This window comes from Blennius ocellaris (genome assembly GCF_963422515.1).
Source record: "Blennius ocellaris genome assembly, chromosome: 4".
NCBI lineage: Eukaryota > Metazoa > Chordata > Actinopteri > Blenniiformes > Blenniidae > Blennius > Blennius ocellaris.
The window spans coordinates 22,112,322-22,256,500 of record NC_137653.1 but is presented as its reverse complement, the minus strand read 5'-3'; the positions used below and the strand labels follow the sequence as shown (position 1 = coordinate 22,256,500).

The 144,179-nt window shown below is 41.5% G+C and overlaps 4 protein-coding genes across 4 annotated transcripts; all 4 read left to right on the top strand.

Annotated features, from left to right (window-relative positions):
* Positions 1–571: 571 nt before the first annotated feature.
* On the top strand, positions 572–2,725 carry lrrn1 (leucine rich repeat neuronal 1; the record flags this gene model as incomplete). Its single annotated transcript, XM_080495747.1, has 1 exon — positions 572–2,725. One exon carries the CDS (start codon positions 572–574, stop codon positions 2,723–2,725), a length of 2,154 nt encoding a protein of 717 aa, XP_080351873.1.
* Positions 2,726–19,341: 16,616 nt separating this feature from the next.
* Positions 19,342–22,229, top strand: setmar (SET domain and mariner transposase fusion gene; the record flags this gene model as incomplete). Its single annotated transcript, XM_080494417.1, has 2 exons — positions 19,342–19,434; positions 21,432–22,229. 2 exons carry the CDS (start codon positions 19,342–19,344, stop codon positions 22,227–22,229), a joined length of 891 nt encoding a protein of 296 aa, XP_080350543.1.
* An 11,026-nt stretch (positions 22,230–33,255) lies between these two features.
* Positions 33,256–132,600, top strand: itpr1b (inositol 1,4,5-trisphosphate receptor, type 1b). The gene is made up of 58 exons (XM_080495657.1): positions 33,256–33,298; positions 34,156–34,269; positions 39,339–39,409; positions 50,708–50,823; positions 50,925–51,011; positions 51,841–51,999; positions 53,829–53,927; positions 54,034–54,117; positions 54,223–54,369; positions 55,437–55,532; positions 55,704–55,748; positions 56,323–56,477; positions 59,042–59,141; positions 59,240–59,400; positions 59,530–59,671; positions 59,760–59,918; positions 60,008–60,180; positions 63,219–63,338; positions 63,421–63,612; positions 63,840–64,091; positions 64,179–64,320; positions 64,411–64,564; positions 65,425–65,618; positions 65,706–65,844; positions 65,941–65,995; positions 66,114–66,279; positions 66,390–66,557; positions 67,249–67,314; positions 67,414–67,551; positions 67,635–67,760; positions 67,849–68,049; positions 68,219–68,470; positions 68,565–68,690; positions 68,782–68,910; positions 69,947–70,067; positions 70,231–70,415; positions 73,237–73,385; positions 75,627–75,738; positions 87,635–87,768; positions 90,316–90,493; positions 97,718–97,919; positions 99,921–100,159; positions 100,849–101,049; positions 103,043–103,153; positions 103,645–103,740; positions 103,814–103,948; positions 104,346–104,453; positions 104,956–105,148; positions 107,447–107,569; positions 116,638–116,813; positions 117,283–117,447; positions 117,624–117,813; positions 118,960–119,052; positions 120,840–120,988; positions 122,080–122,245; positions 123,171–123,331; positions 129,282–129,443; positions 132,363–132,600. Exons 2-58 carry the CDS (start codon positions 34,178–34,180, stop codon positions 132,447–132,449), a joined length of 8,142 nt encoding a protein of 2,713 aa, XP_080351783.1. The 5' UTR covers positions 33,256–33,298; positions 34,156–34,177; the 3' UTR covers positions 132,450–132,600.
* Positions 132,601–137,457: 4,857 nt separating this feature from the next.
* bhlhe40 (basic helix-loop-helix family, member e40) lies at positions 137,458–140,843 on the top strand. The gene is made up of 5 exons (XM_080495086.1): positions 137,458–137,812; positions 137,916–137,979; positions 138,071–138,178; positions 138,535–138,658; positions 138,763–140,843. Exons 1-5 carry the CDS (start codon positions 137,739–137,741, stop codon positions 139,611–139,613), a joined length of 1,221 nt encoding a protein of 406 aa, XP_080351212.1. The 5' UTR covers positions 137,458–137,738; the 3' UTR covers positions 139,614–140,843.
* Positions 140,844–144,179: the final 3,336 nt, after the last annotated feature.

Genomic DNA, 144,179 nt, shown 5'->3' with positions numbered 1-144,179 from the left:
TCTATTGAAGGCAAAAAACATCCACATTACTTCAAAAATGAAGGAGAAGAAGAAGAAGAATGCTTTATCTGTCATTATATGAGTGAAATGAAATTGCAGGTGATGCCTGCTTTGGCATGGAGTACATACAAGTGTTCAAAATACATTTAAAATGACCAAAAAGTCAGTTTATTGTTCTGAGAAACAAAATAATTTGTAATAATAATGAAATCCTATTCAATGGTTGGCATTTGAATATGGATCAGAGGAGGGGACCAATGACAGGCGAGTTGACTGACCATCATCCCCAGAGCCATAATAGTGTTGTGACTGAACAAAACAACTGCAATGACTGTTCACCTTTGTGTTACAATATTGGGATTTAAATTGTATTCATGACATGTATATTCTATATCTTTCTTCTACAGATAATCCTGTGACACCTGTGCTGTCAAAACACCCCCTGCACCTCAACTCCCGATCCTGACCATTGTTCCATGGACTGAAGGAGGTGATCAGTGGAAAGCCTGGTTGATGAGTGTAACGCATCCTTTCCCAAAGTCATTGGACCATCCTCCTGTCCCTTTCCAGCATGGCTAGACGGAGGTTGGGCTGCCCACTTCTGAACCAGGCGTTCGCTTGCCTGATCCTGTTGCCAATAGGATTGTCTTTCGTCCAGAGCAATGACTGTCCCCAGTTGTGTGTGTGCGAGATCCGGCCCTGGTTCACCCCTCAGTCCACCTACAGAGAAGCCATCACGGTGGACTGCAATGACCTTCGCTTAACACGCATTCCAGGGAACCTTTCCAGTGACACTCAGGTTCTCCTCTTACAGAGTAACTACATTGCCAGGACAGGTGAAGAGCTTGAGCAGCTCTTCAACCTGACTGAGCTGGATTTGTCCCAGAATAACTTTAGCAGCATTCGAGATGTTGGCCTCACCAACATGTCCCAGCTCACAACGCTCCATCTGGAGGAGAACCAGATCACAGAGATGCCCGATTACTGTCTGCAGGACCTCAGCAACCTGCAGGAGCTCTACATTAATCACAATCAAATCAACTTCATCTCTGCCAATGCCTTTGCTGGGCTCCACAACCTGCTCAGGCTTCACCTCAATTCCAACAAGCTGAACACCATCAACAGCCAGTGGTTTGAATCTACACCCAATCTAGAGATCCTCATGATCGGGGAAAACCCTGTTGTTGGAATAATGGACTTTAATTTCAAGCCACTGAACAACCTGAGAAGTCTGGTTTTGGCTGGAATGGATTTGACAGACATTCCTGCAAATGCCTTAGTGGGGCTTGACAATCTTGAGAGTCTCTCTTTCTATGACAACAAGTTGGTACGAGTTCCTCAGAGAGCTCTGCAGAAACTGCCCAACCTTAAGTTCTTGGATTTGAACAAAAACCCAGTGCACAAGATTCAGGAAGGAGATTTCAAGAACATGCTGAGACTGAAGGAGCTAGGTATAAACAACATGGGAGAGTTGGCTTCCATTGAACGTTATGCTTTGGACAACCTTCCTGAGCTCACTAAGTTGGAGGCTACAAACAACCCCAAGTTTTCTTTCATCAATCGTCAAGCTTTTCGTGATGTGCCAGCTTTAGAAAGTCTCATGCTGAACAACAATGCTCTTAATGCCCTGTACCAGTCCACAGTGGATGCTCTCCCGAATTTGCGTGAAATCAGTATCCACAGTAACCCTCTGTGCTGTGACTGCGTCATTCAGTGGATGAGTTCCAACAGAACCACTGTTCGCTTCATGGAACCTCTATCCATGTTCTGTGCTATGCCAGCCGAGGTTAGAGGTATGCATGTACGGGAGGTATTCCATAATAACTTAATAAGCCAGTGCTTGCCAATGATTGCTCATGACACCTTCCCCAGCCACCTGAATCTAGACATTGGCATGACCGTGGATCTGGACTGCAGAGCTATGTCCCAGCCTGAGCCTGACATCTATTGGGTGACACCGATGGGGAACAAGGTAATGATCGACACCTTATCTGACAAGTACAGCCTCAGCAATGAAGGGACGCTGCGAATCTCTCGTATCCAAGTGGAAGACTCTGGCAGATACACCTGTGTGGCTCAAAACTCAGAGGGAGCCGACACGAGAGTGACAGCCATACGAGTGAATGGCACTCTGCTCGACAGCACACAGCTCATGAAGATCTACGTCAAACAGACAGAGTCTCACTCCATCCTTGTCTCCTGGAAAATAAACTCCAATGTAATGACTTCTAACCTCAAGTGGTCATCCGCAACAATGAAAATAGACAACCCTCACATTACGTACACTGCCAGGGTGCCCGTGGATGTCCACGAGTACAATCTTACACATTTACAACCAGCCACTGAGTATGAGGTGTGCCTCACCGTCTCCAGCATCCACGAACAGACGCAAAAGTCTTGCGTTAACGTGACGACAAAGCAGGCGACCTTTGCCGTGGAAATATCCGATCAAGGGACCAACACTGCTCTGGCAGCAGTCATGGGAACCATGTTTGCAATCATAAGCATGGCCTCCCTCGGCATGTACATCGCCAAGAGGTGGAAGAGGAAAAACTATCACCATTCCCTAAAAAAGTATATGCAGAAAACCTCTTCTATACCTCTCAATGAGCTGTACCCTCCCCTTATCAACCTGTGGGAGGCAGACAGTGAGAAGGAGAAGGAAGGCTCATCTGAGACCAAACCCAGCCAGGTGGACACCACACGCAGCTATTACATGTGGTGAGAGCAGCTTTTCTAGAAGGAAACACAGAGACACCTTTGTCTCAGGAGCACAAATTTACATATTTGCTTCATGGCCACCCGAGTGAACTAAACTTTCGTTTCCTTTCACATTTCTTTCTGGAGTTTTTTGGTTCTCTCAGACTGAAGCAAGCAATGAAGCAACAATTTAAGACCTCTCGTTTAGCATACTGCCTTTTTACCTCTTGCCCATTTTTGACACAGTGCGGCAGCTTTCTTTAGCTTCCTGGATTTGGTAGTCACTGTGCTTTACTTTGAGTAATCGTTTTGATGAACACAGCATGAGCATTGAGGCGGATTAGACATGAGAAAGCAAAAGAAACGCTGAAGTTTGATCTTTTTTTTTTCTCGTGACTCTTTTCTCTGGCAGAACTGTTAAAGACTGCAATCTATCTCTTGTAAAACAGTTTCACTGTTGACTGTTGTGCACTGAAATATATATACTAATTTGTCTATCGACGCAAATGTAAGCTGACAAAGTATGTTTAGACTTGATATCCTGTCTATTGAATAATGTTAGAAACTCTTCTGTAATGTTGTATCAGCTATGATTTACTTTACTTTTTGTACAATAAATAACAATATGTTTGATTTAGACATTTCAGTTTGCAGAGCAACTACTGTAAACCAGCAATAGAAATATGAATGTTTAAAAACTAGGTACATAGTGTAAGGCTTTTGGATTTTCTTAGATATTATGTTTCTTATTTTGCTAGAATATGTCTACAATCACTGGATTTGTTGTGGTTTACACACACAAACATGTTGTTTAACGAGGAGCGAGTCAAATAAAAGCTTTCCTCATATTTTCTAAACACTGATTCAAATACCAAGTGTCTTTTTTTTCTTCTTTTTTTTTTTGAAATGTGAAGCATGTGCTCAAGAAGCGCCATGTCTTAAAAGCTGCAATCTGTCACAGTCTCATATCAGACTTGGATTTCATTGGTATAAGTGTGATGAGTATATCTGTAGGTTACGGCATAAGTGTTGATGGAGTGAAAAAGGAAGACGCAGACAGCAGCATGTTTTCTTCTGCAAAGCAATTATCAGAGAATAATTTAAAAGTGAGTCCCACTAGAATATGATTATAGCACAATATGCCTTGAAGGAACTTTGAAAATCAAATTTAGTCTCATAAACTGAGGATTGAGATCCTCCAATTTTTGTCCAACCTCATGTTTTTTTCATAAGCAGCATGTCTGTATATTTACAAGGCTGTACTGAATCAACCACAATGAAAATGTATAATGCAGCTGAGGTGATGTGAAAGGAGGTCACGATTGTGGACACTTAGAGCAGGTGCAGATTGCATCGATATCGGGTATCGAGAATTTGTACTTGTACTTGTGAAAACTCCACGATACAACCCAGGGAATAATACCTGACGTCATGTGTCAGTAAAGTACAGGTAGACAAAAGAGGACAAGCAATGTCAGTGGTTTGGAGATTATTGAATATTGTTAAATATGTCGCTCATTTGTTTAACTGGTCAGTGGATCCAGGAGGATTCTACTCCGAGCCGAGCTCCATGGCACATGCTAAAGAGTGTTGAGCACACAAACCAGCAATGCTCCATGCTAAACATGATTAAAGTGATTAAGTTAAATTAACATTAAAAAGTATTGTGTGGCTGAAAAGAGAAATAATGACAATACAAAGGGGTAGTATTAAATCAGTCTATATGTCTTCCTATCCCCTTTCAAACATGTAAAATGGAGTGTACTATCACTAAAAATATTTTTTGCTTTACTTATTTTGATGTTTTTCTTTTTTACGTATTTGTTTCTTCTCTTTTTACATGTTTGACATAAAAATGGATTCTATTCAATTGAGTTCAAAATATGACTGAAAGGGTTACTACTCATACTTTTAAAAAGTGACATTGGTGCATACATACACCAACACTAACTAGCTGTAGCCCTCCTCATATTATCTTGTAGGAAGGCCTTCTCTGCAGGCCTAAGAAAAATATCTGAATCACAGACTGATGTTGATTATATTATGTCCATGAATACTTATTAAATAATTCCAAACAGTCTGTCCACTTCCTCTCATAGCTTCTCCCCGGCTGCGCTGCATTAATAGCGAGTTTATCAACCTCCAATGGCTAAAGAAGCAGATAAAGAGATTTGGTTGCAGATTTATTGTCAAAACCATTTTCAAGAGGGATTTTTTTCAAGAGGTCATTGAATGCACGCAGCACTCTTACGTAAGCACACGGAGGTCTGGTGCAATTTACATGATATTATTTTGAAGCGTACAAGAAGCTGACATTTGTCACCCTCCTCAACCCCCAGAAGCTTCGGTAATAGCAGCCGCTGAAGAGAGTTGTGAACTCTGGACTTTCTTTCATCAGTGAAGGTATTTATTCTGGCATCACAAGTATCTGTGATACAATGGCTCATTATACTGCATTTCTGCATGGTAACATGGATTTTCTTGCCATAAAAAAGTTATTGAGGCCACCCCTCAATAACTTTTTTATGGCAAGAAAATCCATTGACTCAGACCAGCACGAGTGAAGGCCCAGGTCTGAAATGCAAGATCCGCCACTGCATATTAATAACTGTTCTCCATGAATCAGCCATCTCGTCTTCCTCCAACACTTAGGTTTAAGGAGTGGAGTTACTTGCCATCCAGCAATGTCTCTGGGAGGTCCACCGTTCTTCCACGGTGAGACTCTGAATAAAAGTGGCTGTCGAGAAAAGGGTGGATCTCCAGCGGGATCCCAGCAGCCCTGTTTGTTTGTGATGGTGACTGACAGCTCTGGGCCTCATGGTGCAATCAAACCATCTCCGTTTAGTCTCCCCTGACAACAAGCTCGTTCTCCTGCATGCTCTCTCCACCCCCTTTCCTCCTCAATTATTGCTGCAACGGAGCCACATACTGTTCGGTGTGAGGACAACAATGAGCAGTTCATCAGGTGCCTGTAGGTCTATGTGTTGCAGCAAGTACCATAACATCTGTCAGTGCTATCAGTAAGGTCACGCTTTATGTATTTATCAACATTAGTACCGATATACTGATGAAGCTTCACACTGGTACCTCACAACAATGGCAAATTGTGCATTTTCTTCCACATAACTGCAGGTTTAATGGATTTTTTTTTTTGAAGAAATCGTATTACTGTTGGTTTTTATCTCAATAACGTATTAAAATAATGGTCTTCTAACTTAAAAAGAACTGATTGTTTGCTTGCATAGGCCTTTAAAATTGTTGTAAACAGTGGTTTATGCTACAAAGCAATATGCTTTGATATGATACAATCATATAATAGGATATTGCAGTCAAATTTTTTTTCTTCAAAAGATTTAAAGCTGTTGAATATTTTGCGCAAAAAGAAAGATTGAAACTATACAGCACACAAGCAGTCCTCTGTGGATACTTCACATTTATGGTTGTACACTATAGAATAATTATAAATGTTTTGTCTCTGTTACATTTAGAGTCCATTCAGTTGATTGGGGCAATCATAGGCCTACATAAAAGAGAGACAGACATAATTACACTTGTAAATTCTCTACATATTAGTAAGAACTGTAGTTATCAACAACCAAAGGCCCAAATAACACATTTACTGTAACTGCATTGCTATTTTCATAATAGTAATCAGTTACTTCCACATTTCATTACTTGGAGGCAGTGCAGTAAAGCATCACATAATAATACATTTAACAGTGATTTTAAGTGGAGCTGGAATTTCCATGTCAATGTTGAAGGTGGTAATAAGTAGAAGAGAACATTGGGAATTTGAGGCATATATAAATTATATTATATAACTATATATTATATTATATAGATAGATCAATAGATAGATAGATAGATAGATAGATAGATAGATAGATAGATAGATAGATAGATAGGTAGATAGATAGATAGATAGATAGATAGATAGATCTGCTTCTTGAACCATTCAGTCAACATGCACATCACAAAAAATCTGAAGTGATTTTCATCACAATTAGGTATTGACTCAATTACATGCAGTAAAGTTCAATAGAATCCCCGTACTGCAAGATGGAAAAAGGTTCTGCACTAAAAATATCCACAAACGTGGCAAGTGGAAAGGGACTCAGCAGTACCCTGGCATTTGTTAAACCTGAGCTCTAAAACATCCGCTGCTGTTCCTTTTATCTGCACGAAGCGGACGAGCCTTTCCACACACTCAGTGGGTAGCCTAGTAACAGACCGGAAATCAGCTCATTGGGACGGCTATCAATGAAAGCTTTTCAAAGAGAGCGCTGGAGCCAGCGCCATGTCCCATCCCAGTGGCCTGTTTCCATGACAACCCCTCCCTCCATCCACCTGCGAGCTCTGGCAGCCAAGTGAGAGAAGTCCCCCGAGCCTGAAATACCACTGACAAGGTCAACACCCCGCAGGTGGGAAACCACTGAAACATCGTGTCGGCTTTCAAAGGTGTGGAGAGAGAAAAGCTCCTCCTTTTTTTGTGTGGTTAAGGTGAGGGAGAGCGGCATGGAGCAGCCCTCACCTCCTTCCTCTTCTGTCATGCTTGACATGAACTCTGTAAAACTGCAGCTGAAGACAGGATGAGAGCTGAACGAAAATGTCACATGTGCACATATGTGCACGGCAGAGGCCTCAAATCGTCTCCATCCATGATAGTTCTGTCTGATTTGTTAAATCACCAATGACAGAAAGAGGCTAATGTTAAAAATACTGCAAATAAAAAGCAAGGTTGGCAGCACAACATTAAAACTAAGTTTCAGGTTACTGCGACTGCAATTGGTTGTATATCTCATAGCATTGCTTTTAAGTGTTTGTAAAAATTCCAGAAATGTTACAGTTTTAGTTAAGGATTGAATATGAAAGTTTCTGATAAGACGTCAGGCGTCGTATCCATTCACCATTGACTTCCTTATTCCCATAATTTTATCATTGGATTGAAAGCCACTATCACCACAACATCAAGTTCCACACTGATCATGCTTCTGAAAAGTTAAAAATAAAACACAGATTCAAACCTGTATGCAAAAATGTTTGAAGAGTTCTCAGTTCTAAAATAAAACCTAACTTATTAAACAAACAGATTTTCAGCATGACTGTCTTTTACCTTGGTTCAAATGAAATGTTACAAACCAATGAACTATTTGACTGTTTACAATCAATCCTGAATGACAGCTTCAGATGTCTCCAAACCGAAGTTACATTAACAATAGTCTGTATCGTCACCGTCTGCAAGATCAGAGTTCATCTCAGCTGTTTCTTCTACAGTACTTATCATTAGATCATCAATCTGTTTCTCATAGAGCATCTTCCTCATACTGACTGGTGCCTTCAGCTAAACATTATGCACAAATCTCACATTAAACTAAACCACACTGTTGTGAAGTCTGTCACATAAATACTACAATACTGCGATGTGTACAATGTCAAGACAGGCCGCACTGATACAGATAATCCAAAGTAACCAAACTGAAGTAGGTAGTTTGATTACAAGTCACAAATTGTGCCACAGATATTGTTACTCCCATCCAGAACGGAGGAGAAAATGACAAGATTGTTGAAGATCCTTGACTTTCAGTTCACAGCAATTTAGTCTGTTTACAGTTTACTTGGAGCAGGGCACATTGATACATTCTTTTATTTTCATTAAGTCCACCAGAATATGAGAGGATGAATTGGTGTTTTTAAGCGATATTAAAGCTACTTTTGGAAATTCAATCTAAACTCCCATTTTACTTCTCATTGAGAGTGGGAATTTGTAATTGTAAAATTATTTCTAAACAAAGCACATTGTTCTCTAGTAGCCATGGCCTCAATATATAATTAGTATGGCACCTACAGTATATACACTCATTACAGTTACAGTTCTAATCCACTGTTAACTGCAGGCACGCTGTCAGACAATGGTTGTGATTGTAGAACACCCAGGTCTGCTCCTGATTCTACAGTGAAGTTCTTTGTGTGTTTTTTTAACACGCAAATGAAATTTTCACTGCCTCTCATCCTCAGATCAGCCAAAGCTCGGAGTTCTCCTCTGTGATCTCTGAGATGGACCCCGGGTCAGGAGGTCTATTTTCACACTGTGTCAGCAGCTTCCACTGAAAAACCAAAGGTTATAGTTTGCTTTAATCTTTATGCTCACAGGAGCTTTGTTCCGTTTCTAAATAATCGAGCTGACAAGAGTATTACTTATGAATTAATTTAATAATAAATACCAGCAGCTGTGAGTGGAACAGAAAAGGCCACTGGATATGACTTTAATGTGGAGTGGATAATAAAATATGCATACAATTTTCAGCAGATTCTCCTGAATACACTAATGATACACATCACAAGGCTCCGCACAAGGTCACATTTTATAGTTACAGCTCGTTATTTTTCTGGTGCTTTTACCACTGGTGGCGTTTGAAGACATGATGTGAAGCTTTTTTTGTCTCATTTTTGGAGGATGAATGTGTATTTAGCGCAGTCATAGCATTTGGGGTTTTGTGTGTGTGTGTGTGTGTGTGTGTGTGTGTGTGTGTGTTTTATCCAAACAAACAATATATTTTTCAGTTCATACCGACAGTTAAAAGTAATCTCTTTTATGTATGTCCCACAATTGACAGCAAAACTAAGTATTTTGTGCTGGATTGAGAGATCTGAGTGCAGGCACTACAGAGAGCTCTGGCTGTCTTCTACCAAGAGATGCACAGTGTAATGAGCTCTTACCACCGTTACCGATGTTATCAAGGCGCCATGCTGGATGGAGAAGTCGCTGGTTGTTTTATATTGTTACGACCCTGAGCCTTGATGTGACGTCTCACCCTGCTACAGGAAGCCTCGCAGCTGATCAACAGTTGGCTGCTCTTTCTATTTTTGTTGCATATCTTGTTAAATAAATACATTACTTCAAATTAGTGCTCCTTGTGCTCTTCTTTTTTGTTGTTGTGGCCTTGTAGCCGGGCCATAACAATATTCATGTGTGAACTTGTGAGCCAGATGGAGGGAGTTGAGTATCTTACTCCAAGCCTTCAAACTAAAGTTTAGTTACTCGCTGACCTTAAACGTAGTACCAGAGTAACTTCTGCAATAAAAATCCACGTAAAGATTCAAAATAGGTGAACTATTGGAGATCACGTTGCTACACAAACACTGAGGAAAATAAATCTGAAGAGAAGTAAATTATATATATACAGGTAACTAAAGTATGCAAACAGTTTCCTAAACAGTTTTTCTTTTAGTAGCTCTGGTAGAATGCTCATACATACACAAATTGAATATTTCAATGTCTACCATTTGGCTTCTTTAAAATGTTTTGGTATTCAGAGATTGCATAATGGAGGTCGGAACCTTATTTTAGAGGCAATCTGGAGAAGTAAAAAGTTTGGAAGAAGTCCTTGGACTCTCAGCCCACTCAGTTCACATCTCCCGCTGTCTGTTTTCCACCAAGACAAACTCCAAACATCAGCACAAGCTGTATGCACAGTGCACCTTCGTCAACTTCTATTAGATTTTCAATCAGCATGCAAATGTCCTGTTGCAGGAATGCTCACTGAAGACCAGAAGCGAGCAGGAAAATGATGGTAAACAAAGGCACTCTCTGTGGAAGAGTGGCGACGAGGCAATGAGCTCCACCAGAGTCAATGAGTAGTGTTCGGACTTCAGTGTTAAGGTTGATGCCAGCACGTGACTTGGAACAAACACAAACTCATGTTGTGAAATGCAATCAATGGAAAGGGAAAGAAAAGAAAAAAAAGCTCCCTTTTTCTTGTGCTTTACTTGGACTCAGCTGTGAGGAGGCTCCTCCACCTTCCGAATGATGCCACATAATAAAAATGTAGAATCATAACGCATTTCAGTAACGGTAATCATCTGTTAAATGCATAATGAAATGTTGGACCAATTGTTGTGGTGTTTTCTCCCAGGGCCCAATTAAGGAGCTTTTGCTTTCCGCCCGCAGCGCACTGCGAGCGTGAGTGTGTGTTAAATCTCCACGCTGACACGAAAGCAATGAAGCTCATTTCCATCTTCTTAGTCGCAGCTCCGACTGCTACACTTCTTTATTCAAACAGGACTTTAAGGCGCTCCGCAGTAATACAAGTCTTTGGGAACAATGGTCGAGATTGTGAAACTGAATGTACAAAAGGAATTAGTGATAAACGCGTACCGTTGCGTTGCTACGAGGAGACGATTGTGGAGACTCCACTGTGCGTGCCGTGAAGGTGAAACAATAATGGAACACTGCAGTCAGAGGTGACCTCACGTCATCGCCCTATTGATTGCCCTGTCATGAAAACAATGGAAAATGTCCTCTTGTATTGATTGCTGAGTGTGTGCATACAGTAAGTGGACACTCTTGTGTTGTTTGTACCTGTCGGGTAATTTCACGATAACAACAGAAGCGGAGGGAATTCAAGCTTCGCACAACAGCAATATTTTCAGCATATTTGCGCCTGACCTTATGCTGCTCCTGGCTTTTCCTCCGGTCCAGCAGTGACATTAGGAAGCAGGTTAGAAAAGGTCAACAATCTGTTGACTAACAAAACTCAAATTGGTCTCACCTTTATGCTGTGCCTCCTTTATGCAAATCCATGAAAGACACTAAATGATTCCTCTGAGTTGTTTTTTCATCGCTACTAAATGGCAAAGTATATTCTCGAAGCCTCACGTTCACTGGGGCTAATTGTACCCATCAGGCATTGTTATTATAGTCATGCAGAGGATAAAACTAGCATAAAAATGTAGAATGAACATTATCACTTTTGGCCTTTTAGAGAGGTTATCATATGAATAAATGAAAAAGTGTTTATTATTTTAGGACATATGTAGAAGTTATGACATTAACTTTCTCTGGGAAAAAAAAACAAACAAACATGGTTTTTAATGAGAAAATCTGGCATGAAGACCTATCAAATAATAAATTATATTGCAGTGTGTTATTCTCATACACTTTACTTACCGGTATATAGTTCTTTTTTTACCACTTCTGCTGCCTAAACACACTTTCCCCAATTAGTTACATTCACTGAACATCACACACTCAGCGAGGGCCCGTTTAACAACATTTTCAAGTGAAAAGGCACAACCTTCATAGAGTATTGGGTGTCTGTTGACACAACAACGGTGCTCGGGACAAGTGATCTTTTGGAAAACAACTCCCGGGGTTGAACTTTTCAAAAAAATGCTGCCACTACACATGTTCACCACGGCTGTCGTAAACAGCTCTTCTGTACATGTGTGAGAAGATTGGATGAGAGCATTGTCTCCAGAGTGGCCTGGCATGATGATGATATCATTTTCAAAAGGTTGCCATATAAATGTGAAACTTTTCTGAAAGAGAAATGCAAAAACAAAGTGTTTTCACTTGAAATCTCATCGTGTAAACGGCGCCGGAGACATGAACGAGCACAGTTGGGAATAAAATAGGGTTTTATCTTCTTCCCTGTCTTTCTAAGATTTCTCTAACAAGATCTAATGACAGCCTTGGAGCTGATTCACTGAAATTTTGTTTCAAGAATACAAAATTACTACATTTTAAATAGCGCTTCACCTTCTCAAAAGGGTGATCAACAACACAAAAGTATCTCATAATAAAGTCTGCAAGTCGTGGCGAGCAGCCAAGGACTTGACTACCACAGTTTCTCCCATCCTACAGCTTTAACAGATCACTCCCCTGGGATCTCAGGTCTTACAGAGGTGAGAGTGTGAGATGTGTGCCCTGCTACATCAAACAGTAACATTTTGCAGCCATGCCTCTTCAGCTCCCACCCGACTGTGTGTCCTGTTTACAGCCTGTCAAGTCATTATTTCTACAAGTCTTCAAACGAGTCCCTGCATCAACAAAAAGGCTCCGTTGCCACATTAACCAGCTTCTATATTGTTGAGTGAAAAAAAAAAAAAAGAGGCTGGCTCTCTTTCCCTTGTACAAAGTCTTTTTTTTTTTTTTCCCATTTCCCTTGACGTTGCGATGACATTACAAAGCGTTCATCGCCGCGTCTTGAACTTGCTCGCTGCAGTGATTGGTGCCAGTTGACGACAGAAAGCCTATTTCATGCCTGTGTGCCTGCCGAACACAGAACACGGAGCCGTCTCGGGGAAATACGACGCCCGTTCGGCGTGATCATTACCGATGAGGGGCTCCAACATTAGCAGTGAACAGTGAACGCGCACAATGTTTCCTGCAGCCGCTGCTGACAGGTACAATTTATGAAGAGAACACTTCAGGAAATGAGACACATGTGACATACGATGCAGCCTGTGGGTTTGTTTACAGTGAAACTGTTGTTGTGACACTTGTTTAACGGAGGTGAGTTGGATCAAACTCTTTCAACAAGACTAAATGCAAACAGATTGTCGGAGCAGAGGGACTTTTTTTGTCTCATCACAGCACTCAAGATCCTGGTGGGAAAGTGTCCACTGGTTATTGCACCCCAATTTAAAACACAGACACTGACCCGTTGCCGGCTAAGTGGAAACAGACAAAGGCTATCGATTGGTTCAGAAGAATAGAACCTCTTGAGAGATTCAACATCTTTACAGGGATCACGCTCAGCTGACTCGATTTGTGAAAGCTGCACATTGATCGCTGGAGGTTATGTACTGCGTTACTCCTTTTAACTCATTGTGAAACATTGCAAGACTCGTGTTACTGCAAGATATTGCTGTAAGGGAGAAATGAAACTGAATCCTGAGATGTGATGTAACACCGCGTTGACGGTGTTGCACCGTCAGGGCTTGTCTAAGTAAAGTGTCATTAACAGATGTATCAGAGTTATATGTCAATTCTGTTTGGAATTTGAGGCCACAAATTACCCATTTGTAGCCTCGAATTACTATTACAGTGCAACAAAGGAATATTTTGTGCCCTTAATTTACTATTTTGTGGCCTTAAATTAAAATTACATGGCTTCACATTACTATTTTGTGGCCTTAAATTAAAATTTCATGGCTTCACATTACTATTTTGTGGCCTTCAATTACTATTTCGTGGCCACATAATACTAATTTGAGGCCACAATTTAACGTTTCATTTTAGATGTCATGTCTGGGGCTGTGTAACATTTACCTCTTCTACATTATGATTAATAGCAGACTAGATAAAACACCCAAAAATATAAATGCATGTTAAAATCAAAGTAAATCAGCATCCAGCTCACAGACTGAGAGTGAAACTTGCACATTTAACCCAAACTCACATCTACATTGTACTGTTTAGTTCACACCAATCACACAAAATTATGGTTAAAATCCAGATTTAACAAGCAGGTTATTTTCTTTCATTAAGTAACATTATTAGTTAACTTTTTACAAGCACCATGAGTCTTGTCTACCCATGTATCAGGAGCATTTGTGATTGTCTTGTGTCAGAAAAAAGTACCAAAAAAATACAAAATTAAGCTGTAAAGAAGTTATGCGGATTTCTGTTTCTGTCATTTCATCACTCTTGGAGAAAACATCACAAATCATACCCTGGCAAAATTGCAATTTAAAGCTTTGTCAGTCAAATCACATTGTTTTTTAAGCCAGTATATTAAGCGGGGGAAAAAATAGACTTATTATCAGAATTATTTTTGTGGGTTTTCTCCGTAGAGATTGTGTCGAGGTGCCTCCTGACTCTTTATGAATTTCTTGATTCAATCTTCATGCTCAGAGCTCACAGCTAAATATGACGCTTGCCTCGGGAGGCTGAAGATTCTCTCCGTCTCCTCGTTTAATTGCTTTGCAAAAAAGTCTTGTAAAGAAGGAAATCACATCGTCGCTGCAGTTGCCTGGCAGCGGAGGAAGGCATCCAGAAGTCTCATGGGATGGCTGCTGCAGGGTGCTGAAAGTTTTCACCTACCGAGAGCCGTCTCGACTCGAAGTGTGTTTGTCTCACTGCGTTTGAAGGCCAAAAAAACCCAGCCCTGCTTTGAAACCTTTGTGGTTAACTCATCATAACGAAGGCGACTGGAGCCGACAAAGGACGATGAGGAGAACCTTTGAAATGTTCTTTGTTCTCTGCCGTCAGACCGGGGAGGGTGCATCCGGCCGGCCGCGGCGCTGCCTCCCTCACAGGCTGGGAGACGCTTTCGCAGCCAATTTGAGGCCAAGTCAATCAGCACAGTATCAGAGGGAGAGCTGGACTGCTGTTGATAATCTCCCTGGAGGACGTGCTCCGTCATGCCTCTGGTTCATTAACTCGCCACCCAATTGCAGTCTGGGCTCCTTTGTGTTGGTGTGCCTGCATGTTCTCATTAAAGTCTAAGGGATCCCTGACAATTGGGTCCACTGAGGACCCCCCCACCCCCCCCAACCTGCCTCATCATGTTCTCCAGCAGAGGTCCTTTAAAAGTTAAAAAAAAAAATGTATTTCATCATTTATTTAAGAAAAGAGTAACTTTCTGACGATAATAATGTTTCATATGATTCACAATACGTTCTTTATATCATCTCACATGTGCACTTCAGAGATGCTGCCTGTGGCCCGATACCTTGTTTGCTTCGTCTTAACAGACACTTCCTTTCAGTGCGTTGTTATTTTTAGCCTCATGCGGCTCAAGAGACGTAGAGACGATCTGTTGGCCTGCTCTTTCATCCGGTCTGCAGGGATGATTCTCATCGGATATATCTTTGATTTTTATCGCAAATTTTCAGTAATATAAAGTGTGAATTGGTTTACTGCTTTACTAGATGTACTCACGGTTCCTGCGCAACGGTCCGAATCATTTTGAGCCTAAGCACTGTTGGGAATAGTAGTTTTTCATAAGTATCTCTATAGATTGCCATTAAATCTCTATAGATCGTTTGGTGCCTTCAGGATGAACTTTATTGATCTCTGCTTGTTGTTGGTGAGTTCTTATCTAATCCAAGTGACTGCCTTTAAAGAGTTTTTACAATTGGCTAAACGATTGGACTTTTTGTGGACTCTCACTTGCCGATAATTTGGAGAAACCCTGGCTGCTCTCAGCAGCTGCTGTGTCTCCAGCTGTCTCATTTGCTTCTGGGACAAACGAGCTGAACCCAATGATGGAGTGGACTTTCAGCAAAACACAGCTAATGATGCAAACCAGAAGCTAATGAGCCAGCTGACAAACAAAATACCTGCTAATCACTGCTAACATGTGGGGAAAACCTGCGGGAATATCAGCTACAAAGGTAAAGTGAATCCACCAGACAAATGCCTGTGATCAAAAGAAAAATAAATGATTGGAAGTGATGTGATTTGTTGCAGAATTTCCAGGTTAAAAAAGAATTGCATTTGATGGATCAGATCACTTCTGAAAAGTCTCAGTTAATCCTAAAATTCATACACAATAAGTAACACAATAATGTGGAGAGCTTAACTGACAAAAACCTATATTTTTTTAGTTTAAGTATTAAGAAATTCATACTTCACACTTCGCACGAGTGCTGACGAGGACCAGAGGGCGGGCCCACATCACGCCTATTTTAAAATTGCTGCATTGGCTCCCCGTTCGCTTCAGGATCGATTTTAAGGTTCTTTTACTAGTTTTTAAGTGTCTTAATGGTTTTGTACCCTCTTATTTATCCGAACTACTTTTATCATATCAACCCTCGCGGGCCCTGAGGTCCTCCGGCACCGGCCTTTTAATTGTCCCTCAAACGAGGACCAAGACTCACGGGGAGGCTGCGTTCAGCTCCTATGGCCCCCGTTTGTGGAACAGCCTGCCGGGGAACCTCAGGGCTGCAGAGTCCATTGAGGTTTTTAAAAAAGGGTTAAAAACTCACCTTTTTAATCAGGCTTTTAACTGATTTTATACATGTATGTGTGTATATAGTTATGTATTTGATCAATGTATTTATCTACTTCTATTTATTTATTTCAGATAATTATCTAATTTTCTTTTTTATCTCCAGTGGTTCCTCTAGGGGGCGCTACACTGGTGGTGGCCGGTTTTTGCCGCTGGTGGAGCAGTCCCATGGGTTTCCCTGCCCGGGCACCTGGCAGGTCCCCCGCGTATGCGGTGGGATTGGCTTATCTGCCCGGTTGGGGGGGGATCTGTGGGGCGGCGCCCCCTGTGGTCGAAGGTTGTGCCGCCCCCAGTGTGGACGGCCCAAATATGTCCCTTTCCTCACCTTAGTCCTCAGTGTCCTGCCATGTCTCCATATCACTCGGCATGTCTTCACCTATGGTGTGTGTCTGCATGTGTGCGTGTGTGTTCACCTGCTTTTTATTCATCTATTTTATCTTTGCACTGTTTGAAATTTTTGTGGAAGCACTTTGTGTTGCTTAATGTATAAAAAGTGCTATAGAAATAAAGATTGATTGATTGATTGATTAATAATTTGAATGAAGATTTCCAGTACTTTTCAGTGTGCAGCTTTAATTTTATGATATACCGTATATGTGAAATATACATTATTTTGTGTTTATCATTATTGTGTTTGCATGGGAAATACATTTTCTATGTGTTTTATACTGTGTGTGTTTTATTATTAGTCACGTTATTGATGAACATATAACTATATTTGTGAGCACTTGGATTTGTAGTAGCGATCCAAAATGTATTTATACATATGTAGCTGTGTGTATTCTCAATTTTTATGGGAGATCTGACTCTGTGTGCATGCCAGTCAAATAGTGTGATACAGGTGTCAGTGTAATGTGATTACTTTTACTGTCGGGTGGTTATTGGTGTAAATATTATTGTGAGAGTTTTCAGAGTTTTGTTATTTCCTGTTACATTGACTCACTTTTGATTTCACAGCTCATTTACAGTATAGGGTGATTATAATTGTGTAATTTGTATAATTGCGGTGTTCTCTCTGGTTTCACTGTAATTTTACACACTAAAATGAAGTATCCTGTCATCTTTCCACAGCCGTCCATCGCAGCGTTTCTATAAAACACGAACGGATTTCACTCATATAGCAGTTTTCCTCATCCAATATACACTAATTCAACACTACATTCAAAACGTTCACTGAGTCCGGTGATGTCACCAATGAACAAGTGCAACTGCAGTGAACGGTGACATTTACTGGATTTAGGAGCCATTTGTTGTATTCTGAATCAGATCCATCAAAAAACCTGCCATGAAATCTCACACACAAAAGAAACCCGTCACTGTTATATGAATCCATCTGTCAATCAGTTTGTTGTCAAACACTTCCAGATCTCTTTCAGCCCGTGCTGGAGCATGCAGAATCCAAGTCTGCGCTAACACTCAGCACCAACAACTGACAGCTCTAATGTAGCCCAAGGACGAAGATGAAGGCCCGTTCTCAGAGGAAAAACCTCCGTCGCTTGTGTGCCGTCTGAATGAGGCAGCTGACAAAGTGACCTCCTCTCTGCCTCTGATAGCCACCACAGAAGAAACCGCTGCATATCAATTACACGTAACAACAACATCACATCATAGAAGAGTTAAGAGGGAAAGTTTTGCAATGTTAACAAAAAAAGTTAAGTCTCGTCAAGACATTGAGGGGACAGGATTTTGATCAATTCCATCAAAATTGATATTAAGCTTTTATTACATCTCATCAGAAATATGCCCCCTTTATGCTTTTTTTTTTTTGTCAAACACAAGAGAAAACTTTAATGTGTAGCTCACTTTTTCTAATCAGTTTTATTCATTGTCTCAGTTGAGGATTATGATGAATCCAGGTATTTTCCTTGTGTAAGGCTACCACCTGCTGGCCAAAACTTTGCCACACTGCCAAAACTGCAGTGTGCTACACATGCATGTTCAATGAAAAGTGATTGAAGTAGTTTGCAAAGTGTTTAATTCAACTATTTCACCATGACATAGTGAAAACTGTAAAACGATATAAAGTACAAATCAAATTAAAGCTTCAAGCAGCGATGAACGAGTCCTCGCACACCCATGCAAGTTGGAACATGGTGCACGCCAAGGCTTTGTGCATGTCAGAATGTAATGGAAATGTGGGCAAACAATTTTACATGAAAGTGCAAAGAATTTCACATTTCTGATACAGCTTCTTCTCGGGGTATGAACTCTCCTGCATACATGAAGAAGAAAAAATAAATACTTTTTACCTTATTTCAAAGGTCTTTAATTCAAATGTTCAGTGATTTCCTTCAAGTGAGAGGCTGATGCGTTTAATTTCATTTTTGCTTGAGTCAATGTCATGAAGTTAAGAGTGTAATGAAAAAAACACATTTTAAAAAATATCAGTGTTTCATTTGATTCCGTTTTATATGATGGAATCTGCAGAACCAATAGAATGAGACTGGAGGTTCTATTGATTTATAGCAAATTCAGGCAGTACATCATGTTTTTGAAAACAAAATCATCAAAAACAATAACCGGATTACTTCCATATGGACGTAATCAGTCATGAGTAACTAATTACTATTTCCAAGTAACTTGAGAAACACTAGAGGACTCTTTTCTTCGGTTTCCTCAATATGTAATCAAACAAAACAATTGCCCTTGTTAATTGTCTTAAGCATCCAATGAAAAGATTCTAGTTATACATATTTTGTACATTTCCTTTTATTTTTAGAGATATTGTACAGGTTACGCAAAAATACTTAAAAGGTGATTAGAAGCGGCCCTGCAGTCAATAGGTGCAGTGACATGAAGCCACCACTAGATGATGTCGTCACTGGGCGGCGCCCCGGAAGTACTTGAAGTACTTGAAGTACTTCCTAGTTCAGAGTTGTTATGGTTCCTCTTAAGTGCAGAAATGAGTGAAATTAACAGGCAACGTGTGGATTTAAGCTGCGGGTTAGAGGATGTTCCTGTACTGTTTCAAGAATTGACACGTCCTTCATTTCAGGTAACTTCGTTTAACATGTTTGAAGTGACCATAGTCATCCTGGAAAAGTTGTCTTGGTAATTTAGCAACCTTAACATTTAAACACGTTCAAATTGAACGAGAAGGTTCGTATTTCTCTAGTGTTTAATGGCAAGTATCTTCCTTGAACTTGATGTAGTTAATACTTATTGTCTTCAAACCTACTTGTGTTTTCTCAATGCACGAAAGGAGCACAGATGCTATTTGACAACCTGTTCTAGTATGTCTACATTAAAACACATGTGTTTTATACAATTGTACTGGCAAAACCAAACCCTTGCTCCATATATATTAAATCTATCCATCTACAGCTTCGGGGTCTTGGGTCCAATCCCAGCTGGCAATGGATTAAGGCAGGAGAAACATACAAACTCCACACATAATTAGAATTGAACCAGGAATATTCACACGAGTCGAGACTGCTAACCACTCCCATGACTGTTCCAAGAGGACAGTATTATCTTGTGCTTATTAGTTGAACTCTACAAATCAAAAATATCAATGCCTGCCTTAACAAAGCCAGAGGTGCCTTCAGTTGACTGTAACATCTGGAAGTCCAAACAATACAGTCTCAAAACTAAGATCACATTTTACAACATCAATTTTAAGACTGTTATTTTTTTTTGGGGGGGGGGGGGGGGGTTTGTATGGCTGTGAGAGCTGGACAATAGGACAAATGCCTTCCTCCAAAAGGAGAAATATCCACTTCCTTCACAAGATCTGTGATATCTGCAATCCCAACAAGATCCCAAATAAGGAACAATAACAAGAGACTTATGAATGAATATGTCTCTTGAAATTAACAATCTCATACCCACATTTGTCATGAGATGGACTCCAGCTGGAAGGTGCAGACGAGGCAGAGCTCATCAGTGAGTTCTGACTGTTCATCAGTCTGTCACTGATTCACTGGTTGTCTTTTGTCTGAGCACTTTTAATGAGTGCAGACCACTGTAAATTGGAAAACTCCACAATGTGAGCAGTTGTGGAAACACTCTGATGTGGTTCATTCCAGCAGTGCAGCTCCTGCTAAACTCACTTAGACTCATCCAATCTGTTTCAAAAGCTCTTCATTTGCACCTTGTTTTATCACACATGACATGCTCAATTTAACATTTGATGGTGACTTAAATATTAACAAAGTGGAAGTTTAGTCCACTAAATGGGGAGCCACTATTTTTACATGCTCAAATCAAACGTGTTAAGTGAGCTCTTTTCTCTTTACTTCCATTTATATTTTACTACAAGATGCAAAATACTACAAGCCTCTTGGACTTACTGCTCATACATTGTTCGAAAAAGATGATCATTTTTCAGCCCATGATATTTACAGATGATTTGTAATATAAATATTCCTAAAGTGTTAAATGTAGAAGAGTCTAAACAGCAAATCTCTTGATAGTCATGTTTCCTGAGTTTCACGTTGCCAGCAGATGGCAGCAGATCTTTGGAGAAACTGGAGAATAACAACAGCCTCTTTAGAAGCAAAGGAGTTGCTCTACTTGAGTTTCCTTCTGCACGATGGTTTATTGAACCCTCCTGGCTGCATATTTATTAAATCCCAAATCAAAACAACTCTGAAAACGTTTTGAATTGAGATAAAGTATTGCTTATCCTCTGATTAAGCAACATTACAGTGAATAAAACAAGCACAAACACCAACATACAAAAAGAAGAAATGGAAGCAATGAACAATCAGGTCTGTTCTCGATTTTAGAGTCTCCTTAAATGACTTCCTTAATTTTGTCAATTTTTTTAATTGTATAATTTGATGCTATCTGATGTCGCCACTGGAACTACTGATGCAGGAAAAATGCATTTACTTCCAAAAGTCGTGCCTTTTTTGTTTTTTAAGTTTAAGTGACATCTTGAAATGTTTCATATGATTTGTGAGGTAACTGACGTCTGAGCATTATTCACTACCTCGATAAGCTTTGTAATCTGATGAGGTTTTTCTGTGATTTGCTGTCATGTTTCAGTATTCTCCCGATAACGTTCAGGGACCAGGATGCACCACAGACCCCAGTGAAGTCGCCCTCGCTGGATGCTCCTGCCTCTCCCGCTCCTGCTGCAGTGACACCTGCTCCTGTCTGCGGACACACGGCCGGGCGTACGACGGCTCGGGCAGGCTGCTGGACCTCGGCAGGTCGGACTCTGCCTACTCCTGCCCCGCGTTTGAGTGCAACGCCCTCTGCTCCTGCGGCGAGTCCTGCTCTAACAGGGTGGTGCAGAGGGGGCTCCGGCTCAGGCTGGAGGTCTGCAGCACCCGCGACCGAGGCTGGGGGCTCAGGACGCTGGAAGAAATCCCCCTCGGGACGTTCGTGTGCGAATACGCGGGGGAGGTGATCGACTTCGGCGAGGCCAGACGGAGACAGCTCTCGCAGCGGTCTGATGAAAATAACTACATAATCGCCGTCAGGGAGCACGCAGGTTCGGGCTCCATCACCGAGACGTTTGTGGACCCGGCCCGGGTGGGAAACGTAGGCCGCTTCCTCAACCACTCTTGCCTGCCCAACCTGCTCATGCTGCCTGTGCGCGTGCATTCTGTCATCCCCCGACTGGCGCTCTTTGCCGCACGAAGCATCAGCGCTCACGAGGAGCTGACGTTCGATTACTCCGGAGGTTACGGGAACCGGCATCCTGCAGAGCTGCTCTGCACGGGGAGGGACTCGGCAGCGCGGGGCAGCAGGACTCATGGACTCCAGAGGAAAGCCTGCCACTGCCGAACAGTCAACTGCACTGGGTTTCTTCCACTCGATTTATCTGTTCTGAGCTGAATCGATCAAATTCTTCATTTCTATCTTATGTTGCTAATAAAGTACGTGTTTATCAGTATACCTCTCAAGGTCATGCCTATTTAACTGTCTATGCTATTTTCAGCCTCCATGAAATATTCAGCCGCTTATTAGAGCGAGACAATACAACATGTTGGTGGCTCCACGAACACAATCAGCTGTGTGAGTCATGTCTGCGCTCATCACAGTTTCCTGTTTTACCTCCCCCCCCCCAGTGTTTCCCGACCTGCCACTGTCCGCGATGCGTTCTCCCACTCAGTGTAAGATGATGCAATGCAAATAAGAATAATAAGTCTGTGCGTTCCTTCTGCTTTCCATAAACATGAGTTATTCTTACTGGTAACATCCATTCTCATGTGTCGGGGGAGGCCGGCTCCCACTGGATTTACAGAGCCCGGTACTCCGGGGTTCCATTCCAGAATTCAAGTTCATGCCCTTAATGGGGCAACAACCAAAGTATTAAGTAGTATTTGTCATACGTCTTCATCAGCTTTGCACATCATTGTTGATGTCATGCGACGCAGCCTCACACCCCCAAAGAGATATTCTCAGCTCCTCATCGCACACCGTTCTCCAGAGGAATGGGACCAATTAAAAAGTGGCCACAGGGTATAGTTTATATAGAAACAGACTTCATTCCCCTGTCAAAGGAGGAGCCATGGTGTCCCACTTCAGCGTGACCATTCTCAAATCAGGACCTTCTCTCATTCTATCCCGGTTCCAGTCTAGACCTGCTTTCATCCTATTAATATCCACATCTGGGTTAATTAGGATGGAGACCATGTTTCATCTAGAATTGGGACCGGAGCTCCAGCCACACAGGGGCCTGACGGAGACGAAGGGCGGGGGAGACGGAAACCTGCTGCCAAGTTGATTGGTTTTTGTGTCACTCAGTGGAGAGGAGAGCGCTCCTTCGACCCATATTTTCTCCTCTGTGAGGGTTACCTGAGATTGATGCCGAACCCGAAGTGGACTCTTCTCTCAACCCGATCTGATCCACATTCAGGAAATCAAAACTTCACTCTGTATCTTAATGAAAGCACGATCGAACACTCTTGTTGTGAGTTGAAGAGTCTGCTTGTACAAAGAAAAGGTTGAAATGACTTTCCAGGGTCTATATGAGGAAAACCTTCTAATTTACTCAATTCGACATTTCAAAGTTACTGAATTCAAAAATGTGGCTGTTTCAGATGATGAACTGGCTCTTCCAAACTAAAAATCAACAATTGTATTAACATTTACAGCTTTCCATGTACCAAAGTGTCTGAATGGGTGAATGTGACTGTTGAGGTGGTAAAAATGTGAAATCTAAAGAGATGTGTATTTACAGTGGGTTTGATCTAGAGCAGCAGCTGCCAATCCTAATTTCTGCCATTAAGCCCACTGCAATCACTTAATTTCCTACATATTACAGTGAAGCCAAACGTCGGTGGACGTTTGTGACCTCAATCATCAAGATCAAGTATCAAATCATAATGACACACACACACACACACACACACACACACACACACTCAGGCCATAATTTCTTTCAGTTTTCAGTACATGCAACAGATTTTCTCAGAATACAAGATGCAGCACATCATAAAGAAAAACACTGTGTACAGCTATAGGGAAGAGAAGTGAAAGGATGCTCGCTCTGGAGGTGACCTTGGACTACAATAGGACATATATAAGGTTATTCATCACAAGAGTCTCAGTAATGTGTTCAATGGTCCAGATTCTCCATAAAAGTATTTCCTTCAAATTTGTGACACCCCCCCCCCCCCTCCTTGTTTATTTTTTGTCTGGATTAATGAGACGAGTGCCCATTCAACCAATCTACTATGAGTCCAGGAAGAAAAACAGGCTTCCTTTGAATCTGTGACTCATGTCATATTTGAGTCAGACGTCCCTGGAATCTCTATGGCAACGGGCCGTGTGTACAGGAGGCGATATGGGCAGCAGCGGTTGGTTCAGAGGTGCAGGAAGGCTCTATCTAAAAAGCCTGCCTGTCGGAAAAGCCGTGCTGCCAACGGTTGGCTCTTTTCCAGGGTTGTCACCTAGCAACCAACAGTTAATCACATGAGGTGAACTTCCACATCAACCCCCCCCCCCCCCCCCCCCCCAAAACCCTGCATAGAAAAACAAATGCAAAAAGATGCTCAACGATACTGGAGCATGTTATTATGTGAGAATCTGCATAGACAGCAATTTACAAAACAGAAAAAGAGAAAATAAAGTGTCTCCAACTGACTCATCAGAAACAAAATAATATGCAAATTTTACAATCAGCACAACCAAATGAGTGCTACCATGTTCAATCTGATAACTCTCACAGTCAGTCATTGTTTTGCTTCCACCTTCACAGTGTGAACACAGAGGAGCACGCTGAGGATTCGGTGCTCGAGTCAAACGTTGATTTTTGGAATTGATCTCAAGGCTGAACGCTGCCTTTTCCAGCTGAATGTGTGTCCTTAACGTCATGAGCAGTCAAAACGTTGCAGCACCTTTTTTTTTAGAATAGCTACATGATAATAACTTTGTGATCCAGATCAAAATACCTTTAACTTTGTCACGGTTTAGTTTTTTGAAGGTGTTTTTCCAAACTTTTTTTCATGATTTTGTCTTCCTCCTCATGAATGTCACTGCTGTGTGTCATGGCACAAACCGTAATTTAATATCTGTTCAGATGTTTTCTAATTTATTGGTGCCAATGTTTATTCTTTACTTTTGAAATGTATTGGAGTAGTAACATAATAGCATAATATTCTACATCACAAAGTTTTGTCCTCTTTTCACTGCAAGAAAATACAAATACATCCGGGAATGTTGACATAATTTTTACATAACCCTTGTCAGTGGAGTGTGATCTATTCTTTTTATTACACAATCTTTTATTCAGCCTGATCAAACATGAACCTGAATGTCATCAGGACAAAAGGCTTGCCACATGCTTGGTGCTTATGAGAGAGCCATGCATCAGATTGATAAAAGAGCGAGACATTATTTCAGGGTGAGTGACCGGTGGAAAAATGACAACTGGCGGGCCATTTGTTGAGAAGTGGAGCACCTCTCTGATGAGGGAGCAGATGTCCTCGTCTTGAATCCTGCAGCCAAATCAAGGGGGGGAAAAAAAAAAAAACCACATGGCAGAAATCTGCTGGGGCCTCAGCTGGCGAAAGCATATTTTTCAAAGTCCAAATTTGAACATTTCTCTCAACTCTTGACTGTCTGGCTGACTGAGGAGGGAAAAGCTCCACAGGTCACTGTCTCATGTCGGTTCATGTATGTGACAACAGTGTCACAGCTTACAGGGTTGCTCATGAACCTCATTGATCAGAGTGGCCTCTCCAAACAAGTGTTCTCGACACACATATTTGAATATTCTCTTACCACACAGTCTCTGCTTTGAGTTTAAATTTAGCAGCAGAATGAGGTCGGCCGTATGGTGTGGTTTCACTCGAGTTTTGAAGGAAGTTGACGTTGGGGGACGTGACTCCTCCCGTCGCAGATGTCGGGTTAAATTGGACCAAGGGGCACCTGCAGGAGCCTCAGCAGGAAGTGCCGCAACCCAACAAGCAACCGCCTCCACAGCTGCGCTCACCTCCGATCGCACACACTTCTGAAACACACCTACACCCAGACGTGCACTGGGTGAGTTTACGTGCACTGTGCACTGCATGGATTTATGCTTGGTTATGGGATCCGTGTTACACGTTTCAATTTGACAACTGTCTGGATCTCTGCAATCACTATCTTGCAAGACGACCCAACTTTCCCTTGATTGGGGTCACATTGAGCATAATTGTATTGTGGCCTTTTTCCAGTGGTTGGTGTCACACTGACAAAAACAACACCTACGGTCACACCTGTGCACCTTTTAGCTGCTGCTTCCTGTTAATGGAGGATGTGCTCGCTGATTATATTAGTCTACATGTGCAAATGGAGCTAACACCGGGAGAGCCACTGAATATGAATGTGTCTGTGTCTGGCTTAATGACAATATGGTTTTAGGTAAACAATGTAGGCATCAGGATTTTTTTTTTAATTAAAAATTGATTTTTGAAGCTGTTTTCTGGTCTGTGCCTGTAGACTTGCTGCTTCTCATTCCGCTCTCAGATTTATGACCATTGACAGCTATGGTATGCATGGTTGTATCTTTTATGATGGGATGTGGTGGCTCCGTCGTTTTATGGGAGAAAATGTTCCTTTCTGTTCATCTGTGAACCCATTTTTGTTTTGTAAATCTCCCACTTTACATTACATTGATTCTGGCTTATCAAATTTCTTCAGGATGAGACAAGTGGACAAGAAATATATACATAAACATATGGTGAGCTAAGTTAAGGTATGGTTGGTTCAAATTTTCATACACAGGCTCTGCTCTACTGCGGCTAATTAATTGCAAAGAAATGTTACCCGAGTAACGTAAGGTCATGAAAAAACACATTCAGGCCCCATTTACACGATATTTTTTTCAGTGAAAAAGTTTTGTCAGTCTGATAATACGACAATGGAGCTCTTTTTCCCAAGGTGAAACTTTTTAAAAACGCTCTGAGTCCGTCTTAGTGAAAACGGGGGGAAATGCTACTTTTTGAAGGCTCCTTTTCCATGGAATGGGGGGAAAGGTCAACTTTTCTGAAAAGTTGCTACTGCGCATGCACACCACAGTGGTAGTAAACAGTTCTTCTGAACATGCATGAGTGGACAATAACAACGTTTGCCTCCAGAGTGTCATGACCTCCAGTCCATTTTCTCCTGAGACTTGGTGGTTTTATAGTTCAGAGTGTCCTGGAATAAATTCAACTTGGTCGTGTGTCCTATGACTGTCTGTGTACTCGTCATTGTTACTGTTTAGTGCATTGTTCTCTGCTCACATGGTTTTATTATCAAAACAATCAACATTGCCAACTCATGGCCTGGCATGCTAATTACATCTTTAATGTACCCTCAGATTTCTCGCACGAGAATTGCTAATGCAATCGATGCGTCGTCTTTTACATGTGGCTCGACTCATTTAAAATTAACTTAATTCGGTATTGGTGAGACTTTGCAGCTCCCTACTGCTAAAGATGCATGTTTGTTGATACCGCCGAGCTAAACTAAATCCTCCTGACTGACTCCTGTCATTTTTTTTTAAAGTCTTGGTAGGGGGAGCTTATCTTCTTTCATAAAAAACAAAAACCAACCTCTGCTGTAAGACACATTTTGCCCTTAAAGACATTATGCGAGCAGATTAGTTTAGATAGCTGGTTAGCTTATAACATGCAGTGAAAGTGAGACGAGGACTCCTCCCACTATTCTGATCCTCACGGATTACCTGCAGTGAAAGCAGCTTAGTGAGCATGTTCTATTGGTTAAAGAGGTGACTTCAGACCACTGCCTTCCTCCTGAGAGGGATCGGCTCAAACCAGAGCGTGTCTGAGCAGCTACAGAGTGCAAAGACCAACTCACCATGTCTCTCCGCACAAATCAGACATCTGGTGGACAATTTTCCCCGGCGTGTGGGTACGGTCTGTCATATTGATTATGCCGTAACCAAGGGGATGTGGTGAAGTGATCCTCAGCTCTGTTGGTGATGAGGAGCAGACTGCTTGAATAAACTGTGGCTGGCTGTCTGAACATTTTTGATGCATGCAAAATGATGCATTTTGAACTATAAAACTATGTTCTTACACAGATAATGGGTTTTAAGACAAAATCACAAGGCCTAGTTAGAATATCTCTTCAGCTCCTCTCATCAGACTTTTCCCACTGGGGATATGCAGGCCATTATTTCAGCATAATTGTCTTTTATTTTTAGGGAGGTAGAGTGCCACCTTTTGCCAGGGCGCCAATACCTGCCGACTTGCTGGCACACACACACAAAAAAAAACTGGGTTCCTTTTCAGGGTAGTTAGTTCCGGTATGACTAAACAAAACAGCAGTTGCACGTTTAAAACAAAGTCTTGTCTCGCAGCAAGTTCTCTCATTAACTGAGGTCAGCAGAAGAAGAGGAAGTCACTGTGAGTGCCTTTTGCTTTTATGCAGGGTTTTATAATAGGCGGAGCAGATTCTCGGTCTGTCGGGGTAAACTCAGGGTATGACGGTCTTGGCTCATCGTGTTATGTCATTCCCAGTGTGAATATGTCCCCATCTACCAAGGGCCGGGGCACAGTGAGACTATTGTTTCTTTTCACACCAGGCAAGAACACTCAAGTATACAGTTACACCACTTCTGTTCACACTGCTCTCCAGTTGTGCATGTTGCACAATGATAAAGTATGACTCATTGTTCCCCTCGCTGCAAAAATTATTGTTAACTAGTATAATATTTCAGGTGTGAAGTTAAAAGCTGTTCAATCAGTTTCCCTATATTTAGCTCAGAATTGCTAATAAGTCATCATTATATGATTCTTGCCCCCCTGAGGAATCAGGTCTTCGATGGGTTGCTGTCCCAGATTCACAAGAGCATTTATGTGACACAGGGCTACAAAGAACGCCATTCTTTTAAGAACATCAGCTCTGATATGGACTTTAGAACTTGATATTCATCCAAATTAATACCAAAAAGACCACTGATGACAACAAAAGACTCTTTTTTGGAAAATCTAACAAAATTATGATTATTTCAAACTTATCTATGATTGGCCAATGGAGCATTTGCATTAATCTGATCGATTTATTCCAGAGTGCATCATCAAGAAGCTTTCATGGTGATGCACTAATGCTGTATCTTGAGTGACCAAATTCTCCACTTTCCCAGTTTGACGACTTTCATGTGTGTGTTTCCCGGTCGGAGATCAGACATTTACTTCAGCATTTCTCGTGTACGCACCATAACTTGCTTGACTGGAACAAGGATTGGTTTTGTCTGCAGGGCCAACACTGAGGACTTTCTGCTCCCCAGACAAGAAAAGTACCCACCATCGTGCCCACACGTTGCTGCAAAGGGATGGCCTGAATCTGCACATGAGAATACTCACTGTAACACATGCACAATGATGACTCTCACAATCTCTGCTCCCACACAGATGGTCGCTGCATTTTGTCATCCCACCGTCTCTGGTGAATTCCAAGCATGCAGATGTTGCCCTTGTTAATTTGATCGTCATTTGTCATCAGACCTGTCGGAGGAAGCGAGCACAGGTGGTCCTACTGGTTCGGACAACCTGCTGAGATGAATTACCTGTTCCTTCTACCAAACACAGTGCATAGGGAATCTATCCATCCCTTTACCCAAACTTACTCCTTTCTATCTCTTGGTTCTGTTTCTTTCTGGCAACAGATGATCCTAAGGTTAAAACACCATACTAAAATGAAACATTGACCAAAATAGTAATTCATAGTCACTGAGATCCAAAACAAACCTTTTTCAGGCATCTGAACTGCTGCAATTCACAAAGACGGCAGCAGTTGTGTCCAGTTTTATATTTAAACCCCCTTTTTTTCTCTTCTGTGTGGTAGAATGGTAGTCAGTCGTCTGTACACTGTATCCATGACAACTGAGTACTCAGTGATTTGTATTCGACTTCACTTAATGTCAATTTTAGCAAAAGCCAGGATATACACTGAGTGTAAAGGATAGCCTTGCAGATACTGCGATGCCTTGATTTAGACATCATCACATTTTGTTAATGAATCTGGGAAACAACGAATCCAGCTCCCCTTCCTCCCTCAACAAATAATCTAAAGCCTTGCACAGCCCGTTTTTACATAAGTGGTCCCAAATATACAGTTGATATGATTTGTTTCATAATTTGATAATGATGACTGATTGCACCGCCAGCAAGAGCGACGGATGTCTGGCAGTACAAAAAGGTGACGTCAGAAACAATAAGCATTTTTTTCCACTGCGTTGCGTATTCAGGAACACGAAGCATCAAAACATAAGATTGAAAGTTTTTTGTTTTTTTTTCAAGCTCCAGAGTAGTTTACAACACAGTAATCTGCAGGCATTTACATCTCAAAGACCTCTGTGCGTGGTGAAAAGCAGATGTGGAATGTAAAAAGAGAGAAGAAGCACTTTTATGGTAATGGACATTTGCCGGCCCCCACTTACTACACTCTCAGTATCTCTGTAGATCATGCGGGAAAGAAACCAAATTAGGCACTAATGGATGCGTTTGGTTAATGCAACTGGGCCTTTTTATGGATTGAAGTGCTCTTCATGTGTCTCTTTTCCTCTCACTCATATTGCAATTAGGAATAATTAGGAATAATCAGGCCTTGGCACATATTCATAAGTGCCCATCTCCTACAAGTGGACTATTGTAAGAGAATTACTGGGATCCCTGTGGACAGAGTGCTTTGCTATACTGTTTTTATCAGTCCGACCAGGTTTTTGTGAATTATATATCTGACAACACTTTTAATTATTTCAGTAAAAGTCTGCTCCACTTGAAGTTGCCCCATGATTTTAATGGGTCAGCTGCAAATAAACCAGATCACTCAACTTTGCGAGACAAATTTAGAAGCATGGCAGTCTATGGGAAAGATTATCTTTGCCTGAGTAAATGTAGTGCATTGACCCCGTGCTATAACAGATCTCTTTGTGGAATAAAAACATATAAACCTCTCCAAACCCCGATATCCAACTGCCAGAGGTTAAATCTGTGTTTCTGACAGAGGGTCTTTATCACATGCTCTTTTACACAGCATGACCTCCTCTTTCTGAGGCCGTGTGCTTCTGTTTGTGACATCACATACATAACATGCATAGACACTCACCTAGACATTGAGTCATATGGAGTTGATCACGCAGATACATTTTTATGGTGTGAAAGGTATTTGTGATGATAATCGTATAGGGCTGTGAGTTTCACTTATAACATATATTACATACATTATAAACATGTTTATGACATGGTGGGTGTAAAACAAGGGGAAAATTGATGCAACAATGTGTCTCGTGAATGCATTAAAATCAATCAATGATACATAGACAACATAGAAAAACTTGACTTTTTTATTTGTTTGCTGTAATAAATATCAAAATAGTTGAGGCAAAAGAACAGGGGGAACAAAAGCCTTGAAATTATATTATGAGAAAAGATACAGCTTTAGGAGATATTGTTAGTAAAGATCAGCAAAAAATATACTTAGCTGTAAAAAAGTATATATATCTAGAAATTGAAGTAAAAAGAAAGTAAAATGTGTTAGTCAAGATAATCAAGTGAAGATAAAGACGTGTAGTTCATAAAAGTTAAAGCTCCAGTACATAAAATTATCAGGGCATTCAGAATTTTTTATAAATTATTTCTAAATTTTATACTCTTAAGCCATCACATTAAAACAAATACATAAGCTTAGAAACACTTTAAGAGTCTTTGTATTTGAACACTGTTCGCCATGTGAGTTACAAATGCAAGATTTTCCCGTATCATTAAATGACCCAGCATATACCAGCAAGATATTATTAAAGCACTGTTTTCTGGAAGTCAAACAAAAGTCTACATGTTTTTGGGATACATTGAAAAAAAAAATCCACACATGCAGGTGGTGAACATGCAAACTCAGCACAGAAAAGCTCTTCAATTCCAGACCGGTGATATTCTCGCTTTGATGCATTAGTACTTCCAATCACAAGCGCAGCCTCAATAAGAGTCGAAAACGTTTTTTTTGTTGTTGTTTTTTTCATTTGATATGGTTTTATGAACTACTTAAAGGTATTTATATTCAAGCAATATCACGAGAGAGTGATGATGCTTCGGATATCATGATTTCATCATAGGCATCAGAGACCTGCTGATATTGATACAGCTTTGAGTGTGATATTGCTGTTGTACACAACTTACTCTAATGGCAGGGTTCTCATCGCATAGAGGGATGAGTTCCCCCTCACAGGACTTGACCCACATTGTGCCCTACAAATTCACATGAAGAGTTTGACTCATTGCAACTAGCATTTCACGGTTCCTGTTCTACCTCAAATTATACACGGAAATATTTACCAGCTGTTGAGCTCAATAAGCAATAAAATACATCAACTCTTCTTGTGCTAACTGCAGTATTTTCATTTATTGCACCTTGGTGCAGTGGTTATCCCTCTTGCCTCACGGTGAAAGGTTCATGGTTCAAATACCAGCTGGGCCTTTCTGTGTGGAGTTTGTATGTTCTCTCCGTGTGTTCATGGTTTTCCTCCCACAGTCCCAAAACATGCATGTGAGGTTAACCAGTAACCCTTAATTGCCCCTTGGTGTGAACGTGAGGGGCATGTGTGTCTCTCTGTGTTTGTCTTGTGATGGACTGGTGATCTGTCCAGGGTGTATCCTGCTCTTACCTATAGTTATCTGGGACCCCTCCAGTTTCTCATGATCTTGAACAGGATGAAGCAGTAAATATGATGGATGGATGGATGGATGGATGGATGGATGGATGGCTGGATGGATGGGCAAATTTACTAATAAACATGTGTAATTTGATAGAACAATTCATATTTTCACCCTCCTTTCATTCACTAGAATCTTGATTTGCACTCAAAAAGGAAAATACAGAAAATTCATGCCAGAAAAAGGCATGTGCCATCCCCAAGGTTCCCTGTCACGCAGGCACAAATGCAACTTGTCGGTTAATTCCAAACAAATGAGCAAACAAACATATATTCATTCAATAATTGTCTTTTCATTGGCCAGCTAAAATATTGCTACTACGTGTCCATTAAATGATTGTTGCTATATAATGCTATTTTTTTCTTTGTTATCTATCTATCTATCTATCTATCTATCTATCTATCTATCTATCTATCTATCTATCTATCTATCTATCTATCTATCTATCTATCGCGATAAAGCCACAAACGAGTGCAGGACTCCCAAGAACTCCATTACCCAGAGTTCCGCGCGGCAGTATAAATAGAGAGGAAAGAGGCGTGTCCTCGGTGACATGTGGAGGAGGTAAGAAGCGGATTGTTACAGAGGACGCATTCAGCTGTCAGAGATAACGCCGCTCGGGCTGCTCTTACCTGGGAGTATCACTGCCATGGACTTAACCGAGGATAGCGCTGTGGAAATTATCCTGTGCTGACCCACTTCTTGACGCGTTTGCCTCTCGCTGCGTCTTTTGACGCCTTCTTTCTTCCCTGGCAGCAGGTAAAGTGTCTGTGTGTGTGTGTGAGTGTAGTTTTCCAGCTCTGTTTGTGAGCATCCCTGTCAAGGAAGTAGCCCACGCGCCCGTTTGTTGCTGTTGTTGTTTTTCTGCCGCACCTTATGTGGATAAACAAATGGAAGAAAAATGAGAAGGTCCTGTGTGTATTTGTGTTTGGGAACTGGCTTAACTGCATCACATATCACATATTGTACTGCTAAAGTTTGTGGAGCGAGACATCTGAATGTAGGTGATTATGACCTTTTAAGTTTATTATAAATGTGTGTGGAGTTCATAAACAGAGTAAAATATGTTAACACACTTTGTTTGTTTGTTTGTTGTTAAAGAAAGATTAAGAACCACCCAACCAACTGCAGCACATTATACTGAAAGTAACTTTCTTTTTTCCAGTTTGCATTCTATTCACTCTGTTCATTGATTTGCTATAAACGTGTCTAGTCTAGTTTCTAAACTCCTTTTAATTGTTTTTTTTTTATCCCGACTAGAACCCACATGCCTCAAATGTGATAAGGTGTGCTGACAAGCTTCATATCTTTTAATTGCGATCAGTTTAATAATCTTTGGAGTATTGATACTGATGATCTTACAGTAGGTGGTGCTCTGAGGACGGGTTAAATAAATAACTGCAGTGTGGATTTATTCCACACTGTCTAAATTATAATCCCATCCTGCGTGTACACAAAGCAGCAACAAGACCAAAGTTGGAAGTAGTTATAGTTCCTTACTCTGGTCACAGATTTTGTTTACAGTGTTTACATGTCCACAAACCTACAGCCACATGGTTTACATGTTACTTAAAAAGGCTCATCTTTCAATATTCTTCATTAACTTGTCCCTGTAGGTGACTTCAAACTCGAGAAACCATGTCGGACAAAATGTCCAGTTTCCTCCACATCGGGGACATTTGCTCCCTGTATGCAGAGGGCTCCACCAGTGGATTTATCAGCACTTTGGGGTAAGATTACTTCTGTAATTTCACTTTTCATGACCTCCGCTTCCTTCTTTGTGTATCGTCCCTGTGGGATTCCTGGGCCAATGGCATTCCTGACAGTATTGTCCCAATGGGCAGAATAACTGCACACACGCTGCTAAAAAAAACACTCCTGTAATTACTTGGACACAGTGTCTGTTTTGGTACAAAGGATGGCGGTGTAATGGATGGATTCATGTAATGGATGATTTAATGCTTCTGTCTGATTCAGGAGCCGACCGTTAACATAAATTCTTTCGGTTCAGTGTTGTACAATCCCATTTCAGAGGAGGGAAAAAAGGAATGTCTTAGATTATTTTTGAAAAATGAGTTGCTCTGAATGTTTCCATCTTTGTCGAGGCATGTAGATACAGAGTTTCACGAAGCCATAATGATGCAGGGAATGAACAGGGAAGTGCAATCAGAAGTTCTTGGGTCCTTTAGCTACGGTTTATACAAGAACAACACAATAAGATGTGGAATAAATCTTGCATATTTAATGAAAATCACCTTACACAATTTTTCTGATACCTGCTGAACAGTCAGATTGTAATCTTTCTTCATGAAGTTCACACTCCTTCACATCATAAACATTGTCACAATAAACACAATATGCTTTCCCAGGTGCGTCACATTTCTTAACAAGCTCAACAACTGTCTCGCTGCTCTCATTGCTCTTTTTCTCAATTTTAACCCTCAAGTGTGGCTTTTCGTTGTGGCCAGTCCCAGTGAAAAAACAAAAATATTCAACAAATTCAGATGTTTTACCAAAATGATGCATTTGAATTTCAAATTGGCAGAAAACAAATGCGTTGTTAAACCTTTTAATTGAGGTGAAGTAGTGGTACAGGGACAATGGGCATTGTGTTGTAGGTTTTGCTTGTATGATTTGAAAAGATTCGCAGCCTGGCTGTCTATATTTTGTAGTGTGATGTTTACTGTAACATGAGTATTTCATGCACAAGTCAATCCTCCAGCTTCAATACATCCAACTGAAGGATGTCTCATGATGCAGTTATGGCAGCTAATCAATGAGACGTTTCCCTCTTGCAAAAAAGTCAATTTCAATGAAGAGACACGCTGAGTCACTGTCAAAGCTTTATTAAGTCTCTGCCAAAAGCTCTTTTCTTGTTTCTTCATTGGCTTTGTCCTATTTTCTCTTGAACACCATTTCTTTAAGTAGTTGACATCTCGCCTCCTCCCTAATTGTAGGCCGTGAGTTTAAAGTGCGTCTTGACGCACAGTTGACGTTCAGAGTAATGACGGAGGGCTAAAAGTAGAGCAGAGTGTGATTTCTGATGAGCCACGATCTGTTCCTTTGACTTGCTCTGCCTGTCTACCACCGTGGAGTTCATTTCTTTTCTTTCGTGTGTGTGTGTGTGTGTGTGTGTGTGTGTGTGTGTGTGTGTGTGTGTGTGTGTGTGTGTGTGTGTGTGTGTGTGTGTGTGTGTGTGTGTGTGTGTGTGTGTGTGTGTGTGTGTGTGTGTGTGTGTGTGTGTGTGTGTGTGTGAAAATTGAGCGTGGCGCCGGCACTCTTCTGTCTTCCCTCTCTTCTCAAATGCTGCAATCTTCCTCTTCTCGCCACTGTCGCCACTCTACTCGCGTCTTGCCAGAGGCCGAGCGGTCTTCTCCGCCAATTTTCAGAAAGCGTGCTCTCACTCGGTTTAGCTCCGTGCGTCACCCGCCATAGCAACACGCACAGCTTTGAAGACTGCCACCATGACACTGCTCATCTGTCAAATTTTCCCATCTTGTACGGTTGTGCCTCGTAATCACCCCCCCCCCCAATCTCTCTCCCCCCACCGTTGTGAGAAGAGCTTAGAGGAGGTGACTATAAATAGCATCATTGTATTAGGTGTTGCCTTTGCGGTGGCTGTGCTGAATGTGACCCCTGAGAAGCAGATGCAGCCACCTGGACCACTGTCCTTCTGCCCAGCAGGTGACGGCCCCAAGCCTCGGTGACACAAAAGAATCGCAGAATATATGTGCAGGCTTCTTCTTGACCTTGGAAAACGGCGACTCCCGACGCAGCCGGAACCATTAAGGCCGCAACTCTATTCTTATGAAGAAAATGTTCCCAGACTTTGACTCCTTTCTCCGTGCTCGCACGGCTCTCGCGGTGCGCCGTGTGCCGCAGAAGCTATAAAAAGATGCGACTGACTGGTCCAGTTCGAGCTTCCTACGGAGGTGTTTTATTTGTGCTGATCCACTATCTCACAGTATTCCCAGGGGGTTTCCCCTTCAACTCCTCCGTTACGTGGCTACCGAGTCCAAACAAGAGTTCACACATCTGGGTGTACCGTTCAGAGACGATGTTGGCGCACACTGGAAATTTTAAAATGGGTTAAAAGTTTTTAGTGTTGTGCTCTTTGAACGGAGACAATTTGAGTGTAGGCTTGCATGTATTTTTTTTTTTGCCTGTTCCATAATCCCATATTACACCAGCATATGTCAATAATCTTTTTAGAAGAATATATTCAAGGTTGAATTGGCTGGATTCACGTCGTAATACTTTTTTCATTTTAATTTGGAGAAGTTTTTTTCAGACATGTGGCAACAACAACAATAATGATTAAAAAAAACAAACAAACAAAATAATGGAGCAAAGCAAGCTTTTTTACTTTGTAAATCACACAGTTTAGACTATCTCATAACCATAGTGGGTTTTGAATCCACAGCATTTGTAACTTAATCGTCAATGCAGTATTCCAGATTAAAAATTAAAAGTGGAAAATAATTCACATATAATGTCACAATAATCTCTTCGAAGAAAATACAGTATCCAAGGTTGAATTGGCTGGATTTGGGCATCAGAGGTCTTCATTTGTGTCTCATTTGTGTAAAAGCAGCCTCACCTAAATACATACTTCCTTTTCTTTTATACCTTAACTGTCTTTACTGCAAATATACAGTATTTCATGAATGTACACATGCATTGTTGCCTCTACTAGTTAGTGGTGGGATTGAGTCTTAAAGCAATAATCATAATCTTTATTAACATTAGCACCACTCTCATGTTGGATTTCATTATCAGTTTATTTCTTATGGTAATGAGAACCATCAACTATACTTCAGACTTTAAAGTTTAAATCTTGTAGGGCTTCATTTATAGTCTGCTCATATTATTCTAACACTGGTTTTAAAGTGTATTTTAATATTCATGTAAATCATTAATTATTAAGAGCTATTCATACGTTATAAATATTCATAGTTATACCGCCATATTTTTTTTTTCCTAGTGAGAAATTTCATGACCCCGACCGTCAGATCTCCTGTTTGGCTTGCATCACACTTGGTGAAACGTTCCTCTAAACGTCACTCACATGTGAAAGCAGAACACCGCCTCTGTTCCTCCAAGGTTCTGTTTTATTACATGCATGTCAGGGGTGTGAAATGGACAGAACTTGCTCGCCATGGGAATTTACAAACTGTGAAAAATGACGACATTATCTGCAACATCGTTACTTATTTATAATGATCTGTTTGGTAAATCAGTTCAGGTGGTCAGGGTTACTACACGCACGTAGAAATGTCTTTACGCTAAAGATAACTTCTAGAATTTGACAAGTCATTCTGATCATAACATCTAGCCTACTATACTTTTGAGTTCCAGCGACATGCGACCAAATGCTTCATGCCTTTTGAAAATGTAAATGGTGTCATAGAAATCCACCGTGACTCGGAAGGTGCAAAGCACACGGGGGACTGAGAGATGGTACTGTTTAAATTTCAGGTTTGTCATGTTTTGTAAAAGGACAGTTTAATAAATAATGTATTAATACCCTGTTTCAGTAAAACAAAGACGGAGATGTAGAGTACTAGTTATTTTGTATAATGTAATGCTATTATTTACTCCGACCTACTTGAGATGAAAGTAAAACGAGTTTGACGCCGCAGCAAGAGGTGTTGGAGTTGCTACAACACTTCAGATTCTATCAATTTAAAAACAATTTGTTAGTTTAATGTTGATCCATTTATCATCCAGCAGTGTTTGAATATTTTGAGGCTCGTCTCTCCAAATGGGCTCTTATTGGTGAAGTGGTTGGTTCTGTGTGGAATTTGCATGCTCCCCCTTGTACTTTTCCTCCGCCTTTCTTTCTCCATCTAAAAACACTATTATTACATCTGCCTGTGCGTATGTGTGTATATATATATATATATATATATATATATATATATAAAATCTCACAGGAACATGATGGATTCTCCTGCAGTGCTGTCTGTGGGCTTTAAGGTCACTACACTTGTGGCCTTGGCTTACATGTTACATAGACTGACGGGTCTAATGGACTGTAGATGGTATAAAAAAAAAAGTCAATTCTGTGCACTTGTATAGGAAAAATATTCCTTTATACCTGCTTGAAAATTCCCTCATGAAGTAGAACACACAGCTTTCCCCGCAAAGCGTTTGTGTTTACATCCATTTGGCCATATTGTTTGTTAAAACACTGGAAATTGAATCGATTCTCATTTGTCAGGAAGATTCAACACATAAGAGTTGTTAATTAATTATTGTATTCAAATTGTGTTAAATCCTAATTTAGCTGTGTTTCAGTTATTGAAAAAAAAATGCATGCATTTGCCACACATTAGATGTCTGTAGGAATTTGGAGTTGGCACTCAAACACCATGAAGCTGCAGCTGCCACAAGTAAATGGAATGCAGCCGTTATTAGTTTTCTTAGATGTAATTTTATTATTGTATGCGAGGCTGGAGGTCAATCCTAAAAGTGCCCTTAAACATCATTGCCTGTTCTTTCACAATGACCGTAAAGGATCCTAAATAAATTGTAGGGTTTTTTTTTTTTTTATAAGTATTTCTATGTCACACACTATTGTAATAATTTAATACATAATTATAAACTAGATGACAAACCTGGTATATTTTTAGTTGATTCCAATGATTGTTTGTTTTTTTTATTGGCTACACCATTACTATCATTGTGTTCTGGAAATGTAAGTTAACCCTTTGAAAGCTGTACTGAAGTGTGGAGTGATTTGTTTTGCTTGTGTATTTTAAACGATTGACAATTATATCAATGGCTGTATTTCCAGGCTTGTGGACGACCGCTGCGTGGTCCAACCGGACACAGGTGACCTCAACAACCCCCCCAAGAAATTCAGAGGTAAGGCCTGAAAATGTTCAGCCGCTTACCGTAATTTGATGCCTTATTGTGCGAGTCCAGATCATCGCCATTTGTGGTATTTTTTTTAAATATGGTGATTGCACACACTATTGAAATGTGCCTGGATTTTTTTTTTAACATTTCTAAGCCTTTAATGTTTGCTGGAAACATCCTCCATGAGGGCCCCATTTAAATGTTTTCAAGTGAAAACACATTACACAACTTTCTTGAAGATGCTCCAAGTTTGTCTCCATGGAAACGAGGGTTAACACAACTTTTCTGAAATGCGGAGACTCGATGTGCACTGAGGCCGTAGTAAATAGTTCTGCACATCTGCGAGTAGAAGGATAATAAGAACAATGGCGGCCAATGGTGGTTTCTTTCCATAAACAAACTACAGCACCCACTAGTGGCCCAACATGCTAACTACATGGTTATCAGCATTTTCACCATTTTTGTGCAAACGGACATCTGTTTCGCAAGTGAATGCCAAAGTTTTCTGAAACGGAAACACAAAAACGATGCGTTTTCACTTGTAACGTTGGTTACTGGGGCGACAGAATGCTACAGAAGTCGATAAGGCTGATTGTTGATAAAACCGATTGTTTTCACGCTGCATTCAGGCCACAGTTTGACTGCAGCTGCTGTCAATACGGCGGATATACACTGCATTGTGACTGAAATCTCAGTAAAGTCACTCTGTACACAGACTGTGTAAAGCACTCTAAGCTTTGGAGTACACCTTGGAAACTGGCCGGTTTTTTTGGGAGGGTTTTTTTTTTTTTTTATTGTTGTTCGATTTCTGGATCTTTGTGAAAGTAGGTGTATCTGCCAGCATTTTGCTTCACTGTGATGTTTTGGCATCAAAGAGGGTTTCTGCTGCCCGTTTGTTAAGTGATTTGTGACTTGAAGGAAGATATATGTACATTTTCTCCTCCTTTTCGAACTTGACTGAGCAATATTTTAGAAGGTGCAGAGTGGCAGCGTCACAATACAATCCCGCTCTTGTCTTCAGATTGAACCCAAATCATTTACTAACAAGGTGCTCTAACGACTCAGCCTTGGTTTCAGCCACGCTGCTTCTGTTGTGCTCCTTCTCTGGTACAATCTCCACATTTCAAGCCACATGGCCATGCTGTGACCTTGTACTCCCACCAAATAGTGCTAAACTGTTAAAAGCAGGAAGCTGCGAAGGCCATTTCACAAAGTCTCTTTTGTGCTTCTGAAACCATGTTGATATGCTAATGCTCACCCTGGATGATTATGTGCTGGGAAAAAGGCTGTTGTCACGATCACCTGGTGCCACGGAGTGTGGCTTCATCCGGCAAAGGCAGGGAAGAGAAATACAAAAGTTTAGCTGAGCATTTGTATTGTTCTGTGCAAATTGTAGCTCTGTCATTAGCAGAGTTGGGCAAATTACTTCAAAAATGTAATATATTGTATATTAGTTGCTGTCATTTGAGTATAATTAGTTATTGTACAGTCTCACTGTCTCTGAATTGTAATATGTTGCGCTACCTTTATATTACTTTTGAGTTACTAACACCAAAATAATCGTTGAAATATGACTAGTCATTCCAAATCGCTGAAATATAGTTGATTTCAGCTGATCATAGATTCAGTGGAGGTGATGTAGCATAATGACTGTTGGCTGCAAATATTGAAAGTTTACACCACAACAGCGCTGTAGCCACTACAATGTAAGCTACTGTATAGGCTTATGACATGACAAAGCACACTCTCTTTTATGTTTCTTTCTATTATTTCATCCTCTTGTACTTCAAGCTCACAGAACAAAGGTGACATGTGGACATAACTGATGCAGTACCAACAATCAAAAGGTACTAGACCTGCCATTTTTCCTGTGTATTATGTACCTCAAGAGAAGTGCCATCAAAGTCAAAATGTTAAAAGCCGTGCTCCATTTTACCGTATTCTCCTTCTTTCCCTCATCATGTTGTCTAGATTTTGTCGGCTCGTATTTAACAACCACTTGAAAATGGATCTACACGGGCTGCCCAGTGTTGCCAGATATGGCGGGTATCCCCCAATTGTGGAGGCAAACTCTCTTACCTTTTAACTTTGTTTGTTTCGTGTAATTGTGTGTTTATGGCATGTTCATTTTTACACATAGTTTTATGGTTTTAGCATGATTCCTGCACTGGCTGAAATTTTTGGGCTGGTTTTTATTGAGGTGTGTGGGTTTTACGTTCGGGATGAAAGCAGTGAGTCATATCTGGCAACCCTGGTGCTGACCGGTGTGCCATGCGTAAATAACGGCGTGATTTCACGTGGTCTTCTGCGCATGTGCTCTGGGGCCCGAAAATTTGGGCGCGTTCACACGGCAGGACGCATTTGACGCGATCATGCAAAAGAAAAATGGAGATGCCTAAGAATCAGAACTCGACAATATACCAATTAACTGTTCAGGCTGACACCTTCGGTCCTGACAAATGGGAGAAAATAAAAACAGGCCACTTTTTTTTCAACGTTGCATTTGTTATTGACTAAATTAAACCAGAATATCTCATTTATGAAAAAGTATTTTTTGTCAAACCAAGTAGAGTTGCATTGGTCTATAGTGCGTTAGAGTGAAGTTATAGAATTTTATGACGAATAAATAATTATTTAAAATGGTAAACGCTTTTATGATATCAAACCAAGTGTTGTAGTCTGACCATTGGAAGATAAGTGAAGACTGCGGTGATTTTGGCAACACTGCAGTGAATACCAGTGATGTTTTTAGATGTTTTTTGTAGTAAATCTGTCTTCACTGTTGCAGCGGTTTGCAATTTGCAGATGGTTCCTGCGCGGTCGTCACACAGCAAGTCTGCATCACCCTTAAAAGATTTTGTGTCACAAAATGTGGCATAAGATTATGGAATAAACTGTGGAGACTAAACGATTGTCAAATGTGTGCCAGTTCAAAAAGAGATGTAAACAGTTGATCCTGGCGAGGTGCACTGCTTGTTGATGACATGAGGATTGTTTGTTTATACAGTAGTGCTGTTTGAGTGAAAGGTGTGTCTTAACTGTTGATAGTATAATATATTGTCGGATTTAATGCATTGAAAGTGATGACGCTATGGATGACGGCAATGATGTGAAGGGGTAGGATTAAATAAGCACGTCTTCTTCCCACTCCTTTTCATGCATGTGAAAGACGCGGGCACATATGGTGTTGACCCTTTTATATTGTTTATGGAATTGGATGTTCTATTTTTTTTATGTTTTTTGTGTGTTTTTTTTACATGTTCGAAATAAACTTCAAATCAAATCAAAATGGGAATTTGTCCACCTCACTAATGGAGAATCCATGTCTCCTAGTGAATTCTAGCAGCAAGAAATGACTCTTGCACGTGGATTGATTTTATTTTATTTTTTCTCGGTGTTGTGGTGTTTTTTAAATTCTTAAAAAAAAAAAAAAAACTAATTGTGTTCAAGTGCATAGTAACCTGCATTATTTAGATTGTAACAAGAATAATTACCAACATTTTAAAAGTAACATGTTTTATTAATGCATACATCAAATGGTAATAAATTATTCTAACTGTTACTTTTGTAACGTGTTCCTCTCAACGCTGGTCATTCGTCACAACAGAGGTGAACAACTGACCGAAGGTCACGCAGTTTAACGCGTACGCCTCTTGAGTACATTTTCAAATTGCCTGCTTCATAGCGGGAGTTAAAATAAGTCTAAATGTTTTGGCAGCCTCGGAGGGAAGTCTTAAGTAAATTAATAAATGTGAAGTTATGTCGCTGCCAACGTGATTTCCATTTCCAGTGTTCCCTCCATTATTAAATTGGCACTTTTAATGCATGAGACACCTTGCAAGACCCCATTTAATGTCTCCCTGTTACATCACAACGGTTGCTCCCATAGGTCATTCTTGAGTGACTATATATATATATATATATATATATATATAACCAGGGAAAGAGATGGTGCACACAAGAGTGTTTTTATAATCCTTTCACACCACCATTGCACCAAAGAGAATGGATCAACGTGTTTTAGATCCATCTATCTCCTTTCTACACCACTTTTTCCAGTTCAGGGTAGCGGGGACTGCAGTCAATCCCAGTGGGGTACGAGGCAAACTGAGAGGCAGCCCATCAAACCACACACCCATTCCTACATGGCTAATTCAGAGCTGCCAGCCAACCTCAGACACTTGTTTTTGCGCTACGGGAGGAAACCAGAGCACCTGGAGGAAACCCACACATGATAACTCCATTCATTGAGGCCCCCCACTGCACTCCTACAGAGGAGTTTCTCCGTTTGCATGACAACGGTGCTCGGAGCCACTGACACTAAAAATGACTTCCAACAAAAAAGCAAAATGGAGTGAAATTGAACATTTTCTTTTTGTACTCATTTGAGTACAAAACATAGACTTGTTGTCTGAATCAGTAGTTTGCAAGATAAAATCATTCATGGCCAGTTGCCATTTGGCTGAAGGTCCAAAAAGAGAGAGTGACTCTAAATGAAAGTCCTTTCTGACAGCCGTCCAACGTCGTCGATTTATGTCGGTGCCGCTGAGGACTCCATGTGCTCTGCTCCTGAGAAACTTATGTAAAATATAGGCATAAATCCTATTTATAGCATGTCGGTCTAATGCAATTGTAAAATATGGCCAGTGTACCAAGAAAGAAATGGCAGATGCTACTTTATTTAATGACCCTGGGTGAGCAGTTTCCCAACCAGTAAACGATTATTTTTAGCCTGAACTCCTCCAGTCGAGGAAGTCTCGGTGCTGTTGTGTGGCGGTACGATATCTGCAGCATGTGGTCGTGGTGGTGTTGTCACTGTTCGTAGCTCTCTGAATAAGTGGTGTGTTTTAGGCAGAATGCCAGCCAGAGTTAAGCTCAAAGCCCCTCACAGGAACCTGCTATTTAATAACAGACTGCACCCTGACAGCTTAAATGTAAGCACAAATTAGCTCCTGGCTACGTGTCTGAAACGCAACACGCTTTGCTTTGTGTGAAGACCGCATGCAAATCTATTGTTGTTGCAGCTGTGTGAAAAACAAGCAAAAAAAAAAACCAACCAAAAAAATAGTTTCGTCCCGCTTTTAGAGGCCCATGTGTTGAACTCCATCTCAAATTACGCCCATATATAGTTTATACTGGCTATTTTTGCAAACGTGCCACATGTTCACAGTCCCACAATGACCGATTTGAAGCTTGTTTTCATTGTTCATGTCTGCATGTGCACCTTAAACTAATGACTGAAGCTATATTCAGGGTTTCTGAATTTTGTCAGATTTTATCAATATAAAATATGAGTGACAGCTTTCATTATCTTTCAAGGGTTCCTAAATATTACTGTGTTGTTGAAGGGACCCAGTACTTCAGTACAAATCTATGAAACACGGGTCAATCTGCAATTGGATGGCTGTTGTACAGACTTTTCTTTCTGGTCGCTTTTGTAAATTTTCAGATATAAACTAGTGTCCAAAAATGTATTATTTGGTTTTGGGTAACTGAAGATACATGGTTGCGTTAACCTGATATTATTTAAAGAAAAGAAAAAAAAAACCTCTAAAATTACTTTTTCTTTAAATTCTTTTTAAAGTGAATACTAGTTGCATGACATGGATATTTTTATTAAGTTGCTCTTCATAATTCTCCTCGCGGGTGGATGCTTTTGGAAGTATTTGCACTGATACACGTCTGATTGGATCGCAGAAGCAAGGCGGCGGCGTCTTTCTGAAGTATATACACATTGATTTTTCTCGAATTTCTGAATTCTGTTCAACAGGACATGGCGTGCACGACGTCTTCCTGCAGCGTGATCTGAACCTGACCAGTGGAGATGTAGACACGATTCAGCAAATTTGAGTCCGGTGGTGCAGAAATCACTTCTTCACAGTGTAACTCTGGTCACGCTTACATCTACCTGGGTATTTAAAAAAAACTGATATTTCGCCGCACATTTACACATAAACGCAGCGACGACTCACCGCAAATCAAACAATGATTCCTGAAAACTCCTGAACTCCTGAAAACTCCGGCCATAATGGAGATCTGGATAAACTCTGTGTCTCCGGTTGCATCTAAAGTTGGGTGGGAGGATATTTGCGGCACAATTCATGACGTGATGTTTTTTTCAAGGATTCTGATTGGCTATCACATCTTCATGCTTCTTGCTACTCTGCCCCCTACAAGTTTTGTCTCTGAACCAGGTGTATCGGCAGGTACGTGTCACTGAAGACTTTTTGTTTTAACGTAACTGGGGAACTATCAGTTTTTTGTAAAAACCTGGGTACGTGTAAACATGGCCTTAAGTTCCTAGTCGCACCACACGCCATCAACACAGTGAGCAAATTGAAGGTATGCATCAGTGGAGGAGTGTTGGGTTGAACAAATTGTGGTAGAAAAAAAAAGAGATTTCGCTTTACATTGTGAAGTGAATGAGTCATGACTGCACACTCCTGCGATGAAGAGTTCCGCGGTGTGGTTTTCATCTCCGCTCTGTGGGAAGCTCTGCTCTGTGTTGCTCAAACTGCAACAGTCACAGTTGGAACAGACTTCAACTGCCCTCCGTGGGGCACCGTTCATGTATTTGCACAGTAGAGACGATGCCCTGACATGAGACATGCATGCTCAAAGTGGAGATTTACAGATTTACACAGCTGAATATTTGAATTAGATGCAGCTATTGTGTTTTCCTACACCACAACAGACTTTGGTTCTTATGTGATTACCTGAGCTATTGAATAACAACAAAATCTTTCTTCTCATTTGAAATAACTGCTGTTGATCCTTGCTTTTTCACTTGAAACTGTCATGTAATCAGGGCCTTAAACATGCATTAGAATTCTCAAATTATATATTTTTATTTCATCAAGCCATCCTCATCACACTACTTGAATCAAAACTAAGATACCCAGTGTTAACCATGACTCCACTGGCCATCCAACGTTTTTACTTTGTTTAAGATCAGTTGGATAATCTGTAATCTACCTACATATGACTCAATGATTTTACTGAGAAGTTCTTGATATGTTTTATACTTATGTTGTGCTTTTACTGCCAGCCTTGCTGATGCATGCAGAGGCCTGCGAGCTGCAGTCGCGTACAGTTGACTTCACTGTTTTGTGTTTAACTCCGCTATTCAAATCATATTCAAAGATGTGGTGAAAGCCCATAACCAGCTGTAACGGCTTGAATGTACTCCTGCCAATAGGCTGTGACAACAGTTTTTTGTTTTTTTTCTCAGCGTCTTCACTTTTTGATAAATCTCACTTTATTTGACTGCTTTGATGAATTTTTTTGTGTTCCCACTTCCAAAGTTATCACATGGCAGTTACTTTGTGTCTCAGTTTCTCTTTTCCCCCTTGTGGGCAGGATTCCTGTGCACAGTAATGTAACTTCTGCTTTGTGTTGTCGCAGCAGGTCGGCATGATGTTCCTCTGTGTTGCTGTTTTGAAACATTTTATTCGGGTTTAGATAGTTTACTAGTTACAGCAGGGGTGTGAAACATAAAGGCCAAAACCAGACCGCGAGAGGCTCCAATCGGCTCACCAAAGCCGAGCAAAACTTCAGATAAAACATTGATTTTTTTTTTTTTGATTTTTTTTGATTAAATCAAATTTCTGAAGCGTAGCAGACAAACACAACACTGAGACCAAAGCTGAGATATTGGAGATGCTGCCATGAAAGATGGCTGCCTCATTGCTATCAAACTAGACTCAAGGCGATGCTGTCAGGGTGAGTTTGTTAAACCATGTATAATGCAACAGCGATAGGAGGCTTTTTTTGGATTTTTTTTTAACCAGAAGGTTTCATTAAAATTTACTTTATATTTTGATCGTAGTAGCTTTCTGTTGTGTTTGGTTTTGAGGAAATATAGGCATTTTCATCACGCAACATTAAAGAAAAACTTTCAAGTTTAAATGTGAAGGTTATTTTGCAACTTTTTCACCGATCTGACCCCAGATGAAATTCGGCTGCACGTGGCTCCTGAACTGGATTGTGTTTGACGCCCCTGAATTAGAGCATATTGTATACATGCAAGCTATTAATCTGATCAATATTGAATATTCGGAGCTAGGAGTTTATTCAAGTAATCAGGAAAAGTATGACATCCTTATGCACAAAATCTAATGACATGTAAACCTGTTGTTTCCTGTTTGCGTGCACTTTTTGTCAATGCTGCACACACCATGGCCATTCATTTTCCACTCCATGCTGGAAATGTGTTCAATTCGATATGAACTGACCAAATCATATGTTGGAAAGTTTCCCATATGGATATAAATGGACCTGATGTTTTTGTAGACTTCTCTCACAGTCCACAGCTATTTCAGTATTGAAATGACCAAAAATAATGTGGATTTCTAAACTGAATAAACGTAATTTTAATATGTTGGTACCCACCCATCTGTTTCTTTTTCATCAAACCTTTTACTGTAACTATACAACCTGCCAAAAGTCTATCCGCCCATATGATTCACGTCACCAGTTTATTTTTCGATCTGAAGCCTCGTCCCAGTAAGACACATGTTCTCCCAGTGCCCCATTTTCTTCAATGGTCCTTGACCTCTTTTCTGGTTGTCCTCCTTCCTCCACCCAGTGCTCAATGACAGTTAATCCCTAGACACTCTTTCTTTGGCTGCATTTCCGACAGAGAGGGCCAGAGAGGCAATTTTTTTAACCCAGTTCGCTCCTCAGGTCCCCTGTTCCACAAATGTTGGGACGATGTGCAAAATATTAAAACTAATACTGCAGTACTTTGTGCCTCTAATGAGGCATTAGTAGTTGGTTTTTTTCCCACACAGTAGAAGATATACAATATGTTATATGTCCGAAGTAAAAGCTTCTTCCATTTTGTCTGTGTACAGTAGAGTCTCAATTATCCAGCCAGCAGGCATCTCAGAGGACATTCAATCAGGTCAGCTGCTCTGAAGAGTTCTACTAGCATCTTTAAAAAGTGGAACAGAACCATGTTTACCTCCATGTAGCAGCCCTTCTTTTTGTACTAACAGCCTGTAAATGTTTGGGCTCTGACCTCTTTAAATGGAGATTTACTTTCAAAATATTTCAGAATTTTCTATCTGTGAAAAGTCTGGACTGCAGGACGGGTCAGTTCATTACCTGGACTCTTTTACTGTGAAGCCATATGTGATTGACTCGGTCTGCTTTACCATTGTCCTGCTGTAATGAGCAAAACCTTTCCTGAAGGAGATGTTGTATAAATGGAAGCAATCTACTTTTTGACATTGGCTTTCCAGGTTGTGCGAGCTGTCCTTTCTAAAGGCACTAATGAAGGCTATTGAACTGAATGACAATGAGCTGGATGGTTCCTCAGTAAATCCTGCAGGCTGAACAAAGTTTCAAACGAAATTCAAAAAAAGATTCATCTGCCTTGTTGTATTGTGTGCTTTTTGTCTGCTGACCTTGTAGGCTAAAGTGTCGTTGGATGCATTTATTCAGTGTTTTTAAAAGTTTTTGTGTGTGCGTGTCTGACCATGGTGGGCATGTTTTTTTTATGAAAGCTCCAATGAATATTAGCTGGCTCAGTTAATGTCACTTTATGTGCTTGTCTAACGCAGACCTTAATCTGTGTCATCTGTGGCCTCAAGATAATTTAATTCAAGAAAGAATGTCAATTGACTCCATTTGAACACATTATCAATTGCAATTATTATTCCTTGAATATTGGGACGCTAAATGGATTTTCTGGTGCAAATAATGAAACGTAGCCACTTTTATTGGATAAGCTTAATTTCAAACCTTTCAGTTGGCATTATCTCATTGATTTTTAGTTCCGTATTTAGAATATGAGAACCAATCGTTTGCAGCAGATGATTACATTACATTTCAAAGGTCATGGTTCAAATACGGGCCGGGCTTTTCTGTGTGGAGTTTGCATGGCGTTGTAGAGTTTGCCCTGCAACCCTGCACAGCTTAGCTGTTGCCAGTGAGAAAAGATTGTCACATGTAGCATATTTCTAGCAGTGAAAAAGTTTCCTCTGCAACTTTTCAGTAATCTTTATCTCATTCATTGTTGGGGAGTCGGTTACATTTTGATCCTGGGTTCAACAAGGTGACATTTTTCTTGGCCAATCACCTTGATCCAAGGTGCTTTTTCTTGTACGTTTCATAAAAAAAAAAAAACAAGTGTTGAAAACTAACATTACGACTCAAGTGGGATAAAGTCACAAAAGAAAATCTGTAAGACTCTGATAGCATTTTTATGCTTATTTTGGACTGCATCATGTGAGCTAATGTGCAGGGATGACGGAAAAAAACGGATTCAACTCGACCTCCAAATCCACTGAAGCAGATGACGGAAATGCCATGTAGTCCATTTTAAAGCTGACTATAGTGTCTCTGGTGAGCTGCTCCCTCTCAACAGAAGAACCAGGGTGGTTCTCCTGGTGTGTGTGTGCTGCTGTTGGCTCAGTGACACACCAACGGAGAGAACCACACAGTGCACCGGGCTGACGGGACTGAAAACACACCCAGTAGATCTCTGATCTGCTCCGTATGAAAATGGCCACAACTCTCAGCTTGACTGGACACAGTTTACTCCTCAGAGTCAGAAGTGAATATTTACTTTCTTTGCACCAGTTACTACCAACAAGCATGTTTTCAGTTTTCTCTGGCCGCTTTTAAAATGAAGTGGAAAATCTTTTGGCTGCTTCCTCCTTATTGAAGCAATACATTGTTTTGTGCTACACTGTATGTGTTACTAATGCGGTCTTTGATTTGTTGTTGCCTACTTTTTTCCCCAGTCTCTTTTTTAACATGATCATGTTTGGATGTTTACATCTTTTCATTTGTTGGACGCTTTTTAAGACTTCAGGTTTTTTTTTTCATTCTGTTGTAATTTTTATCTTCGTATAAAGTTCATAAAGACATTGCCTCGCCAGGTTATTGCATGGCAAAGATATTTGGAATATGAATGATAAATGCAGAACTTGGATTACATTTTGTTTCAGAGAAATCCAGTCACTTGTTGCCATTGAGGCAGAATTGTTTTTCTTGTGCATGTGGCATTATTTTATTGAAGTAATCCCATCCAAACTCTGGTATATAAAGTCATTATCTTCTATGTGGTTCCATAAATGGAGTAAAAGGTGAATTTTTTTTCCATCCACATATGTATTGTTTACTGTTTCAACCCCAAAGTCTCATTCTGACTGAAGCACAGATGCTTAAAAGTACACTCGTTTTAAATCTGTTTGTTTTTCTCACACACTAACAGGTGCGAGCTGAGACCAGCACTAATGCTAAAAGCCAACATTTGAATGATTTTCTTTTTTCTTTTTTGCTATCTTTCCCCAGACTGCCTTTTCAAACTGTGTCCCATGAACAGATACTCGGCACAGAAGCAGTTCTGGAAGGCGGCAAAACCCGGAGGAAACAGCACCACCGACACCGTCCTCCTCAACAAACTTCACGTAAGGAGAGCACACTTTCACCAAGCTCCATCGCTGTGACGCGCAGAATATTGGCAAATGTTGTTGCAACACGTTTCCCATCTCTGTCCGTTGTGCATCAGCATGCCGCCGACCTTGAGAAAAAACAAAACGAGTCGGAAAACCGCAAGCTGCTGGGAACCGTCATCCAGTATGGAAATGTCATTCAGGTGCGTTCATAACCCAGTTGGATGAGGTCGTCGGAACATACGTTTACCACCATTCATCACAGTACATGGTAATCCTGTCTGTAATTCTGTTTTAATCCAAAAGGCGGTTTTCAATATTTGCTCCAGTACAAGCAAGTGAGATAAAGACCTCGCTTTGAAGTCTCATCTCTGCTATCTTTGCTTTGCTCTTTGCACAGGAATGTTGTTTTCCCAGGTGTGGACTCATCTGAAATCCAGAATAGAAACGCATTCCTGCACTGTGATGTGCACAAGGGAGCACCACATATAACGTGAAACATGTCCTGGTTTATGAGCAACCATCATTTCAACAGTGTGTCTCCCCTGATTGATTACCGGTCATAGAAACATAACTCACTGCTCCTGAGCGCATGTGTCACACTGGGTTTAAGTTTAGTGTTAATGAATTAAGCTGTATAGAGCCCAACAGCCACGAGTGGCCAAATCGTTTTCAGCGCTTCTGCAGTTTCCGTGTAAACAGACATAATTTTCAAAACATTGCTGTGTAAATGAAATGAAAATACAAAAAGGATGTGTTCTCACTTTTTCGTGTAAATGAGACCCAAGAAAAATTGCCAAAAAATTACAGTAAAGTCAACACACCCACCCTCAAAAACACAAGATCAGACTCCTTTAAAAAAAGACTCCAAGTGGTGAAGCTTTTTTTTTTTTTTTTAAACCCCACAAAAACAGCTCGGCTGATGCTTTGATATATTTTCTTCCAAACTCTGCTGCTTCCCCCCTGACCTGTTTAATGCCATTGATCATGTTGCTTTGTAAGCATGTAATTCTCACCTTGTTTTTCCAACAGTTGCTGCACTTAAAAAGTAATAAATACCTGACCGTGAACAAGCGGCTGCCTGCGCTGCTGGAGAAAAACGCCATGAGAGTGACTCTGGACTCGGCAGGGAACGAAGGATCCTGGTTCTACATCCAGCCTTTCTACAAGCTGAGATCCCTGGGAGACAGTGTGGGTAGAGCTGGGAGTTAATTATGCTCAGCAAGAGGCATTCGGGATGTATTTTTAGACTTTTCAGGGGATTTGGAAACAAAGTCACGTGAACACGCATGCAGGTTGTTTTCATGAAGAATTAATCAAAGCGCTTGATGCGTCCAGCATTTCAGGCCATCTGCCTTTCCTTTAGAAGACGAGGCTTAGTAAGCACAAGGAACTGCTGACATACGGACAATTATCTTTTTTTAACTCTGTTCACAAGGTGTTTCTCTCGCAGGGAGGTGATGTTAATGCCTAAGCAAGCATTAAGCAGCAGTTTTCAAAAACGGATTTCTGAATGAGATTTTCTTCACCTGCTTCGCTCAGTATATTCGCACAAAGTCCCTCCTGGTGTACTTTACACTGTAGACGTGTACTTTACTTTTTTAGGTATATTATAGCTAGCTCACCTATTAACCCTTTATTGAATGAGTGAACAATTGAATATCTGATGACTTCCAGATTTCATCCAAACTCACAGTACTTTATTAACATTAACAGAATACAAACTAATGTTTAAAAAAAAAAAAAAAAAAAAAAAGATATACATATGTGTTGAATAAATCATCTTTTTTATATTGATCAAATGTTATTGTGGGGCAGCGTGACTCGAGCCATGTACAGAAAACCTCTGAGACATTTCTGCCATTAGGAAACCACTTCCAAAATATCAGATTTTGAAACTGTTGTACAATGGAGTTTATATAATTATATAATTTTTCATATCCTCCATCAGTTTGTGAAAACATGTGAAAAGCAGCAGGAACAACTGCGGCAAATGATGTGATTGATATGATTTCAGATCTTTCAGCAGATTTCTGGATGCAGAAGAATAGAGAGCTTTTAATTCACTAACTTAATTATCCAAAAGTTGCAATTGCAGTATTTTCTATTTAAATTCTCTCCATTTGTCTTTCTGTGAAATGGTGTCCGTCTGCTGGCCAACCCTGGGCTTAGGGTCACTAATTCTGCAGCCCATAATGACATTACAGTAACAGCCTCTCAAGCTTCAGACATCAGCAGCAGTGTGTAATTCTTCTACTTTGGGTTCCATAATTGTCAATCAAAAATGTGACACATCTCATGTTTGTACAGCAAATATTTACAAAAATACATATTAATAATGATGTAACTGTAGACAATGTAGACCAGTTAGGGGAAGAAAACATTTTTTTTATGTCAACTTCATATTTGTTGAGGCGATACCTGACTTTTCACACATCAGTCTTTGAACTATCTAAACTTTTTTTTGTTGACTTTGAGTTACGAACGTGCCTAGTTTTGTGAAGAACTGGAAGCAGAATACTTAGATCTATAGTTTTGTATGTGAAGAACTGAATTGTAGCATATTTCAGAAATGGAGGTGAGATCTGAGTCAGCATCTACTCGAATTGGAAAGTTATTCTGCACTTTTTTCTTTTTTTTAAATCCATTTGGGGATTTTTTTTAATCTATCCTGATGAACAAGAGCAATAGCCTATAATATTTTATTTCAACACCAGTGTGGCTGTCACCGGTATCAAATTGACTATAAAGATGAATGGTTTCTTCTAAAACACAAATTCACTTGGAGTAATTTCGATTCGTTTCAACTTGGCTCTCAATATGAAACCTGCAATTTACCTACTTATTTAACAAAGAGCTCCATCTAGTGTTGATCTGGAGTATAGCCTCTAATAGAGCTCTGTATGTATGGTGTAAGGATTCTCATTGAAAGTCAGCCCCTCACTTGGTTTATCATGTTGAAAGATATTTTGCCTCTCATTGGATATTTATCAATTCAGGGATTTATTTAATTTCTGCAGGTGGTGATTGGAGATAAAGTCGTCCTTAACCCTGTGAACGCTGGACAGCCTCTACATGCCAGCAGCCACCAGTTAGTTGACAACCCAGGATGCAATGAGGTACATGAAAAATACTGAGGGCTTCAATTAAACACATTACTGAGACGAAACGGCAGGAACAAAAACACTGACATTTGTCCATGTGAATGTTTGTTCTCTTTTAAAGGTTAATTCCGTGAATTGCAACACCAGTTGGAAAGTTGTTCTGTTCATGAAATGGAGCGACAACAAGGAGACGATACTGAAAGGGGTGGGTGCCCTCACAAAGTAACGGGAAGCTTCGAAATCTGGAGCGGACGCGGTTAAGAGAGTGACCAGTCCAGTAAAGTATTTTGGTTTGTGTCTGTAATTGCAGGGTGACGTCGTACGGTTGTTCCACGCAGAGCAGGAGAAGTTTCTCACGTGTGATGACCACAGAAAGAAGCAACATGTTTTCCTTCGAACGACCGGCCGTCAGTCTGCTACTTCTGCCACCAGCAGCAAAGCACTCTGGGAAGTGGAGGTCAGTCCATGAAGGCTAATTCACCTCATAATGTTTGATAATCATCGTCTTTTAAATCGGTTGAAAAACCAATTTAAAACATGTAATGTTCGGCATTTGTTTTTCTAAAAATGCTTTTTTTTAAGACACATACTATGCAGCACTTGGATTGATGTGGTTGTACTTCCTACTATTTTATCACGTTTTGGTTAAGTTATTAAAATATTGGCACCTTTGCACTGAAAATGACCAAAAATATTATGAGATTGGCCCGTAAGTACATTATTGGTTGATACCTGTACAATTATAATGACGAACAATGCAGAGTGGGAATATAAATTTACATTCACACTGCAAGCAAAGAGGAAGTTAGTTCATTCATACAATCTGAAAAACCACTATCATGATCTCCTAAATCAGACACTCGTCCAGTTTATTTCATTGTGACTTCAGTCTGAACAGCCTGGATTACATCAGATTTTTTACATCATTGAAGTGAGGCGACATCACTAATCTGACAACATACATTGATTGACTGCTGCTGGTTCAAGCTGCCATATTGAGTCAAGTGTTTTATTTATCACACACAATAATTATACACAGTATAATATGTAGTGAAATGTTTGAGTGCATGTTCTGCACCGAAACAACAATTTCTATAAGAGAGAATAAGAAGAGAAATTTTAATTTTGAACACAAATAAAGAACATGGCACACTATATTCCAATACTGATAAGAAAGGAAATTAAGACACACGAAAGATGAAAGATAAATGTTGGTAAAAATCGGTCGATGTTTACATCATTGATATGATCATAATTCACTGAATTTTATTTTTATGGCGTTTGATTTGTGACATTAAACATGTCCTCTAAAGTCGGATGGTAGTTGCACTTAAATTATATTGTGAATAACCACACAAATAAATCGGATCTCAGAAGAGAAAAATCTGAATTGCATTGTGAATATACAATATCGTGAGTAACTGAAATAACATCATATTAAATACATTAAAGATGATCGAATTAACACAAGTAATGCAGGCTCATTGCTATTCTTCCCTGTGCCCCCCCCCCCCCATATCCCAGGTGGTCCACCATGACCCTTGTCGAGGAGGTGCAGGCTACTGGAACAGCCTGTTCAGGTTTAAACATTTGGCCACCGGATGCTATTTGGCTGCCGAGGTGGGTGAGGTGTGTGTCAGCATCACTCGTGTTGTCGTCTCACACTGTTGCTGCCTTGCATCTCTGCTCCACAGGGCAAAGTACTTTACTCTGTGTGACATGGATCTGCCTCCATCATGTTAATGTATGAAGTCGGGGCGTGTTGATAAAGATGTTTGATGTGTTTCCCAGGTACATCCAGACTTTGAGGAGGAGAATGCTGAACAGCGGTCATCGGTGAGTCGGCCTGCTCTCTGCTCTCTTGCAGTGATTTAAAAGTCAAGCTGGTGGTTTCGCTGTTATTGATCCTCTCTGTTAAAATCTCTGCCGGATCTTTGCCTCCTGCTCCAGGTGGTGGACTTTACACCCTTTAATTTCCAGGTACTGCTTTATGATCTTTATTTGGTTGCAGCAACTTGGCTCAAAAATCAGCTTTTGTCTTGTCATGGATTGTCCGGTCACTTTAACGGCCTGGTGTACCTTTCGTTTGAATGCCACTGATCACCACTGTGTGTCACTCTGCCATCATTTATGTGGCTGCATGTGTCAAAGAAAGCTGCCACTAGGTGTCGGTGTTGCTTTTTAAGGCTGAAACGCTGGCGTTGCGTGTGGGTCACAGCATAGGGCCAATGACCCCGATCCTGACACTCACTGAAGATGATTAATGGCTGAACCCTAATCTGGGACCTGTAGACGAAATTGAAAACGGCACCACCCCTATTACTGAAACTTTGGTGAAAATGTCTACTATCCCCACTGCCATGTGTCGTCACCAGTTTGCTCCCTCTCACTGCACACCGTATCCCTCCAGCTGGATGCAGATAACGAAGCTCTCCGAGGCCGCCTGCGAGCTCCACAGGAGAAAATCATGTACACTCTGGTGCCTGTTCCCGATGGTATGGATATCTCCTCCATCTTTGAGCTAGACCCAACCACCCTGAGAGGCGGGGACTCCATGGTGCCCAGGTATGCATACACACAGCTATACCTTGGAATAAGGCCTCCGAAATTAATTTCAGTGGTATGGAAAGGTGTTGAAACCCCCGTAATTGACGTACAAACGAGGCCTGGGCCGCTATGAAGTGTTAGTAAAAAAGGCACAGAAGTGATGCCATACTCCTTTCAGAGGAAACTATGTGAACATGACAATAATAATGCTGCAAAACAAGGGAAGTGACAAATATCTTTACACCACGTTTAAGCCCAACGACCACAGTGATGTCACAGTGATGTCAAAACCCAAACAACACAGTGACAGTAGTATTGGTTTGACTCGTCTGCGGGGGGAATTTCGAGCATCAGCAGAAAGGGAGTTTCTGAGATAATGAGTGTGTTTGGTTTATGGAGTTGTGGGCAGGGAGCACTTTAGTTACGTGTGGTCTGTTATGTCTGCATGGCCAGCTGTCTGCTGTCACAGGGACTGGTGCCCAGTCTTTGCCCGGTGTTTGGTTGAAAATTACCACATTGGTCAGATCAGTGGGATATATATTTTGTTTATTGAGCTGAGAAATAACAAAGTCGTGTTGTTCTGCGTGCTCTGCTCACTTTCACATTGTTTGACAGTTGCCAAGAGGAGGAAAGCCCCTGTGTGACATGAAACAGGAAATGAATGAGGCACAAGTAGTGGGATCACGATGAGTCTCTTAGTTTCAAAATACCATGCAGATATTCTTTATCCTGTTTTGGCTTAACTGCTCTATAGATATGTCACTCTTCACACAGGCAGAAACACTTATTCATCTATACAGGTTCAAAGGTTTGCTCACTAATTTGTCACCTCATTTAAACATTTATTGATGAAAACTCCTGAATACTACAGTAGAAATGAGATTGGTATCACAAACCAATGCGGCACCAACTATTCTATTCTATTCTGAAACATGACACTTGTTTGAGTGTTCTACATTATCGCCTCCCTATGAAGTTTTGCCAGAAATCACACTATTTCAAAATCTATCATGTTGATATTGGGTTTTTCTCCCTTAATATTTTCCTGCTAGAATTATTTACCACTGACATGTACGTGGCTCCATTTACAGCAGAGAGAAGGTCTGTTCTCGGTAATTTAATATTTCTCTAATTGTTCAAAAAAGACACGAGTACAGAACTGAAAGTATGATAAATGTCACCTGCTTCATCCAGCTGGGATAGGCACGGCTCCTCACGTGGACAATTATAGTATATTCACCGTAACAAATGGGCAGGAAGCTGGAGTATCCAGTAGAACAGCCTCGGGAAAAACGTTCAAACTTCAATATGAAACATATTCAAACTTGAGTTATGTTGCTTTCACAGGATGGTGCAAACCACTGTTTCACTGCATCACTCAAACAAACGTATCTAGAAAAAACTACTTGCAACATTACAATATTAATCTTTACTGTGTGAGAGAACATTAGTCTTTCTTTTTTTTTTTTCACAAATCGTGAAGCAATATTGCAAGCATTTACAAAGATTTGCTGGCTAACCTGTGCGTGCAATTTATTCATGTCATTCCTTTTCAATTATTCCTTTTTTTGGCCCTCTGTTCCTGTTGACAGCATTGTATGGGAGACAACGCTTCCTTCTAAAATTCCTGTGGTATAACTTCTTGTCAAAGCACATCAGATAAGAATAGAGCTTCTCCACCTTGCAGAAAAGCCTCTATTGTGTCACATCGTCAGGTGTGTGTCTGCAGGGTGCGGGCTTGCACTGCCCACCCCATCCTGAAATAACCCTGTCCCTCAAACCTTAGCCAGGGGACTAATGACTCCCTGCGAGAACCGGTACACAAAGGTAAGCCTGTTAGCTCCAGTAGGCTGTTACATAATGCCTGCCAAGAATATGGCCACTGTCGGTGCTGGAGGCCTGACGAGCTACACAAACACACTGACTCACACACCCACACGTGGAGGGAGGGATGATTTGAGAATGAAGGACGTAGCTGGCTCAGACTTTACTACGTGTAAAGGCTTAGTGCTTTACGGTGAAGACGAGGGTCACGACAGGATAATCTGTAATCGCGTCGCACGCTCAGCCGGAGACCTGTACTGCTTGTTTACACGCACCTGTTATGTCTGACGGAAAGAAACACGCTTTGAAAAAATTATTTATCATTCACACATTTATTACAGTACAACGTGCAATAAAGCCCGTACTTGTTTATTTTTATGGCACGCTTTCATAGAGATCCTGATTTATGGTCTCTGACACTTCAGATTATGAACTATGTTCCATACGAAAGTCGAGCTCTTGGTGAGAGTCACGCTGAAGTAGTACAATCCTGACTTGAGTGTCAAGCACACAATAAGACAAACTCAGTCTAGGTGTAAAAGGCCCTAAAACACGTTGAAACTTATTTAAAAATGGGGGGAAATGTGGTTAAAAAAAAAAAAAAAAAAGTCATTGTAGTTTAATCTAAAGCAGTTTTAGAGCCACAATGGCAGGAAGAATGGAACCTTGTTACCTGTGGATACCAAATAGACACCTAAGAGCCCTACAACACCTTGCCTTGTGACCATTTTCTCTGTTATTTGTTTCTCTCTTTGTAGGAGCTCTTATGTCAGGCTAAAACACTTGTGCACCAACACATGGGTTCACAGCACCAACAACCCTATCGACAAAGAGGAGGAGAAACCGGTTATGTTAAGGGTGAGTAGGCATTTATTTGATGTGTGGCATTGCTAATGTTCTCAACAATTTCTTATTGTTGTTGGATTTTTTTATTTTTTTTTTCATTTCTTTGAAAGATTGGAACATCAGGAGTGAAAGAAGATAAGGAAGCCTTTGCCATTGTCCCTGTGCCGCCTGCTGAAGTGCGTGATTTGGACTTTGCCAATGATGCAAGTAAAGTGTTGGCGTCCATTGCTGGCAAGCTGGAAAAGGGCACAATCACACAGAATGAAAGGAGGTCTGCATTTAATTCCATGTCATGAATCGATTCCATTTCAATTACATGAAAATCTTTTTTTTTTCTTAAATCCCTCAAACAAAGTTTTGTAAAAATATTGATTGTTGCCCTCCTGTCTTCTCTCTCCAGGTTCGTGACGAAGCTCCTGGAAGACCTAGTTTTCTTTGTAGTCGACATTCCCAACAGTGGACAGGATGTTTTGGAGATTATGGTAAACAAACCGAACAGAGAAAGGCAGAAACTCATGAGAGAGCAGAACATCCTCAAACAGGTAGGCTTTCACTAACATGCAGTTGATGTTTTGGTTTTAAAATGTCATTTTTAGCAAGATTTCCAGTTAAGAAAACTCTGTGTTGCAGATCTTCAAACTCCTTCAAGCCCCCTTCACAGACAGTGGCGATGGTCCGATGCTGCGACTGGAGGAGCTCGGAGACCAGCGCCACGCACCGTTCAGACACATTTGCAGACTCTGCTACAGAGTGCTGCGCCATTCCCAGCAGGATTACAGGAAAAATCAAGTATTTTGCACACTATAACCCCACTCTGTCCTTGCAACATGTCAACACGTTCTTTGAAGAACTTAGATCCTGTTCCCTGGTTTTCACAGGAATACATTGCCAAACAATTCCGCTTCATGCAGAAGCAGATAGGGTACGACGTGCTGGCCGAAGACACAATAACCGCTCTGCTCCACAACAACCGGAAGCTGCTGGAGAAACACATCACCGCTGCTGAGATAGACACATTTGTCACGCTAGTGAGGAAGAACCGCGAGCCGAGGTGAGGCTCATTTAAACCGACAGAGCCTGGCTGCCTCCATGGACTTGGCACAAAAGGAGCTGCTTTGGCCACTTTGGGTCAGATTTGTTTGTACAACAGCTTCAGAGGAATGTAAATCTATGTAAATGTATTCAAATATGTGCAGCGAGAGTGTGAGTGGAACTGCTTGTGCGTGACCTTGGCACTGCGGGTAATTTGCTGACAGTTGGTACATACTTCTGTTGTGTTTGGATCTTGCCAAACTGGTAATGACATGAGAATCAGGCTAATTTAGAAGTTTAATAAGGGTGGCGTTTACGTCTTGAGCCTTTGCCATAATGTGACATGACAGCAGCTATTAATGTTTGGATGGACTTTAATACATGTACATACAATTTTACTTTCTCGCTTTTGCTTTCAATCGCATTCTGAAAGTTTCTCCCAAGGTTTTGACTCATTTTGGCATGATAGCATCACACAGTGCCTACCTTGTGAGCTTTTCCACTGCAATCAATGGTGCTCTGTTAGATTTACAAATAATGAATGCCATGGCTGTCTGAACACCATAAACTCATCACCAGGCATCATTATAAGAATTTTCTGACATGACACTTTATCCTGGTGAAAGCAGCCATTAGAAGGTGGTACCTTGTGGTCATGAGGGAATGGACTTCGTCAGCAACAATCTGCAAGGATCCCACAGTGTTTAAATAATGCTCGTTTTTTTACTAAGTGGTCCAAACGGTGCTCATGAAATATCCCCCACTTTTAATCGGACCCTCATTTCAGGGGACTGATTTGCTAAAACCAGGCAGGATGGCGCCGTGCTATCGTGTTGCTTTTTTCAAATTGTGAGAGGGATATGGGAATGTTACAGGAAAAATCATACCCTGCAATGCGTTTAAACATTTCTCATTGTTTCTTTTCAGGCAGCCTCTCTTGCTTTTATTTGCTGACAGGGGTGCTATCTAGTGTAATCTGCTGCTTTTTTCCAGAATCCATGTCAGCCTTCAGCTATAAAGTGTGATGGTTTAAGTTCCAAAATCCAAACTAGTCTGGTTCCACTGGCCTGGCCTCTTATATCAACAAGGCATGTTTGCAGGGAGAACTGTGGCACACCGAGAATTTTCCCAGTATGATTGAATGTGAAGACTCCAAACATGAATTCAAAATAGAAATGAATACTATAGATCAGGGGTGTCAAAAACAGTTTAATTCAGAGACAACATACAGCCCAATTTCATCTGGAGTGGGTCGGAGCAGTGAAATGGAGCCATAATAACATTGAAGTTCAAAGTCTTGTCTACTATTTGAAAATGTGTCAGTGGTTTCTTTGCAATTTGTACCATTTGTGCGGTGGTTTGGATTAGATGCAGAAGTCTCCAACCTCAGTCCTCGAGGGCCCCTGACCTGCAGGGTTCAGCTCTCTTCCAGTTGCAACACACCAGATTGCAATGAGGGACTCATTATTGGGCTTTTCCCCAACCTTAGCGATGACGTCGTCGTTAGATTCAGGTGTGCAGGAGCAGGGAGAATGCTAAAACATGCAGGACAACAGCCCTCGAGGACCGGGGTTGGAGACCTCTGGATTTGAGCCTCTTGCGGTCTGGTTTTGGCCCATGGGCCTTATGTTTGACACCCCTGTATGAGCACACAAGAGCAAAAGTCACTTTACAAATACGAAAGCTTTATTTATTAGACCTTTATTTTACCAGGCAGTTGCTTGAGATCAAATTATCTCGTTTAGAAGCAAAGTCAGGCCAAAATGACGACATTAAAACAAATAATAAAGATGAATTAAACAAACAAAAAGAGAAAATCTCAAACTCCTGTGGATGGGTTATGTTGCATAGTACAGTGAGGGGCGTGGAAGTGGAGGGCTGGATGGAGCAGAGAAGGAATGGAGAATCCTGAGGAGGGACGGAAAGAACACAACACACATTAGTGCAATAAATCATCTACAAACTCCACAATTGTCCATTAAAAAGTCTGTAATATGAGTTTTAAAATCATTAATGGTGCCAAGTTCCTGTAATTTTAGTGATTTAAAAAAAAAAAAAAGTTTTTAAAGTGCTCCAGTCAGAGGGAGCAGAGTCCTTGAACACCCTCTCCTCTCAGTCCATGTTCTGGGAATAGAGGAAGCTAGGGTTTGAGATAAAGGCAGAGGTATGATTGTAACAGCTCAATAGTTGCTGTGGAAGAGCCTCGGAGCCGACAGACCACTATCCTACCTTGGCATGCGGAGTACAAGTACGAGTATAAGTGAGTGACTTACAGGCAGTAAGGAATTTTAAGGCACCAGCATATGCAAATAGGTAGGGCAGGCATTCATATCAAATAGTCTATTAATCACGTAAAAATAGCAGCAACAAGCTTCTTCTGTGAAACACAAGAAAAACAAATAAATGAAAGCCCAATCAGATTTTTTTTTAAATTTATTTCGTCACCAGGATTTCAGTTTAGAGTTCAAAAGATGAAACTGTCATCAAGGATGACAGAGTTATTTGAAGGTACAAACATTTTCAATTGGAATCGCTTGATGATCGTTTTTGTTTTATCTGCCTTTAGTACAATTCTCAAATAGAAGCTAGGATTTTATTTCTTTGAAAGCAGCCTGCAAGTGCTCAACAGCCGCCAACACAGTGTCCCCCAAATAACATCTGCACAAATATGGAAGTTTGCATTTTGGAATTTATTCCCTCAGAAATCATTGATATAATAAATACTTTGTGTCTTTTGCACTATTGTGATCCTCGACAAGGTCAATAGCTGTCTAACTCCTATTATATGCTCAATTTCTGAAACATTCAGACTAATCTTCTGGCACCAAAAAATCTATCCACATTCAGAATAATGTATATTCATATATATTTTTTTTCCATCTTAATGTGGCAGATATTTCCGACTGTTTACAGTCCTCCACACCACATAACTCTTCCACATGAATGATCTACTCAGTAGTAATTTTTGCAAGGATTTTAATATTTAGATACAAGGACTCTCGCATAACTGGCATATATCGTAAGTTTGACAAATATTTGATTTTCCCGTGTGCCCAGGTTTCTTGATTACCTGTCGGATCTCTGTGTGTCCATGAACAAATCCATCCCCGTGACCCAGGAGCTCATCTGTAACGCAGTGCTGGACTCCAACAATGCTGACATCCTCATTGAAACCAAGTAAGCAACTCATTGCACTCATTTATGAGACTTTGTGGAAATCAAACATGTATTTGGGATTCAGTTTGTCGCTGTTCTTCAGATTGGTCCTGTCGAGGTTTGAGATTGAGGTGGCGACAAACGGGGAGAATCCCGTGGAGGCTGAAGACGAGGAGGAAGTGTGGCTGTTTTGGAAAGACAACTGCAAGGAGATCCGCAGTAAGAGTGTCCGAGAGTTAGCCCAGGACGCAAAGGAGGGTCAAAAGGAGGACCAGGAGGTAGTCAGCTACTACAGGTGGGATTTCTCTCATTCTCATTTTAAAGCTACAGTATAAGCATTGTGATCAGATCGTTGGTATTGATCTGTACAGGAAGTTTGCCTAATGTGGTAAAACCTAATGAGCATGAGATTTTTCAACTTTCACCGGATGATTTATAATGATTAAAAAAACAAACACAAGCAGTGCTCAGACAGTACTATACTGTTGTTGTAGTACAGTAGTAATGAAAATGTGCTCCCAGGTGCCAGCTCAACCTGTTTGCCCGGATGTGTCTGGACCGTCAGTACTTGGCCATCAACAAGATCTCTGGTCAGCTGGACGTGGATTTGATCCTGCGCTCCATGTCCGACGAGGACTTGCCCTTTGACTTGCGGGCGTCTTTCTGTCGCCTGATGCTGCACATGCACGTGGACCGTGACCCTCAGGAGCAGGTCACGCCAGTCAAATACGCTCGTCTGTGGTCGGAGATTCCCTCTAAAATCGCCATTGATGAGTGAGTTTACGCGATTGATATTTCAGTATGACTTGTTATTATTCCAGAGATGCATCTCTTAGATGTAGGTTTCCTCTTATTATTCAGCTACGACAACGACGGCACCACAAGAGATGAGATTAAAGAACGATTCTGCCTCACGATGGACTTTGTGGAGAACTACCTGAGAGAGGTGGTATCACAAAACATCCCCTTCTCCGACAGAGAGAAAAACAAGCTTACTTTTGAGGTGATAATGCATCGATGCACATAGCTTGATCAGATAATAACTTACGGTTGATTAAATAAATCATTATTTTTTGGGGGGGGGGTTTTACAGGTTGTCAACCTGGCGAGGAACCTCATCTACTTTGGATTCTATAACTTCAGCGACCTGCTTCGACTTACAAAGATCTTGCTGAACATTTTAGACTGTGTGCACGTCAACACTATATACCCCATCAACAAGGTCGAGAAGGAAGAGGAAACTAAAGGTAAAAAAAAGCGGTTCTTCGGCGTCAATGCCTAACCATCAGTCTTTTTTATTTTTTTCTCTATCCCAAGGTTCTAAGTACATTGAACTTATTCTAGCAGACTATCTGTAAAGTGTACAACCTGGACAGTCCATGACGGGGCTCTCTTTCTGTCGTTTAAATAGAAAGAAAGTCACTACTTTTACTTCAAATATACTCTCAATAACACAATACAATAACAATTTATACACACAAATTGATTAGTGGTAACATTAATTGGTTAAAAATAACAAAACTTGATTCCACTGGTCTGAACTGTCTAACGAGCAGTTCAGCATGACATTAAAAGGTTAAGAACTGATTTGTCTGGTTGTATACGTACATCATTTGCTTCAATTCTGACACTTTTTTTAATCTCAACATTACAGTAATTTAAACAAAAGCAGAATTTTAAATAGATTTGGCATCGTAAAACCTCTATTGATCTTTTAAACATGGTATCTAAATCAGGATCATGAGAGTGCAGGAGCCCATCTGTATCCTGGACAGGTCACCAGTTCATCAGAGCACAAAGACAGTGACGGACAGCCACACTCACATTCACACGCATAGACAAGTTTGAGTCGCTCAAATGCATATTTTTGGACTATGGATCGAAACTGACAAACGGACATGGAGAATATGCCGATTTTTCACAGAATTAAAATTGTTTTACTCTCCTTTGTCAATATGTTGTCAACTATTCATTGCAAAGTCTATCACACTTTTTAGGATACATTTATAAAACTAAGCAGCACATCAATTAAAGCAGTAAATGGATTTTATTCACACATCTCCTCAGTTGATTGTTGCTCCTGTTCTGCTCTCTGTCTGCGCTGTAGCTGGCAGCAATGTGATGAAGTCTATTCATGGAGTCGGCGAGCTCATGACCCAGGTTGTGCTGCGAGGAGGCGGCCTGCTGCCCACCACACCGACCCATCAGCCCGAGGGAGACGTAGTTAAAACGCAGACTGAACCGGAGAGAGAGGACATCATGGTGATGGACACCAAGCTCAAAGTCATTGAAATCCTACAAGTGAGAGGACAGGGAGAAAGAAAAAAAAAAGTTTCTCTGTGAAGACACCATCTCAAACACTTTATAACATTTTCTCTTTTCTCTCAGTTTATTTTAAATGTACGACTGGACTACAGGATATCCTGCCTGCTCTGTATTTTTAAACGCGAGTTTGATGAGAATAATCCACAAGGGGAAAACGCTGCCAGTCAAAATGGAAGCAACAATGTTGCCAATCCAATGCCAGGTATAGAACTAAAGTATTAAAAAGAAGAATTACTGTGAAATGTGTTGTTAACGTGTTACTGACAAACACACCTGTTTAATTTTTAACCACCTTCAGGAAATTTTGACTTTGAGAACATTGAGGAACAGGCAGAGGGGATCTTTGGGGGAAGGTAACTTGCACATTTCTTGTAATTCCAAAGCTGAGTAAGAGGCCACTAATAATTTGAAGTATGCTCACATGGGGAAAAAAAGTGAATTTGAAGTAAAGTTCACGTATTTGTGGTTCAGTGAGGAGAACACTCCACTGGACCTGGATGACCACGGCGGTCGTACCTTCTTAAGGGTCCTGTTGCACCTGACCATGCATGACTACCCGCCCCTCGTGTCTGGAGCCCTTCACCTGCTCTTCAGGCACTTCAGCCAGAGGCAGGAGGTCCTGATGGCCTTCAAACAAGTGAGCTTATCACAGTCCAAATGTAACATGTAATATACACCTTTGACAATACTCGTGTCGCGAGCTCTGATTAAAGTAAAGTACAACCTCGTTCCTTCATCCAAATTCAGGTCCAGCTGCTGGTCACTAGTCAGGATGTCGATAACTACAAGCAGATCAAGTCCGACCTTGACCAGCTGCGCTCCATTGTGGAAAAATCTGAACTGTGGGTTTACAAGAGGCAAGGAGAGGATGGGATGGATGGAGATGGACCTTCTGAGTCTGACAGTAAAAAGAAGGTACACTGTGGAGACCCTGACGATAAAATTGTTCTGTACTGACACCAACGTGCTGCACAGTGATTCTCTCTCTCTCTCCCTCTCATATGGCGATGGCTCATCAAAAAGCTATTTACGTAAACTTTATATTACAAAATATTATTTGTTTGAAGACAGTTTGTTGTTGAATAAATTACAGTAAAACATTCCAGAACGTAAATAATTGGATACACTTAATCAACCTAGAATAAAATATAAAGGAAACACAACAGAAAGAAAGGTCCGGGTCAGGATATATAATACGAGAAATGATGAGATATAGAAAATAGAAAAACATTCTCACACAAAAATATTATAAATTACACAGCACGACATAAAAGTCAGATAAAAATGTAAGTTTTGAATTGCAGTGTTTTTTGTTTTTGATTGTTTTAATTGTTGCTTAAGATATTTTCAGTTTTTGAGGTGAATAACGCTGGAAATCAACTCTCATTCTCCTCAACTCAACATGTGCAAGGACTTTGGATAAGACTTTCTGCTGATTGTCCCGTTTTTTGTTGTTTTTTAATCATCAAATGGGACAAATATCAGCTTGTTTTCCTGTTAAGACTTGAAGGCTTATTGGGGCTTGTCATAATGTATAGCTGCACCTGACTGCATGAAAGAAAGTCAGTGTAATGTAAAGGACTAAGTGTTGCTCACTGTTCTGCAGGGAGATTCACTGGATAAGAGGAAGACAGAAAATACCAGCAGTTACAACTACAGAGTAGTAAAAGAGGTAATCTGGTGCTCTTTCTTTCTTTCTCAAGGAAATGTTCTTGTTATAACTTTCCAACTTTTGTCACTTGTCAAAAATCTTGTCATTGTGTGCACTCAGATCCTGCTGCGCCTCAGTAAGCTGTGTGTGCAGGAGGGCAGCTCGGGCAAGAAGAGCAAGAAGCAGCAGCAGAGGCTGCTGAGGAACATGGGAGCTCACAGCGTCGTGCTCGAACTCCTGCAGATCCCCTACGAGAAGGTGCCACATTCCAGCTGATTATTGGATGAAAATAAATATAATTTGACTGTATTGTTATGACATCCTTTTGTTGTGTGCTGCAGGGCGAAGATGTCCGAATGCAGGAGATCATGAAACTGGCTCATGAGTTTCTACAGAACTTCTGTGCAGGGAACCAGCAGAACCAGGCCCTCCTCCACAAGCATATCAACTTATTTCTCAACCCAGGGGTGACTATTACAACCATATCTTCAAGGTGACCCCGAGAAACGGCTGCCTGTAGTATAGTTATAATCCGTCTCCTTCCTCCCTTCTCAGATCCTGGAGGCGATCACCATGCAACATATCTTCATGAATAACTTCCAGCTGTGCAGCGAGATCAACGAGCGTGTGGTCCAGCACTTTGTCCACTGCACTGAGACACATGGCCGACACGTCCAGTATCTCAAGTTCCTGCAGACCATCGTCAAAGCTGAGAACAAGTTCATCAAGAAGTGTCAGGACATTGTAATGGCAGAGGTCTGTTTCATAACATTTCATCAAAGAACAATATCGCAAAGAAACTGATTCGCTTTTAGTCCGAAGGATGTTTGTGATGTCAATGAAAACGTGACACTATTGAAAATCTGAAGTTTCCCAAATGTGCTTTTTGGTAATAACTCCATCTTCTCCATTCTAACCCGCTCAGCTGGTGAACTCGGGCGAGGATGTCTTGGTCTTCTACAACGACCGCGCCTCCTTCCAGACCCTGGTCCAGATGATGCGCTCAGAGCGGGATCGTATGGATGAAAACAGCCCCCTGATGTACCACATCCACCTGGTCGAGCTGCTCGCCGTCTGCACCGAGGGCAAGAACGTCTACACCGAGATCAAGTGTAACTCCTTGCTCCCCCTGGATGACATAGTCCGGGTGGTCACCCACGAAGATTGTATCCCTGAGGTGTGACTTGAGTTCATTTCCTTTCAGTTGAAGGTTGATCAACAGTCCACTCGTGGTCATTCCGCCTCATATTTCTGCTTTTATGTCCTGACAGGTGAAGATTGCCTACATCAATTTTCTAAACCACTGTTACGTCGACACAGAAGTCGAGATGAAGGAAATCTATACATCCAATCACATGTGGAAGCTGTTTGAGAACTTCCTGGTGGATATTTGCAGGGTAAGCCTGGATAGAGAATCCTACCTGTCACCAACACACAGGAAGTGTGATCCAGTGGCGGCGTGTCATCCTAATGTGTTTCCTTTCTTAGGTGTGCAACAACACGAGTGACAGAAAGCATGCGGATACCGTGCTGGAGCGTTACGTAACCGAGACGGTCATGAGCATTGTCACATGTTTCTTCAGCTCCCCTTTTTCTGACCAGAGCACAAGTCTCCAGGTACGGTGGACCAGCATCCGAAATGCTTGTTATTTACGCACTTGTCTTTAAATTATGACCTCCTTTGAGTTTTTAAGTGTGGAGCAAGAGGACCTCAAAGCCTCGTATACACTGTCAAACATACACTTCTTCCTTTTTGCTTAGATGGCTCGTCGTATGTATGTAAGTAGCGATGACTCTTCCCCCTGAATCTTGTTTCCAAACTTTTTAGTGTCTTCCTTATCAACAGTCTCTGACTGTGTAGAAATATTTACTGTGTGGGTTTTCACATTATCATAGCTTAGTCAGCACTCGCACTGTTTTTTTCCCAGATCTGTGGGTGTGTTGCACAAGGTTTTGCTGGGATACCGTGCAGACAATGTCCTAATGCAATGCAGCCACATCATATCTTAGATCTTACTGTAGCCATGTATTGACTACCACACCTTTCCCAATAAATCATGACTGTTACTCTACTCCCTATCGTGTCCTCGTGAAGTGAGCCTGTGCTTTTGTTGTGCACACAGTTGCCCTCTTGATAACCCTGCCATGTGTTTTAAGGCGCTGTCTCGTGTTAAGTTGGTTTCAGTTGAATCTGTTTATTTCTCTTTTATGTAGACACTGGTACCTTTCTGAGAACTCTGCCAGCTGAGCTTTAACAAATACATGGTGACACGACAACCCTTTTCCCCTTTCTCTTGTGACAGGCGGCCATTCTTGGCAAGATAACTGAGGTATTTATTGTATGATGGGCGGGGTAGAAATCAGTTGTACTTTTCGTTATCACAGTTTTCCTGTGTTGTATTAGAAGTGTGTATGATTATGGGCGGCTGATCTACTGGGTCTGGTGCTTTTGATCCTTCTACCATAGATGCCATAGTGTCCTCACATTGTCATATCTACCACAAATGGCTTTATGGATTCTACCAAGTTGCACTCTAGGTTCTTGAATATTTCCAATTCCTTTCCTCACTCTTATCTATTTTAAATCTTATTTATTTATTTGATTGTTTATTTATTTATTCTGTTTCTCATTCTAATTTTTGTTGTCTTACAGACTCGTCAGCCAGTTTTTGTGCAGCTGCTTCAGGGAGTGTTCAGGGTTTACCACTGTAACTGGCTCAACCCAGTGCAGAAGGCCTCAGTCGAGGCTTGTATTAAAGTGCTCTCAGACGTGGGTAAGATAATGAATCCTGCCAGTGATACCAGATGAAAACTAGCCTATGTTAGCCTCTAGAAAGGGGCTAATTCAACTCCCTTTCCTGTTCATTACATTGAACAACCAATATCTGTGTATGTCTTTAAAGGGCATCTAATAAATCTGCTTTCTGCCATTTCTAGCCAAGAGCAGAGCGATCGCCATCCCAGTGGACCTGGACAGTCAGGTGAACAACCTGTTTGTCAAGTCTAATAATGTTGTGCAGAAGAGCATCCTCAACTGGAGACTGTCGGCGAAGAACATGTCCAGACGAGACTCCGGCCAGACGACCTCTAAAGATTACAGAAACATCATTGAAAGGCTGCAGGTTAGAAAAAAAACGCATATTGCCCCTGTGTTGTAGCTTTTTTGTTTTTCTCACCAGCCCTAATGAGCCCTAACTGTTTTTCTTTCAAGCAGGAAACCTCAAATAATATGTTGCAGTCAGCATGCAACAGAAACACTAACCAGCAAAGCAGATTGAAAACAGCAGCAGTCAAAATTAAGCATTGTTATAAAGCTGCTGCAAATGTGAATTCAAATGCTCTCGATTCCTCCGTGAATATCGAAGGTCGGTTTATGTTGGGCTAACAGAAGGGCCAGTAATGGCTTCTCTAAGGTCCATTAACCACACATCAGACTGTGGAACGGGACATGAAGTTCCTTCGGCGCTTTTTGTCCCTCGGTCAGCAGAGAGGAGCTGGAATAAAAAAATTATTAAAATAATTTCGGGGTGGTAAACTTGCAGTGTTATTTAGAAGAACAAAACTTTGTCGTCTACTGAATGGTTTGTATTTTTTGCAAATCATATTGTTATTGCAATATGCAACAATATTAATCCAATATCATATATCAACATATATATGTTCACTTAATATCATGCAGCCATACAGTCATTTAGTCATTCGGACATCCTACAAAGTGCTATATATGTTTCATTTACATATTTAGATATATGGATATTTTATATCAATATTGACAATCCTGAACATTTTGAATAAAATAAATAAACTATCAAAATGGAAGAAAATGCCTTTTAAAACTTTCTGTAAAATGCAAATAATAAAAAATGCATTTTCTCTTGAGGAATAGATTATGACGCCCCCACATTTATTCCCAACTTAAATGGCTAAAATCACACACGTGTGCAGATGATTAGAATATTCTAACTGAGCATTTTGAAGGAAACTTGTATTATTTAAAATTCAAAAATGTAGTCCGGTGTGCTCCTGACTGTTGAATGGAGAGTGAACTCCATGGTGAGACACAAAGAGTTGCCTGTTGTCATCAGAAAGAAGATTGTTGCAGCTTATAAGTCTGCTAAGTGATTTAAAAATATCTCAGAAAATGTGTAAATTAGCCATTCAGCTGTCCAGAAAAAATAGTCACCCAGAACACAAGAGGCTAAAAGAAATCTCTAAAACCCTCAAATGTCATCACCGGACGTCGTTATTGCCGCCATAGGGGGTAACACTAACTATTAAACTTTTTCCTCAGTTAGAATCTGAATTTTTGTTGTTTACCAACTATTAAATCACTTTCTTATCCAGAAATGAATAAAAAAAACAAGCTCAGACACAAATATGTGAAAATTTTTTGATGAAGGATTGAACATTTAATGGGGTGTCCTCATTTTTTCACATGACTGTAGTCATGTTCAGCATTTGTTCAAATCATTTCATCCTCTGTAAAACAAAAGGAAGTGGGTTACATGCACTGTAAACGTGGGTTTCTACCGAAGCTCGCCTCCAGATTCTAAATCTGACTACCACACTGCAGTGTTCTTCCTCCCTTCTACAGAACCATTACTCAGCCGTTTATCATGCTTCCTGAATACTCTAAGAAGAAAATAATCACTTTGCCTCTGTAAATACACCATTTAAATCTTTTAAACCGTTATGCAATTAAATTGTCTATTAGAGACTGTACCATATAGTTTGGTGTTTTTTTTTTTACTTTTCATTCTTGATGCCTTGATTTCTTTTTGTCTTTGTCTTTTCGAGTTAATTTGCTTTGTAGATTTGAAACCACGACGGGCTTATTAAAGCAATCATAAGCTGTTTTGTTTTTGTTTTATTTCCTTTGTTTGTTTCAACACTGACGAGGTAAAGCTGCCTTTTTTTCTGCCCTGGTGGACGATTTTACACACGGAACTGCCAGCACTTTCTCATGAAAGGCATGATGTGTCACATGTCAGTCTGCCTTGCTCTGCCATGCCCCATGTGCCATTACTGCCTGTGTTAAACAGGTTGTAGCAGTTCAGTGTTGTTCACCATTGTTGATATCTGCCCAGTGCGACGTCACTCTGCTGGTAACCATGTGGGGAATGAAATACAGTAAGAGTGATTTCTTCATCACACGAGCCAAAAAAAAAAGGGTTTTCAGTAATAAGCCAAGCTGTCACTCCCTTTTCTGTTGTAATGCATGATTCAGTGTTCACTGGAAATCTGGAAAGTCACTGGCTTGTCTGGTTCCGTTCAAACGTTGTGCCTGCTGCCATGGGAAAGAAACATTTATGAGACGAGTCTAATTTAATTTCACAATTGTGGTCCTAACTGTAATTGTCCAATGTCATTCCCAGTGGGATTTAGGTGGTGCAGGTGTGATTTTTGCCCTTTAATTGTTCCTTTATGGGCGATCTCCATCACACACATTTTCTTGTATTCTGAATTGAATTGGTCTAGTGTCAAATTTACTCGATCAGATTTTTACAGCCTTACTTATCTGATAATACAATGTGTGTTTTAGCTATTACTATGTCACAATGTTGCTTTTCAACAAAAAGTGCCTCGTTTTGTATTTAAAAATACTTGAATGTCCACTTTGCATTTCTTTATATATTCCCGGTGTTTGGTTCATGGTTTGATTTGTTTTGCATGCATGGTACCACAGGTCGTGGAGAAAAGATGTCAGTGTGTGGAGTTGGTTGCTCCACAGTTGAATTACAAACTTCCGGAGAAGTAAACACCATAATTGGTGTCATTAAGTGATTAAACATCCAATTAAAAAAAGAAGAAAAAACAAACCCTGAAATGACCTTGGTTTTAATTTTTTTCCTTTTCATTGACAGTAAGCTGATGAAGTCATGCTTTCGTGTTCAGAGAGCAGATTTATAGCCTGACCTCTGCTTTCATTACTGTGCTCTGTAGGACATCGTGTCTGCGCTGGAGGACCGTTTGAGGCCACTGGTCCAAGCCGAGCTCTCGGTGCTGGTGGATGTTCTGCATCGACCCGAGCTGCTCTTCCCCGAAAACACAGAGGCCCGCAAGAAATGTGAAAGTGGAGGATTTATATCAAAGTGAGTGTACACGGAGAGACAACAAGGCAGGACAGAGTGTGGGGACTGAGAATCAATTATATTACTGTGTTATAGCAGGGCTGTCAAACACATGGTTCAGCTTGAGTCTCAGTTGTTGTTGTCGGGCCACTCTTAAGAAACGTGTTAATAAAAATCTGTTTTCTTTGAAATGTTTCCCATTTGCTCAGTAATTTGGCGGCCAGATTGCAGCCTCTTGCTGCCCGGTTTCGGCCCACGGGCCATATGTTTATTTATTCTATTGCATTATTTTTATATATCATTGTTGCACACCTGATTTATCCAGAGCAGTGTTGTGTGAGCAGCAGTCTTCTCCCCTGGACACTTGATGAAAGCAGGCCACATTCTGGACATATCTAATCATAATAATGCCATTGTTGGAGATAGGGTTAGGGTTTAGGGTTAGGGTTAGACAAAGCTGTCCAAATTACAGCTATGGTACATTGTTTTATGTGGCCTGCAGCAACATTTACGTTATAATGGAATATGACCCACAAATGAAACATGCACTTAACTCTATTGTACTTCTGAGTTGTAACACAGTCTTTAAAAATGTGTATTATCAACAAAACAAAGCTTAATTAAAGGAACATTTAGCTGCTGGTGCCCAAAATGGCAGAACCAAAAACAACACAGGATAGCAATTGAGTGCAGAGAATTCAACTCCATTACATGGCCCTGTACTGGGTGTGTTTTTGTGGCCCTTTGTGAAAAAAGTTGGGACACTCCTTGATTAAGTATTGATCGAAAACACCACAATGTGTTTGGATTTAGATTTCTTGTATGAGGTAATTCTAATGGCTATTTTATACAGTCTCTTTTGACGTGAATCTCTGTGTTGGGTTTATCTGATAAACCTATTTTCAGTGAACATCTCATCCCATCAATGTGAAAGTGGAAAACCGACTACCATTGGAGGGCAGTGCCACCATCTCTTCCCAATTCACAACATCTTTCTTTTCCTGCCAAACAAATTCTTAAATCCGACTTGAAAGCATCATGGTTAATCACAGTTGACCTCTTGTGACCTCCCGTGTGACCTCATGTGTCTCCAGTGACCACAATGAAAGTTGTTGGAACACAATAGAGCACTAATGAGTCGCACTGTGGGCCCCCGAGAGTCATCAACTTTAGGAACTTTGGGTGACACACCCAAATAGTTGAAATACCTGCGCTCCTACAAAGATAATGCAAGTCGTCAGAACACATTCAAGTGATTCTCAACCTGGGCTTTATAGGTTATTAACAGACGAAACCTTAGATGGCACATTCAGATGGATTTGCATACAGGATTTCAACGCCTCCCCAACATTTAGGGCCTGTTTACGTTTTTGGAGTTTGGTGTCTTGCTCATGGTCAGTGTGACATTATTTGGTAGAACCTTTCCACCAACTGGGCGACCGCCACCATTTGTCTGTGAAAAAATGTTTTACCCCCATAAGAAAATCAATCTCCACATCTGTACTGTGAGAAGACTTAGTTTGACCTGAAACACAACTGGTTTGAACTTTCCATCGTATGGGATGTTCTGTAAGGAGTTTGTGTATTCTCCCTGTGCCTGCACATACTGTACGTACTTGTTGTTCAGTCATTCCTTCAGTAGAGTCATGATTTAACGTAACAACTTTAACGGGAACCTGAACCCAATGTGTGTGCAACAATTAAAATATGTCTTTGTTTTAAGATTTGTGTTAATAGTCTTGGATATATGGAGGCCACACACATCGACCTGTGCCTGTGTGTTCGCAAGGTTTTAACACTACCTTGTGCTGGGTATCATCTCAGAATAGAGGTCAGAGAATCTGGCAGAACAAAAACAAGTTCTGCAGGGATTACGTCACAGCTTAGTTCAAGTAATTATAAAAAACCAAACTTCTCAATTTAAATCTATCTCGTGGACTCAAGCAGTTTCTTTATAAATATAGTTTCATCCCTTCACTAAGTTTTGGGCAGTAACTGTGCTATTTACACTTCTCTCTTCGAAGAAGCTTTGCTGTTGCTGTAGTAGTATTCTCCTGTTTACTGCTGAGCAAGTTTGCGTAGTTGTTTCAGTTTCTATCTGAAAGACCCTTGGATATGCGTTCCTTCCCAATCTTTTGTCTTGGACTCAAAGAAGCAGCACTGTGTGATGAAAATGAGTTTAATTTGTAAAACACTATTCAGTTGGGGCAGCGAGTCTAATGATGTTTTTCTCTCTCCTCCTCCTTTAAACCCTTTGAATAGACTGATCAAGCACACTAAGCAGTTACTGGAGGAGAACGAGGAGCGTCTCTGCATCAAAGTGCTGCAGACACTGAGGGAAATGATGACAAAAGACCGAGGCTATGGGGAGAAGGTATGACCCCTTACTAGTTCCTGTTTCTCATCATCTGTTTGTAGATATGACAAAGATTCACTCACACATGAATTAGGGAAGTGAAAAAAAATATTTCTGTGACATTCAATTCCCCACAAAACCTATATCATTAATAATAATAAAAAATAGTAAAAAATGGAAAAAAGCACAAGACTTTGAGGGCTAATTGGTTTCTTTGGTAGCCTTTATTCCACAATCAAGGACTTTGTACACATGTATGGATCAAGTGTTTTATCTGAAATTGCAGCAGTCAGAAGAGTTTGTGAATACTTTTGTTTTACTTTGAATGGGATTTAGATGTTAAATTCTCCCGCAAGAAATTCCCTCATTGATTTCTCCTCAAAGCACTTGTCATGACTGTCATGTACAGTATGAGGGGGATGGGTTATTAACAGTATTAACATTAACAATGTGCATGCTCTAACACAGCTCATGTCAGTCATGAGCTACAAATGATCTCGTCGACACACTTTTAATGGATGATATCAAATCTGTTTTCAAACAATAGATGGATTTCTTTTGCTAAAATGTTTAAAGTTGTCATAAACAGCTGGATACCAGTGCTTCTATGAAACATACATTTTTATTATTTCATGCCAATATTAATAACTTGGCCTTCTTATACCAAACATAACTGGCATATTGCACAAACTGGAAACAAATTAATTAATTTAAATGTAAGTTGTATTGTTGTTTTTGAGAAAACTTAACCAAAAATACAAATGGTAATAGAGCACAGCAAGGGGGAAGATCCATCTCTCAAGTAACATTATGCTCACACATGTCAATGTGCTCATATGACTATATATCAGTTCTCTCCTTTGTGATAAAATTTGAAGATATAACATCAATCAAGTCAATTATAGGAAGTGTGTCTCTCGTCAGACACTTTCTGGTCGGACCCTTCTTGCTTGCTACTACCAGTGCTCCCAATAAACAACATGATTCTAAAGTTCAAGCAGATTTTGAACTTGAAAGTTGCTGTCAGGACGTCATGGCAACAGAGCCGCGGAAAATCCCAAAAGATGTAGAAGTGGTTTACCTCAGTTGTTTCACAGGAGAAATCAGTACTGCATTCGATGAATAAAAGTCACTAATGTGTTCAGAACTATAACAATTAACTGATAATAAAAGATACTATCTGCAACAGTTCTAACAATTTCAACATTTGAGTGGACATTTGAGAAAATGAAGAGCAGATTACATGACGACATAGCTCGCTCACTCACTCCCACATTTGCCTTGGGGTTAGATATGGATATGTTACTCCTTGCAAATCTCTCGTCGCTAATTGGCTGGCCGTTGTTCTGACTGGACCATTTTCCTGTTGCCCCGGCTGCTCAGCAGACCTATATTCTCCACAAATGATTCATATTTTTATATATAATGTGTTGTGAATTTAAACGAGCAACTTACTTGAAATGAATTATTATTGTTTATTTATGTATTTATTTTAACTTTTAAAATAATCCAAAACACTAGGAGCGAGCAGCATCCTATCGCCCTCTATCGGCCACCCGCCACTGCCAGGTTAACAATAGATTGATTGTTGCCGTTTTCTGTAGCTCAGAGTTCACGAGCCACACTTTTTTAGCAGTGAGTCACACCACTGCCGCGGCTCATGTTCAGTTGTGCAACAGTAGTTCTCCTGGTCTGTGCAGGTATACCACTGAGCAATATTGTGTGTTTAAAGGTGTGAAGTCAGTCATGGATCGTGGCCTTCAGCCAGAATATTTGTTTTCAAGTTTTGAATGTCAACGCCACCGAACAGATGAATTAACATTGGTCCGTTTTTGAGCTCTAACACCACAATTTGCACTAACTTTACACGCTGCGTGTCTGTGACCGTCTTCACATTTGCACAGCTTGGACCCACTAATCCAGCCCTACTAACTCTCTGCCTTCCTACACTTCTTCTCTTGCAGCTGATTGCCTTTGATGATGAGATGGATGTGGCTGAGGTTGATCATTTTACTTACTACTGTGATGTCCATTTGATTTGTCTCCCACTAACGGCGTAGCCATGCTTGTGCTCCAAGTAGACTCTTCTAGCATCACAATTCCATCTGTGACGTGTGTCGGCAGCTTAGCTCATCCCTCCCCGCTGTGAGCCTGTCAGGCGCGCCACTGATCATCAAGCAAAGATGTAACGTGCTGCTGACATGTCGAGCTCATGTTGTGCAGTGTGCTTGTCTGCTGTGCCCACACATGGCGAGTTCATGGAGTACATCCTGTAGGATGGAGGCGTACAGCATATTTACACTTTACACTTGAGTTTGATGAGTAGAACTTGAAAATATTTTAGAACAGTCGGCACAATGACGTGACGATGGCTGAGGAGGCTGCGTCTATTGGTCTCCAGAGAAATTGAATTCCCTGACATCTGCCGCGTAATTTTAAAAGCATGAAAATCAAAATATCATACATTTAGGTTAGTTTTTGCTGCGTCGGTCATACTTGAAGCTTTTTCGTGAGGCGTTTTGATTGTATTTTGTAACATATCTCATTATTGTGCTTTAACGCAGATTAAACTATTTATCCTATTTTAATTAACAAAATACATTGGATTTGACTGTTTAAGTTTGAAACATACATAGGATTTTATTTCTCACTTGGCTAATTTAGAATACATATAAACTTGTTCAGTATTAAAGTATAAGCAACTTTTATGTGTAAACAGAATAGAGGAATTACAGCGAACAAGGCGACAAACTGAGTTAAGTTAAATTGCAGTTTCTAAAACAAATGCAGCCTGAAAAATATACAAATAAACTTTAAGTACACAAATAAATTTACAGTCTGCAATAGTGGCAGATTGTGGACGTGACTACAGGGGGTGGAAATGTAAAACAGCAGGTTACTCGTGATCTGAAGTGATCACTGCATAGGCCGGTGCATCTGCTAGTCCTCAGATCTCTTACTCTTCGGGAAATAATCCACTTCTTTGTCTTATTATTTAAAGAGACTAACATCTGTAACTGAGATGCTGACGACGAGTGAGAAACTTCTTTCAGGAGAAAAACGCAGCAAAATCAGGAGAAGCTCTGCGTGCTCTTCACTTGAATAAATGAGACCATTGAATCTTCCTCAATCTAATTGTAACATTCTGTTCTCTGTAGATTAGTCACTTCATGTGACCTTTAAAAGTTTTTCTCGCTTTTCTCCAGTGTCGTCATCTTTATTCATTCATTGAAAATGTACCTTTAGACACAATTCCCATTGGTTATGACGTCAAAAGTAAAACTAGATCAGCAGTCTGTTTCACTCTTGAGTTCATACAGGAATTAAAAAGTTCAGGCTAACGCACAAGCTTGTGAATAAAACCTGACAATGTCAGGGTATAGTAAATACTGAGTGGAACATGTGGCCTACCTCTGTCAATAAATACTTCATCCAAGTTGAGAAGCAAGGCGTATATGGCTCTATAGAGTGGTACATAGATCCAGTGATTTCATGTTCCAAAAGTAGTTCATGATATGTACTAATGCAAAGAACAAAATGTCACTATCTTGTGTTATCCCAGTGGTGATCCGACTATAAAACCTGCTGTTCCTAATTTTCTGGTGCCTCAGTCTACATGCTGTGCAGCCCCCCGATGATGGATGGTGGTCAGACAGCGTATTTTCCCTCATAAGTCCTTGGCCACTGTTACAGGAGCAGGTGTGAGTGTATATATATAGCGGGGGGGGGATACTCTCACACAGAGTCGCAACACACAGGATTGGACTACGTACGGTCATGACTTGTGGCCTTTAAAGAAGTGGACAGAACAGGTTTCTTCTTTCTGTTTGTGATCATGTCTCTGAGGTTATCGGTGATGCGATAGAGAAAACTCATCTCAAATGTGTGATGACTCATGTAACCTTTTGTGTCGGTCTGATACATTATATTTATAAAGCAAGAGGGATACATGTTGATTTATAATTCCCATGGCTACTGGTAGACGTTTTAGATAAGTAGCACATTCTTAGGTCTATTTTTAAATCCCTCTGTTTTTGTCGTGCTGTTGGCTTGAGCTGTTCCAGCTTTCTTTACTCCTGCTGCAGTCACACCGTCCATCCACTTTTCACAAGTTAGCCACTGACCTTTTCACTGCTGCTGGGGGGGTTTTAGAATAATGGTCATTATTAACACTTTTAAGATCTCACACTGTTCATCATTGGGTCAACAAAGGGCAGTTCGGCCACAGCTTGATTGTATCTAATTTAAACTATTTAGATACTCACACTGAAACTGAAGGTGCGTGTGCCGATTCTCCACACGCCGCCACCGGGTCGTAACGTAAGAAATATTATATCTTCCTCTGCAATCAAAATAGTTTTTGTCCTTTTTGCTGCATGTGGATTAGTTGAACTGTGTCAGATAACTGATCTCCAAAGAGGATCAAATTTAAACACTTCTTCATCATTGACTCTTTTCTGCTGGTTAGCTGACTGTCTGGTTCATCACAATTTCAATAGAGTTTTTATTTTAAAATGTTGATGATGAAATCATAATAACATTAATACTTAAGAGTGACCTATTCTGCTTTATTCCCTCCAGAGTATATTTCTGTTCTTGCAAGCAAACATTTTTTCTAGCAGATTCTAGAAATGTCACTGTATATTGTATAAGAGGTTTGTGTGGAGATTGTTGTAATTTTCCATAGTTGTTGTATGGTTTTAAAAATAATAGACATGTTTGTCATGTATGCTCTGTGCCACAACAAAAAAGAATTACAATTTTAAGTTTAAAGTTTATTACGGCACTATTTTACCGGTCCACCCGACTCGAGATGAAATTAGGCTGAATGTGACCCTTAAACTCACTAAAGTGTGTTTGACTGCTCTAACAGTTGCCACCCAATTAAAATCTCGCAGGTCAGCGTTGTGGGTCCCTGAGCAAACCACTTAATCCCAAACTGCTCGGGTTTTGTCAGTAAGCTCATCTGGTGTAAAAAGCGTGCCATACCACCCCTGTGGGTCACATGATGTGCTGAGTCGACCCCAGACTGGGGCAGCCAGGAGCCTCCATTCTATACCTTTCACTTTCATTACGTACAAATGTGTTCTCACCTTGAGGGTGAGACTACTGAAATGGTCAACATTTTAAGTTGTGGTTTTATTTTTTTTATTTTTAAAGAGAGAGAGAGAAGGAAAACGTGAAGACTCCTACTTGATCGAGCATTGTTGTTGTTTTTTTTTTGGAGCTTTTGTCATTTCAAATTCACTCACAGTCTTGTGGATTATAACAAGGTCACTGGCACCAAAAGTAGGAATTAAGTTAATTTCTAAACAAGTTGATTTGAATGGGACTTTAGCACCACATATGTTTACTTCCATGTTGGTAGCTGAAATTGTAAATTTAATCAAAACAGAGTAGACCTTGTCAGAGCAGGAGCGTGAGATTTTGTGCTTGCAGCATTGTTGATACTGAGCAGAGAAAAGCAGGCCAGTGGTATGACAGCCACTCAAACAGTACTGTGGCGAGTGCGAAGGAAATGGATGGTGATGTTAGGTGGGGAAGTGGAGAAACAGTTGGAAAGGGTCTTTCCAGAGTTGCCAGGAAGCAGCATGCGGTCTGGGCTTCTCTGTTATGTCTCTGTCTTGTTCGCCCTCCTTCCCTCCCTCCCTCCCTCCCCCCCTCCCTCCCTCCCTCCCTCCCTCCCTCCCTCCCTCCCTCCCTGTTTGTGCATGTCGCCGAGTACTGAAGCGATGGAAATCCCCGGCTTCCACAAAAACAGGGCTGTTCTCACAGAGCAGCTTTTTGTTTCGTCAGCTCCTCCCAGTATCTTCAGAATGCAGACACACACGCACACACACACACACACACACACACACACACACACACACACATACTCTCCCCCGCACACTTCCCCCAACTCCTCAGCAGCACATGCTCCATGTCACTCATTCATGCGCTCTCTAGCATTAACTGCAGCATGCGGTGGCCTGACTGACGGCTGGCAGCATGTGTGTTGATATTCAGATGACAAGAAGACTTGGAGGCCAAAACCCCGACTTCCCTTTCGCACCAGTGACATAAACTACCATTATATCTATTATGTAACCCAAGCGTTGAGCCTGCTGCTCTCCGACCCCCTCAGACACTCTCCCACCTAAAGATCTCCAGGAATGGCTGCAGCTGTTACTTTTACTAGTATCTGACAGGCTCTGTGATATTTCTCTCTGCCCCACGCCCTGTTCGCAGACTAGATTTTACATATTCGGAGGGTGACCAGAGAGCAGGGTAAAGCTGAATGTCTTTTCACCCCTCATCTCACCCTTCCAGAAATAGAAACCTGCCTGTCAGACCCAAACGTTTGTTAGTTTTTCATTCTTTTGGGTGAGATGGAGTTGTTGTCTCTCGCAGATGATGGGTATAAAAGGGACTATTTCTTTGCAGTGCTCGTGCACTTGTCATCGTGTGATTCTGTGTGTTTTCATGCTCACCAATGGGCTGCATCAGCCCATCCCTCCCTTCAGTAATGGGACCAATTACTATGTTGGGTGTCAAGTTTCTAGTAATCTATTTCCTCAATTTGTATTGTACATTTTCCCCACCACAATCCTGCCAATCCTTTCACAGACATTACTTTGATGCCCCTTTAATAATAATACATTGTATTTATCGGTTCTTTCCAGGACAACCAACGTCACTGTATAGTGAACATGTTAAAATACAGTTCCAAAAAAAAGGGGTGAAAAAAACACAGTAATGGCAATAAAAAAAACATTGAGGCATTTGCACCAGATTGACATTTGCCACTATACTACTGCCGCTTCGCTCCAAGCTCCTCCAATCACATCACCAGTCGCCACTCCCATCCATATTTTTTGCCAAACTGCCTCAGATAGCCTCCTCTTGTCCTCGTTTATCCTCCCGCCTGCTCGACGGGGGTGAGCTGTGGAAGCCCAGAGGCTGCTGTGTGTCTTTCCATCAACAGGGGGAGCTGCAGTTGTTTCTCAGCCAGACACAGACCTGTCCCAGTTTTCTCAGCTCCAAGCTGCACGATTCTTGGGCCTCGGCCAGCTCCCCGGCAGCCGTTACATAAGAGCCAACTTCTTTTTTTTCCCTTCTGTTTTTCTGGAATTTTAAACTCTCCACTGATGTGTGACCTTCAGTGGTAATTGGCAATAAAAGTGCGACAGGCACGTCTTCCTGGAGACGCTATCAGCAGTGCACTTCGATGCAGACAATGCGGGGGAGGCAGAGGGGCACATGGGAAAATTAAGCGTTTGCTCAGAGTGGTGAATGGGCCTGTCAGCCACCAGAGCACCTGTTAATGATTTCAGGTCTGCCTGCTGTAAAGGATGGATTATGGAACTAATCCATCCCTTTGGCCTTATTACCAAACTCTTGTTTTCTTTAATCATGTACACTTTCCTTGATTACTTCCCTGTGCAACCAGGTGAAGCACCTCTCATGCTCGGTCTTCTTCAATTATTTATGTCTGTTTTCTCTTTAGGGGGAAAACTCTTCCTTCAGTTATTTTAAACAGAGATGCCCTTTTAGGTCCTTGCAGCCCTCAAACTACATGAAACGGCCTTTCTCGGTCGCTGAACTAGTATGACCTTATCTGTCACTGTATCTACAAATACTCTGAATCAGCTTATGTGTATTTGTCTGCCGCTCCCCCGCTGCAAACATTTTCATCGAACTACCCGGGAACACTTGTGGAATTACAATCACTGATACACTGCTGACGATATTTTAACGTGGTTAAATCATAGTGCTTCTCATTATTCCACTGAACAAAATTAAAGTTACAATCTGGAATGATTTGCAAGCTGTTAGAGTGGAAATCGGTGTGTTGACGTTAATGGAGGGTTCGGTTTGGGGAAATTCCTGTCCAGTTCCACTATTAATCACCATAAAGCAATGTGACTGGCTCACAGGGGAAGACGTATGCCCATGTTAGGTTGTTGTTTAGTTTCTCGCTGTTGCTGCCCCCTCTGCAGTGAGTGCACACGCATGTGCGCACATACATTTATTTCCATGATGTTTGTAATTGAAACGTGTTTGTTTGCTTCCTTGCAACTGCCGTTAAAAAAAAAAAGCCTTTGTGTTTTATAGGCAGTCATTGAATTTTATTTGATTTTAAGGACTATACAGGGACTTATTGTGCCAATAAAGTATTTATTGCCTCACTGTAAATATTTATTTTTAATTATTTCGTCTTTGAAGCTTCTCGTGCAATTTTAAAGTGAAATGTAAAGTTTAGCTTACTTGACTCATCTTTATTTTTTTCGGTTGCTCTCATTATGCAACCTAAAATTATTTTCTGTTTGGTTTCTCTTATTTTATATTAAAAGAAAATTATGTATTCAGTTTAGTCTGTTTCATTTATTTTGTCTTTGCTTTTATTATGTATTAACAATTATGTATTGGATGTTTATTATACAACACATCCAAATGGGACGTTTTTGCTGTTATTTCATGGGAACTACATACAATCTAAGTCTTTCTATTTTTTCATGTTTAGCTAATCATTGTGCCTATAACACATGCAGTCTTGGCATTAAATGCAAATAGTTTTTGTTTTTTTTGGTTGGTTATTTTACTTTATTTGTTCACCTATATTTTTTGGTTTTGAGATTTTCTTTGTATATTTGATTGAAACTGTTAAACCTACATGACAAGTTCTGTTTCACAATAGTCTCATCATCAGAGTAATTTTTTTTTTTTCATTCTGTAAAGACAAACTTAAGGAAACATGGTTGTCTGAAATTGGCAGCAATGTAAGGTTATATGCAAACTAAAGAATACTCTGCTGTGTTTCTGCCGTAACCATCAGTTTGTGGTGAGATGAAAGCAGATACCGCCGTATGTTGTTGGGTTTTTTTTTCTTTTGCTTTCTTGCTGCAACTTAATGCTGCTTATTATACATGCTGACTTATAATGCTCATCCCATTAGAACTAATCACAACTTTTTTTTTCTTCTTTGAAAAACCAGAACAAAAAAATCATCACGGTTTGCTTTAAGTCATTGATGATGTCCACTTGTGCATGTGAAGCATACTATGAGTGATACAGTCACGTAGAGAAAGGCTTCTAGGCAACTAATTCAACATCTTCTAATCTAAACTAACACCATCCTTTTATTTCCAATCAGCTGGCACCTCCACCCGAGCCGGAAGTCCCTGCCGAGGTGTGTTTAAGACGCATATTGGCCAATGAATATGAGTCACTGCTGATCAGAAAATCACCTGTTGTGTTTGCACACTTCATCTCCGGGTGTTAAACTCGTCTGTATCTAAGCAGATGAGAGCCTCCATCCATCCCCATGCATTTCTCCAACCGAAGACCCCTTTCCATCACCCCCCCCCCCCGTCACTGCTGCCTTTGTGAGAGTCAATAATATGCTGCATATCGGCTCTCGTCGTGCACCGCCTCCCACTTCCCTTCCTCCCGCCTTCCTCTTTCCTTCAAGCTCTCTACTTTTTGAGCAAAGTCCAGTTTCGTGACCTTCTCTCAGTGGAGTGGCGATCAGGGAGGGGGGGTGGTGGGAGGTAGAGGGATCACGGGTGAGGTAATTTTCCATGCCAGATTGGTGCTTACTGTATGTGTCAGTAGCTCACAACACCATTATGTAAGACGGACCTTTTTCTTTTTTTTCTTTTTTCTTTTTTTTTTTTCTTTCGGGCCTCTTTCTCGTGGCTTGTGTTTCTGCCCTTCCAGCAGCTTGTCATTCTCTCCTGTAAATTATTTAGGTGCTTCTGCAGCTGTGACTGTAAAGTAATGAGGGACTTGCCACATGCAACAGAGTAGAAAGTTTGAAATGTCCCACACTGGACTGTGTGGGCATGTCGACACTGCAGAAGGAAAAAATGGCTTGACAGGAAGTTTTATATATCAGAAAGCAACTATTAAAAAGCTCATTATGTAGGTATAACATGTTTTGGAATGACTTCTCGGTCCTCCCTTGCATGAAGCCTTGCATGACTTTGACTCGACCTCACATCTTCTCCGACACAAACCACTTCCCTCTTAACTGCATGATTGAATCTGCACTCAATTTCCTGCATGCTTGAGAAAGTAACTAATTTGCACTGTATTAACACCCTATTTTCTTTTCTGGTTAACCCAACCCCCCCTCCCTCCCCACAACCCCCCTCCCTTTATTTATTTCTTTATATTTTTTACGCTTTCTGCTAACTCACCTCACCTTTAAGGAGCTTGATCCCAACCAGCCACTGAAGCAACTGGAGGATCAACAGAGGGTAGGTACAGAGTTCAGTTTTGCTGTGGTCTGGTCCTGGCTGTTGCGATGGCCTCACAGTCGCACCACTTCCACAGCCCCCCCATATAACACGTAACATGTGAGGAAGACCAGCAGGAGCACGTTAACTCCAGTTCTCCTCCTCATCTTCGACATCCCACAAAGTGTTTTGGGGTTGTTTTTTTTTGCTCAGAGGGTTCCAGCAGCTGGCAGTGCTGCTGTGATTTATACCGAGATGATGTAGCTTCATGTCAGCATATGCTAAGAGGCGAGAGGGCACAGTGTCACCTTTGAACATCACTCGCTGAGGTCAGGGGTCTCGGGGCAAATAAATCTTTTATGTCTGTTTTTCAAAAGCCTATTTATTGGTTTGTTTTTTTACGGTTCAAGATGCTGGTTACAAACAAAACAACAGTTCAGTTTACAAAAACAACTTTTATTTGCTATTTATTTGTAACCATGCAATAGTCTCTTGGGACCCTGCTCTGTCTTTCTCTCTTTGCTTTGAGCTGCTGTACCTTTCCCTAATGTTTTGTCTTGGGCTTTCAAGTGATATAAAATTTAAAAAAATAAATAAATAAAAAAAAAAGCAAATCACAGAAAAACAAGAATTTCACCTCGGGTCCCAAGAGAATTGTTATATTTTCAGTGTGTGACTCACCAGTGGGTTACACATTATCTTTTTATTAGCATCATGGAGCAGAGTTCAGAAGAGCAACTGATAATTCAGAACCGTGGTCAGTGTCCTGGGGTCAATGAGTGCATTTGTGTGCACCTATCAGTCAGAACAGTATGCAGACTAATAACAGCAAATGTTGTCTTTGTTGTGGTATCTGTTAGTTGGTTGAGTTTGACAGCTGTAGAACAAAAATGATTTTCAATTCAGATGGCTAGACAACGCAGTCAAAGTATCTGTAAAACAGGGGCATTCCAGGCAGGCAGTTGTTCATATCTAGAAAATGCTGCAAGAAATTAAGAGTGGTGAACAAGGTTCCTCAGTAGCTAAGGTACTGTTGCTCAAACTGCTGTAGAAGTAAATAATCATTCTCATAGAAATGTTTTAGGACACAATCACAGGTTTTTGGATTTGCTTGTTGTTTTGCACATATGGATGCAGAATAGAGGACTTCTATACCAATAAGAAGGGAGTAATAATGTTATGGCTGGTTTGTCTACACTCTGGGATGTTGCTGTCATCTTATTTAGCAAAAACCTGCATGAAATCTTCTGTTGCATGTGAAGACTCCATTTAGGTTTCTGAACATTTTCACTGGGGTTGTCACTTGTAGTGGATGAGACATTTCAATACTTGAATAACCATTTATGCAGGAAGGGGAATGATCATATTCCATGTATATATGCAATACAATGTATATATCCATATACAATGATCCAGGTGTAAACAGCCTATAAATGGATTACTTCAATTTATGTAAATGTATTCAATGAAAAGTGACAAGAGAGGGAGTGATGTTTAATTAATACATTTGCTTTGCTAAAAAAAATAAAAAGTCGGGGGGGGGGATTATAGCTGTACTGAAACTACTTAGACTAACGTTGAGATTGTGATATCTTGTACTTCTATATTAGCTCAGAAACACTGGGTTCCAAATAGTTTTCTCTCAATAAAATGCAACTTCATTCCTTAACATCAATTTTTTGTTTTCCTGACAGGGTGAGGCCTTGCGGCAGATTTTGGTCAACCGGTACTACGGTAATGTCAAACCTGGCCCAAGGAGAGACAGCCTCGCTTCCTTCAGCAACGGCCCACTAAGTCCTGGAGCTCAGGGAAAATCACCCACAGGTGTGTGTAGCAGTGTTCTGTTTGTCAGTTTACACAGTTCTCAGAAACGTACGTTTGAACTAATTTACTGGAGGAAACGACGACGTCGGAGCCCCAGTGAGAGATCTCCCTCATCAAATGCAATTGAAAGTTTAGTTTCACTACCATCTGCGTGGCAGGAACCAGAGAATTTCTGTAGTCAGAAATACGTGGAATGATTTCATCTTTTTCTTTTTCGTCAGTCATTTCAGAACACTTAAATCAAGGGAAAGCGTCTACATAAAAATGTGTATTATGCAGCTGCACCAGATAGCCAGGAAACAGTTGTGTCGTGTGATTCATGAAGCTTTGGGGGTTTTCAGCTGATGTGGAATGCTGCTTAAGAAAAAAATAGGTACAAATGTTATGCTGTTCAGATGTGTTTCAAAGTGGTGCTCGTCACTGTTTCAGGTGACGATTTTTAGGAATATCATTTCAGTAGAACTGAATTTTTTTCATATTTTGAACATTAATTCATGACTATTTGATTCATAAACAGGCCTGTGATTATGTTCAGAAGTAAAACATTGTGACTTTCTTTGTATTTCAATAGAAATTGTTGAATTTCTTGTGCCTACAAAGACGATTTATTTTGTAATTGGCGTTGAGTAAATGATGTCAAGTTTAACCATTTAGAAACGATACATAATTGTACACTTTTTTTATGGCAAAGCTGATAGTTTTATGTACTTCTCATGTCAGTATTGTTCATTGGATGAACAAAATCCACAGAAACATTAGGAGCGGACGTCCATACGAGGTGCAATTTCGGTTGAATACCTTGTGTCTTCATGCGTCGCATCAGCTACACAATAACACTTACAGAAGGTTTTACCTGTATAGAAAACATTTTAGTGCCACGAACCAAAGCAGGGGCTTCTTCCACCGTTTCTGCATTTTTCCTCAAATTGAAATTGACAGTCAGAAGTCTAATAGATTGTTGATAACAGACATTTATTCATAGCAGTGTGTCGCTCTGTCTCTCATCGCAGAAATGACTCATTTCATCTGTAATGGCACAGAGTGGAGGAGAGACAGGAGGGAAAAAAACGTGATCTTATTCACAGCCGTGGCCTTCTACTCCAATAAGCCCTTAGACCTCGCCGGTGCCACTGAGCACACTGTCTCTCTCCTCAACATAACGTAGGCCGTGTTGTTGCCAGGCGACCAGAGAGCCAAGCTCCATCTAGAATGGGATGTGTTGTTGATTCAGTGGCTCGCCCAGCCCGAGACGGCTCTGATGGGTGCCGTTATCTCACCGATTCCTCTCCGACTGGTAGTGGGAGCCATCAGCGGTAGTAGGAGTTGAAGTACCTCTGTGGATGAGGGAAACGTGTAACGTGATATTGTTATGAGCAGCAGCTGAATGAATAGACCAGACACCTGTGGTTCAATGCATGTATCACCATTCCCTAACCTTCTATAAACATCAATGAAACCTTTTTAATCATAGAAAACACCTTCACACATGTTCGTTTTAATAGAATTTCCTTTACAAGTGCACCAACCAATGTCCCGCACCAACTCTCAGAACTGATGCAATGATGGTAAATCGGACACAAACTTGAATCCCAGGTCAGTACTCTGGCTTCCTGAGCATGACCCTTGACCTCCATCATATCCGCAAAACACCCTAATGTTCTAGGCATAGGACGGGTTAATGCAGAAGAAAAGGGCCTGATGTACAAGAAATAGAGCGATGAATGGGGAGCATTATGGCACATGGACAGGTAGTTGGCTGACAGCAAGTTCTTCTAGTCATCAGACTGGAGCAGGTAAAGATGAGCAGGGCCAAAGTGCTGGCAGTGTGCCAGAAGGCAGCCCAAACAAACAAGAGGCCTGCAGGACGAATCCCCTGGGGGTCGTGCTGCTGTCCCAGTATGACCTCTAAAGAAAAGGACTACAGGTCATAGGCCTAACATGAAAAAGGGCAACCAGTCCATCTAAGTTACCCGCAAGGCGATTGGCCTGGAATACAGCCTTCATGTTGTGGTGAAAATGTTCACAAAGCCAGTTGGCCCTCCAGATTGGGCACAACAACATTTAAACATGTCTGTGAATAACAGTGACATAGGGCAATTTGGTTTCTTGAAGAACCCCATGGTTTTTACTAACACTCTATCTATCCTGATAGGCAATAACGTTTTTACATGTACCCATGATGCCATTTCACCTCAACTGGTAACCTTGAAAAAAACCTCTGCATGTACTGTAGCAACATGCAAACTTCACGTAGACTGGCTGCAAGTCTCGAATTTAACCAGGCGAATACTCAATATCAGGAAAACACCCTTTATGAACCTATATTATGGACCAAATACTGTGCCTTTGTTAAATCTCCTATTTCAAGAGATGTTTCTTGCATTTGTTGTGTGTCTTTGTCAAATTCATTTAGGTGTGAAGAATGACGGAAACTCAAAATACGCATTTGATGAGTCATTGTGTCCCGTCCTCCATTATGTAACCTGTCAGAAGCTTCATGCATCTTAAGTGCGAAAGTAATCCGTTTCCCTTCTGTGGTCGTAGTGGTCAGCTCTGGAGTTGGAGGTCGAGGGGAGCTGAGTTTGGCAGAGGTACAGTGCCACCTGGACAAGGAAGGGGCCTCTGACCTGGTCATTGACCTCATCATGAACGCCACCAGTGATCGGATCTTCCAGGAGAGCATATTGTTAGCCATCGCGCTGCTGGAAGGTGGAAATACGGTGATCCAGGTAAGCAGGTGTTACCCAGGTTTAAAGTACAAATGCACACACACACTGCAGCAGAGAAGGTGTGACACTCACACGTCCAACCTGCAATTAAATAGGCCAAGTAAAAGCCATTGCTCCAGGGAGGTATGAGCAGCTCCTCAACAAGGAGATCTTATCTGTGGTGTTTAAATCTACGGTGTCAACAGTTCAAGGCATTGTCGCCGAGCTGCTTCACTGCTGTCAATGGAGAGGTGGCAGAGAGTGACTTCAGAAGAAAAGAATGTAGCCTCGTCAACCTAGATGTGATTCGAAAAGTAGACTTCACATCCGGGTGCAGAAAGACATTCTGACATGTTTGAACTTATTGACACATTGTGGGGGGAAAAAGAGAGAGGGTGTTGACCAGAGAGGAAGAGGAACAATAGCCTGCTGGTAGATATCCAAACTGTGCAGCCAAAAATGTCATTGCCTCCCCATCGACAGCCAGGGGTTGCTACAGCAACACCAACTCTTTGCAAATCTCACATAAAGCAGGTTTAGACGGCGGAGAGACGGCGTGTTTGTAAATGCATTTATTTCAGCTTTGCAGAGTGTGTGTGAGAGAATCCGCGTCTGTGTGTTTTTGCCACATAATGTGTGAGTGTGTGCAGCACGTAAGCTGTGTTGGCGCATTCTGGGTTTGTGGTCTGTGCATGTGTGCTCTTGTGTGTTGTCTTGCATAAACCGGCGCATTGCATAATCGGCTCCTATTTGCATAGTAGCGTTACCTGACAAGGCCTGACCTACCGACGTGTACACAAAGGCACTCACATGACTCCTGTTACATAAGCCACCTCTCTGCCTGGGTGAGATACACCCAGAGCCCCGGGCCTCCTGACATTCCTACCGGACGCTTAACTGGGTCATGCTTTACCAGTGGAAAGAGGGCAATAAAAGACATAACCCCTCAGAGGCCTCAGCAGAGATTCAGTAGATTTCACAAACTCTCTGCTGTTCTCAGAAGACATGCTATTTCTTCCAGCCTCCCCGAGGACACTCATCTGGCTTATTGAACCAGATGTCATTTTCCGTGTGCTGCCTGACCTTTGTGCTGTCCGGGCATGTGGACAACACTCCTGAAAGTAGCCTGTAGCATCTATTTTCAACAGGGTGAGGATCTTTTTTGTCCACCTCAGGCCATTATGAAGGCTTTTGACCTGTCATGGAGTGATTTTTCTCTTTCTATACATCCGTCTAGCTAATATAGCTGCACAATAAACATGCTGAATCATCACCATTTCCGGGAGTTAGTTTTAGGCCGAGGTTGATGTTGTGTGTATTGTACCAGGGCCTTAGCCTCTAAATGCAAATGTTGATTGGGGCATGGGACAACTATGGCCCTGTTTACACGTTTTCAAGGGAAATGCAAATCTTTTGTTGCATGTTGATCTTCAGTTTACACGGCAATGGTGCTTGGTGCCACTAAAAACGCTTTCATCCCAGACTGACACTTCCCAGGTAGACACTTGGACGGACAGACGGACAGACGTTTTAGTCTTTTCTGTGAAGGCTTGCATTGGACATCGGGACCTGGCTTCTTTTTTTTTTTTTTCCCCCAGTCGTGATTTATCCGACTTCTTTCCACCTGAAGGTACACAGACTATTTCTCATTCTATTTAGTCTTGTGCGACCAGGTGCTGGACAGTGTCTAGAAATTCATCTATGCTGATGTCTCCGTCCCTGCTTCCTCCCATCGCGTTCACATATGTGCGTGATTTTTTTCTTTTCTGTGAGGGACCCTGCGGCTTTTTTTTTCTTTCCCCGGCCGTGATTTTAAACCAATGTTGAGCTACTTTTTCAAAGGAACTAAGTGTCTTTATGTTTAAAAATACATTACTATTCATCCTAGGCCACTGAAGTTTTACAAATAATTAACTTATAATAAAGCATCTAAATGGGAAATGTATATCTGGGTAAAAAAAAACACGAGCGTCTAACTGGGAAGCGTCTATCTGCAATGATACCACTGAAAACGCAACTTTCTGAAAATGCTCAGGCTCTGACCCTGCGTCGACAGCGAAAACACTGTGAATGTGCGTGCGCAACATGGCTGTCACAAAAAGTTCTTCTGCAAATGTGCGAGTAGATGGACAATAACAACAATGGCAGTCTCCAGAGGGTCATGACTCCCAGTCCATATTCTCCTGGGACTTGAGTCTTGAGTCGCCAGCAATCCAGGTTGGTCATCTGTCCATACCAAAGTTGGTCTTAACTTACAAAAACAATGCATTTTCACTTGGAAACGCCATGTAAACGAGACCTGAAAATGTATAGCATTATGCTTAGTTACCTCATCTTTTTCAGTAAATGTTTGAAACCCTGTGGGATTCAGATGTGTTCACTTCAGTCAACCGTTTTCTTTCAGACTATCCAAGAAAAAATGTCCTCCAAGTCACCTTCATAAACAAAGTTGCTTATTGGCTTAAAGAAGAAATCAATCATAAAGAAGCTTGTTGGTTTTTAAAAAAAAATTAATAACGTTAGATTTCTTTCCTGCTTCTTGGGCATGATGCTCATACACGCAGACTTTGTTGAAGAATCCTGTATGATTCCAAGTGAATTTACAACATATCAGCAGATGCATCACATTTTCCTGTCTTACACAACATCTGGTTGCCGGCCCCCTCGTAGGACAGAAGAGTTCTTGTTGTCTAAATGAAAAGCAGGACAAAAACATGCCCACAGATTTTTTCCAAGCAGTCTGCTTGTTTGTTTTCGAGGTAATTCAGCATTGTGGCCTTGCCAACTAAATTTCTGGGAAAAGGCAAGTGTACAAGAGTTGTTGGTTGGTTTCAAAATGAGTTCATCCCGGGCCCAGAGCGCTTTGCTAGCTGGACCACATACAGCAGTACTAAGGCAGACGTTAAGAGTTAGTAAATTCACAAAGAAATTGGTGAGAACAAGGACTTGTACGACCTTTATGACCAGTGCTTTCCCCAAATAGGTTTATCTTTCGGTTGAAATAAAACTTAGAAACACTATGCGACGCATCAAGAGAGGAAAATTAAATCTGAATTATTGAAACTTTTATCAAATCTATATTGGTGCATTTGTTTGTGTTGTCTAACTTGTCTTACAGCTACATACATTGACCTCCAAGGAATTGTAATTGAATTTCAGTGCATTCCAAAATCTGAAAATCTTACCCAGGAGCTGGCAAAAGATATTATCCAACCTTTGATAGTGTTCATCTTCATTTATGTCATTGTATGGTCATATATTTAACATGCATTGACACAAAGATCTCATTATTGCACCTCAAAAAAATATGCGGCAAAACACTCAAATACTCAAAACACAATTCAACTGCTTGTCCAGGTATGACACTGAAATCCACATATACACACTCTGAAGATGTGTTTTTATTGTTAACGAACTAAAAACCAGACGTCTTTCAAAGTGAGCACAATTTCTCATGTGTAGCTACAGAACAGAACAGCAAAATCCAAATGAAAGACTTTTAAAGATAATATACTGACTTGTGCTGCAGCATCATCTGACCCTGGACATACCCTGGGCTGCATTCATGTGTCAAACATTACTTATTGACCTACATACCTTACCTAATATAACTGAAGCCTGCACGACTCGCTCCATACAAGATAGATAACATATTGCCTGACACATGCTCAGCCCCCCCCCCCCCGGTTTGTTCAGTAATGAGCAACAAGTACCGCGACACTCCTGTTGTAGCTCGGGCAGATGGATACGTGTTGAATTGCACGCACAACATATCGCTGCATTAAGCCACACTCATCTGTACACCCCATCAGCACATGAACCCACACACTCAGACGGCGGGATATACTTAGTCTGGAGAGCTTATTCCAAAAACAGCCCTCGGAGGGAGAGGGAGAGTGTGTGTTTACGTGTGTTTGTGTTATGTAAGACAAGAAGTGTAAAATGTCTAGTCCTCTCAGCCCACCATCCATCTTCTCAACACTGTCTTCATGACCTCAGATCCCGAACTGTCACAGGGGCGAACAGGTGCCGCCGCTCTTACTCAACGGGCTTGTTGTGGCACGCCGCTGCCCTCGGCCCCATCCTGGCATGATTCACCCCCTTCAACCCCTGCTCAGTTAAAGTTTATTTTACACCTAGCTCTTGGAAAGCTTTAAAAAGATTCTGGAAGGTGCGTTTCCAGGCATCGCCGCTATCAACATAGCCGCTCACTATTTAAATGGTCTCATTTTCATTTCTAATTATTTTAGTCCGTCTTATTTGTCATTGAAGTCACTGGATATTACATAGACTTCATTTTTCTGGTTGCCGGCCCAGATTTCTGAGAAAGCACACTCGTGCGTGAATGTATTTCACTGTGATTTATACGGTGGCAGTCTCGCCGTGGCTTCAAAAAGGAGATTTCTATGGATTCCAGCTGGGTAGTGGCGGAGTACGCAAAACCGAAGCCCTCCAATACATACAGAGATGGCTTCGTCACTCACGAGGTGTCAGGCTGCAAAGGCTGGATATGGATAAAAAGAAAGAGAGAGGGAGAGGCAGAGCTGGTGGTATAAACAGGCCTTACATAACTGGCCCGTGTTGATGCCAGGAGCCGGGGTGGCAGCTGACGGGAAACGGAGAGAAAAGTTGGAGTGCAGAATAATCGGAAGCGAGGCCCCGCAGTGCCGCCACGTTGTTCCTACAGGAGGGGAGAGTCACTTATAGGTCACAGAAAAAAATCTGGCGAACACGGCCACAGCGGCCGACTCAGCACAGCTCCCAGGAGGCTTAGTGCCTCTGCCGGCGGACACGTAGAGGGTTAATCCGTCTCACAGGGAAGAGCTGAGGCTGATTGGCTGATGCATAGTTTCTTTAACGAATGACTCAGCAGTCAGTGGGGAGACCAGGGGGCCAGATTCACTGTTTAAACATTTTTTTTGGGGGGGGGGGGGCGCTTTCTCCTTATGTAAGACGCAGCACGCCTGAATTGCATCTTATCATATTACATGATCTCTCTTGCCGGCTCTACTCCAAAGTCAGTCACAGCGTGCCGGTTAGTAACTGCAGTGCAGCGAGCACCTTCACTACACCGGCACTCGTGGCGGATGCACAGCAGTTTCCTCCTCAGAACAATAGTTGGCAGCCTGTCATCACTTCTGAATTTAGGCTCACTGCTCCTCGTCCTCATTCAGCCGGAGTTCCAAACTGATATACATTTTGTTTATGTTTCCTAGTGATCTTGAGTTATGTTTAAGTCTTTATATATTCTTGTTTGTATTCTTCCGTCTTAACCGGAATATCTGATCACCCAGCTCAGTGAAAAAAATATTACTTTACTAAATTACGTAATGCACTACTTTGCTGAGATAAAAACATGGAACATCAAATTAGACTATTAACTTAATTTTCTGTTGAAATGTTGCATGCACACACTAAGAGCTGAATCTATCATGATTCAATTCAACCAGATCTTCAGCTGATTTACATTTTTAGAATCCTGCTGTGGAAATATCTGACGCAATACAAATACTCACTTTTCATTTTAATTTTCTCCATGTTTTTTGTTTTTTGTTTTTTTCTTTCTCCAAAACTACCTCCAATCTGTAATGATCTTGTCTGAATACTCATTTTATGGCACTTTTGGACCATTTGAGATGCACTCTGCTGCAGACGCACAGTTCAAGGGGTTAAGAACAATGACCAAAAGAATTCAGATTTGTTGTGCAGCAGTGACTGCACAGACGGCGCACAGACCAACAGTTTGTCTTCTTGCCTTTGGCATACATGACAGGCGTGACTCGACAGATTTGGGCAGAAATGAGGTTGTTTTTTTTATGGCCACAGTCATGAGTTCTACTTAAAGTGGTAATCTTGTAAAGCTTCGGTCCCGGAGCTGTTATGGAGAAGTATGCCTGGTTGCATAAGTCGGTCTGTTGATCAGATCATTATCAATGAATGACCCTATCTTGTCAACAGCAACTTGAAAAACAAGCAAACAACACTGTTGCATAAAACCGTGGAGGAAAACAACATAATAGATTAAGTGTGGGGGGGCCTCCCTCAGGACCTGTCGGGTGCTCCTGCAGAGATTCTCGCCGGTCAGCTTCTCTGTGCAGAGAAGCTGCCTCAGTGCCGTGAACTTGTACATTGATTCACCGCACGTCTTTCCCTCTCACAGAAAACTTGTCTGAGTTCAGCTAAACCTGGAAAGAGTGTTATGTAACTGGCTTTCAAGCCTGCCCCAGAATCTCTGGATGCGATAACTCGGCTTGCATCAAACACCCTCCCCACCTCGCTTCCCACTTTCGGACCCTTCCTCCTCCCTCTCACACCACACGTTCACTTCGTGCCGTCCTGGCAATGAAAAGTAGGGCAGGGTTTTCCTCTCTCTCTCTCCCTCTCCACTGCTTGCCCTCTGTGGGCTGATGTAACAGTGTTAGAGCCGAGGCGCTGTGTGCCCTCACTGTAACCACTCAGCTGATTACAGGTCTTATGTAAGGAGGGATTGTTGAGAGGAAAATGGGACAGAACATATGAGCCGTTGCAGGGAAGGAAAAAAAAAAGCGACTGCTTCCCACACGCGCAGTGTTCAAACAAAATTGCCCTTAGTGTCGCTCCGTTTTGGGTCGGTCATTTCCTCTCTCGCCCTGACCACATACTCGTGCTTGTTGCATCACAAAAGCAAAAACCTGTTGCTTTGTGCCGTCGAAGTAACTTAGTGAGGCCAATTTAACGAACACGAGGCTCCTGCCGCGTGTGTTTACTTTCATGCATGAACAACGTGCGGCCTCAGCAGGCAGAGAGACTGGTTCTGTCACTGCGTCGTTGTGAGCGCATGCTTTATAGTTTGGCTGCATGCTAACCACAAACCCTGCTTGTTTGCATGTTTGTTTGTAAGCGTTAACACCCAGAACTGTGTCATGCTCCGAGAGTTGATCATGTAAAACCAGGTGAGCATGGTGAGAAGTTACAAAGGAGTTTCCTGGCATGAGCCAAGCCTGTGGCACGCGGTAGTGAATAGCAGAAGTAATCCAGACATTAGGATAATGATAAGAAATGACTAAATAGCAGCTCTGAGCTACATTCCGCAGCATTTTAAGCGGAAGCATTGTCTGTTTTATGTCCCGTGATGTTGCATCACTGTATAAGCAATATGTCACGAAAACATGACAATGTAAAAAAAAAAAAATGTGTGTAAACTCTTAAGAAATCTCATATTGAACAGAAAATTATCCTGACAACCCTTCTCCTGCCTTTCTCCAGCGGTCCTTCTTTCAACGATTAACGGGTGACAACAAGTCGGAGAAATTCTTCAAAGTGTTTTATGAGCGCATGAAGCTGGCCCAGCAAGAAATCAAGGCCACCGTGACGGTCAACACCAGCGACCTGGGGAGCAAGAAGAAAGATGAGGAGCCGCCAGACAAAGACACTCCAGCACGCAAGAAAGGTCTGTGGTTAAGAGTCAGTCATCAAGAGAACGAGCACAGCGAGCCACAGAGGAAAATGTTACACAATATGCTCAATTCACACCATTATTCAATATAGTTAACTGTCATTTTCATGGTGTGTTGCGTTTGTTTTGGGTTTTTTCTTTGAAGCCTTTTCGGACTCTATTTTTTTTTATGATATTACGCAAGTTGTCAGAAAAGGCTATTGTTTCTCGAGTGCAACCACAATTTCTTTTTTTTTTTTCCTCGTTCCTGTTCCTTGTCCTTGAAGCTAAGGCATACAATATTGCATTTTCTATTGGTGAAATATGTGGCCTGCAGCAGGACTGCTCAGCACCGGATGTTCAGTATTGCAACTTGTGTGGTTTTGCATTGTCTGTCTCTGATATGAAAGGCCTTACCTGACAAATGGGAGCAAATGTTGTTCTAAAACAATCATATACTTTTCAAAGTTTATAATACATATTTAATGTGACCATGCCTGAGAGGAGACAGTGGCCACATGTGGCCCACGAACAAATCTCTCACAATTACTAGGTTTTTGGCTTCCTAAATAAGGGTAGGATAGTGGTCATTATGAATGAATGGATGAATAAATGGATGGTTTACTCCTGGTCATGTTCCAACACAAAAAAAAAATCAACAAACGCAGTTCAATTTAACTGACCAATGAAAGAAACAGGCTGAAGCTATTTATGCCCATCCTATAAATTATTTGGAATAACCTAGAACAGGGGTGTCCACACTCGGGGCCTGGAGGGCCAGGGTCCTGCATGTTTTAGTTCTCTCTCTGCTTCAGCATTCCTGAATCTAATGATCACATCATCGCCAAGGTTGTGAAAAAGCTCAATAACGAGCCTCTCATTGCAATCAGGTGTGCTGCAACTGGGAGAGAGCTAAACCCTGCAGTAGGCCGGCCCTCCAGGACCGAGTTTGGACACCCCTTACCTAGAATATGTGCAAATCCCAAACAAAAACAGCAAAACCAACAAAAAATAAAAAACAGTAGAGAAATCTAAAGAACATAACTTAACAATAACACAATATATAATTATATCCATTTTCTCTCATCAGTCTGAACTGTAACCCTTTATTTTTTATTTTTGAGTTGTTCCGAATGTTGACAATGAGGTGCGACATTTAAGTTCGTCACTGAGGCCATTAAAGTCAAAATAATTTTCAGCACATTTGGACCAGTACCAATACCTCTAGTATTATCAGAGATGCTCCTTCCTAATGTAGCCATCAATGAAACTCCATAGTATGGAATAGAAATACTTTATTAATCAAGGAGGGGAAAATGCCTTCCATCTGTGCTGTTGGGATGGTCATTCTCCTCATGAACCCACAGCACACAGCCTCCATAGAAGTTTAAAAAATTGTGATTTTCAATATTTTTATTTCTTCACACATGGCTTCTTTCTTTGTTTCAATTTCAACTTGCATTGATAAATTGAACAGTAAATGTGTTCACAGAAAGGCATTTCTGGAATCGTTCCTCAGCCCAAGCAGCCTTCCAGCCATTGCTCAATGAGAAAAAATTGTTTTGTTTAGTTTTTTTTTTGGGGGGGGGTGGGGGGGTTGTGGATTTGTGAACCTCTCCTCAGAAAAAGCTAAATTCTCCTTAAACTCTTTCAAAGCTTTTAAAGTAGTGGCGGTCTATGCAATCCAAATGAAACAATTAGATAGCTCATCAAATTTGAACTTTACAAAAACATTTGGATACATTTATTGCAAATCATTGCATTTGGGGTTTTTTGGGTTCACACATCATACCAACCTTTTTGAAATTAGAGTTCTAAACAGAAATCTATTGAAAACAGAAACTCTTCTCTTATACAAAGTATTGTCCAGGGGTTCTTTGGCCATACATTTATATTATTATATAAAAATCAGATCTCAGTAGACCACATCATTTTTGTCAAGTATTTCTGTCAATGCTTCTTATTTCCCATTTCTCTGTGTTTGACTCATCCTTTGCTCTCTGTGGTTAGTGAAAGATGTGCCGGTGGTGGCAGTAGTGACCGAGGAGGTAAAGGAGCAGCTGGTGGAGGCCTCCGCTGTCACCAAGAAGGCCTACACCACCTACCGACGCGAGGCCGAAGCCGAGGAACACCAAGCGGCCGCCGAGGGCGCCCCCGTCCCGACTGCCGACAAAAGCCAGGACGAGGGCGAAATGAGCGTCATCATCACCATCATGCAGCCGATTCTGCGCCTCATGCAGCTGCTCTGTGAGAATCACAACAGAGATCTGCAGGTCAGCCGCTGCGTCAGTTTGTTGTTGGGACCGCGCCGCCCACCCTGTCGGCCCACGACACAGTGACATTTCCTGACCTTTGTTCTGAATTTCAATCACCACACTCACTTATTGAGAAATGAAACCGTGGTGAAAATAGGCACACGTTGCAGAACTTCCTCATGTTGCTGTTTCCATACCCTTTGCGTCTTGGTCTGGTTTCACTATGAGGAGTGTGTTTGGGTTCCTGGAGGCTGCCATCGCGAAACCCAGACAGGAGACGGATCCTGTTTACACCTCAAACCAGTGCGCAGCTCATTAAAGGAGAGCGCCGAGGTGCTCCGTCTCTCCCGTCATGACCCCGCGTGGGTTGCAAGATATTGATTCATTGTCAGCTGCTCTGCACACATGATCAATTCGCTGAGACGTTTCAGTTAATTCCAGAGTCGTTGCTGTACTTGTTTCTGCTGCAGTCTTAGTTTGTCGGCTTGAAAAGAATTGCGGGAACAATGAGCCATCTCTGCTATTTGTGTTTGGTTTTGGCTTCAAAGATGGTAGCTGATTGAAGGAAAGTGACCCTGATGAGTGGGCTTGTGACAGCTCACTCACCATTCAAAGCCAAACACTCTCTGTATGACTGAAACACATCCAAGCAATGGAATGAAAGAAATCAATTTTGACCCTTTATTCCCCGTGTTGTCGTTCTACAGAACTTTCTACGCAACCAAAATAACAAGAACAACTATAATCTGGTGTGTGAGACGCTTCAGTTCCTGGACTGTATCTGCGGGAGCACCACGGGGGGACTGGGGCTGCTTGGACTCTACATCAACGAGAAGAACGTGGGACTCATCAACCAGACTGTGGAAAGCCTCACCGAGTACTGCCAAGGCCCCTGTCATGAGAACCAGGTGACACATACTCTACTTCCCACCGAAAAGTTAGAAGTTTCTCCACTGGATTTAAGGTCAGAGTGACAGACCTCTGCCATCAGACTGATGGTTGTGTTCGAGTCGTGTTGTAATTAGTCCCGAGTGCTCCATGCCCAGCGCTCGGCTGCCACGCTGAAGCTATTCAGTCTCTCGTCTTTCTTCGACAGTGCAACACCAGCCCACTCTGGGCAGAGCGCCTGTGTTTGTTCTCTGGCACGGTTAAGCATTGCTTCGTCTTCTCACATGATGGTGGCATCCTCTGTTCCTGCTGCTGTGAGGTCATTTCAGTGTGAAACTGGCTTGAATAAACAAGCAAACGGGCTAAACGCAGTCACTATCTGAGGCCAGTTTAATTCCACCGAACTTGGCGAGAAGGGAGATTTGCCGAAATACACTCCGCTCTTTGTCCGTGTCTGCTGAGGCGGAAAAGACGGAAACACGTGCCTAATTTATTTCTCTCTTTTATATTCTCCATTAGTTAAACAGAATGAAGCCACTTGACAAACCCTTTATTTGGTTTTAGGGGTGGTTTATTAATCGCCAACAATTTCTTTTTACATTTCCTATTAAACATGACAGTAGGTAAGATATGTGGCCTGCCTCCCTTGTCCCTGACCTGGTGCTCGAGTTGGCAAGCTTAAAGGAATCCCAATGATGACGCACCAGATTTCACCAACTTGAAAAAAAAAAAAAAGTAACATTTCGATAACCTCTTCCACACTGTCATCAATCACGTACATGTTTGTCTTTACTGCTCTTTGCCTTGAACCCATCCGGATGTTTTTTTGTGGGCTTCACCCTTCAGATGCAGATGAGTTGTGACGTGTAAATCTACACATGCACGCCTTGTTTTCAGTGGTTAATCGCTAAATTGTGTTCAAGCCACATCCAGCTCTGGAGGGTGAACTCCACACACGTGAAACCAGATCTGAATTGATTTAACCCTAACCCAACCTGGAGAGTTTGTCCTGTTGTTTTATGAATCCAGGCAGTCTTGTTTTTCCCCCTGGCACTGCCGGGGCAACCTTTATATTTGCTACGGCATCAATGAACAAATCTTTGTGACGGCCTGTTGGTTTTTGACCACTGCTAAATGAACCTCAGTCAGATGCCTCCCAGTAAACACGACATGATACAGTAAGTCTCCAGAGAATGAGGCTCACTTGTCCTACATTCTGCCTCAAGAAGCCCGACCTCACGGCCTGTTGACACTCGCTGGACTTATTACTATTCATAGAGACTTTGACTCCTACGAGTTAGTTATTAAATACATTTTCTGGATTGTGTCAACATAGAAATTATGTTTAGATTCTAGCATCAAATTACAGCAGTTACATGAACACTGAGTAAAGTTACTGGAATGTTGTGCCGGTTTATACACACCAAGATGTGACCCGATTAATTTCAGGGGATCAGTCCCATAATGCTTTGCAGTGTGACGTTTGTTGTTTGTGATATGAACAAGGAATCCGGCAAACATTACGTCTGTCAGGCCTTTCAACTATTTTGTCTTTCAATATGTTAAAAAGATTTCTTGTTTCCTGCGCCGGCCAGGTCATATGGTGTAAATATAATCATATTGAAGTGTTTGTATGGTGCAAATTTAATCGGGTAGGTTTTGGTCCATGTAACCACAGCGAGTGTAAGACCACCTTGAAGCTGCTGAAGCAGGGAAAATGTTTGATAGGAGTGAAGCCCATTTAATGTAATGAGAGTTAAGGTGAACATCTTTCAAGGTTAAAGACTTTAGGTCAGCGTTAACGTTTCAAACTTCTTTCATTTATTCACCACAAACAGTTTTTAATGTTAAACACTGATTGGAGTGCCGGCCTCACGAGGGGATGTCGGCAATAATCCAGCATGAAAACTACTTTTTTTTTTTTATTTGTTGGTGTTGTTCAATAGTAATCCTGAAATTCAGGAAAATAAAATATCCTTGAGTTGATCTTGTCTCATTTGATTTGCCCATCAGAACTGCATTGCCACTCATGAGTGTAATGGCATCGACATCATCATCGCTCTCATTCTCAACGACATCAACCCTTTGGGAAAGAAGAGGATGGATCTGGTGCTGGAACTCAAAGTGAGTGTTCATCGTTCTGAAAATGGATATAGACTCTTATACATATACAATATTCCCACGTTCAGTCTGAGACAGAGTTAGTTTGAAAAGTTTCAATCACGTAGGACGTTCTCATTCATTCCTGGAGAAATTTACCGTAAATTCACCAGTTAAGCTCCTGAAACGTACTTGTAAAATAAATCCTAATTCCACCCCGTGTAATAGCGCTGATTATTAAGACATAATTCACCAGAGATTGTCGATCAACTACGTGAAAATCTCGTGAGTGCATCCAACCAAGTAAGTCCGCCAAAATATGCTTGTAAGACTCTTCTCCGTATAAAGTGCTTTGTGGCAAATTACATATCATTGACGCATGACGAAATAACAATATTTACATTTTGTGTTCTTCGTTAACTGCCTGCTTTTAGTCGGGAATGCTAAATGGCATGTAAGCATTACTAACAGGATAATGCTTGTGCCGTCATCTGTGTGCTCTCATTATTTCGTAGAATAATGCTTCGAAGCTTCTCCTCGCAATCATGGAGAGTCGCCATGACAGCGAGAACGCCGAGAGGATCCTGTACAACATGAGGCCCAAAGAGCTGGTCTGTATCGCCGCGTGTCAGTCGTCACATGACGCTCGGTGGGAGCTATTATGACACGTCTGCGTCTTGGCAGGTGGAGGTGATCAAGAAGGCGTACATGCAGGGGGAGATAGAAGTGGAGGAGCCGCAGGAGGGCGAGGATGGAGAAGAGGAGCACTCTGCATCCCCGCGAAATGTCGGCCATAATATCTACATCTTAGCACATCAAGTGAGCCACCGCCTCTGACCGTTGATGGAGACAAATGCTGTAGCTCGCGCAAAGTCACATAAAAGTCTAATTTCCCATAGCTCGCAAAAAAAAACAAACATGTGAAACCTGCCACGCATCTCCTGTTTTTCAAAGCCTCAGGCTTTGTGCGGTTTGTTGAAACCATCAGTTACTCTAATCCGAGCAGCAGTTATGTAACCCTGCAACATTGCAGGTGAATGTACAAAATGTGGAATCCAAAGAAAGTAAAAATGTTTGTATATTATGTTTCTGAATTCCAGTCATATGGGCAAAGTTCACCATGTACACAAGTTAGTTTTTTTTTTTTTTTTTTCCTTTTCTCATTTAAAAGTAGAAATTTTCCTTGTGGTGATTATCTGCCATGGATCTGTTGCAGTTAGCCCGTCACAACAAGGAACTGCAGGCCATGCTGAAGCCGGGCGGTACGTACGGAGAGGGTGACGAGGCCCTGGAGTTTTATGCCAAACACACGGCTCAGATTGAGGTCAGTGGTCGTTTTGAAGAAAATTGCTCTGTTTCTTTCATGTTTCAGTTTGGAGTTTTCCCACAGTTTCACTGTTGCATGCCCACTATCTCACATCTGTTGTAAGGCGTCATCCTTAACTCAAGAAGAGAGTGACATGTTTTGGCGTTAAATGCTAACATGAGGCATATTTTCGTTGGTCTGCTTTTGCACTTTATTATGTCGAGAGGTAGAATGACCTATGCCTTTGGCATGTTTGCACGTTTTTCCTGTGCGCACTCAGCGTGCAGAAGGAATGCTGTTTGTTGGCGGCACTCCAAGCTGAAGTTGTTGGTGCAGTTTATCAGCCACCTTTATAAAGCAAACACGTATGTGCACTGCCAAAGTTAACACTCAGGCCATTTGAACTAATAAAACAATTCTTTTGAATCCAGTCTATGAATACTGAATGTACAAGGTGAATTCAGACTCGTAGACCTGACAGTTTGTGGTCGGTGGATGCTGGTGTGGTGGTTGTGTTCAGATCGTACGGCTGGATCGCACGATGGAGCAGATAGTCTTCCCCGTGCCCAACATCTGTGAATTCCTCACCCATGAGTCCAAGCTGCGCATCTACTACACCACCGAGCGCGATGAGCAAGGCAGCAAGATCAATGACTTCTTCCTGCGCTCTGAAGACCTTTTTAATGAGATGAATTGGCAGAAGAAGCTGCGAGGTACTCAAGAGGCCACTGGTGACGCAAACACGGTTCCCTGTGCGTAATTCTCCTCAACTCTTTACCTCCTAGTGGCATGTTTAAGCTCTTTCCTCTTGCATCCCTCCAGGTTCCCAAATCCACATTTTCACATCCTTTCTTTTTCCCCTATGTTAGCATCATATCTACCAATCAGTTCTCATAAGTTGAGAATAATCAAAACCCAAATCTGAATAAAACACCAACACAATGGCCTCATTTCTGTTATTACACAATGACTTTTGATTAATATTGTTTAATCTAGCATTACCACCATCCATAAAGGCATTTTACTTGTTAGCTTCCTGTAAACCACGAGGTCAGCGCTAATTAAATCGTAAACTCCCTGCAGGCATCGAACTCCTGGCATGGTTAGCGCTTTAATTAAGACAACAGACAGAAATATGTAAAACTGAAAAGGCTGAGCCAACTCAATAATGGGTGATACTGCATCCTTCAACTATTACACTTCAGTTGAGTTACTTGCAAAGATTAAAACTCATTATTGTGATTGGCATAGTTGAAATGGGCAAACTGTGCTCCTGGACCCCTGGATGGATGAAAGAGGACAGAACATATAAGCCTTGTTAAGTTGTGTCTGTATGAATCACCATGTGCCCATTTTGTTTACGTGACATGAAAATACCTACAATATAGTAAGGAAGTGAATACGACTGCAGTGAGAATATAAGTGATACTTTCCAGCTGAGTGACGTCTGTCCCGCGTGTGTGACTCAGTGAATGATTGGCAAAGTGCAACATGATGTTCTCTGTGAAATGTGACTTTGACGTGATTCAGTGCTATAAAAACAAAGGAGGATAGAGAGCTTGAACTTTTATGAAACTTAAGTCAAATGAAGCGGAGGGAGAAGCTTTTTTCTTTTTTGACATTTCACTTTATTTTGCACCAGAACAGTTCATTAAAAGTGGCTATATGTTGTCATTTTTATTGGTTTTCAGAAAATAGAAACATTTGTAGCACGTGTTCTCCCAACAAAATAAAAACTTCCAAAGTTTAAATTTAAAGGTTATTATGGCAGTATTTTCCCGGTTGGGCCCACTCCGGATGAAAATGTGTTTGACACCCCTGCTCCCAGTCCGTCCCGTCACAATGGGATTAAGAGGTGGCCTGCGTCACCCACCTGCCAGCCAAATCCCCGTCACGTGTCCTTTAGCTCTGACACGGAAAATCCTGACAAATCAAAGCTGGGTATGGCATCATTTAATTTTCCCACTTGTATGGAAAACCAGAGTTCAGACACGTTCATGACGTCTCCCTCTCAGGTCAGGACAGGTTGCCGCTGACCCACTGACTCCTTATCTGTCCGTTTGTTTGTTTTTCCTCTCCGGGTTGAGGAGCATGCTGTGGCTTGTTCTGCAGTCGGGCCTATCGATAACATGAAAAGCATGTGGAGAGAAACGGCCTTTTTTTCCCTTGTGAATGAATCAGCACGGCAGGAGGCCGCACTGTCCCGCTGGCGCTCGCCACTTCGTCATGAACGTAGTGACTTCTGCTGCTGAAATTCCCCACCCGCAGTTCTTCTTTTCTAATGAATAGCCACGCTCAAAATAGCATCAACCATGACACCGGTCGCCTGACCGAGGTTTAAGTAGGCTGTGTGCGTATGAGTGTGTGTGGGCAGGTTCACATGTAGGACTTTCCTTAAAGAAGAAAAATATTAGTGTTTGTGTGACATGCCTGGCAACCGATTTTATTTTTGAGATCATTTTTTTTCCTCTTTATTTTTTTCCTCTTTATATGGTGGTTAATCTGTTCAGTTTTCGTGTTTATAATACAAATAAAATCACACAGTCATTCTGATTAATTTAAGTGTTTGGACTATATTTAGCAATATATCAAAAGTACTGTGTCATCCAAATTCAAAGTATTTGTGACTTTTTTGTCATAAAATCTATTAATAGCATGACAGATTTACCAATGAGGTTATCTGTTGAAAAACAGGCATGAAAGATGTTTTCACACTACAATTTTATGGCAGCTTTTGATTTTCATGTATGACAAATATTTGATTTATGTGATGCAAAGCTCACAATTGCTTACTTTTTCCATCTCTTTCCATGAAACTCACTAAAACTTTGATTTCCAGCACAGATGCTGGGCCTGTTGCGACTTTCTGGTGTCAAACTATGACTCGCCATTGTGCGTTTTTACTTGTGTTCTAAACCAACGTACACCATGAGCACATCTGTGTTTGCACAGACAGTACGTTTGAATGCTGCAGTGCGGTGAAATGACCCGTGTTCATTTGTGTCCTGCAGCTCAGCCCATACTGTACTGGTGCTCCAGGAACATGTCATTCTGGAGCAGCATCTCCTTCAACCTGGCTGTACTCATGAACCTGCTCGTGGCCTTTTTCTACCCTCTGGAGGGCGTCCGTGGAGGTCAGTCACCTTTGCTCTACTGTACTTGCCCCTACATGCTCATACTATCTAAGCAGCTCGTTCCCCCCCCCCCCACGGTACAAAGGAGCAGTCGTCCGATGGCACATACCTTGCTCGGGAGAGGAAATATTTGTTATAATGGGTTATAAACTGCCAGATTTTTTTAGGCTATTCTATAAACCAATGATTTAATCTGCATTTGTATCTTGCTATTAGCCTAAATTATGTTTATATCAAAAAATACTGCTGGTTGTAGTCATATTTGTACGGTTCACTGTCTTAGTGTCACTCTGGTACCAGGTTTTGCAGTCAAGCTCCCATTGATTTGCAGATGAAACAAAAAAATTTACTTTGGCAACACCAAGGAAATTGTTGTTAACCACAGAAACTTGGATAAATCAAGATTTGTAAGAGTGTGTTGTCCGGTCAAAACAAACCTTGCGACAACCACTGCGTTGGGCCCAATTTACACGACAACTTTTGAAGTTTTTGTGGTTTCGTTTCAGAAAAGTTTTGTCTTTATACAGCAATGTTATTGGAAGCGATTTCATTTGACATGGAACCCGCAGAAACACTGAAAATATTGCAGTTTTCATGCCAGGCCATAAGTTGATACTGTTGCGCAGAGAATACACGAGAAATATCCCCATTAAACTGTTTTCGTCTGTTACCGTATGAACATTTTAGAAAAATTTTGCCTTCGGCGCATTTGCCAGTGTCTCAAATGATCTCATTCACTTCTGTTTATACAAACTGTTTCTCAGACTTACAGAAAAAAAATACAGTTTGAATTATTTCCCGTTGATGGCTATACACTTGTTTGATGTTGATCAAGTCTTTTCAGATTTCCACGTTAACTTTCAAAGGTCATTCAGTATAAGTATTATTAGGATCACTGGTATGGTTACAGAAAACGGGGTTCTTCCCTCCAAACCCTTTTTTTGAAACATAATCCACCCCAGACAAATTCCCAAAGACGGTCCAACATAAAGAGCTGGGATGTAACCAATGTCAGGCTCCTTTTCCACAATATTTCAAGCGAAAACACATAGTTTTTTGAGTTTTTCTGTCAAAAAAGTTTTGAAACATTTTGAAAACGATGTCCGTTTACATGGAGATGGCAGAAATGCTGAAAACAAGGTAGTTGGCATGTTGTTTGATTTTGTAATGAAACCACAGTCACATTTGCACCCAATCAGTTTAGCTTTATGCCTGCTGTACACAGCAGAAGCTCTTATTTTGACAATGAACAACAGGAACACCCTGGCAAGATGACACTACACACAAAACCCTCTTCAGACTACACTAATAAACCAAACTACACTAAATGAACTAACTAACTACATGACCTAAGCAACAAAAACACAATCATTACCAACACTACAAACCTGATATAATACCCAATAATAACAGAAACTCCCATAATGCATTGGAGCTATCATGGAGCTGATTGCGGAACTGATTTACTGTGACCATGATGCTGAAAAAGTTGCATTTTCAGTAGCCCCTCGCTCCACTGTTGTTCAAACAAATGCACAAAACGCAACCAAAGTTTTGCGTTTTCACCTGAAATTGTCGTCTAAACGACGCTTCAGAAACATGGTTTTCTTAAAGGTTCAGTTGTAATTGATGTACTTTACAGTATCCCAATCTTAACAGGTACATTTTCCAAACCAATAATCCTATATTCATTGTTTTATTCTATATATTGATGTGAAGGATGCCTCACTGAAAAAAAAAAGTGACAAGATTCATCCAGCATGTGTTTTGTTTACAACTCTCCGTCAAATGTTTAAAATGTGAGCGAGAAGCAAACCAAACTTGTCTCTTTTTACAGTTTTAACCAGGAACCATCTTTCTGCCTGATTAAATCATATAGTTCTGTAAAAACATCTCAACATGTGGACATTATAAGACGTTTAATGCTCTTTGATCATTGAAGTGTTTAAATGTTTGCAGCAGCAGCAACATCTGTGTTTATCTGATGGATCAGATCCTCCTGGGGAGCTTTATGAGACACGTTTCTATACTTATTGCCCTCTGGTTAAACAAGTTTGGGTTACATGACCTTCACGTGTTAGAACAACAGAAGACATATTATCATTCCAGCTGTGTGCTCATGAATGCACGGTTAAATGCTCAACATCACTTGAGGCAAACGCTCTCCTGGTCCTTGAGGCCTTCAACACTCTGAGAACAACAGATTGCTTGTTTGATTCCACTCTGCTTGGGATTTTTTGTATGCGTGCGTGCGTGCGTGCGTGCGTGCGTGCGTGTGTGTGTGTGTGTGTGTGCGTGTGTGTGTGTGTGTGTGTGTGTGTGTGTGTGTAACTATTTCATCACAGGAAGGGGGGGGGGGCATTTAGCACATATTGTGCACGGTCAGAAGCGTGTGGCAACAATAAATGTGAAACAAATCAGCTTGTGTTTTTCTTTGAGCTTTTTATTGCGGACTGTGATGCCGTAGTGTTTCATGCACTCCTTCCAGGGGCAGCCAGGTGAAAACAAACACAGCTAATCTCATTTTGGATCAAATAACATCGTTCTGGACTTCTTTGGAACTTTGGAGTGGATGACGATACAAAGTCACACGGGTCGACCTGGCAGAGATGAAACACTTCCACCTGATAGGCAGAGTCGAAGAGACTTTGTGTTGTTTTTGTATGTTTCACCAGCAGTGAATTAACAGCGACACTCCCTTTAAGCTGTCATCACAAAGTGAGAAAATTGGCAGAGGTATAAGACCTTTCATGCCTCCTCTTTTTCTTCCGTATGACAACAGTCCCACGGAAAAGATCAAGAAGTTTAAGGTGAATGCGGATGGGTGCAAGTGGCAGCATGTGTTTGTGTGTTTGTGTGTATGTGTGCGTGCGTTTGTGCTAAAAATGCAAGAAAGTGCTGTTGCACACCTTCATTGACCTCCCCTGTAGTTGAGGTGTTAAAAGTAGTGGCCAATACAAATATATTATCTTCTTATACATTCAAAAACATTCTTTTGACACTGAGGGTCACGAGATTGTTATTAATGTTCATTTGTTCCAAACATGTGGGAACATTCAAAATACAGATACATAAAAAAAAAAAAAAAACAGTTGACACTAATAAGAGTTTATCTATATATATACACCTATTTACACACAAATAGACAAATCTATATGTAATATGGGTACACACAGAAATACACATACACTGAATATATCTAATTTAACATGTCTGGAAAGGGTAGAAAGAAGTTAAATTAAATTTATCCTACACCTTCTCCAATATTGAATAATCACATTGTATAATTGTATATTTTCTCGGTCCATGTTTCAGGTTCAAACTAAATGAGTGTAGGACACTTTAAGGTTCTTTACAGCAACTTCTCACCTGCCGAGGATCAGCTCAAAAAATAATGCTCTGTCTGTATATTATTTATAGCGCTGCACATTTTAAAATATGTTTGAAAAGTTCTTATATTTCTTCACGTTAATTGAAAATGGCATGAGATCAGACCGCGTCTCGGTGAGGTGCATTATCAGTGTGAAACGGGACATTATAGAAAACCTTCCTGTGACTGTGGTTTGGGTGTAGCTTCACACCTCCCTGACTACTGTGACTCTCACCACATGTGGAGGCGCGATGAGAATGTAATCCGAGCTCAAGATTTAGAATCGTGATCTGCGGCACTGTCACAATGGACCGAGATGGGGTTGTTCTTAATTCGGTCCTGACCTGTTTATCGATACAGCACCTTTTCCTGAGCTTGACATGGACACTGTTTAGCACGGCGTCAGATTTCTGGGCTCCTTCTCAATGTGGTCGGGGTTCGAGTGGTCTTCTTCTCCAGATGTATCACTTCAGGTAATTGGATGAGTGGTATGCATGTTTGTGTACGTGCAGACTGTAAATACCTTTGCTTCGCCATAGGCCCTGAATCTCCAGCAGGAAATACAACACTGCAGCAGCAGCACAGGCCACAGAGCCTGAGGCACCATTGAAAGTGACACCGACATGGTAAAAGGCAAGATTGCAAACGGCAGGCCTCTGACTTTATGCTCATGTAACTCACAGCAATACATCCTGAAATAAATGTGTGTCCCAGCTGCTGAAACCTAAATCCCAGTTTCTTTTTTTTTTTTTCTACCTGGTTTGTTGGTACAAGATATGAATGGGTCCTTGTTTTAAAACAGTGGACTTCAATAGTCACCCAGGCCACAGAATGGCTTATGACAGATTTAACGTTTTGGTGCCGCATGCACAGATGAAACGTTTCTGTACTCCTCAATAAGACGACCACGTGGCTAAAGTGACTCCTTTCAGGAGTCAGCTCAGGATTCTGAGAAGGCCCTGTTTGGATCCGGTTCAGAAAAGCTTTTTTTATACGGCCACCTGTCTCAGGCATATCACCTTTAAGGTGTAGCAGCAGCTGGCAAGCCAACGAGGCTGGCGTCAAATTACAAGCACACTCTACTGCATGTTGACACCTGACAAGAGCAAGAAGGGAAATTATAGGGGCCGAGGCTAAAGTTTTTAGATGTATTCTTTTTTTGTATTTCATGAAAAACTACAGTTAAGTCTCAGAACAAGAGAATAAACCTATGAAATAAACATTTATTAATAGGGATCAGTATTCTACATCAAAATCACAGAATATTTGGAGTTGAGATCAAACTTCAGCCTGATTTCAGCCAAACATCATTAGTTTATGTTCAGAAATTGAAGGTTTTTGAATGAATGGATGTTTTTTTCAGTTACAGTTCCAGTGCAAAAATTTTAATTTTGTGCATCGAGTTTATGGTGTTTAAAAGTTCACGCACACATTTATTTATTTATTTGCAATTTCTGTAGCTGAAATGGAGTTAAGCTAAAGTTTAGCTTTCAGGTTACGCAGAGACCAGTAATACAAGAGAAAATAACATGGAAAAATAACAAAACTTAACAGAAGTAATACAAAAGGAGAGAAGAATTAAACCTTACTCTAAGTTATTCCTTTTTTTATTTTTTTGGTTCGACATCCATATCTCCAGAATGACCCTCCTGCAGGAGGCGCCAATCTGGCCCAACAAACCACCAAGCAAATTTTAAACATTTCAAAGAAAAGATTTAATAGATTTATTTTATTTATTTTTACACATTTCTTAAGAGTAGCAGGCAAAACACAACGTTGACACCCGAGCTGAGATATTTGGGATTCTGCCATGAAAGCCAGCTCCCTCGTTGCTGTCAAACTGGACTCAAAGTCAATGCTGTCAGGGTGAGTTTGTAAAAACATGCATAATGCAACAGTTGTAGGACTTTTTGGACATTTCACTGTATTATGTATTAGAAAGTTTAATTAAAATGGGGTTTGTATTAAAATTGTAATAATGTTTAGTTATTGTTGGGTGAATATAGAGACATTTTTATGACATATACTCTGCACCACAACAAAGATAAACTAGAAATTTTACATTTTAATGTTATTATGGCACTAGTTTACGGGTCCAGTCCACTTATGATGTATATAATGTATTTTTTGCTCTTTTGTCTTAACAGCTGCCCCATGCCATGTTAATTATTAGCACAAGTTCTTAGTTTTTATTATTGTGTAGTTTAAAAATGATATGGTGTCATCATGTGATGTAGTGATAGAGACAATGATCTGTTTTTCTAGGATCTGTTCATCTGCCCCCTTTAATCTCCGCCTGGGGCTGCATGTCAAATTACTTATTTTATTAGCGGCTTTTGAAGTGATGCATTCAGCATTGAAGTCATTTCTAATTGCTCGGGTCAAATAAAGGCCATGATTTATAGTATTGATTTGTCGTGAGATGTTCAGCGTGCAATGTTTTTCCACATGTGCAAGTTTTCCCTACATACTCGGGTTTCCTCCACTTGGATAAAGATAGAAGATCAATGGGTTGATGGATTAGTTTCTAGGCGAGCTGATTAAATTCTCACCCTCAGGAAGTTTTAAATCTCCTTTGTTCATCTCATGTGGTTCTGTTGTTCACTACGTAAAACTCCTCTTCTGAGAGCACCAATAGGCAATAAATTGCATCCTGGTTTTTAGTAGTTAGCTTTGAAGTATCAGTAACTATTGGATTTGATTGTTATTTTTGCTATTTTGTTTGAGAAATGTTTCATGGCACTTTTTCAGAAACACTTAAAGTGCTGTAATTCGTATGTTTAGCCACAAGTTGGATTTTTTTTCATAATGCAGACAGAGGCAGAACAATACTGTATAAACATTCAGGCTCATTATAGCTGTCTTCCTTCATCGTTTGTTAGTATGGGCTCACTCTGCAAATTTAAGAAATGTATCTCAGCATGGGATCCAGATGAAATTAGTCAACCAAGGCTAAAGAAGCACTGTTGAATTCAAAACGCTGTTTATGAAAAAAGTTTTTAAAGACACAATGCAGTTGTCGCGTAACCAAACAGCCAAGGCTTAACCAAAGTTGTTGTTTATACTCAGCTTTGGTAACATTTACAGTAATTTCTCCACTCTGAACTTTGAAGTCAACATCATTTAATTGGCATGTATAATTTTGACTGAAAAGGAACTGAATATTCCTCAAAATTGACCTATTTCGGTTTAAAACCCAGAAATAATTGCCCAGCACTCCAAACTGGTAATTCAGCTTTTCCCGGGATGTACATACTTGCCCTCATGCCCCACATCACATTAACCCCTGGTCAGCCTGTTCTTTCATGTAGCTATAAGTTACAAGTTTAAGACCAGAAAATCTGTCTGGTATTGAGTCACAAGGTGTGAAGGATTACTTCAAAGCCATTTATTTAGACAGAGTCCCTCTGTACCAGGAGATTGAGATCAGCAATTCGCCTTTACATGTTTTTGTGTGAAGTTTCAAGTTTTCTTTTCATTTTGCTGTCCCTCACTCCTTCTTTCTTTTTTTGTTTTTTTTCTATTTGCTCCTACTCTTTGTGGGTGGGTGAAAAGCTGCAGCCATTAAGGCCTCCATTGTTCCAGTGCAAATAGAAGACGCACATTGTGATCAGCATAAACTTTCAATTGTTCTGTCCGGGGTCAAACGGCGAGGTCCCTTTTGTTTGAACTTCCTCGGCGCGGCGTGAAAAAGAGGCTGTTAGCATAGCTTCAGAAACTCATGGTGGTTTTCAGTGTCAAAGGTCCTCAGATCTTTAGAGGTTCAATTCAGGACACAACACTCGGTGCCAGAGAGGTTAACTGATGTAGACTTCAAACTGAAGCCAGCCACAAAGTAGAAAAGGAAAACATCTTAAGTTTCCTCAGGTTGTGCAATGGTGAATGCTTCTGTCAGTGCACACACTGAGTCCTGGATCCTGTCAATGTCATTTGGTTACAAATCACATTTACTGCAAGTTTGACACGAGACAAAGGCGGAAAAATTGTATCAGTGATTTGCAAAATGGATAAATGATTCAGGCTGGAAAACTCCTCGGGTTTCAAGAGGGGATCAGGGGGAAGCCTTTTCTGGGCATGTTTTTTTTCTTTTTTCTTTAAGCTTGAGGAATAATTGATAATAAGAAAGAAATTGGAGGTAGAAAAGTAATCTGTTGTTAAAACATTTTTTTTTTATTAATTGATTGTTAATGTTTTAGAAAATAGTTCATTTAAACTAATTTAAAGTGAAAATATAACCTTTACATTGAAACTTTTCTTCATTGAGGCACAGAGTATACATGATGTAAATGTCTATATTTTTACAAAACTCAACTCAACTCAGCTTTATTGATAAAGCACCAAATACAACATAGTCATTTCTAGATGCTTTTAACAGAGCGAAACCCAACGAATCCACATGAGCAAACGTGAGAGGCGGTGGAAAGGAAAAAGTCCCTCTAACAGGAGGAAAGCTTTATAGAAACCAAACACCAGAGGTGGCTACTTCCTGCTGGCCGGTTTGGGTGGAGGGTAGAGGAGAGGAGAGGAGAGGAGAGGAGAGGAGAGGAGAGGAGAGGAGAGGAGAGGAGAGGAGAGGACTGACAGACAGATTGGGGGAGAGATACAGACCATAAAATGAGTACAATCTCAACATAAAGCCAATTTGAATGAAACCTGGCCTCTTGCGGGCTGGTTAGTGCCCACGGGCCTTGCGTTTGCCACCCCTGGTTTAAGCTCAAGTTCAAATCAGGTGGCTGTGTGTGTCCTCGCTGGCACTGTACAAAAGTGTCCCGGAACAAGGCGGTGGAGCTCCACTGCAGCCGCCTGTCAGCAACGACTTGGATATGTAAAGCGAGTACTTTAGTGTAAAGGTCAGGCTTTCTCCCTCATGGCGGCGGAGGCAGAGAGATGAATGGTGTTGATCTGTAGGTGTGTGACGTCGAAGCCTCCGTGTCTGGATCCGCTGCCAAGTACGAGCACCCGGGCAGCCTGTTATGATGCAGCGCTTAGGTCCATCCCTGATGAATTTGGCTGGAGCCCGGCATATTTTTAGCCAACTGGAGGTTATGTAACAGGTACCTGTCATGTGATCTGTGTGGGGGTGGGGGCGGGGTGGAGAGAGACATTGAAAATAGTCTGCCTGCAAAAAAAAAAAACCCTGACAGGCTTCCTTTGAATCTTGATAAATGTGTCGACACAGAGGAGTCAATGTGCATGAGTAAAAGCAATGCAGCTTTTTTTTTTCCTTTTTTTTTTTTTTTTTTACCTCATTCTAGTGATGAGCTGGCACGTCCCTCTGCATGCTGAGATCATGATAATGCTTTGCTGACCTGCAATGATGCGGTACACGTAACAGTCGTGGGCGGGGTAGAGGGTTAGCGGGGGGGGGGGGGGGGTGAAGACACAGACACGCTCTCTGGGCCCTGCGGTAAATCAGCATTCACATTGAGAACTAAGGTCGACCTCGACATCTTTTAGGGTCTGTCCTTCAACTCAATGGTGACAAATGTATCGCTCAAAAATAAAAGTTGAAAAAGTACCTTATTGATAAATTAATACTGATCTGCTGTTGTTCCTTCTTGAATGAATGAAATGTGGCAAATACAGAGCATGAAACGCAAGTTTGCAAAATGCAAAGAAGGTGAAGTGAATTTTCTGACATGGTCTTGAACAGAAAAACACAGCGCAACACCTCTGTGTAATGTGTCCTCGCCTTTAGGCACTCTGGAGCCCCACCTGTCTGCCCTGCTGTGGATGGCGATGCTGGTGTCTCTGACTATTGTCATCGTCCTGCCCCAGCCTCACGGTATCCGGGCACTCATCGCCTCCACCATCCTGCGCCTGATTTTCTCTGTCGGCTTGGAGCCCACACTGCTGCTACTGGGAGGCTTCAATGTAAGTGTACTTTGGTATCTTTAGAAAAAAAATATTAATAATGACCAAGATAAAATGTGCCAGATGTGCTATGCTGCCCTTGAGATAACTCACTGGAATTTGCTTTGGCACAAGACGTGGTCACATGCCAACCATTAAGCTTGACGTTAACCCCACGCGGAGGAATAATGTGTTCACAGAGACGGGAACACAGTGGCTCCCAGTTTTGGAGCACAACATAAAGCGTTCGGCCATGATTTTGCAGTCAAGTGTCCCAGCAGACACACTGATTGCATGAGGCGCGTAGCCACCGACAGAAATGTTGCTGGAGCGTTGACGCATGAGACCGCCGGAGTTTCCAAACCGCAATCCCAGTCAACCGCACCGTACTGATTTTTAGTAGCCTGCACATTAACCATTCCAAAGTCCTCTCCTCTTCTTTCTTTAGCATGCGCTGTGCTACTCTGACACTGTTTCTATTATGCTCCAGTTATGTAATAAGGTCATCTTCTTGATGAGCTTTGTGGGGAACCGAGGAACCTTCACGCGTGGCTACAAGGCCATGATCATGGACGTGGAATTCCTGTACCACCTGCTCTACCTGATTATCTGCTCCCTGGGGGTCTTTGTCCACGTCTTCTTTTACAGCTTGCTCGTATGTGAACACACGCAACAGACACATCATCCCTATCTAACATAGATGTCATACCAAAGTAAATTACCTGTAGAACCAGAAGACTCGCATGCTCGTATTTATGCACTCTGCGCTCAATTTTTAATTCCAGTGACAAACGGATCTGTGCACAAGCCTCAACTCTTTCCTCTTTGCAGCTCTTTGATCTGGTTTATCGAGAGGAGACCTTGCTGAACGTAATAAAGAGCGTCACCCGCAATGGCCGCTCTATTGTTCTGACAGCCGTGCTCGCCCTCATCCTCGTCTATCTCTTCTCTATCGTGGGATACATCTTCTTCAAAGACGACTTCATTTTGGCCGTCGACAGGATACCCAACAAAACACTAGGTATGCAAAAATGCTGGTTTCCTCTCATACACTGACTGAGAAAAAGAAAAAAAAAAGCCCACATTTTTTTTCACTCACTCATCCTTTCCTCTGTAATACACGCTCGAAGGCACAGATTTACTGAGGGGCTGCTCGTACGACACTGTTGAAAATGGCAAACTTTCATTACATGTTGATTGTTCGTTTACAAGACAATGATGTAGGGAGTCACTGAAAAGGTTTTTAAGATGCACCAGTCCTTATCGCCAGGTAAACATGAAAAATGCTATTGTAGCTTTCTCCACCACAACAAAGACACAGGTTGGTGTGTTGAAACAGGCTTTTATTGCTCTGCTCCCTCTTTCTCTCCAGCAATCAGCCTTTGCATCTTACACCACCTTACGCTATGAGAACTGTTATGACAAAGTTCAGAAATGTACGTAAGCCTGTTGGAAATAGAGCAATACAAGATCATGCTCTGCAATAGAGACACTCATAAAACACACTTAAACAAGATACCTTGTTCGTCGCGTGTTATTGATAGAAGTTCTTAAATCCACGCAGTCCTTTTGATGATCCGTTCAGATACACAAATTCACATTGTGTAAATTATACGTGAACAAATCCAAATGCAGCTCGTCGGACCAGGGTGCAATCTGTGGGTCACAATTATCTTTTTTTTTTTGTAGGTTGTAATTCAATTATTCCCCTGTCATAGTGATTAAAGCTACTTTACCACCAGAGTAAAACACATAAAATAAACATTTACATATAAGTAAAGCAGAGCCTTCACCTCTCAAGCATCAAGAGTGAAATTGTGTGCAGTTTCCTTCACGCCAAGTCGTACATTTCATAAATTAATAAAAATCAATTGTAGTTAACAGCTAATGCAGCTGCAATAAATGAGGTTCAATGATGCAATTTTTCATCTGATTTACTTACATTTCTGCCTAAAATCTATCACACACAGCCCTCTACAGTAGAATTACAACCGCCCCGCCCCCTTTTTTTTTTTTTTTTTTTAATACATATTTTCACTGAATGATTTTTAATTAACTTAACCTCTACTTTCTAATGTGTTGGAGTTGTGAACATTAATATCAATTGTTGTAGACATGCAAAGCTGCACTGTTTCTGTTGCTGCATAATGTATCGTGTTGCCATCAGAGCACGGAGCCAGTATGGTTGGAGAGCTGTTTTCTGGTAGAGTCTGTCAGAAAGAAAATGGAGAAAACTGTTCAACAGAGACTGTGATGGATGGTGAGTTGACAGAAGCGAAAGATACGTGAGGAGGAGGCTGGGCGGCGGGGTCGAAGGGTTCCCTTATGTTTGAATTCACATGTTTGTTCATGTGGGGATCTCAGGAGATTCTCTCCTGTCTGTGTGCGACTTAAACCTTATCTATGCGTGTGTGATCACTCCTATGTGAAGCAGCTGTCTCACTCACCGCGAGCAGACTCGTCCCACTGAGCTGCAAATCTGTGCAGTCGGGTGGTCACGGGATTAAAAATGACTTGACCAACTGGGGGCTTCCAGAGAGCGGGGTGAAACGCCCAACGGGGGGGGGGGGTTTATACTTCTCGTAGTTTTTGGGGACCAACAATGAAGCCTGAAGCACAGGCACAGCATGGGCACAGGGCTGAAAGGTCAGAGTTGAATCACCATCGGGTACAAGCAGGTTAATGGGACCCGCTCAGTGGCGGCGCAAATTACCAACTCCGGCAAAACCACGTGCCCTTGACAGAAACGGCCACGGCTCAATTGATGAACACATGCAGCACCTTAAGATTGATCAGTGGACCATTTCCAATCCCCCAAGCTGCCTGGGGCCGACCTCAAGTCAGCTTCCCTCTCCAGCATCACAAGTGGGGCTAATTATGGCCGTCTGGTGACTTGCTTTATGCATGAAAAGTTTGAGAAAATTCCCAAACTGCTTGAGCTCTCACGGGCTCCTGATGGGGGCTGGTTACAAAAACCATGATAGAAGAAAAGTCTCGAGTTCGATTTTCAGCACATCGACGGGCTATTGGATCAAAAATCTTTGTGATTAATAGTGTTATTGACTGGTGAAACTGAACACAACGCATTCAACCTGATCAGGAAGTCACTTACTTAATCAAACTAACTTTTAGACATAACCTCTGTCATGCAGTTCAAAGTGTTTTGAAGATGTTTGCAAGCTCAAAGACAAGCTACTATAAATAAAAGTTGTAGAAGCAGCGATTAATCAAGTTAAAATATTCACTTGACTAAAACACAGTCAAAGAAACCAGTGAAAAAATGTGAATAAGTAACATAATTACAAATGAATAAACTAACACGAAAAGGTGTAACGATGTAAAATAAAATGAGTCAATGGTGATTAACTTGACAAAATACCAGCCGAATGAAAAGGGTTTCGTAAATGACCCACCAACAGAAATTAATAAATAAAGCAAAACTGGGTTGAATACCTAAAAAGAGCTACAGTTTTTGGGGTTTTTTTTGTTTTTAATATTCTTGTTTCAATTGTTCCTGTTTAAAGCCTAAAAATACTGAAAGATGCTTCACCAAACGGTTTTGCCCATCAAACAGCCATCGTGATGGCCTGACTTGATCTAATATTCTTATTTTTCTTCTATTTTGTACGATGCAGAGCTGCTGAATTTCCCTGTGTGGGAAGAATAGAGCTTGTCTTATACACTGAGCGTGTGTTGCATGATTCAGCGACAATTAGAAAAAAAGTGTGTGTCTGTGTGTGTGTCTGTGCGTGCGTGTGCGTTCCCAGTCAGTGAATGGATGACATCCACTGAAATAAACAGAATTCTCAGAAATGGAACTGCATTGTTAAGTACTTTCATTCTCCTCTGAGTTTTTAAGCTAAAGCCAGTGATTCCAACAGAACGTAATTTACCAATGGACTTCAGCAGACCTCATTAAAATCCATTGTGACTAATAATGTTACGCATCACTGTCTAAAGTACAATTAATCTGTTGGTCCTCAGTCACCAGCAAACAAGACCACACCATCATTATCCCATCGCTGACACATTTGTCCCTCTCCACAGCGTCCCTCACTGTCCAGCCATCGGCGGTGGTGATCGAGGACAAGGAGCGATCGTGTGACTCCTTGCTCATGTGCATTGTCACAGTATTGAGTCACGGCCTCAGGAGTGGAGGAGGTGTCGGGGATGTCCTGCGGAAACCATCCAAAGAGGTACAAAGAACAAAAATGCTGCAAGATTTCATTTAATTTTGTATTTTTTTTTCTTCCAAATTCAGCAGAATTGCAAAACACAGATTAAGAGCTACTATGTTTCTATTGAGGCCATGAAAGCATCAACACTTTAATTTCCGCTGACTTTCTTGAGGTAACGTAACTTATTTTGACCCAAAAAGTTGAAAGTGGAGCAGTGCAGCGTGTGTGGTGCAGCGCAGTGTGACTGAACTATGTGCACTGCAGAGGTCACAGAGGTTGCACCGAGGACTTTCATAACTGTAAACATGCCAGAAAAAGCATTAATGGTGCTTATCCAGGATGAAGACAAGCTCATGCAGTACTGCAACATGCTTTAGATCTGCAGCTTGACCCTCTGAATGAGGCCGTGAGTCATGATGACTTATATAAACTTCACTGGGCTGAACGTTGATGTGAATTCGCTGTTCTCTTTTCAGCAAACTGTGTTTGACAAGTGGATGTGTCACACCTCCTGTGTCCTCTTAGACCCAGCAGGAAAGCAGATATAAAAAGTGAATGCATGAATACATGATTGTTCGTTTATCCCTTCAATCCAGTTCAATGTTTTCCAGTTGCAAAACAGGTGTGACGTGGAGAGAGATGCGACATAAGGGCAATCTCAGATGCGTTTGACTTATTTCAGTTGCATATCAGGGGTGTGTCGAAGGTTTGTGAGTTTCACCTTCATTTATAGTTTAAAAGCGTGTACAGGATTATGCAACTGGGATGGAAAACTGCAGTACACAAATCCACATTGAGAGGACTGTTTAACATCTACAAGTACCGTTTGAGCGGTGGGATTAGCAAGGCGCTTCTAACGAGATGAAAAGCTAGATTAGAATAACACAATGTTTCAACTTTGACCTGAAAGTTGTATAAGGCAGATACTTTTTTGATTGATTCAATCAATCTTTGGGAAAATGTTTGTGTTTTCAGCCATTTCTCAGCTTACTAAATTCCTGGTCAGTGTTTGATTTTGCAGATTTGTATACTTTAATCTGAGAAAATTCATAGTTTGACTCTTGTTCTACTGAGAACCCCGTCTAAGCTTGTCCCCGTTTCCCCAACAGGAGCCCCTTTTTGCAGCTCGGGTGATCTACGACCTGCTCTTCTTCTTCATGGTCATCATCATTGTCCTCAACCTCATCTTCGGTGTCATCATCGACACTTTTGCCGACCTGAGAAGCGAGAAGCAGAAGAAAGAGGAAATCCTGAAGACGACGTGTTTTATTTGCGGTGAGGAAATGCTTTACATTAAGACGAATTTTCACTGTTGTTCTGTCAAACATCTGCTAATGTTTTCCGCTGTTCTGCTTCCACGGCAGACTCGTGCAGTTTTGAGTCACGACCTTTGACACATACTTTCATACCATTTTTTTTTTGTTTGTTTGTTTCTCTATCGTGGCTGTACACCAGTCATAGCCCCTTCTTAGAACTAAGAGCGACTGAAAAGCTTTCCGGTTGAACTTGAGTCGCTGTCGATACCTAAGTGGCTGTACAATCACCGGGCGGCATCTTTCAGGTGACGACGAAATAAAGCGAAATCAAATGAGCGGTCCGCTCGCTCATGCGTGAGCGTGCAACTGCCGCCATGCAGCGCCACATCAGGGCTCTTTGCACCAAATGGGGGCTGTTTTTCTTGGTAAGCAACCAAACGCCTCCTCTTCCCAGAATGAATGCTTAGTCATGGCAGGTGCTGCTGTGGAGGTGGAGTGTTTCTTCCTGTTGCCATTTGGGTCTTGACCGTGTTGCACTGTACCGTCAAGCCAGGCGTCGGCCTGATCTGCCACAAAACTCTTACTTGTTTAGCATTTTCACTGGTCATCAGTTCTGGCCGTTCGAGCCAAACTGAGGGTTCTTCCTGTTTTGCAAATGCAATACGGGAATACATGCACATTACTGACACTTGCAACAACAAACAGTACATTTTTAGCTTTAGAAAGCTACTTCTGATGTTCTCATCTGCAGATTCCCTCATGACCCCATTTCCTCATGTTTTGTTTTTTTTGTTGTTTTTTTTTCCAATCCGTCACCCTCCTCTCGGTCACAAGAACGGTTATGTCATATTGCAAGTCTATTTCTTAACTCTGAGGAAATCACACTAATGTTTACTTGTGCTGTTTTGTTTTGTTTGTTTTTTTTGTTTTTATCATTTTTTTAGGTTTGGAAAGAGACAAGTTTGACAATAAGACCGTGACGTTTGAAGAGCACATCAAAGTGGAGCACAACATGTGGCACTACTTGTTCTTCATTGTCCTGGTGAAGGTCAAAGACTCCACCGAGTACACCGGCCCCGAGAGCTACGTGGCTGAAATGATCAGGGTAAGGATGTTGTGTGCTCACTGAAACAACCTCAACATCCCACACACACAATCATACGTTTGTCCTCCACGACGGCCTTCGAAAGAAATTAAGTGTTAGAAATAGGGATTAAAAAATTTTTTTTTGTACATTCAAAAGTTTTTATCAAAGTTGACTCAAAGAATTGTGTGAAATGTATCAACAGTGACTGTCGTCTTTCTCTTCTCTCAAATGTGGGTAAAGTTTTAGCAAAGATTACAAGAAATGTGTTTTAATTCAAGTTAATCAGCCTGTATGTAGTAGCAAACTTTAAACACTCTTCTTTCAACGCGCTTCCTTTTGAAATTCTCAAATTCAGTGGCATTACGGGCGAGTATCACGTAGACATCTGCAGAAGCACCATGCAGCACCATATCAGCTGCTGCTGCGGTCTTCACTGAGGTTAACCGTCCCTCCGAAGCACGCACAAAGCGTGACTCCAGTCTTTAGAGTTACATGAGAGGGTTGAACAGAACTGATTATCTGATTATTGTAACCTTCTTGGTTTTGTGTGTCCTGCGCGAGTGATAGCCACTTTGTTTTCTATACTGTTTGCCCCAAGACTGCCAGGACGGTGTTATGCAATTCCTGCCTCGTGACCTTCAATCTGTCCAAAGTATTATCACCACAGCTTTGTGACTGCAGCATTAACGTTCAGACGGTCTGCCGACGGCATAAAATGTGTTAACCCGCTGTCGTGTTGTAATCATTCAGCAGACGCCTATAAGAAAGCAAAGCAATGGTTATGACTGTGTGACACCTCGTGCTGCCTGATGCATGTGTCTTGAAAATATAGGTGTGTATTCGTGTGCGCGGGACATCAGTCTTTACTTGCATACCAACGCACCAGGCACCAATCTGACCCAGGAAAAGATCCGTTGAAAAAAATTGCAAAGAAACCATGCGTTTGTAAAAACATGAGTGCAAAAGTCAACAGTTAGTGAAGTTTTTGACATCTGATATCATCACAAGTGGATTTATGTTGAGATTGTAGTAATTTTCTGTACGAATTGTGAAACATTTGGCAAAAGCATAGACTTTTTCAAACTTCTACTCAATGCCCCAACAAAGAAAAACTTTAAAATGTAAAGGTGATTACGTCACTATTTTACCAGTCCGGCTCTTTCGAGATGACATTGGACCACATGTGGGCCCAGAACTAAAATGAATTTGACACCCCTGCTTTACTGGATTGCATTAAGCAATTTCATGGTTCAGATATGGTTTCTAGGCTGTGGTCACTATTAGGACCAGACTCAAGTTTAGGTCATGTCTGCGTGAGTCAAGGTGTAACAAATTCAGCGCTAAAAGTCTTAAAATCTCAACTCGGCAGTGCTTGTGTTGGACATTAAGAAGAAACGACACTGAAGGAGGATCGTGTTGCTGGAGATGCAGCAACACATGCACATCCTGGCTTTCTATGTCATGAGGTGATTCAACCAGATGACATCTCTGGAAATAAATTGCCACGAAAACCGAAAGAAGAAGGATTGTTTTGATCGTTGCATCACACTTGGTGTCTGTGTGCAACCAGGGAGCGTTTCAACTGTCAAAGGAAAGCCCCTTCTTCTGAAGTGGCTGCTTCCCTGACGCACTTGTGCTGCTGTCAATTTCTGACACAGTTTCTCTTCTGAGACGTCGACCTCGCTGCCTTTTTCTTCCCTCGATCTGCTCCTCTTCCAGTCTTGTGAGGAACCACCTGATGTGGGATTAACCCCCACCATCCTCTCCAATTAACCTTGAACCCCACTGAGCCTAACTGAATTTGTCAAATGTGCTTTCTAGCCAGCAGGTTTAAGGATTTTTTTTTTTTTTAGGCTGAGCAGTGAAGGGATACAAGCAAGACCCCATGACCCAGTAGCTGACCCAGAGCCAGACATGGCCAGTCTGTTGGTTATCATTTTTAAAGCGTGTGATATTTCATCAATGTGACAAATGGGAAGAAAAGCAAATGTGTAAATAGTATTTAATGTGATGACTGAGTGAAATCAGGCGATAAGTAAACCACTTCGCTGATGTGTATCTGTTAAATCATGAGAAAGATGACACTTCTGTCATTTCACATTGTTATTTTTGGTCGCGTATGATAATATTACTACAGTTTCTGGTGGTTTTGAGAAACAGCTCAGATAGTGGCAGCTTTTGTCGTCATTGCTGCTGCAATACGCTTTGAACAGATGGGATTTTTTTTTTTTTGGTCTTTTCTCAGTTCAGTAAAGGTAAAATTCAGAGTTTGTATTGGATATTCAAACTTCAGTTTGACAGGGCTCACATTAACTTTTGTGAACCACTTCACCGGCACCATTTGAATGTAGTTGTCTCTCAGTAAAATGCTCAATCCCATTAAAAAATAGAATCTGGCTCCAGAACTAGTTTCACCTCACTTTTTGGTATTAAAGAAATGCAGTCTGTTCGATATTTAGCTTCCTCATAGACATCAAACTCTGATGATGACTGTAATGTCGAGTAAAGCAACTGTTGAATCACTACTTTTTCAACGTTTCCCATCATTTGATTATATCTATACATACTGTAGGTAGGAGTACAGAAGACCAAAGTATTTGGCTCTGTGGTGGCTCTTATATTTGTGGCAGAGCAAAGCTGCTCGTGAGCTGAGCTGAAGAATCAGTTTCTACATTATTTCTAGAAATTTATCAGACGGTTTACTTTTGGATTTATGGAGCAAAATTCGTCCGCTTGATGGCAGGAAAATATTGAAAATGAAGGATCGAATGAATAAGCACGATTGTCACGATGGAAGCTTCTGCTATTAAAACACACTATCTATGAATTTCTCCTTTGCTTAAAGAAATGCTAAACTATAGTAGCAGTATTTCTAGATCACAGGCAGGAAATGCATTAATCATTGAATGTGCAAAACCTTTTTTTTTTTTTCATTCTGAGATTTATATCAGAAATCTTCCACAGTATTTCAGCAAAGACTCGTATTCTAGATCATGTGAGGTTGACACTTTTGAGTCTTTTGCTGCGTTTGGTTTGTTTGACGCCACAAACACGTGTCAGGAGCAACAGGTCAGTAGGGGGTGTACATGTCAGAGTAACTCTGACAATGACTGGGACTGACGTCAATGGTGGAGGGCTCTGGGTGAAATGTCACATGTCGGGTGCAAGAAAAGATGATGCTCGGTTCACACCCGTCGCCCTAATTCTGACTGTATGTGACAGCGGGGGACGCCTCTCCTCCTCCAGCAGATCTCCAACATCCGCGGTCATTTCAACAGTCAGTGCCCTTCTCACCGGGCCAAACCGGGTCTGTGCTCCTCAGCCCGAGGTGTTTTCAGCCGTTTGATTATCGTGCGTGTTTTGGCGAGTGGTCCCGCCGGCTCGTCGGGTGGCTTTGTGACACGACAGTGACGTTTTCTGTTGCTGCATCCTGTTTCTCACTCGCGGCCCGTGCGGTTTTCATCATGAAGAATGTACTTCCGTCATTTCCATCGAAGTGGCGTGGCGCGGAGCTTTAAGGCCGTCCGTGCACTTCTCAGTTTACTGGAAGTGCTTTCACTTGTAAACACTGGGGGTGGAAAAAGAGCCGCCGGGTGTGTGCGAGTGTGAACTTTAGCAAGCGGACAATTTTCATGGGTTGTTTTGTTGTTCTCTAAACAATGCAGGTGGAACACATCCAAATCGTTTGCTTAAAAGCCCCACATTTCAAATGATTTCTTTTATTATCAATAACTAGAAAAGGAAGCGAGTGAGTCAACTCTTTATTTATGAAAATCACCACACGGTCACCACATCTCACACTTGTTCTAGTATTGAAAACCGAGCGAAGAGGAATTTATTAAACTGAGTCAAACATACGAGGAGGTTAGCGGAGCAGTGTTCAGATGCGCTAATACGAGATGTGGTTTTGTTTTATGGGGGTTGAACAAAGTAAACACAGCCTTTGCGTTCAGGAAGTGCAACTCGCTCGCAGCCATCCTCTCCTTCCTCTCAGAATGAGTGTGCTGCTCATTATCTTAGTGTTGTGTGATTCCCCCTCAGGCGAGCCGTCTGACCCAGGCCTGGTTTGTGGTACATACCCCCCCCACCCCCCCCTTCCGTCCGCACAATCTCCAAATAGACCACTGAAACCTCGGGACTTTTCTCAACCCACTACTTTGGCACAGAGCCGTCTCCAGCCTGCAAACACAGCCTTTCTTTTTTTTTCTTTCTTTTCTTCATTCCTTCTTCATTCATGCAGCACTCGGGCAGACGGTCCTGCTGACTGAGGGCACATGACAGTGACACGAATGTGTGTTAATGAAGCTTTAAACTCGTTCACATGACTCCGGCTCCGTTTTGGTTGGAGGGCGCACAATATGGGAGGCATGTGGTCGTGGAGTGCCAAAGGAGACGGAGGCATGAAAGAATGTGACCGGGTGACCCTGAGACGTGTGGAGCTCAGCCACCTCCGAGGCCACTTTCATGTTTCTGTGCTCCTGGCATTCAGAGGTTACGTGCATCAAACTCACTTTATACTTAAGTATATTCTGTTGATTTACTTTCCTTTCTTATTCTAGTAGTCCTATTCACAATTCATTTACACCAGCATGTCATAGGTCCAATATTGTGTCTAAAATAAAGGTCTTAAACCATTTTGTTTACATTTTTACAATGTAGCAGGTTCAACCTTTAAAATAGGAAATATAGCTGTAATAATGTTTTCATTTACTTCAGCATATGAGTCAAACAACCTATATCTTAACTAAACAATAAAAATGATCATGTTTTAATATCAATAATCAATGCCAGGTTTTAATTTGTATTAATTTTCAGGGTTTTGATTGATGACATCAATGAACAGAAATTAAATTTAAACTGTAGAAAAACTCATATTGATGTCACTTTCTAATTGTTTTATTAATTTCTTTACACATCACCAAGTCAATGAACAGGAACTTTAAAAATACGTTAAGTTTACATCAGGTTACTTCTTTTAGAAATGTTCTTTTTTTTCTCTCTCTCATCTGTGAACAAGAACTTTAAAAAAAACCGTTGTATAAAGTCAATGTAAGAGGTATATTTCATTAAAAAAAGTATAACCCCCCCCAAAAAATGTATAAAAGTTCAAATGTTAACAGCAGCATTGGACATTTCTTCATAACTTCATTTTTCTTTATAAACGCCGAAAAATGAAACCTAATGACTAAAAGCTTCCAGTGTCTGCAGAGTTAAATCACAAACAGCCGTCACATTTGAACGTCTATCTGTTTTTAGCAGTTGACAAGCTGCTCCGGTTCCGACGCCGCAGCACTTACTCCCGAGATATGAATGATGTGATAAAACAGGCACGTCAACACGGACTCGCGTGCCAGCTGTCATGTCAAAGGTCTCATTCATGATGCTCTACGCTCACTTCTCTTCAGGAACCATCGTGGCCACAACTTTCATCCAAAATCCCTCCACCCTTCTCTTGGTGGGGGTGGTGTTAAAAAATATCGAGTGAATGTGAACAATCTGTTTGGCTGCAGTGAAAAGTGAGCCGAGTGTCTCAGGTCTCGTCTGTGGCAGCTTTCAAAAGCAGAGGCTTTGTGCGTGTGCGTGTGCGTGTGCGTGTGCGTGTGCGTGTGCGTGTGTGTGTGTGTGTGTGTGCACAGCGTAACTGAAACACATCACTGATCAAGTAAACGGCCCGTCATGGCCGCCATGTGATTCTAATGTGGAAAGTCCCATCGTGATTCGCTTGATCGCGCACCGAGAGCGAAATTCAAATTCAAAGTTCGTCACACGCAGCAAGAGACACAAAAGTGAGGTGACAGACAGTAAAGACTTTGGCTGCGTGCCATGACTGTTGTTTATGGTTTGACTTTCAGAATGAACAAGCTCTGCTTTTAGAATATCACCACCGCCTACACACACAGTGACTAATGGAACCCAACCTGACCTGGTGTGCTGGTCCTCACCTTGCTGCTGACTTTCTGTCCACCAGGACCACAACTTGGACTGGTTCCCACGCATGCGGGCCATGTCGTTGGTGAGCAGCGACGCGGATGGGGAGCAGAACGAGATCAGGAGCCTGCAGGAGAAGCTGGAGTCCACCATGAAGCTGGTGTCCAACCTGTCGGGCCAGCTGACCGAGCTCAAGGAGCAGGTGAGGCCTGAGGTCGACCGGGGTCAGTGAAGGGAAGCTCGGAGGTCACCGGCGCCGCAGGAAGGGGAATTAAGCGTTTGTTTTGCTCCTCGCTGCCCTTTCAATGCAGAACCTTCTGAATGAGTCATAGCTCACAACAAGCCAACCAGGCGGCCGCTCTGATTTTATTCTCGTCACTGCACTGCGGGCTGTCTTCAGGGTTTGCTTAATCTACTTTAACCTTAACAACTTCACCCTTTATCGGCCATATTTGGTCGACAGGAAGTCCTACAAAATGCACTTTACACGTCTTATAAAACCATGAACACTGATGTTTATCCTTTTGCTTGGGCAAAGCACTTCTTCTTTCTTGTCCCACAGAGATCCTTAAGATTGTCTTCGATCATGCAACTTTAAATAAAAGCACAATGTGTCTAGAGCAGCGGTGTCCAACCTGCAATACTACCCAGAAAATGGTAGAAATGTTTGTTTTTTTAATTTTGCAAATTTCTTCAGCGTAGTAGAAACAATGCAGCAGTGAAACTCAAGCCAAGATATCGATGCTGCCATGAAAAGTGAGCAAACGAGCCTGAAGGCCATGCTGTCACGATGAGGTATGCAAAAACTTGCATATTTCCACAGTTTTAGGAGAAGTTTTCTGAGACATTATCCTGTATTTGGCACCAGAAAGTTTCACTGAAATTGGTTTTATGTTGAGGATTTAGAAATTTACAATACTAATTGTTTGGTTTCCGGGGAAATATAGTCATTTTCATCACGTGTACCCTGCACCACAGCAAAGACAAACTTTGAAGGTTATTATAGCACTATTTTGCCAGTCTGGCCCACTCCAGATTCAATTAAATCCTAGAAAGTGAACTTTTTTTGCATTGATTATACTGCAGGATGGTTGACAGGACTATGTTTCACATTTAGCAACATTTTAAATCTGAGAAGCCTGAAATTTGTCTGATTTTCATCAACTTTATGCTCTCAGTTGATTTGATGTCTGATGGTTGTGCTTAAACACACGCACACACACACACACACACACACACACACACACACACACACACACACACACACACACACACACACACACACACACAAAGCTGCCCAATGAATGAACAGTCCAGAGTTCACATTTTCAATTTTCAAGTATTTGAAATGACTTGAGTGTCCTGTAAGAGATTAAACATGGCTTCGTTCAGACGAGCAGCTTTAATGAGTCGGCGGGGAGACGATCGGTCTCTTCTTGTGAAAGAACTCATTCTGCTGATGCTGCTTATAAAGACAAATAAGACGCCTGTTGCACAACCAGATGCAATCTACTTTTCCTTGTAAACACAATTGTAAAAAATGTGTCCATCCTTGAAATGAGAACTATCTGTGAGGAAGTGAGTGTTTTCCGAGACATTTTGACCCAGACGGAGGAAACGATTATTGTGTTGCTGAAAGCATCGAAGGGCACAGTAAACACTGTTTTGTTTTACTTTAACGGATTCTAACCTTTATAATGGGTATGATTTGCTCACTTCCCACCAATAAAAATTCTTCTTCAAAATGAAGATAACACCGCTAATAAACTTCAGCATGGAGTTCTGTTCCATATAATCCATACATACATGTATATATAGAGTTTTGCCTTTTTTGCTTTTATAAGGATTTAAATTTTATTTCAGGTATTTGAGTTCTTTTCCATTTCAGCTGCTTTTTAGCCCCATTAGTTGTTTGCCATTATATATCTTTTTTTTTTTTATTTTGACTGATCGCTGAAAATGCAACCTTTTGAAAATTGCTCCCAAAGGTGAGACGTTTTTGAAAGCGCTCCGATTCCGTCTCCATGTCAACGGGGGAAAACGCAACTTTCGTGAAGTCGCTGCTCCTGTGACTGCAGCAGGGCTGTAGTGAATAGTCCTTCTGCACATGCTCAGTAGATGAACAATAACGTTTGCCTCCATGTCAGCTCTATTTCAGCCATTTAAATTCATCTAGACATTTTGGCTCCATTGGCCATCATAACTGGTTCAGACATTTCAGCTCTTTTAGTCATTTATAGCTTTTTATCTTTTTTTTTTTCAGTATTCCAGCTTTTTGATATATATATATATATATATATTTAATTTTAACACATTTAGGACTTTATTTGAGGATTACACACTAGAATGTCTCCAGTTGTTGTTTTCGTTAGTGAAAATTGCCTAATTATACTCACGGTAAAAACGACGACGGCGATCTCCTGGCAACGGAGGACAGACGGTCCACCTGATTCGTCGCGGTGATATTCTCGTCCCACACGTTTATGTGCGCGCAGGTATTTCTCCTGGAACACTCATCACGAGACCACCTCGTTCTCTCACTTTGAGCGTTGTTGTGTTTCAGGCTGAAAATCACGTCTTCGTGTTCATTAAAGTGAATTCTGAGCAGTGGAAGCGGCTTCTCGCGTCGCTGGGTGTAAAGGTCACCACCTGTGTTATGACTCATGTGCTCCGCTTGATCTCTGCAATTTCTCCTGGCCAGGTTTCAATATTAGTTCTTTGTTTTGTGAAACCCTTCTCCGGAGCATGCGTACCACGGTTGTAATTAACAGTTCTGCAGATGCGCGGATAACGTTTTCCTGCAGAGTGTGAGGACTCCCCGTCCACATTCCCCTGGGACTTGGTAGTTTTATAGTTGGGAGTCAATGTAATAATCCAAATTAATGTTGATAGCGTATCGTTCTCTGCATACGTGTGTGTGTGGTTTCATTACAAAAACAAACAGACAGCACCCACTACTGGCTCAATAGGAAAAAACGCATTGTTTTCAGCATTTTTGCCGTTTCCGTGTAAACATAACACTTTTCTGAAATGAAGACACGAAAGCGATGCGTTTTCACTTGAAACGTTGTGATGAACACGAGGCGTCGTGAAGTAACTTTTCTTCCCCCGTCCTCTTTAGATGACCGAGCAGAGGAAGCAGAAGCAGCGGATCGGCCTGCTGGGACACCCTCAGCATATGAACGTCAACCCGCAGCAGCCCGCCTAGAAAGACCATCACCACCCCCCCCCGGCTCCGCCCCCGACCCGCCCACCGCAGCTCTCGCGCCCAAGTCGCACTGTTTAACTAGGACCACACTGAGTGTGAGCATAAGTTAGAATGGTTGGGGGGGGGGACTGTAACATATATAGTCATAAGGCCATGTGTAGCTCCCCCCACACACACACACACACACACACACACACACACACACACACACACACACACACACACACACACACACACACACACACACACACACACACACACACACACACACACGTTCACCCACCTCGCTCGGTTCAGTCCAGTTGGAATTGGTGCCAAATGAATGGGATTCCTTCGACTCATGGCCTTTTTACTGGTGGAACTTGAAACACAGTGAAGCTGACTGGACAGCAGGAATTAGTCCCATTCGTTTGTTTTTGTAATGTTTTCTATTTATACCATCTGGCGTAACGAGCAGTATTACAAGTCTTCTCTTTTGTATGTCGTGCAATATATTAACTTAAATATGCAACCTGACCGGTGCGTGGATTTAAGTTCCATCAGATGTCTTATTTATGAGCGTGGTCGCCACGTCTTTGTTTGCATCTTCTCCTCACTGGATTAAATAGGGAGTGACTGTCTGCACATAGAATAAGAATAATATTTAATAAGCTGGCCTTCTACATTTGACTTTCTTCTTTACTTTCTCAACAGACGTGTATATTTCTTGAGTGACGCGTGCACTCAGTAGAGATAGTGTATTGTGTGAGAGCAATATAAAGCGACGTAATATCTCAGTGTTAAACTGATTTTACTGATAAACTAGCTTTTAGTTTAGACTTGCGGCCGTCCTGTCACAGTGTCGGTCTTGCATTACAATTTGCTCAGGAGTTGTTATTTCTCTGGTAATAGACATCCCTAGAAGTTCTTTGTGTTTCCAAAAAAACTGATTCCTCTTGTGCCTGTTTTTGGTTTGTTGTTGTTTTGTTGTCCTTAACTTATTCCTGTTTGCTGCTTGTGCAGAGTTTCTTTTACTTTCATGCTTACTATAAATCGTACATGTTTCTTTTCTTTTTTCTTTTGTACATAAAGTTTGTCGCTTACCTTTGCTTTTGTATAGAAGAATGAATGTTAAGATTCCATAATCTTAAGCACTGTCAATTTGTATATTAAATACAGTTATTTATTAAAATTGATGGGATTATCCTTCATGATGTGCATTTTGTGTCTTTTTGTTTCACATAAAGTTCACAGTGTACAATGTGATGGCAGCTCATCGACAATAGCCCAGATGTTCCACACGAGTTCATGTCGAGATCTAAATCTGTTCATCTTCACGGCTTTTATCCCAGAATCTATCTTTGCTCGAAACCAGGCCCTGTTGTCTAAAACCAGAACATGTCTGCAGCCGGCTACACATGGAATGTGTGTAATTGAGAGCATTTCAAATGGCATATATCCTCTTTAATCAGGGGCTTTCCTCAAAGTTTGCAAAACCAACTGTTCCTGAAGTGAAGCTCGCCTTCGCAGCAGCTCATGCCAGTCTGACTGTCATACAGTGTAAATGAATTAGTATTATAAAGACCGTGCCACTGTTCCAGTTCAGCCATTATCAAAAGTGGACACAATGTTATAGAGAACATGAAAAGCCTGGGGGGGGGGGGGGGGTAGCTGGAGGTCAAAACTCAATCTTATTTTACTAAACCACACATTTTTATTAATTGGTTTGTTTTCATCCGTCTGTCCATTTTCTACTGCACTTTAGGAGTTGAGGAACAAGGGCCACCTGAAGTGTGAAGGGTGAACTTTTGTTGCATTTTATGTGCCCATTTACATCTGAAGATGCACTTTTTTTTTTTAAACGTTCGAACTCTGCCTCCATGGAAATGGGAGAAAACGCAACTTCTGAAATTCTGCTACTGCAAATGCGTGGCGCAGCCATAGTAAACAGTTGTTCTGCACATGTAGGAGTCGATGGACAATAGCAACAGAGTATCATGACTCCTCGTCCACATTCTCCTGGGACTTGGTAGTTTTTTTGGGTTTTTTTATTTATCTTTTTTTGGTTGAAAAATACAATAGTGTACACATAGGATATTGTACATATCATATCCTTTTCTTTTTTTTTATTTGTTTTTTTAAACAATAAAAATAGCAAGAACAATAGAACACAGTCTCTGACAGCAATATAATAATGAAATACTGCGAATGTAAAGTAAAAAGTAAACGACAAAAGAATAGAGAATAAAATAATAATAATTAAATTAAACATGAATAGGACAAGTAATGGCAATAATGATTTTAGAAAATAACAGTAACCACAACAAAGTAATAATAATGGGACTTGGTAGTGTTATAGTTTAGTCACCCATAATGGCAATCAAACTCGGTCCTTATAAATGTCAGTGTACTCGTTTTTTTAATGTTTATATTGAATTGCGCGCAGGTGTTTGTGGTTTCATTACAAATACAAACAACACCACCAACTAGTGGCCTGGCATGTTAACTACATCATCATCAACGTTTCTGCTCATGTAACCAGACATCGTTTTCAAAACATTGCCGTGTAAACGTGAGAATTATTCTGAAATGAAAACTGGAATATTGTGCAACGTTGTCATACAGGGAGAACATGCAAACTCCACACAAAAGTGTCAAATTGAAATTATGGAATAAGCGTTGGTGCCCAACTATCAGCAGGACGAGTTGCAGTCAAATCAAAATCCCACCAACAGAATTAAGAGCTATGCTTTTATTTGCATTAACATGACATTATAATGTGAAAAAAGCTGATAATCATTGGCTGTGAACATTTTTATACGTGATATTCTATATTCCGTTCCATGAAGCCAAAGGGAATCCCTAGACAGAGTTGGTGTCACACTTATATCCATCCTAGTTTTTCTAAAAGCTGGCACAAAAAAGAAAGATGAGATGAATTTTTATCATCACCGTTTGATTAACGGGTTAGTTTTGTTATTTATTTAATGCTGTTTCGAAACAGACATGGGCAGACCCCCCCCCCCCCCCCCCCCCCCCAGCTTTGTTTTCAACCAGTTTCTATTTATAGCAACGTCTGCTTCGGGACGTCGGCGCGTGGAACCGACGGAGCGAGTCGGGCACTCTCGGCTGTCTGCGCGCCTGACGTCACCGACAAGGATCTGCGCGCGCCGTCTCTCTCTCTCTCTCTCTCTCTCTCTCTCTCTCTCTCTCTCTCTCTCTCTCTCTCTCTCTCTCTCTCTCTCGCCCGCGCGCTGCCATGAGGAGCTCAACGTGACAAGCCGCTGTGGGTACAGGCAGGTTCAACACGTCTCAGCACGCAGCAGAAAAACAAAACACTGCGCGCGACAGTGTCATCCCGCACGTGTGTGCCCATGGGTGACATGAAATTACACGGTGTCCACATCACGCACGTGACACCGGGAGGAGTACTCAAGGCGGGAAGTTGAATAGCCAGACCCTGGTATAAATACTTGTGGTATTGTGTAACCTGGATTATTTATATAAGCGAAGCAAATTGTTATCAACAGAAATATGGGACCATATTTAACTCGCTGAGCGCATCCGCTTCAGCTTTTATATTCAATCATAATGCTGAATTAGTCTGATAATGTAAGAGTTGTAGAAATGAAGAATAGTGTGAAGAGCCGGATTCACTTGATTATTGCTAAATAAAACTGACCACTGACATGCATCACAACAGCCATTTAAAAAGCCGGATTTACACCATTTCCACATCACCATAATAAAAAATAGTGCTAATAACTGTTAAAGTGTCAAAGTGGTTCTTTGCATTTTCTTAATTTACCTTGAAATGAGTGGACAGTTAAACTATTTATTTTATCAAAGGACACGTTTGTTAACTGAATTTGTTGATGATGCATCAACAATTTTAGTTTTGTTTTAGTTAGTCTATAGTTTTGGAAGAGGTTTTTAGAGATTTTTAAAAGTTTATTATGATTGCTATTGTATAGTTTAAAATATATATTAGATCAGATATGCATATATGCAGATATGTCCAGAATTCTAGATGTTGCAGCAGTAAAGTGAATAACACATAAAAGAGAAGAGTGATAGAATAATGAAATGTCTCCACATTGTAAGGTAAGGTGTCCACAATATATGAAATATTATGTTACATGTATGTTAGAAGCTTTCTTGACATTCACTGTTATTTGCACCAAAAGACAGCATTAGATTTAGGTTAATGTTGAGATTGTAGTCATTTGTAATATATACCTTTAATCGGGCTGTATGTGGCCCCGGGATTAAATGTGTTTGACACCCCTGGTATAAACTATAATAGTTATACAGAATATAATGCAATAATATGTACGCAGTGTGGTATAAACACAGTATGGGACAACTGACCAAAGATTTAGTGGGATTTTAGTTGTAACGTTTATCTGACTTGTATTTATTTCAAAGCAGGAAAAAAATAAAAACAGTACTTGTTTTTTATTTTGTTTGTTTGTTTTAGTAGATTCCATATTTATTTCTGCAGTAATGGGTTGCTATGTTTGCAGTTTCAGACACACTATTTCACTTTTTTCATGCTGTCATTGATTTGAAATGTGTTTGTTATTTTGGTTGGTTTGTTTTTTTTACTTGTCTGCAGTAAACAGCCCAGCGCTGGCAGCGGTGCGCAGTGCGCGCATTTCTCAGGGCTCAGAGAGAGCAGGAGCAGGAGCATGGTGGTACACGGGACTCAGTACTACACAAGTGGGTTGTCCTCCAGCAGCGGGAAAGGAGGGAGCGGGTGTGCGCCCGCCTGCCTGTGTGCGTGCGTACGTGCGTGCGCGTGTGTGTCCGTGTGTGTGTGTGTGTATTTGTGTGCGTAAAAGAGGGAGGGTGAGGGAGTTGAAAGCGCCGTCCAACACGTGAGCCTCATGTGACTGTGTGTGTGTGTGTGTGTGTGTGTGTGTGTGTGTGTGTGTGTGTGTGTGTGTGTGTGTGTGTGTGTGTGTGTGTGTGTGTGTGTGTGTGTGTGTGTGTGTGTGTGTGTGTGTGTGTGTGTGTGTGTAGACGTGCCTGCAGTCACAGGGTTTATTTAACACGTAGTCACAAACCCACCCCTCTCTCACACACCGCGCCGGGCGTGGAGCCTCCCTGTAGACTCATCGCGCACCTCAGGGTGACAACACTCCAGACGCAGCTCGCATCGGGAAACACGCACGCTGGATAACCGGAGATACTTTTATGTTGCCGATTCACGATTTTAACCACCCTTGAAGGACATCCGATTGGACGTTTTCTCCTCTTCTTGAAAGTTATTTTCCTCGTTTTTTCACGGTTCTTTTTGAAAGCGACATGGAGAGGATTACCAGTGCGCAACCACCGCCTCCCCGTGTGCCAAACTCTCTGGATATAGCTGACATGCAAGGGTAAAAGGAGCATTCCTACTAATTTATTCTAATCTCTTCTGCTGTGTTTTATTCTGAAACCCGAAAAAAACGATATATTTTTTTTAATCTTGTGTCTCCAAAGAATGGACTTTCCCATATACGTGTACAAACCCAGGAGAAACATGAAGCGCATGGAAGAGAGCAAGGTAAATAATGTTCTTTTTTATATTTTTACGGTATTTTTTTTAGTGTTCCTGCACGTGTATGTCTTACATGAACCCTTCCACTTCTCTCCAGGAAACGTACAAGCTGCCGCACCGACTGATCGAGAAGAAAAGACGCGACAGAATTAACGAGTGCATTGCGCAGCTGAAGGATTTGTTACCAGAACATCTTAAGCTGACGGTGAGCATTATCTTCCTGCATATGGCATGTCTGCTCACTACTAGGAGGATCTGAGACGCCACATGGTCCTGCTGTCGACTTTGTCTGATCCATACTTTGGGCTCAGTTTTAAAGTCTGAAATAAAATATAGGTGTCTGTTTAAAAAAAGAAAAACAGCTCAGCAGCACCATCATTTATTTTGGGTGTTAAGTTTCTACTGCTCTGGTGTATTACTTCACCTCAGGTTTCAAACTTGTTCGTTATTGACTGTAGAACGCGGATTGCTTGACTTCCCCCAGCGCTTGTCCTCTGCTCAGCTGCAGAATGTGTTACATAAGAAAGATCAACATGCTTATCAAAGGTCTTCCTGTTTTAGACCCTGGGTCATTTGGAGAAAGCCGTGGTGCTGGAGCTCACCCTCAAGCATGTGAAAGCCCTGAGCACCCTGCTGGAGCAGCAGCAGCAGAAAATCATGGCGCTGCAGAAGGATTTGCAGATCGGTAAGTTTCTCCTCAAATGAGCCAAAGCAACAGGTTTGCATCCGGTTCTTTCTGGTCCATGAGTTGTGTCCAGTGTGATTCAATTAATTTCATCCTCACATCAGGTGACCATGGCGGTGACGGTGCTGAGAGCAGCGAGGAGATGTTCCGCTCCGGCTTTCACTTGTGCGCCAAAGAGGTGCTCCACTATCTGGCCAGCCAGGAGAGCAGCAGGGATCTGACCCCGTCACACGTCATCAGTCACATTCAGAAGGTAGCAGCCCAAGTCATGCACCACCAACAGGCGGAACAGCCCAGTCACCCAGCTTCGGACAAATCGAGGAAGCCCGCGGCAGAGCCCCCGAGGGCCTCCGAGGGCCCGGGCAAGAACTGCGTTCCGGTCATTCAGAGGACTTACCCCCACGGGACGAGCGAGCAAAGCGGCAGTGACACGGACACTGACAGTGGCTACGGCGGAGAGCACGAAAAGCCCAAAACGCAGTGGTCGGAAAGCCACAGGAGGGAGGGGGAACTCAAGCACGCCGCGTCCTCTAAGCGGGCGGCCGGCACCATCAAGGAGGAGGACGACGAGCCCCGTGCCAAGAAGTCAAAGTCGGACTCCTCGGAGGACGAGAGCCTCTCCGGTCACGCAGCGGGAGCTCCTGGCGGTTACATGAGCTTCTCACCCAACCAGCCCCCATTCTGCCTCCCCTTCTACCTCCTCCCCCCGGCCGCTGCCGCCGCCGCCGCCTACCTGCCCATGCTGGAGAAGTACTGGTACCCCGGGGGCATGCCAGTTATGTACCCCGGTATGAGCGGCTCTCCTGCGAGCCTGCCTGCAGAGACAGTGCCCACCTCTCTGGTGATGTCCGCGAGGGCAGGCTCCCCGGGACCACTGCAGACCCCCCTGGACTCCCCTGCTCTTCACAAAGCTTTGATGCAGGTCCCCCCTTTGAACTTGGAAACCAAAGACTGAGCTGTTTCTGTTAGAATCTCTCCCTCTGAATGTTCATCGTGGTAAAATCCAGTGTATACACACACAGACACACACACACACACACACACACACACTGGCACGCCACAGCCATCGTTTGGCTCGCCGGCACACCCGCCTCGACACCGTCTGCTGTCAGCTCCTGAACCGAAACAGGACTTTTAGTGGGCGACCTGGGGCGCCCGCCTGAAGGCTCATATTACACCTGTTGCATGCTTCTGAAACACTGTGAAGACGGTCGGTTTAAAGAGTGTACAAGAGACTGCAGAGGGTTGTTTTTTTGTATTTTTTAGTTGGTTTTCTCAACTCTTGGCTTTGAATGTCAGAGGTAAACCCTGAATGTACGGCACAGATAGCCCCCACCACCACCACCACCACCACCACCCAAAATGGTTTTGACCAACCTTTTTGCACACATACGAACACACCAGTCTGTACTGAATGTAAAGAGTGAACAAAGGCCCCCTTTAGATGCTGCTTGAATTCTTATCACCTGCTGTCGGTCTGTGACTGGAGGATCTATCTCCTGTAACTGCAACAAACCTTTGTCTAGACTAGAATGTTACCAAAAAAACACCAACTGGAGAGAGCTGAGTGAACTCAAGACTTCATGATGTTTCAAGAATTCAGGGCGTTGTCACTGTCCAAGGTGTGTCACTCAAGTGATGTGGCCATATGTGCTTTTTTTTATTTGTATTTTTTTCATTTGTGACTCATCATCATTTGTGTATTTAGACAGAGATCCTGTGAAGTAATGTCTTGTAATATTTCTTCTTTAATTTGTTTTTGTTTTTGTTTTGTTTTTTGGCTCCTACTACTTCTCTACATCTCTATTTTTGATACGCCAGTGTGTTTGTTGACCTGCCCTCGGGACAGTTGGAGGTAGCATCTTCTTTGCTGTGCACCCGGGTTAAGGCGCGGCGGGGGTGCTTACAGGTTCCCAGTCAAGTTTGAAGGCCCGGTCTTCTCAGCTCATGCTGTTGCCTTTACTCATTTAAGCGCAGACACAACAGTTGGCAGGCGCGGTTGCCTTTCAAGTGTTGTGTCTGTGGCAAAAGAGAGTGAATGTAAAGTTCAAACAGAAATAATAGTTTTGTATAGACAGAGGTACTTGGGATTTTTATTTTGAATTGTAACACAAGGTTGTACATATTTTGTATATAAAGTATTATTGATATATATTAAAATATTAATAAAGCTTTTTTTTCCCTCCCTGTGGAATTTGTGTTCGACTGCCTGTTGGCTTAAATGTGTTGCAGCCAGCCAACCTGACAGCTCCTCATAACAACACACACTTACATAACGCTTACATAACCCATAAAGCGGCGCAGCCTCTGTAAATCAATAAGAGTGTCTTAGATTACTGGCAGCAAACATTTCAAATTGAAAAGGACTTTGAAGAAATTCTTCGAGAGATGTCAGCCTCCAGCGTCTTTTTGATAACTTATATGTAACTAACTAATATGCAACTTATAGCACAAAGATTGCTCAGTTAGTGTCAACAGGAAGAGCTCTTTACTGTCACACATATTAAGATTCACAGACCATCCATGAGATTATTTGAAAGATGACAGGTTATTGTGGGCTTTTGGTTTGTTTTTGTTTGTTTGTTGTTGTTGTTTATTTATAGTTTATTTATTTATTTATTTTACAAAAATGGGACATACACAGGTTAAAGCAGTGAAAACAAATATTGAGTTGTGCCATAAAATTTAAGAAACGTGCAAACAGCACCATGGTGTGTGTGTGTGTGTGCGTGTGTGTGTATGCGCGTGCGTGTGTGTGTGTGTGTGTGTGTGTGTGTGTGTGTGTGTGTGTGTGTGTGTCCGTGAGAGAGAGAAAGAGAGAGAGAGTTGGGTATAATTTTTCATTTTATCATGTGGAAAGTATGTCTTCGTTATCCTGTTTGATTTAGGTGTTGTTCCGGAGTGTTATCTCTGTGGTATTTGGTGAAATAGTGACTTTTTGCACACTCGGGGGGGGTGAAGAACACAGTTCCTGTAATCACATCAGTGTATTATAATTTGGTCTGCAAAATAAAGCATGTTTTTATTTCTTTTTAAGCCCCAGGCCCGGTCAGGGTCGAAAAATATTGCAATGCTGCCACCGTGTGGACGTTAGGCTTTTCAGAGCATGAAGAAAAATGACATGAAAATACATTTATCTTTGCTACAAATGGTCATCTTAAGGTTTTATAAAGTGATATTTATGATATGCAAACGTTGTTACAAATGAGTTGCTAACATGTTTCACATAAAAGTTAATAAAGTTACTACCAGTTTACTCAAGCTATATGTGGCCCACTGACTAATATGTTTGGGGACCCCTGATTTCATGATGAGAATGAAAGTTTTCCAGATCCCAATGTGCACGAGAATAAATAATGTATCACTATTTACAGAAGTGACAAACCAAAAAAAAATAAATCATTTAAGTGATAGCCTAAACCTGGGGTGTCAAACACATTTTATTTCAGGGGCCACATACAATTTAATTGTGGTTAAATTGGCATCATATTCACCTTTAAATGTAAGCTTTAAAGTTCGCTGTCGCATTATTCATGTTTTTACAAAGTCACAATGACAGCATGACTTTAAGGCTAGTTTGATAGCAATGAAGTAGCGAGCTTTCATGGCAGCATCACTACTAGTATCTCAGCTCAGGTCTCTGCATTGTGTTGTGTTGTGTTGTGTTGTGTTGTGTTGTGTTGTGTTGTGTTGTATTGTGTTGGGCTTATTTTTTTATTAAATAAGTTTTATTTGACATTCTTACAATTTGCTTGTTGTTTGGCAGGACGGATTTGAGCCTCACGCAGGCCCATTTAGGTATCAATAAAGTTTACAAAAGTCAATGATGACGTGTTGTGTCGATGTCTCTGATTACCAGCAGGTAAACAGCGGCAGATGGTGCAGACTTTACCAGTCTCTACCAATGTGCAGCCTCCACACCACACAGTCGAGGCAGAAGGTCAGAATGCTCCCCGTCACAGATGTGGAAGGATCTGAGGATGTCAACATCCAGTCCTGCTCTCCTCGGCTTCCTCAAACGACTGGTGAGCTTTCCTTACGGCGGCTGTGGTGTGAGTGCACCAGGGGAAGGTGCTGGTCAGGGTTACCCTGAGATACCTGACGGAGGGGAACATAGTAGTCCACAACCACGTCCCTTGGCTTCTGGGTGTTGAGGATGAGGTTGTTGTCTCTACAGCACAAGGTTTGCAAAATATGTGTATGGTATGGTATGGTATGGTATGGTTTCGCGTTGCATTGCATCGCATTGCATCGCATTGTAGTGCTTTACATTGCAATGTATCATAGCTTATCACAATGCAACACAACTTATCATATCATATTGTATTGCAACGCATCTCAACATATCGCATCGCATCGCAACATTCCATATTGTATCGTATCATATCAAATTGCATCACATTGCACCTCAACATGGCATGTCGCAGCATACTGTATTATATTGCTTCATATTGTCATGAATTGTATTGTATTGAATCATATCACAATATGACTAAATGAACAAATTGTCAGAATAAAGAAAATACTACAATACTACTATACAGTTTGATCAAAACAAAGATAATTAGTTGGGATTTACAAGAAGTGGTGGGTCAGTGCTTAAGAGGGAGTCACCCCCACAAAGTCTGGAATCTAACTGATCACATGTGGAGAACATAACAAATGCTCACGTGAGAGCTGTGGGATATTTGCTTTGGTCTAAAAACAATGAGTCTGTCTGCTCACGCTACACCAGACTCTGTGGAATTACTTTTACTGGCCAATCACAGACAGTCACAGTCACACAGACGGGCCATTTGGAGTCATGAAATATCCTCAAAAACACGTTCCTGAACTGTGGCTAAGAGGCAAGAATAATACTGACCACTGGAATACTTCATGTATGGTGAAATAACTTAAAATACAACATTTATGTCCATGTAAGTAGTTTTCCTAAATGCCATGAGGTGGTTCTGCATATTTGAATTCATTGTTTGGCTCTTCCTGTTTTGCAATGACTTCCTAAAGTGGTTATATAATTGGTCACAACTGAAAAGCTTTATAGACCGGATTTCTCTGACAGGAGCAGTGCACACTGACAGACTGAAAGCCATAATACAATATGGCAACTGCTGATGGATTATTTATTTTAATTTATTTAGTCCATCCATACAAATATCTTCTGTATCATCTAACAGTGAGTGAAGGCACGGTCCACCCTGGACAGGTCTCCAGTCCATCACAAGACAAACACAGAGAGACAGACAGCTCTCACTGTTCCACCTGGACCCACATACTGAAAGAAGTTGGTGACCCTGTTTCAAGGGGCACTGATAAATTGTAACCTGTGGCTGAGTTTGATATGATGTGTGCAGTGCTGCTCACTTGTTATATAAAGTCTTGACCATTAAAAAAAAAAAAAAAAATCCCACATAATTTCTCTCCTCCGTCTATAAACAGTTCCCCTGATTATCATGTGGTGCTTCTGCATCTTTCCGTTCAGTGTTTTGGTCTTCCTCTCTTCAGTGGCAACACACACCAA

Coding starts and splice junctions, on each gene's coding strand:
- bhlhe40 (XM_080495086.1), top strand. CDS start 137,739: ATGGAGAGGATTACCAGTGCGCAACCACCGCCTCCCCGTGTGCCAAAC. Junction 137,813..137,915: donor GATATAGCTGACATGCAAGG/GTAAAAGGAGCA, acceptor GTGTCTCCAAAG/AATGGACTTTCCCATATACG. Junction 138,179..138,534: donor CAGAACATCTTAAGCTGACG/GTGAGCATTATC, acceptor TTCCTGTTTTAG/ACCCTGGGTCATTTGGAGAA.
- itpr1b (XM_080495657.1), top strand. CDS start 34,178: ATGTCGGACAAAATGTCCAGTTTCCTCCACATCGGGGACATTTGCTCC. Junction 59,672..59,759: donor AGCAGAACATCCTCAAACAG/GTAGGCTTTCAC, acceptor TCTGTGTTGCAG/ATCTTCAAACTCCTTCAAGC. Junction 73,386..75,626: donor AGTGGAGGATTTATATCAAA/GTGAGTGTACAC, acceptor CCCTTTGAATAG/ACTGATCAAGCACACTAAGC.